This window comes from Cibotium barometz, chromosome 1, assembly GCF_041138505.1.
Source record: "Cibotium barometz isolate CiBa-2024 chromosome 1, ASM4113850v1, whole genome shotgun sequence".
Lineage (NCBI taxonomy): Eukaryota > Viridiplantae > Streptophyta > Polypodiopsida > Cyatheales > Cibotiaceae > Cibotium > Cibotium barometz.
Window position 1 is genome coordinate 16882366 of NC_141046.1, and position 144179 is coordinate 17026544.

The 144179-nt window shown below is 40.3% G+C and overlaps 1 protein-coding gene across 1 annotated transcript; it reads right to left on the minus strand.

Moving 5' to 3' along the window:
* Positions 1-23523: 23523 nt before the first annotated feature.
* LOC147641658 (uncharacterized) lies at positions 23524-25727 on the minus strand. Its single transcript, XM_086797481.1, has 2 exons — positions 24496-25727; positions 23524-24366 (listed from the first exon to the last, which is right to left on the minus strand). The coding sequence occupies exons 1-2, from the start codon at positions 25043-25045 to the stop codon at positions 23690-23692; spliced, it is 1227 nt and encodes a 408-aa protein (XP_086653607.1). The 5' UTR covers positions 25046-25727; the 3' UTR covers positions 23524-23689.
* Between the last annotated feature and the right edge of the window lie 118452 nt (positions 25728-144179).

Consider the following 144179-nt stretch of genomic DNA (forward strand, 5'->3'; position numbering starts at 1 on the left):
GCATAGAGAGAATTTTGCGACACCCATCTCGTGAGTTCGGTAATAGATTTTGAGGGAGGGGAAGAATCTTCTTGAGACGCCTACAACATAGGGTAAGAAATCATATGTCAAGGAGAGTATATAGAACATGAAATATTTTTAATAGAATGAGGCGGTCTTACCGAAGAAGACTTGTGACACTTGCATCACTCCATTCATAAGTTGTTTACAAGTTCAATAGCTCCAAGTTTGTTCGCAGTGTGGAGTACGAACATCCCTCATACAAAGGTGTGCTTGCCTCTCTATGCAAGGTTTTCTCCTCTTGTGATATTGGAGCTTGCTCATTGTTATCTATGACCTCCCGTTCAAAGAATTCATTCACCATATCGTCCATGATGAGATTCTCTTCCTCCTCATGTGGCAATGGTGGAGGCTCCTCATTCATGGTTGGGGAAGATGAGTCTCAGCCATGCTTTCCATATGAAGCCTTGCCACCTTCCGCACTCTACCTGATGTCACCAAATGGTGTGGCATGTTACCTAGAACTCTCCTATGGTTCTTGTCTATGTCATCATCCGCACCACTTGGTCATGCCAGTGCCTCATGTGAAGACAATATGTTTGGATATGCACAATTGTTATACGACGTTATCGTATATACTGGCCCTTGCATTGATCACACACACATCGAATTTTTTCTCTCAAACATGCCTCGGATCCAACTTCTGGCCCTTGATCATCACTGTCAGAGACATCTTTAACTTAGCCAAAATTGATTTAGGGTTCTTACAAAACACACAACAACATCCAATACTGCAAATAGAAATTTACCCAGGTTTTTGCTGCCAAACAGCGATCATAACAGCGTTTTTTCGCTACCTAGCAGCGAAAATACGCTGCCCAGCAGCGAAATTTCGTTAGACCTACAAAACTGTGACTCCTGCCTAAATCGTTGCCTGCCGACGGGTGTCAATACCTACCTAGTTCCCTATTCTGTACATGCAAAGCTACGCTTGCAGCGCGAGTTTTCCTCCCACCTCTACTCATCCATCAAGCCTTTTCAATCAATCAAGTCTCCCTCTCCAAGGTAAGCTCTCTTCTTGCTTTCTTCCCTCTTTCATGCTTTTATGTGTTCTTCCAAGCTTTCATGGAAAGCTTGGAAATAGGGTTTAGGTAAGCTTCTCTCCCTTCCCCTCTCTCCTTTTCTCCCTTCCCCTCTCTTTCCTCTCCGTTTCCCTAACCCTAGCTTATTCCATAGAGCTTTAATAGAGAGCTTTGATAGAGAGCTCTCCATCAAAGCTTTCTATTAAGCATTCTATGCATTATGCATAGGTTTAGGCTTAACATAAACTATCTAATCCATTCATTTATGCATTCTATGCATTATGCATAGGTTTAGGCTTAACATAAACTAGCTAATCCATTCATTTATGCATTAAGAGTAGGGTTTAGGGTACTCACCTCTTTTTTCTCTTGTTCTTCTTGCTTACTAATGTGTTAATGAGGACTAATGTGTTTTATTTATTATGGTTCTTTTTTGTAGGCATATTCAAGTGAGCAAAGTTTTGGGCATAGTCTCTCATACGATAAGCCCTCTTTCTTTATGCTTTGTGCTTCTTGTCTTTGTGTTTTTCCACCCTTGGGTGACGGGGATTAGGGTTAGGTCAATAAGCTAGGGCTATGCATAGCCCTCTTTATGTATAGGGCTATGCATAAGGCTAGGCTATGCATAGCCCTCTTTATGCATAGTTCTCTTTTTGCATAAGGGCTTATGCATAGCCCTCTTTATGTATAGGGCTTATGCATAGGGTTTATGCATATTATGCATAGCCCTATTATGCATAGCCCTCTTTATGCATATGGCTTATGTATAGGCTATGCATAGCCCTCTTATGCCATAGGTCTCTTATGCTAGCCCGCTTATGCAATAGGGCTTATGCATAGCCTTATTATGCATAAGCCCTATTATGCACACCTAATGTTTTGATTTTATATGATAATCTTTTGTAGGTCTATTCAAGAGAGCGAACGACTTCTAAGGGCATAGGCCACACATCCCTTTCATAACGGATTCAGCTAGTAGAGGTAAGCCCTCTTTGTTTATGCTTCTTCTATTTGTGTTTTTGCACCCTTGGGTGCTGAGGATTAGGTTTAGGGTTTAGGTATGCATAGGCCATATGCATATGGCTTATGTGCATAGGTCGTATGCCGTATGCATACGGCTTATGCATAGACCGTATGCATACGGCTTATGCATAGACCGTATGCATAGGCCTTATGCATAGGCCTTATGCATACGGCTTATGTATAGGCCTTATGCATACGTCTTATGTATAGGCCTTATACATACAGCTTATGCATAGGCCTTATGCATAGGGCTTATACATACAGCTTATGCATAGGCCTTATGCATAGGGCTTATACATAGGTTGTATGCCGTATGCATACGGCCTATGCATAGGCCGACATATGCCTTATGCATATGGCATACGGCCTATATGCATAGGCCATATGGCAGCTTATGCATACGGCCTATGCATACGGCATGTGGCCTATGCATAAGCCTATGCATACGGCATACGGCTTATAGGCCGTGTGCATACAACATACGGCTTATGCTGCATACGGCCTATGCATATAGCTTATGCATAGGATGTATGCATAGGCCTTATGTATAGGACATATGCCGTATGCATAGGCCTTATCCATACTCTTTATGCATAGGCCTTATGCATACGGCATACGGTTTATGCATACAACTTATGCATAGCCTTATTATGCATAGGCCCTTATGCCGTATGCATACAACCTATGCATAGGCTGTTGAGATTCAAGCTCGATGTCAGTGTAAGCCAGCTATGCTATGTGCTGGCATGTTAGGTAGGAACATGTGTGAGACATAAATGACCGCGTGTCCAGCTGGTCATAGCGTGTGGACATTAGCTAGGGTTAGATGAGTGTGGACACAACTCAGTGTGTGTTGTGTGGATTATGGATTATGGCATTATGCTTTGTGTGAGTGTGGACATGGCTTCCCTCTACGGTTAGGGTTTGCAATATACATTAGGGTTTGCTCCTGTGTGTGTGTCTCCTCCCCCTCTACCGTTCTTTCAACACGGTATCAGAGCCTTGTGCTGTTTATTAGGGTTTATGAGTGAGTGAGTGAAGAGGGAGAAGAAGCTGTGAAGAGAAGCTGTGAAGCTTGCCATTGGAGCTGTGAAGCTTGGAGCACACCAAATACTATCAGATCTGAGAGCTTGGCCTACCGGGTAAGGTCTTCTAAACATCCTTGAGCGGATTGCAGGTAATACAGGCAAAAACAAAGCAAGTTAGAGCAAATCAAAGCAAAGAAATTTTTTGGTTTTTGAAAGCTTTCCATTAAAGCTTGGAAACACTGATGTATGGTGAAATAGAGGTGATTCTGACAAAAGACACATGTATTTGACAATGAGAGATGTATTGGCAACTTCTATGCAAGCCCTACTGTGATTTTGGAGCATTTTGGAAGCATTTGGATGTATGAAAATCTCTGGTTTTTGAGCTCTCACAAAACAGAGAAAAGGAAGCCCAAAATTGATGCATTTGGAGTGAGTTTTTGGCTAAAATCCAACCATTGATGGATTGCACATATGCCTAGGTGTGTTGGGGACTCAAACCCATCTTCAATTAATACTTTAAACCTTCCCAAACCCTTCTACAGCAGGCGGCGCAGCCAGCAGAGAAACAGAGCAGAAAAGTGTACATCTTGAAGCGAGGAGATCAATTACTAATTGGTTGTTTGGTATATTTCACAATTGCTTTAGCAATTGGTTGCTATACACTTTGGAGAAGAGGGATATGTGATTTGTTTGATGAATTATGCCTAATTGAGCTGGGAACGAGCTGATTAAACAGGATGTCCACTGGTTGCAGAGAAACAGAGCAATTTTAATTGAGCAATTAATCTTTGGTCTTATACAATTGGACAAATTCCTCTTACATGGAGTTGATGGACACTATTGCTAAGCTAATGAATGCCTGGTTGCTCAATTTGGACAAATATTGAAAAAATTAGAGCCAAATTACTACTGTTTTTTTGGTTTTTCTAGTTTTTCCCAAAACAGAGAAAGGGGTTTTCAAAAATTGATATGTACACTGTTGATATTCAACATTGAGGTTGTTTAGGTGTCAATAAAAGTTGTCCATACTTGCTTGCACCACTACATTGTGATTTGGAGCCGTGGAAGCGCATCAAAATAGGGTATCTCAGACTACGTGAGTCGGTTCATCTTGGATGCATACAGGTTGATTTTCTACATCAAATTTGGAGTTTGTTGGCTACCTTGGAGTATCTGGAACATTCATTGGAGTGTGGTTGAGCTGAGGTAGGCTCATTTACAGATTTGAAGTGTGCGGAAGGTGTATGCATTGAGCAAACATGTCGGATAATCTAGTTCAGATTGTTGGTGAAAAGCTGGATAGGAAGAACTTCCAGGCATGGAAGTACAGGATAAAAAGTTTCTTGAAAGGAAAAGGATTTTGGAATCTCATTACAGGTGCTGAGCCAGAGCCTGAGCTACCTCGACAACCTACACAGCAGCAGCAGCTAATTGCTCATAAGCAATGGTCAGAGAGAGCATTCAAAGTGCTGCATTATCTGTCTATATGTATTTCTGATGCTATGCTCATACACATAGAGGATGCTGAGAATCCCAAAGATGCATGGGATACTTTGGTCAAGATGTTTGATACAGATACGAGTGCTCGCAAGTCTCAGTTGCGACAGCAGATACATAATGTGAAAAGGAATAAAAGGAGCATACATGATTATGTGCAAGAAATCAAGAAGTTTGCAGATGCATTGGCCATAATAAATGCCCCCATATGCCTGATGATGATTTGGTGGATATTACCTTGCGTGGTCTTGGCAAGGAATACAAATCTTTTGATACATCTATCTCAGTGAGGAGTACAAGTTTACCAGACTTTGATGAGTTGGTTTCACTCTTGTTGGTTGAGGAAATCAAACTTAGTGATTCATCTACTAGCCATGATGATGGCAGAAATCAGGCTTTCTACTCTCAGAGAGGTTTTAGAGGCAGGGGGAGATTTGCATCACGTGGACGTGGTGGTAATGGTCGTAGATGGCAGGACAGGTCACCACAGCAGAATTTTCAGCCTTCATATGGTGCTCGAGGTGGTCGTGGATATGCACCTCAGAGAGGCAGAGGTAACCCTCGTGGTAGAGGACGTTGGCAAGGCCAACAAAATTCTATGCAAGATGTGGAATGCCATTATTGTGGCAAATTTGGACATATATGGCGAGAGATTGTTTTCGCAAACAGAATGATTTGAGAGGGGGTAGAGCACAACGTGGTGGTCATTATGGTGGAAATTATGCACAACATGGTGGAAACTATGCATCAAGCAGTAATGATGGCACTGCAAATCATTTGTTTGCCATGAAACATGTTGTGGGTTCTATGACGACAAATGCTGAGAATAATGACACATGGTATATGGACTCTGGAGCATCACACCATATGACCTGTCATGGTGAATGGTTTGAGCATATGAAGCCTATGGATGTAAAAGGCTATGTGGAGACAGGTGATGATACCTAGCATGTCATTACACATGTTGGAAGTGTACCATTGGTTATGCACAATGGTCAGACAAAGTCTATGTCAGATGTGTTGTATGTGACTTCTATCACAAAGAGCTTGGCCTCAGTTGGTCAAATGGTGGAATAGGGATACGAGCATGGTTGCTTCGTTGAGGACTTTAAACATGGATGTAGAGTCATTGCAAAGGAAAGAAAGAAGGCAGATTGTTTAAGCTGGATGCTGGAATTCCTGAGCTAAAATCAGCCATGTTCTCCAAAAGTAAAAATGTGGTATAGGACATTGATATGTGGCACAAGAGGATTGGACATGTCAATATACAGAGATTAAAGAACATGCAAACAAGAGGCATTGTCAGTGGATTGCCTAGATTCAAATATGATGGACATATGCATGTTTGTGAAGCCTGTTAGTTTGGAAAGCAAGCAAGGTTGAGGTTTCCTAGAGAAGGAAATATGAGTAGTAGGCCACTTGAGATCGTACATAGTGATGTATGGGGTCCTCCACAAAACCCATCTATCAAAGGTAGTTTATACTATGTGACATTCATAGATGATTTCAGCAGGATGACATGGATATACTTTCTCAGAGAGAAGAGTGAAGTATTGGAAAAGTTCATGGATTTCAAAGCTTTTGCAGAAAAGCAATATGGCTGTTGGATTAAATGTCTGAGGACAGATGGAGGTGGTGAATACACCTCAAAGGCTTTTGAGCATTTCTTGAGGAAGCATGGAATAAGAAGACAATTGACTTGCAGGTATACACCTCAGAAGAATGGTGTGGCTGAGAGAAAGAATAGAGTCATATGTGAAGTGGCTAGGGCAATGCTTAATGAAAAGAGCATGCCAGATTACTATTGGGCAGAAGCATGTGCTACTGCAGTGTATATACTGAACAAAACACCTACAACAGCCATTCATGGAAGCACGCCAGAGATGCGGCTTACAGGTTATAGGCCAGACATTGGACACCTTAAAGTTTTTGGATGCATAGCTTATGTACATGTGCCTGATGAAAGAAGAAGGAAGTTGGATCCTAAGGCAGAGAAATGTGTATTTGTTGGATATGCACAGGATCGAAAGGCATACAAATGTTACAACCCACAAACTAGACAAGTGGTCATCTCACGAGATGTGGTGTTTGATGAGCTTGCTAGTTGGTACAAAGCAAAAGATGAGGGTGTCATTGAGTCACTTGAGGCTGATGTGCATGTGAACTTGCCACCACAAGCAAGTTCTAGTTCTACTTCTACTTCTATGTTTGGGCCAGCACAGCAGAAGCTGAGAGTAGCAGTGTACGTCCATGGTCAGGACGTTTGAGGCATGAGAGTGTGAGCACTGGGAGTAGTGCTATGGATAAAGGAAAGAAGAAAGTCGAAGGAATTGGAATCACAGGTTATGAGTCATCTAGTTCTGAGAGTTTGGATGAAGAGCTTGGCATACCTGTGTTACGCACACCTCTGGTGCTAGGCAGGACAGATATGTGCCACCACATGCTAGAGTTACAGGTGTACAGAGTGACCCGCATGCATTGCGGAGATCCCAGAGAGTCAGATATCCAGTTGACAGATTGACATATCGAGATTTTGTTATGCACTATATGCATATATGACATCTATGGTGAAGCATGTGGAACCTACATGCTATACAGAGGCTATTGGAGAGCATGTATGGGAGAAAGCAATGGATGTTGAGATGGATGCATTAGTCCATAATGACACATGGGACTTGGTTGCATTACCAAAGGACAAGAATGTTATTGGATGTAAATGGGTTTACAAAGTGAAGTGCAAATCTGATGGTTCTATTGAGAGACATAAAGCAAGATTGGTAGCAAAGGGTTATGCACAGACCCAAGGATTGGACTATGATGAGACGTTTAGTCCAGTGGCTAAGATGGGCACAGTGAGAGCAGTCATTGTTATGGCTGCAGCTAATGGCTGGGAAATGCATCAGATGGATGTCAAAAATGCATTTCTGAATGGAGATCTACAAGAGGAAGTGTATATGGCACAGCCAGAAGGGTATGTACACCCTAGATATCCCACTCACATATGCAGATTGAAAAAGGCATTGTATGGTCTGAAGCAAGCACCTCGTGCTTGGAGTGATAAGATGAGCAGATATCTTACCTCACTTGGTTTTTAGATTTCTATAGCAGATTCTTCACTCTATGTGAAGAAGACAGAGCATGGATTATTTTACTCGTCATCTATGTGGATGACTTGATTATCACTCTATGTGAAGAAGACAGAGCATGGATTATTTTACTCGTCATCTATGTGGATGACTTGATTATCACAGGTGATTATGGTGCAGATGTGATGCATGTCAAGAAAGCTTTGAGTGGACAATTTGACATGAAAGACCTTGGTGAGTTGAGATACTTTCTTGGAATAGAAGTGGTCAAAGATCATGCAGGTACATGGTTAGTACAGCGCCAATATGCATTGGATATGTTGGCAAAGTATGGCATGACAGGGTGTAAGCCTATGAGTACACCATTAGAGCAAAATGTGAAGTTGCGGGCTGATTATGGCGAGGAATTGGATGATCCTTCTATGTACAGGAAGATGGTTGGTAGTCTCATATATATGACTATCACACACCCGGATTTGAGTTATGTTGTGGGGCTAGTAAGCCAGTTTATGCAGAGCCCCAGAAAGCCCCATTTCGATGCAGTGAGACGCATCATGAGATATGTGAAGACCACAGCACATTATGGTTTACTTTATGAGTGATAAAAGCTTGGACATACATGGCTACACAGATGCTGATTGGGCAGGTAGCGCATATGACAGGAGGTCTACTAGTGGATATGCTTTTACACTTAGAAGTGCCGTGGTGAGTTGGAGTAGCAAGAAGCAACCTACAGTTGCTTTATCCAGTACAGAGGCTGAATATAGAGGTGCAGCCATTGCTACTTGTGAGGCAGTATGGTTAAAGGGTCTCTTGGCAGATTTATGCGAGCCTATTGATGGCAAAGTTGTCATTCATTGTGACAACATGAGCAGTATACAGTTGGCCAAGAATCCAGTGTTTCATGCGAGGACCAAACACATAGAGGTCCATTATCACTTTGTCAGAGAAAATGTTATATGTACATTATGTGTGCTATGTTATATACACATTATGTGTGCATATACTAGGAGGCTAACCCACATTAGGCTTGTGAGTATGGGAGCATGGGAACAAGCTCTAGTGGAGCATGGGTTAGGACTAACCTTAAGGTTTAAGGTAAGGGTCAGGCATCCAAGGGTCACACATGAGGAATGGAAAGTCAAGAGTCACTTGAGGGCCCTCCTATATAATAGGGACATGGGGCACACTCAAGGGGGCTTGGGGGCTTGGAGGTTTGGGCTCCATGAGGCCAAGGCTATGTTATGCTCTCTTTGTAGAGGTTCATATCTACTCACCTACCATTTCACACTATAGCTATATGCTATTGGATTGTGTTATACCTCTTGATGGTATGGGACATCAAGGTAGAGGTATGATGTATTTCATTCATTATTCATGTGTGCATCCCTTGGGCTCGGGGGTGGTTGGGTGGTTGAGTTTATGCCTGATTTATGCATGTTTTATGCATAACAATTATCTAGAGAGATCTTAGGGTTTTAACAGTGGTATCAGAGCAATCTCTATTTAATTGTTGTTGATTTTTTTAGTAAATTTTAATATTTACTAATAAAATGTTATCTTTTGTTGATTTGTGTTGGTGAAATGCACATGGATCATTGTTATGGTGATTGGAACGTGTGGTACTTCAATTCAATGGACGAATCGACGTTGCGGGGGAATACCGTGAGTTAATGCTATTTTTCCCTATTTTTTATGGTTAAAATTGAGCATTAATGGAATTTTTTTACAAAAATACCATAAAGTTTATGATGGATATTTTTGTAGGAGGGATTCCCTGAATTTCTAAAATTTTTAGAAATTTTTTCCTAATTTTTTAGGAATTTTTTGAGCATTTTTATGATTAAAAATGTATTTTTATACATTTTTGCGGGTTTTTTCCGCGGGAATGCGATCAAATTTCTGTCAATTTGCTACTGAAATTCAGTAGGGGACAGCGTGTTGATGCATAAATTGCTCTCCCGTGTGCGTGGGGTCCTCTCCGCCTCTCAAATCTGATTTTTCTTTCTCTTTTCCGGGTGAAAATTCTCTTAAAAATGAATTTTTTTTACATTAATCATAATTAATGCTAATTATGATTAAGGATTTAATTGAAAAAGCTTTATTAAAGATTAAGCTAATCTCTGATTAACAGAGAGAAGGGTGGAGAAAGAGAATGGAAAGGAGGTGAAGGAGAGGAAAGAGGGGAGAAGATGGTTGTGACTCTTTCCATCTCTCTCTCTCTCAGGCGCAGGCGACGACGGGAGGGGGGGGGGGCTGCGCTGCAGTTGGGCGGAAAAAAACGCCCCCCCCCCTAAGAAAAATCAAATTGGCTATAAGCCAATAAAGCCATTTTTTCCATTTTTTTTAAAAATGAGTTTTTTATTAAAAAAAGCTTTTTGATATTTTTCAAGAAAAAAGCTTGGGAAAAAAGCCTAGAAATTTCTGAAAATTACTGGATTTGAGTAAAAAAACTCTGAAAATTCTCTGGAAATTTCTTATTGAAAATTTTTGGCTTTTCATCTTCCGGAAAACCTTTGGCTTTCCGTTTTCCCGAAACCTTTTGGCTTTCCGAATTCCGGAAAAACTTTTGACCTTTCGTATTCCGGAAACCTTTGACCTTTCACATTCCGAATTTTTTTTTTGTCTTTTCATTTTCCCAAAACTTTTGGCTTTCCGTATTCCGAGAAAACCGTTGGAATTCCGAAATTTTTTGACCGTTCGTATTCTAAATGGGTTCGGGGTTGATTAAAAATTTCAAAAAATTCTTGAAAATTAGTGGAAAATTAGACAAAGGTTATTTTAAATTTTGGAAAAATGTGGGGTTGGTGTTTGGCATGTGGTGTGTCTATTCGGGCACCCGTGGACCATTCAAATTCCTTTAAAATTATATTTTTTGACCCAAAAAATTAAAAAAATTCATTAAAATTGAAAATTTTCATTGGATTTGAGAATTGTCGGGCGGAATTGGAAATTTCGTGAATGATGGGATTCTCAGGGAAAATTAGGAATATTCTAGATATTATATTTGGAAATCCTAAAAATTGGTATTTTTAAAATATCAATGGTATTTTGGCAAATTAAATTGCTAATTTTTTTTGGAAAAATATAGGTTTGGAATGCCATGAGATAGGTTTGGTGGAATTATATTTTGAGGCCCTATAAAATTAGGGAAAATTAGAAAAAAGTCATGATAATTATTTTCTCGAGAATTTAATATTTTCGAGGGTTATTTAATGTTGAAGTACGTTTTCTCGTGCTTACATTAGATCGATGCAGGTTATTCGCATATTATTAATACGATTATACCTCGTATTAATGGATATTTATGTTTGGATTAATTCTAAACGATGTATTCATGATTTTTTACCATTGTTTAGCCATTCTTTTTGGACGTGTTCCTTAATTTCTTTTGATGGCTATAATTTTCGTTCAAAGTGTGTTTCACCTTTGATACTTTTCCATGATAATTTATTTTGGCACTTATTAAAGTGTGGATTGTGCTTAATTTCTTAAGCCTAAGACAAATTATATCATGGGTTAGTTGATCGGTTTGTTTTGGTGGATTTTTTTTTTGGATATTTTCCAAGTTTTATATGGACTCATCAGGTTCTACCTAGATCACTTATGTCTAGGGTTTTCTTATTGAGTGCTACACACATGTGTTTCACTTTCTTACTTTGGAGTTTTATTTGAACAACACAACGTTCATATACTCCAGATTGATGAGTTGGCCACCAATTTTAATGCTTCCTTTGGCATGATTAATGTCCATTAGATGGTATGCATTGATTCTTATGATCAACTATGTTATTTATGGATTGAAGGAGCTTCTATGCTTTTATCCATGGTTTTATAAGGATCTTTTGATCTTTTGAATAATTACATGTGCTTTGAAGGTAGCACTTGCCTTTGTTTTTTGCACATAATTTTGGAGTATATTTCTTATACTCTTGTATACTCGGATACCTAGTTGCTTATATATTTAGGTGAGTTATTTTTCTACCCTAACTTTATTGTGTTTTGGGTAGTTATCATTAGAAAGGCGCCAATAATACAATTTCTTTTCTAATGATGTACTCAGAAGGATTTATTCCTTGATGTAGTCTCAAGTATATAGAGACAGGTTTAGTATGTGAAAGTCTGGATAAGGCCATCTTATTCCTTTTATACAGGATTTTATTCATATTTTCCTAGACGGCATACTAGGGAGTTTCAAATTGTTAAGGTATGTATAGGTGGTATCATGGTGGAATGGGATGCTAGGGATCCCTCACATATATTATCTTATGGGATAATTTGGACTCAAGATTGTTGCTTTGCTTACATCACTTAGCATGTTGACCTCAACATTCATAGACAATCTTATTTTCTAAATTCACTAGAAGTTATAGTGTGGGCATTCTCTAGATAAACTTCTTTTATCTATAGCCTACATGTTATGATGAGGGGGTAATCTCATCGGCATTTTCACTTGTTGAAATCTCTTTCTTTAGAGTTCAAACAAGTTTATCTTGTTGTGTTCGGATAAGGAAATTTGGATTCTTCCTTTGTTGGCATTTCTTTCTCTAGTTCCGTACTTTAGGTGATTTACACAATCAACCTGATAGGTTTACGGATGGACATATATGACTCATCGAGACGTTGATGACTCTCTATGTTGATATGGATAACTCGAGACGTCGATTATTCCATATGATGCAGATATTGGTATGTCGGGGCATCGATGAATCCCTGGTTTCTGCTGTTATAATGCCATGTTTTCTTACTTTATTCCGAATGGTTTACAACGAGGAAGTTACTTTAAATGTGAATTGTTCTGATCATCCGCAGTAGTCTGATGGGCAAACAGAGTGTATGAATCAGATTGTAGAGGATATGCTTCGTGCATGTCTTCCAATGATGGAATTTACCTATAACAGTTCTAAATTTACGGCTATTATTTTAGTCCGTGCATACTTATGTATGGGTATCAACTCAGGGCACCTATTGATGTCAGTCTTAAGGACATCGAGCTTGATGCATCGAGGAATTTCTTGCAAGATATGTAGGAAATTCTGACCGAAGCTCGGGATTCTATCAGGAGTGCTCATGATAGGGCACGGTTTTATGCTGATAGGGGATGCTGATAGGGTACGGTTTTATGCTGATAGGGGATGCTCATCTCGGTCTTTTGAACCAGGAGCGTTGGTTTATTTGAATGTTCCTAAAGATTTTCAGACTTTGTCAATGGGAAAATGCTCGAATTTATCTCCTAGATATTGTGGTCCATTTCGAGTTATATATCGGATTGGCACGGTTGCGTATGAACTAAAACTATCTCCAATTGTTAGAGTTCATCCAGTCTTTCATATCGATAGATTGAAAGGGAAACTGGGAGGTGAGGATGACACAGTCACTCCTCAAGAACTCGTTGAAGTCGATGAATTATCCTATGTTCCACATGAACCTGATAAGGTACTTAAATTCAGGGAAAGGAAACTTTCTAGTTGACTAATCCCTGAGGTTAAAATTAGGTGGAAAAATAGGAAAATTGAGGATTCGACTTGGGAGTTGGTTGAGATTGTTCAGCGCAGTTCTCCTTCTTTTCATTGCAAGAGTGCAATGTTTTGAGAGAGGGGAAGTATGTTATATGTACATTATGTGTGCTATGTTATATACACATTATGTGTGCATATACTAGGAGGCTAACCCACATTAGGCTTGTGAGTATGGGAGCATGGGAACAAGCTCTAGTGGAGCATGGGTTAGGACTAACCTTAAGGTTTAAGGTTAGGGTCAGGCATCCAAGGGTCACACATGAGGAATGGAAAGTCAAGAGTCACTTGAGGGCCCTCCTATATAATAGGGGCATGGGGCACACTCAAGGGGGCTTGGGGGCTTGGAGGTTTGGGCTCCATGAGGCCAAGGCTATGTTATGCTCTCTTTGTAGAGGTTCATATCTACTCACCTACCATTTCACACTATAGCTATATGCTATTTGATTGTGTTATACCTTTTGATGGTATGGGACATCAAGGTAGAGGTATGATGTATTTCATTCATTATTCATGTGTGCATCCCTTGGGCTCGGGGGTGGTTGGGTGGTTGAGTTTATGCCTGATTTATGCATGTTTTATGCATAACAATTATCTAGAGAGATCTTAGGGTTTTAACAGAAAAGGTGCTGGATGGTACAGTTGATCTTCAGTATGTGAAGACTGATGAGCAGGTGGCTGATATCTTTACGAAGCCACTTTACCAGGGAGAAGTTTGAGTACTTCCGAACTATGTTGGGAGTACATGGGATGAGCTTGAGGGGGAGTGTTGAGAGTCTTGATATCATCATATCATCTACATCTTCATCGGCAGTACATCATGAGCTTGAGAGGGGCTGTTGAGATTCAAGCTCGATGTCAGTGTAAGCCAGCTATGCTATGTGCTGGCATGTTAGGTAGGAACATGTGTGAGACATAAATGACCGCGTGTCCAGCTGGTCATAGCATGTGGACATTAGCTAGGGTTAGATGAGTGTGGACACAACTCATAGCGTGTTGTGTGGATTATGGATTATGGCATTATGCTTTGTGTGAGTGTGGACATGGCTTCCCTCTATGGTTAGGGTTTGCAATATACATTAGGGTTTGCTCCTGTGTGTGTGTCTCCTCCCCCTCTACCGTTCTTTCAACATAGGCCTATGCATATGGCATACAGCTTATACATACGGCCTATGCATATGGCTTATGCATAGGCAATAGTTGTTTGCATATGGCCTATATGCATGTATGCATAGGCGGTATGTATACAGCCTATGCATAGAGATACGGGGCATTGTTATATGCCATCTAGAATGTTGCTTATGTCAAGTTAGGAGTGGTTATCCACGAGTAGGTGGTTATAGTGGTGGGGGAACCCTCGATCTTCTCACTATCCTTCTCAAAAGAAGAGGAGTTTCCTTTGGCTTTAATAGTTGAAAATTCCTCAAAAGCTATCATCTGAAAAGGGGCATTGTCCACCCTTCTTGTCTAAGCAGTATTGTAGGAGGTTGTAACAATGTCCTAATATCACAAGTTGTATTTTTTGTCTAAGCTTGTGTTGTTGTTCTCTTAGTTAGCTTGACATATATAAGGTAAGTGGCCTTATTCATTCAACCTCATGTTTATTGCTGTAAGATTCCTCCCCAACCTCTTAGGATGTCCAGTATATTTCCCTATAATCAAATCCCTCTTCAGAAATATAAAAGATCTTGTTTCTACCTGTTCTGGCTTAGAGAGAGAAAATATTCTAGAGAGAGGTTATTCAGATTTTGAATATTTTTGGATGGAAAAATATCTCTTCTTATTAAAATAAGTTCCCCTGAAACAGAAGTTCAAAAAGATTTTCAGAAGGTGCATTAAAAATCAAGTATAATCTGTTCAAGAGGCCTTATCCTAAGAGTCAAGATTTTTGAGAAATTTTAAATTAAGGTTTTGAGGGGCCAATCAGATTCATCCAAATGTGTGGAGAAGATAAATAGAAGAAATAAAGAAAATCCCCCCAAAATGAGTAAATACTCACATAAGATGAAGAGTGGACTAAGGACCAAAGGAATTACTAAAAAAATGGATTTTTGACACCTCACAATGGGAATTCTCCCCTCATGAAAGAGGCGCCTACTTCACATGTGTGGTGGAGTTTAAAATTATAAAAAATTGAGATATTTTATCTCTCCTCTCTCCTAATTCAAGTCTAGTTCCAAAAAGTAAGCTAAACTGACCTAAAAATGGTCAAAAATTGACCAAACTGATCTGGAAAATTCTAGAATCAGTTTGCTTGGTTAGAAGCTCATTTTTTCCTTTAAATAGAAGCCTCCCCCTTTGTTGAAGCTTAATAGTGTTTTATGCACTGTTACTCTACTCCCCTAAGAGCCAAGAACTGTGAATTTCTTAATAATTCACTAGTTTTTGACCATTCCCTCTTCTAAAGAATTGGTGGCCACTCTTGTTGCAAACAAGAGTAGATCCCTCAAACCATCAAGCCAAAGGAAAGCTCCCATAATTTCATGTAAAAAATCTTACTTTTTCTTATTCTTTTAATGGTTTTTTAAATTGTTTGTTATCTTAAAATGATAAACAGATGCTATGCCTTCTTGGAAAGGCTTTCCCCCTCTCTCATTCTTAAAATTAGCCCTTCTTTATCCTAGTTAAGTGATCTAATTGTTGGAATTAAACTTTTCATATTATTTCTCTCTTAAAAGTGAAAATTGATTAGTTTAGAATGCTTTAAACCAATGGGGATAATTCCTAAGTAGATTAAGGTTAGAAAAATTGAAAAATGGTCAGCCATACAAAGGAGGTTATGGCAAAATTTTCTAAAAATTTGTGAAATAAATTTCATCTTTTATTAATCAAAAAGAGTAATCGCCATCGTTTGTGTATTCTAAAAGTGTCATTTTGATTCATGCATAGAAAGATGCATATTGATTATTTTTTTATTATAAAAGAGTGATTTTTAATAGAAGTAAATTCTATGCATAGAAAGATGCATATTGATTTTTTTTAAATTACAAAAGTGTTAATTTCATCAAAATAGATTTTATGCATTTTTTTTAAAATTATAAAAGTGTTACTTTCATCAAAATGGATTTTTATGCATAGATAGATGCGTAAAAGAACATTTTTATTATAAAAGTGTTACTTTCATTACAATGGATTTTTATGCATAAAATGATGCATAAAAGAAATTTTTTATTGTAAAAGTGTTACTTTCACTAATATTGATTTTTATGCATAAAATGAGGCATAAAAGAATTTTTTTATTACAAAAGTGTTGCTTTCACCAATTTTGATTTTATGCATAAATAGGTGCATAAAGAAGTTATTTTTTATTCCAAAAGAGTTATTCTCATCAATTTTGATTTTATGCATAAATAGATGCATAAAGAATTTATTTTTTATTCCAAAAGAGTTATTCTCATCAATTTTGATTTTATGCATAAAATAGGTGCATAAAGAATTTATTTTTATTCCAAAAGAGTTATTCTCATCAATTTTGATTTTATGCATAGAAAGGTGCATAAAGAAATTTATTTTTTTATTTCAAAAGAGTTATTCTCATCAATTTTGATTTTATGCATAGAAAGGTGCATAAAGAAATTTATTTTTATTTCAAAAGAGTTATTCTCATTAAAATTGAATTTATGCATAGAAAGATGCATAAAAGATTTATTTTTATCTCGAAAGTGTCATTCTCCTTAAAATTAAAATTATGCATAAATAGATGTGTAAAGAATCTTTATATAAAAAATAAGGATTCTCTTGCATTCTAAGAATGGATGTGATGAGATGGGATGTGAATCAGATAGATGAGAATGAATAGAGAATAGATGTGATGAAAATTGAAGTAATGAGAATGAGAGGTAGATAGATGTGATGATATGTGATGCGAATCAAATAGATGAGAATGAATGGATGGATAGATGTGGTGAGAATAGATGTGATGAGAACGAGAGGTAAATAGATGTGATGCGAATCAAATAGATGAGAATGAATGGATGGATAGATGTGATGGGAATAGATGTGATGAGAATGAGAGGTAAATAGATGTGATGAGATGGGATGCGAATCAGATAGATGGGAATGAATGGATGGATGGATGTGATGAGAATAGGAGTGACGAGAATGTGATGAGAATAGGAGTGACGAGAATGTGAGGTGAATAGATGTGATGAGAAGTAATGTGAATCTGATAGATGGGAATGAATGGATGGATGGATGTGGATGTATGTGAAGAATAGAAGTGGATGTATGTTAAAGAATGGATGTGGATGTATGTGAAGGATGGATGTGGATGTATGTGAAAGAATGGATGTGTATGTGATAAGTATGGATGTGGATGTATGTGAAAGGATAGATGTGGATGTGTATATGATAAGTATGGATATGGATGTATGTGAAAGGATATATGTGGATGTGTATGTGATAAATATGGATGTGGATGTATGTGAAAGGATAGATGTGGATGTGTATGTGATAAGTATGGATGTGGATGTATGTGGGAGAATATATGTGGATGTAAATGTGATGGTAGATATGAACGAGAATTGAAGCGATGAGATGTGATGTAAATTGGATAGATATGAATGATAAGGGATGTGAATGAATGATATAGGATGTGAATCAATGTGATAGCATATGAATCGAAATGTAAATGAATGATAAGGGATGTGAATGAATGATCAGGGATGTGAATGAATGAATCGGGATATGAATGAATGATAAGGGATGTGAACGGATGTGATGTGAATCGGGATGTGAATGAATGATAAGGGATGTGAATGGATGTGATGTGATGTGAATCGAGATGTGAATGAATGATATAGGATGTGACTGAATAATAAGGGATGTGAATGGATGTGATGTGTGATGTGAATCGGGATGTGAATGAATGATATAGGATGTGAATGAATAATAAGGGATGTGAATGGATGTGATGTGTGATGTGAATCGGGATGTGAATGAATAATATAGGATGTGAATGAATAATATAGGATGTGAATCGGGATGTGAATGAATAATAAGGGATGTGAATGGATGTGATGTGTGATGTGAATCGGGATGTGAATAAACGATAAGGGACATGAATGAATGTGTTAGCATGTGAATCAGGATGTAAATGAATGAGATGTGATGTGAAATGAATGTGATAAGATGCGATGTAAATTGGATAGATGTTAATGTATGTGAAGTGATGAGATATATGGGTAGATGCAAGTGGGTGAGATGATCTGATGAAGAGGAAAAATGAGAAAATAAGTGATGAGATAGAAAAAGATGTGATTAGATGAGAATGGGAATGCTTATGAAATGAGGTGGATTGATGTGATTAGATGAGAATGGGAATGCTTATGGAATGAGGTGGATTGATGTGCATGGATATTTGAATGATGTGGATTGACGTGTGGATTGATGTGGATGGATGTATGGAAGATATGGAAGGATGTGTGGATAATGTGGATTGATGTGGATGATGTGGATTGGTGTGTGTATGATGAGTGAATGATGTGGATTGATGTGGATGATGTGGATGGATGTATGGATGAGGTGGATTGATGTGTGGATAATGTGGATTGATGTGCATGGATATTTGAATGATGTGGATTGACGTGTGGATGGATGTATGGATGATGTGGATTGATGTGTGGATGATGCGATTGGATGTGATTTGATGTAGGAATGATATGATGTGATAGGGATCGATGATGAAAATAAAATTGTGGTAAGATGAAAAAAAGATGGGGTCTAATGTGAAAGGATGCGAAGTAATGAGAAAAGATGGAAATATTGTTGGAACTGTAATTCTTTGTGAAATCTGTTTTTAAATGACTGTTTTATGTCAAGAATGTTGGGGAAGCATTTTGACCGTCTTGTGAATAATGTCGTGGAGACCTATCTGTTAAAGTTGCAAACTGCTGTGACGGAGAGTCATCGGAGGACGTCTCGCGTAGCAAGGTTGGCCGAGGTCTTGACCAGCCTCGGTTTGATTAAACGGTGAGCTTCCGGTATAGTGGATGAGGGACCAAGGAAGCGGCCTATGAGTGAAGTGCTAGGTGACCTGCGAAGGATCCTAGAGGGTGCTGACCATATGGTGCTCGAGCTTTGGGTCGCCGAAGATACCCACGAGTACGTCGGGGAAGATATTAGAACAAGAAGTAAGAGTTGTTTTCTGAATTCGGGCATGGATCTGGTTGATTGACCTTGCTGGTCCTCCAACGGATGAGTCCATGGCTCTTTTACATGGATCTATTGGTTGATCTTGCTGATCTTCAACGGAGATTCCATCTGGATATTTTTATGTGATTATATTGCCAGGTACTATGAGCTAGGAACTATTGAAAAGGCCCTTGAGTAAACAGGTGGTGAGCGTTCTGGTTGCCAATGATGCCATAGGTACACCAATGAAGGAAGGAATTGGAAATTTAGGATTCAATTGGATAATTAGAGGATAATGATAAGTAACACTATGGTTTCATTAAATGATTGTTTTAAAGATTGTTGAATCTGTGAAAAAGGCAAGTTCATATTGGGTGTATAAGTGATGTGACTAGTTTTATTTTTGCATGAATATCCGGTTAGGGGGCCTGGGAACTCTTTTCCCTAGTACCCGGGACAAAACCCAACCAAAATTCCTAATTGGATCCCATCACTACAATGGTTGGGCGCTTGGCTAACCCATGGGACTAGATGGGGTTAGGCTGGACTGATGGATCCCTAAATCGAGACTCAATTTCTGTATAGTACGATAGATGAAGTAAATCCCAGACAAAAATTGTTCTATGGAAAAGAATCAATGGTTGTGCCTCTCAATGAGGAAAAAAGGGTTGGTCTCTATGATCCAAGTACAATCTTTTCCCTGATCTGACTATGGGACTTACAGGTTTGGTCAGATCAGTTCTATTAGTTAAGGCTTTTGACTACGTTAGAGAAAAAGTTATCCTGGAGGAATCGCCCGTGCTTTCCGTGCAAGGGAAGTTTTTCCGGGTTCGGTTTTGGAAGAACTGATAGATTAGTCTCTTGTCCGGATATCCGTGGGCAAGGCCCCAAGTGTGGGACCCTGCCCCGCGCAAGAAGTGCTACTTCCGTTGCTAGCACCCCTGAATTCGTTGTGCGGTGGGGTCAGGGATCTTACAATTGCACCCTTGGGTGCTGGGTTTAGGAAATGGACTTATGCATAGAGATATGGGGCATTGTTATATGCCATCTAGAATACTGCTTATGTCAGGTTAGGAGTGGTTATCCACGAGTAGGTGGTTATAGTAGAGGGAGAGCCCTCGATCTTCTCACTATCCATCTCTTTGCAAAAGAGGAGTTTTCTTTGGCTTTAATAGTGGGGAGCGTGTGGAAAGTCCTCAGAAGCTATCATCCGAAAGGGGCACTATCCACCCTGCTTGTCTAAGCAGTATTCTAGGAGGTCTTAACAATGTTCTAATATCGCATGTTGTATTCTTTGTCTAAGCTTTAAGTATGGCTTGGGTTAGAGCAATTGTGTTTTGTTGCCTATGCATGTATGTAGCAACAATGTCGACCAACCTGAATGAGCGATATGAGCAGCAAGCTTGGTCGCAGTTTACATAGACACAGGTATGGTTTCATCAAACCTTTTCATATACACAAAGTTAATATTTTATGCATTCTATTTGTCTTATATTTTAATCTTATATGTAGGCGGGCCAGTCGATGCCATGGGGGCAGACTACTCCACTTGGCCAATCGATGCCGTGGGGGCAATCTACTCCACTTGCTCAGTCCGGGCAGACCATGCCTTTGATAGGCATGGGGCCGAGTGGTGCAGGCCCATCACGGTATGGGTGTGATGAGCCTACACCACCTTCCTCTACTAGAGCCACCTTCGCACTCACATCCGTCTTCACTACGACGATGATGTTGACGATGTAGCAAGGAAACTGAGGGGGGGTAGTAGACATGCTAGCGGGGGGTTTGGGGGGGCTGCTTTTGCTTTGGTAAAAGCAGCAATAGGTCTCCCGATGCGTCTCCCCAATAGGGGGACTCATCATCTACACATTATGAGCCAGCCCCTCAGAGACCCATTCCACCGTTTGATCCACGCTTCCTACCATACACCGTGGATGTGGATGGTGTCCTCGTGATGGATGCATGAGGTAAGCAAGTCATGAATTGTATGCATGTACTTGCGAACCTGGAGTTCGTGAACTCCTTCAAAAAATGAAAAGCACAAGATGAACTTTCTAAGCAATATGTTATCGATGTGTTTAAGTCAGAGTTCCCCGCGCCACATGCGGGTCTGTGCTTCTCCGAGGAGTGGTTGAAGCGGCACATCAAGCTTTTGCTCTCTAATAGGAGAGCAAATATCAAGAGAGCATCAAAAAATAATTTAGAGAAGCCTAGCATGTGTACGGCCGAGGAGTGGAGACACGCATGCAGTTTCCTGAGAAAGCACCCAAGTGCTTTTCAACAAGCGGCGGGGCGAGTGCTTACCAACTAACGGAAGCGAGGGGCTTCACACCTTGGCTCCGATAGGAAATATTCCTTTCTTGCTCGTTTCGTAAGTATCATTTCTTCTCTGCTTTCATTTGGTTTTGTACTATAATGTTTTCTTGAAATAATTGTATATTTTCTTAAGGGAGGTTGTTGGGCGTGACCCAACAAAGGAGGTATATGACTATGGGTATGGAGCCCCCCCTGTCCGCAATTGTGGGCGTGGATGTGTACGCGAGGTGTACGCTTGGATGAGTCCATTTTGGGGACTCAAGCTGATGAGGTAATGTGTTGCATAAACCATTCTCTTTTCTATGTCTAATTGTATTTCCATGCTTTCCTTACCTTACGCTTGATGGCATGTATGCAGGATGAAGGCGAAGACGAAGAGGAGGATCCAGATTATCAACATGAAGCAAGTGAAGAGGACGAGGAATCGGATATGATGAAGATCGCTAGGAATCCAATGAGGATTCCAATTAGACACCCACCTCTTCAGACCTCTTTTGTAAAAACTCTATGTATATATGGCCAAAGGCCCAACAATTTCTGAAATATAGTAACTTTTTGGGCTCAATTACATTCTCCACAATGTACGTGTTTCTTGTATTTGTGTTTGTGTTTCTTGTATTTGTATTTGTGTATTCTCCACAATTTGAATATGTGACTCTGTTTAATTTTTTTTTTAAAGAGCTGGGATAGATTAGGGAGTCCTGTGCAGACTCCCCAGTCTGCCCTTGCTCTTTTTTTGTTGTGCAGAGCGTTCACTGCTCACCAGTGAAAGTATTAGTTGCTCTTGAGCAGCGAAAATAGCAACGAAATGTCAGCGATATTTCACTGCGTAACAGCAAAATATCGCTTCTTATAGCAGTGTGATTTTTGCTGCTGAGCAGCGAACCGGTTGTGCAGCAAAAATAGTAGTGTTTCTAGAAGCGAAAATGGCCCTACACCTAGCTGCGTTTCTAGTTATAAAAACGCTGCTATTTTCGCCTACTAGACCCTCATTCTATTGTAGTGTATGCATGGAGACACAAAACAACTACATTGCTTGAGAAGTTAGAGCAAAATAATTAATTGGACCCACGTTATTAACCACGTAAGTATAGTAGTTTGCTAGCTTATGATTTGGTAGCATGTAACTTATGGTTTCTCTATATTTGTGCAAGGAATTCAGAAGAGGCTCACAACAATAAGAAGGAAAGGCAAGGAGGCGATGGGAATGATGACGAGTAGATAGGCCATCGTGCAATAAATAGTTTATTTTTTTGTAAGATTTTGGGTTGAGTTTTTTGTAGCATAGCAATGTATATGGTTTTTGTCCGAATGTTAATATCAATCTAATCATATTCGTGTGTACCCATATGTCTTGTAACTATGCTTTCAAACAAGTTTCTTTTAATATCTCTCAAAATCTAAGCACTTGATGCGGTACCAAAATGATAGGATGGGATAGATTGAGATTAGCAAAGTTACCAACCCTAGTGTATCCCATTCCACAAAAAAAAAAAAATCAAGGTCAATATAAGCATCGGTAATAACCAGAGTTGGTATAAGTGTTGGTATGTGCATTGGTATGTTCACATACCGATGTTTATACCAATAGACCCGTACCATGCTACTACCGACGACAATATCGACGACGAGTAGGGAAAAATGCACCTAAAAGAAAAGTCTAAGATGTCGACATGGGCATAAGTATGGGTTAGTGGGAGCCTAGTTTTAGCGAGTTCATCTTTAGTTATTAAATATCTCCATTTTCAAAAAATTAGTTGGAAATCACATGGAAACTAGGCCAATATCTAATTAGCTAAATTAGTTAAATGAACAAAAAGATCGTCCCACACAATTTCTGTACACATTTTGCGGATTCTATTGTGGTCTAAGAATTCAGATGGAGACATTGGTGGGCCGCCTAACAAAGGTGACGCATTTTCTATATAATAGTTCTTTTACGAAGTGTTGACTTAAATCTCATTCGGTAAAGAGCAATATTGCCCTTGGCCCTTAGAATGCAGAAATCAGGCGACGGCGAACTGCACGAGGAAAAGGCGGCGGCAGGGGTTACCGTCGGAGTCGGATTTGCAGTAGCGGGGCGTGTGACGGAGGCGGTTGAAGAAGCTGTGAGGGTTGTCGCCTACAAGGCCGAAGTTGGCGTCGAGGTCCCCCATCTGCGACACCCGCACGGACACAAAACCTAGCGATGGCAGCAGCTCCTCCGGCCAGTCGCTGTGGAAATAGAATTGCGTCTGCAACTCGCTGCTCAGATGCGTCGAGAACTCGTTCATAAAGTCCGCCAGCACCAGCGTACCCGACGGACAGCTACCGGAGATTCGCCTCAACAGCGCCCGCGCCTCCGCATCTCGTAGATAGTACAGGAGGCCCTCTAGCACCCATACTGTGGGCGGACATTGGCCATTGTCCTTCTCCGTTTGGAATCCGGCCGCCTGTAGTTTGTCCCACCACTCCTCCGAGGCCAGGTCTGCCGCCACCCTCACCACTCTGGCGGCGCACAACCGTGCAGGCTGCGGCGACTCCGGCTCCGCCGCCCCCGCCTTCTCCTCGTCCTCCCCACTAGCGTCTGTCGAGGTCGCACAGTTAAGCAGAGCACTTTTGAAATCCACGATCTTGGGCAAATCCACTTCGAAGACGTCGCACCCTTCCAGGCATTTCAGCCGGTACGCACGAGTGTCCATGCCTGCATATACGAGACAAACGTTGCGTACGTGCGAGAAAAAGCGACAATCGTCTTTAAGCTTAGCTATTGCTCTAGAAAATGCAATTCAGACGATTTGATAACTGATTATATCGCAAATGAAATGTTTACCTGCTCCAAGCAACACCACCTGTAGGGAAGCGCTGCACGTGCGAGAGCAGCCGGCCTCCTGCGAGTTCTCCCTCCACTGCCTTAGGGCCGCCTCTATTTTTCCATCGAACCAGAGTGTGCGGACAGCCAGCATGACGCCAGCGATCCCGCACGCCTTGCTGTCTTTGGCGGCCTCCTCCATCTTGCCTTGCAACTTCCTCAGGTGAGACTCTCCGGCGAGAAAGCAGGCGAGGGGGTCATGGATCACGTGATTCCACAGTGCCCGACCTGCAGCAGTCTGGCGGGCCGTGCGCTCACGTGGGTCCTCCTCCCGGTCCAGCATACTGTGCAGCTGCCTCATCTTCTCCGTGTAAGCGCCACACAACGCATCCACCTGTTTGCTCATCACACTTAAAAGTCCGTCGTTCTGATTGGAAGAAGGCGGCTGCACAACGATATAACCTCCTGCACAGCACACTCTCCTCGCGCCGCTGACCCTTCTCCTCTCCCAACTTCGACAATGGTCCTTCCTCAGAATGTAGTCATGATCTCCCCTTAGATACACGCTCATTCCTGAGGAGCAAGCAGGAAGCTCCGTCACACGTTTGGCTTTCGGCCTGTACGACTGGCGCAGGTGGTATTCTTGTGACCCCTCTGTATCCTGCAGCTGAGGTCGAACACGAGATCACTGCAGAGGCTGCCGTGCTGATGAGCTACACACAGGTTTGCTTGCATAGAGCATAGATTGCAAGGGCCTATGCTGCATCATGTAAAACCTCATGCTGGCGCGGTGTATTAAAGCTGTTCATGCAGATGATAACTCATAGCTCATGGCCAAGCACATGAATTGCCCCCTCTCGAGTTAGGAGTTCAATACCCTTGCCTCTTCAAGGAGCTTAAAGAGTTATGTTATTCACCTATGGGATGTAGGGGCTCGGAGTTTTGGAGAATTCATGAAAAGCAGCTGGAAGGGGTAGTAATACAGCAATCGCAATCAAGTTGAAATTTTTGATCAATGCGGTTCACAGGTTTAACAATTAACTCACTATTATATATTAGTCAAGGGTTTTGTGAGGGTGGTCAGTGAGTGGCGTAGAATTGTTAAAAGGAGCACGGCAGTTTAATTATTAAGGAAAGCAGAGGAGAAGCAAAGCCATTGGTGTAGGATAGCTTTGTTGATATCACACGTTGTGGTGAAGGGTGCAGGAGCGGTCACGGCGGCTTTGTGAGGAGAGTGTGTGTGTGTGTGGATGACAAGCTTGAGCAGCAGCTGGTGTGTGTAGAAAGGTGGGGGCGGGCTCCCAAACCATTGTTTGGGATAATACTTGTCGACGCCCCACTGGCCAGCAACCTAAAACTCTCGTGTGTGTTTCGGGGAGGGGGGGCCAGAGAAAGACGAAGCTGTTCCCGAGAGCAACCTCTCACCACAGCCTTCCGCTGCCCCATCAGTGGTGTATCCCCCGCCACGCGATCTCCACGTCACAACACTTTACCTTTGGGCTTTTGAACACTTCTCAACATCCCCCGGCATCATTTAGGAAGGAAATTGAAATTGGAACTTGGTCAACTGTTTTTCCTTTGTAAGATACTTTACACACCAGCCCCAAGTCTTGGTGATTTTCCTTTGTAAGGTACTTTACACACCAGCCCCAAAGACTGTCACCAAATCTTCAGCGAATGAAATGGGTAGGCTGGCCATGGATGAGGGAGACTCTCCATCCATGAGATGTGAGAGATTCTCCCCTTTTTCGGGTCATTAGTGGGAAAGAACAAAAGGAAGGGGGGAGGGGGGGATGGATATCTTTAAACGCCCTTAGTCATGCATCACACTTAAAAAGACAACCTATGACTTTTAGGGCCTTTATAGACTTCTCAAGATGGGGGAGATCCCCTACCCATTTGGTACAACGTATGAGAATTCGCCTTTGCCTGATCGTGGGCATGGTGTATGTAAAGTTTGTTACAAATTTCTCAAATTCTAATAGAAACTATACTAGATTACATGTGCTTGTGTTGACGATTTAATGTTGCACTGGCCATCATCATCAATAAGCAATTGTGCTTGCTCAGAGCTACATGAGGTAGAAGTTGATGGTGGGCAGTGTCTAATTTGATTATGCTTGTAATCTATCACACTAATTTCTAGCAAGGCCAAAATTGTGTCCTGAGATGACACAACTCAACCTTTTCTAATAAAGACTTTGACTTTGAAATGTTTACTTACATCAATGGAAAATTTAGATGTTAAAATACGACTTATACAAACATTCTACATATCTGTACAATAAATCTCTATGCTAGCACTAATGAAATAATGCAAAGAGAGGCTAAACTCGTTTGCACTCTCTTCCTCTATCTTTCTAAATGGCATTCACTTGCATTTGGTTTAGTCATGTTGATTGGGAAAATTTTCGATTCTCCTGCCCATGCCACGATGCGTTGCGGTACCTCTTGGTCCATAACCTAGCTACATTGCTCTTCCTATATCTCATTTATCTTCTTCCTTTCTTGCTCTTCCACAATCATAGTGCTCTCTTCCATAAGCATAGTGGTCTCAATCACAAGGTATGTGTCTCCTTTCTTCTATGTTTGCTCTCTTCCATAAGCATAGTGCTCTTAATCACAAGTATGTGTCTCCTTCCTTCTATGTTTTTTAATCAAAATGTTTGTAATTTCTATGTTCTCCAATCCCTCTCTCTCTACAAGAAATTGATCTAGGCTTTGATACCACTACAAGAAAGGGACCTAGGCTCTGATACCACTGCAAGAAAGGGATCTAAGGGTAATAAGAAAGGGATCTAGGCTGTAATACCACATCAAGAAAGGGATCTAGGCTTTGATACCACTACAAGAAAGGGGTCTAGGGGTTATGAGAAAGAGATATAGGCTTTGATACCACTGCAACAAAGGGATCTAGACTCGGATACCACTGCAAGAAAGGGATCTAGGGATAGAGATAGAGATTGCACTCATGACAGGAGTACCATTGTAGCTCCACTCATCATAGGGAGTAGCACCTAGACATGGGAAGTCTATCATAACATAGCCTTGCACACATTAGCATAGACTACACACATGTGCTACTCATGGGAGTAGCCACCATGAAAGCTTGGGCCATAAGCTCCAAGAAAGATAAAGTGTATAATGATCCAAAGGTATCAAAAAGGTACAAAGTACATAGGCCATGTGCCTTTTATAGTCCCAAGGCCATATTTGCCCTAGTCTCACATGTATAAAGATGTCATATGACCCATGTACCTAGGCCCCCATGCCCCCATGTGCATATGTATACTAAAATTCCTTCATTACAAACCATCCCCTCCTACAATGATTTTATTCTCTAAATCAAAGGGTGGCCATGCACAAACAAACATATACAAGAGGCTATATACAAAAGCCAAAAATCAAGATATCAAATATTACCATTGTTAACACTAATCTATACACTAAGATCTCCTAATCTTCCCGTGTCTAAGTGCTACTCCCTATGATGAGTGGATCTATGGTGGTACTCTTCATAAGTGCAATCTCCATCTCTATCCCTAGATACCTTTCTTGCAACTCCTAGATCCCTTTCTTGTAATGGTATCAGAGCTTTTGGCTTTGATCTTGGTAGTGATTAAAATTTAATCATTTTTGGATTAAGCTTTACACATTTTTTCAAGATTGCTTTTATCTTGATTTATATGGGTTAGTAATGAGATTAATATTAATCACTTTTTACCTTGGGTAGCCTAAGACCCTTTCACAAAAGCATGCAAACAGAGCTACCCACTTGACAATACTATAGAGCCATTAAACATGTTTTCTTTTAGTCTTCCAAATTCCCTCTATATAAATATATAAAAACTAGAACCTTGCGAGCACAAAAAACGTCCATCTGTCCCCTTGCATCCATGCCCTTGCACCCCACCCTCTGTTATGCCCCATGGCTTGCTATGCCTCCTTGTCTCTCCCATGTGTCCAATCCCCTTCTCCTTCTCTACTCCCATATGCCTTGCATGGTGATGCACTTCCCTCTTCTCCCTCTTAAGCTACGTCGAGGGCGACCGCACCGAAGCTTATCAAACCATTGAAAGTTCAAGCATACAAGATCTATTACTGCTAATAATTGGAGGCTCTTCTGACAAGGAGTTCTAGATGACTCTTGGTTTGCCAAGTGGGTGTTGTTGATGGGGCGTGGAGTCGTTTAGGAGCGTTGTACATGGTGGCTCACCCTAGCACAAAGATAAGTCTGACCAAAATAGCTGATCATGGAGAGTATGAGAAGAATCCCTCTTGAGGTGGTGGTGTAGCTAAAGAAGCAGCGACACCATTCTAGCACAGGATGCGGGTGATGTAGCGTAGCACATGAAAAGAGAGATGTGGTGTAGCAAGGCAGAACGCGATTGGCTGTCGTGGTGACAGCACCGCCGCCCATCACAAAGGGAAGAAGAAGGTGTTGTGGCGGGCTAAACAAGTGATTGTTGTGTGGCAAGTAAGGCAAAGGCGACATGTGGTGTTTTGTGGCTCTGTAGCAAGGAAGTAGCGGGTGTGTGGTGAAAAGCTCAACAACGCCAGAGGAGGTGTGATGGAGCCAAGCACAACACAGAGAGAGGCACTTTGGTTGTCACTAGGCCTCACCTCTATATGGCACGGTGCATTAATGTAAGATCCCTATTCCCACCGAGCAACGGATTCGGGGTACTAGCAGCGGAAGTCGCACTTCTTGCACGGGACAGGGGTCCCACACTCGAGCCTCGCCCACGGATATCCGGACAAGAGACTAATCCGTCGGTTTTTCCAAAATCGAACCCGGAAAAACTTTCTTCACCCAGAAAGCACAGGCGATTCCACCAGGATAACTCTTTACTCTAACGTAGTCAAGACCATTACTGATCAAGCTGATCCACCGACTGCACCTATAAAGATACTCGGTCAGATCAAGGAAGATACTTGCACTTGGATCATTGGGATCAACGCTTTTTTCCCCATCCGTTGATTCCTATCCATAGAACAATTACTATCCGGGATTTACTTTATCTATCGTAAAAGAAATTGAGTCTCGATTTACGGATCCATCAGTCCAGCCTAACCCCATCCGATCCCATGGGTTAGCCAACCACCCAACCACTGTAGTGATGGGATCCAATTTGGAATTTGGTTAGGTTTTGTCCCGGGTACCAAGGAAAAGAGTTCCAAGGCCCCCTAGCCGGAAGTTCATGCAAACATAAAACTAGTCACACCACTTACACACCCAATATGAAATTGCCTTTTTCTTAGCATCAACTCTTTAAAACAATCCTTTAATGAAACCATTATGTCACTGATGACAATCCTCAAAGTCTCTAGTTGAATCCTTATTTCCAGTCATTCATTCATCGGTATACTTATGGCATCATTGGCAACCAGAACGCTCACCACCTGTTCACTCAAGGGCCTTTTCCATAGTTCCTAGCTCATAGTAACCGGCAATATATTCATATAATAGAATGGAATCTCCGTGGAAGATCAGCAAGATCAACCCACAGATCCATATAAAAGAGCCATAGACTCATCCGTTGAGGACCAGCAAGGTCAATCAACCACATCCATGCCCGGTTTCAGAAAACAACTCTTACTCCCTGTTCCAATATCTTCCACGACGCACGTGTGGGTATCTTCGGCGACCCAGAGCCCGAGCACCATATGGTCAGCACCCTCTAGGATCCTTCGCAGGTGACCTAGCGCTTCACTCATAGGCCGCTTCCTTGGTCCCTCATCCACCGTACCGGAAGCTCACCATTTAAATCGAACCGAGGCTGGTCAAGACCTCGGTCGACCTTGCTACGCGAGACGTCCTCCATTGACTCTCCGTCAGCAGTTGCAACTTTAACAGTTAGGTCTTCACGACCTTAATCCACAAGACGGTCAAAATGCTTCCCCAGCATTCTTGACATAAAACAGTCATTTACAAACAGTCACAAAATACAGTTTCTAAATCGAACTCTCGTCTTTCCACATTATCCCTCCTTAGTCCACAGTACTTATTCCATATTCCATTCAATGTGTACTCATTCTCATCCATTTCCTCATATCGACGACACATTAATTCACATACACATACACATTCACATCCATACATCCACATCTACATGCATACATCCATTTTCACATCCTCATTTATACATCCACATCCCATAACCACATTCATACATACACATCCATATCCACATCCACATCCACATTCATACATCCACATCCACATTTCCATTCACATCTATACATCCACATCTACATCCACATACATACATACACATCTACCTACATACATCCACATCCACATTCATACATCCACACTTTCATTTCCACATCCACACATCCACATTCATATTCATACATCCACATTCACATACATAGATACACATCCGTATCTTCATCCATACATCCACATTCACATTCATACATACACATCTACATGTATACATCCACTTCACATTCATACAACCATATTACATTCATTCTCGTCCTAACACATCCCATATACATCTTAACACATCCTAACTCATCTTAACACATTCTATCACATCTCATACACCTCTTATCATATCTTATCACATCTCATACACATCTTATCACATCTTTTCACATCTCATACACCTCTTATCACATCTTATCACATTTCATATCTTTTTATAGAATACAAGAGAATTCTTATATTTGATATAAGATTTCTCTACACATTTATTTATGTATAAATTCCATTTAAGGAGACTAACACCTTCGAAATAAAAATCAATCTTTTATGCATCTTCTTATGCATAAATTCAATTTGGTAGGAATTACACTTTTAGAATAAAAGAATTTCTCTTATGCATCTAAGTTATGCATAAAATCCATTTATGATGAAAATCACACTTTTAGTATAAAAGAATATCTTTTAGGCATACCTCTATGCATGAAATCCAAATATAATAAAAGTCACACTTTTAAAATAAAATAATCAACTTTTATGCATACCTTTATGCATGAAATTCAAATATAATAAAAGTCACACTTTTATAATAAAATAATCAACTTTTATGCATACCTTTATGCATGAAATTCAATATGATAAAAGTCACACTTTTATAATAAAATAATCAACTTTTATGCATACCTTTATGCATGAAATCCAAATATGTTAAAAGTCACACTTTTATAATAAAATAATCAACTTTTAATGGAAATTTATGTAATTCTTAACTATCATCAATCAATTAACTTCAATAGCATTCATCAAATTATGTAACTCTTCACTACCATTCATCAATTAACTTCAATAACATTCAAAAACCATTCCAATTAAGCTTCTCAAGCTTGAGAGGGGTTGAGAAGAGAGAAACATTGAGAAATTATAGAAACAGAAATCAACTATTCCTTGAGATCTTTAATCTCAGCAAGAAAAACATTCATGTCATCATCTTCCTGCATAATCTTCAATTCTAGCTCTTTACGCAGGTAAGAGATTTTTGCCTCGTTACGACCTACATACAAACCAGCTAGAATATCCCAAGCATGTTTTGCTGTTTTAGCTGAACGAATATGTGGGGTGATGTTACGTTTGACAGAAAGTGCAATCAGGCATGAGCCTGCACATCTTTACCATCCCAACGAGCTTGTTCAGCAGTGGGTAAAACAGCAACAACAGTAGAGCTGCCAGAACCTGCAACATCCTCAACAGATCCTACATCCACAGAACCTGGACGTACATCCATACCCTGCACAATGTTCCACACTCCTTTTGCAACCAAAACATGCTGCATCATGTATGCCCAAAGTGGGTAGTTGCTGTCTCCATCCAGTTTGTCTTCAGCAGACAACATGCGAAATACATCATTGCTGTTATCAGCCATGGCCACACTGACTGAAACTGATGCAAAAGCTACTTGTAAAATGAAGCAAAGACTGAACAGAAAATAACTCGTGCTATGTAGCACGGGCCACAAACACCATATTGGGGAATATGGGAATTTCCCACAAGTTTGGGACACGTGGTCAAAAGTTTGGATTAACCATAACTTGAACACCACTAATCCAAAATGAGCGCTTTATAGCTCTTTAGATTCCATTTTTCAAGCGCTTTCCAATGATAGGTCATATGATAGGGTTTTGAGAAACTTACAAACATGTTATCCATGTCCCCTTTTTTAAGTATTCAAAAATGGGAATTGGGAAATTCCCAAATTCACTAATATGGTGTTCACAATAGAATACCTATGCCTGTTTTGCAGAAAACTGCACTGTAGTAATTTCTGCAAAAAATGACGAAAACACATGTGCAGAACTTGAAATACAAAAACGGAGCCCGAAACAACCTCAGATGTGATTTCTGAGAACGCAAAGCCCTAAGGACATATTTGTAGAGTTTAGGAACCTGCAAGCGCTCGTGAAAGCTCACTTCAAACGGAGAATGTGAGTCGGAGGGTGCCGGCGGTGTAGCCCTGGGAGCCGATGCCTGCTCTGATATACCAATTGTTGGAATTAGGGTTGCAGGAAAGCACACAAAGCTTGGAGAAGAAGAAGCAAGAATGCAGACAACACAAAGTGTATTAGATTGTGTCAATGTACAAAAGATAAGTTAGCCCTAGAATGATGGGCGTATATACAAGCCGGGGAAAAAAAACTCCTAAAGAGGAAAAAAGTGCCCCGGCGGTCCTAAGTGTATTCACACACATCACTGCCTATGTATATGGCAACAAGCAGGTGTTGTGAGTCACCCAACCATCAGCTGTGGCACCCAACCGGTCTCACCGCTCTTGTATATCCATTGGGTAACAAAGAATCTTCTTTCTTGTAGCAACCTTGTAACTGAATCTTGCCAACGAGTAGTACCTAGGCATATGTAAAAGGGAAAAGGGGAACTACTGTGACACGAAGTTGGGGTTTGGACTTCGGTCACTTCTTAGAATCAAAACACACTTGTATGAAACCTCACAGCCTCCTCACCTCCCTTTCTCTCCCTAGGTTAAGATAAAGATATACACATCAAAGGTGAGATCATAATTCATGGAAGGGAAGATGAAAGGCACCGGAGAAGCAAGAATTTCTGCCAGTCTTGCAGCTCCAAACAAGAGAGCGATTCTTTGTTGGAAGAAAATCTTCCGACTCAGGATTATGTGAACGGAAACATACGGGGAATATTGGTAAGGTTCATCCGTTCGAATTGGGCGATTTGGTCGGAACATATTAAAGCAAATGAATATAGCAATCACTTACAAGAGGATGACACATGGGATTGCCTTTTTGATAAGAGATTAAGAGAAATTAATCATTATTAAGAAGAAAGAATGGCCAAAAGTTAAAAAAACAGAGATACATAGAGAATTGCAATTTTAAATCCATATATACTGTGCAAAATAGGATTACATACGTACGTAGAGCTTGAAGAGAGCTTTGCACCCATATAAAAACTTTTAAAAACGGACAACCGAGCGAAAAGTTATGAGCATTTTACTACAAGACTATAAAACTGCTGAAATTCGCCTAAAAGTTAGCAAATTTGGGAGAAATTCTGATTATCAATGAAGTAAGGGATTAAGAAATTAGTTACATGAGTAGAAATAGCATATAAAGAGCTTCCTAGCCATATGATCAATTTAAGAAACCAACACCCGAGTGATGAGTAATTACCGGTTGAAAATTGGATATTGGACCACAAAAACTGCACTTCCCTCTCTTTGCATGAAACCTCATTTTTCACATAGCCTCTTGCCTTTCATCTCCTTCATGATTCAAGCTAGAGGGTAAGGGTTAACATTGCTCAGCGGACAATCGTAAAGATTTACCTATGGTTCCCAAAGTCTTTCCGCATGCTCATTACCGCTAAAACCATTGGTACCTCCAAAGGAGGGCGGCAATAAGGCAAGGGCTACCTTGAGAAGTCACAAGCCCACCAAGATAATAACTTCTTATCCCACTTATCATGAATCATCAAAGAGGTCCAAAATTGGGTTAAGCATGAGGAGCTAATGCTAAATGAGACATTCACATGTAAAGAGAGTGTTTGAATAGGGGTTTGAAAGATAAGAGAATGGCAATGACACAAAATGCTCAATTGAGGAGGCTCATTCCTTGATTTGAAAGGGAGAGGAGGGCTCCTTTTATAGGTGGAGAATCACCCTCTCTTCCATTGTTACAAATTACAACATAAAAATCTTCAACCCTTCAGTGACATAAGGGTAGATGTCACCATCAATTGTCCTCTTAGGCAAAGTCTTCTATTGATTATTAAATTGAAGACTTTTTGACTTTGAAAGTGTGATGAGATAATAGCCAAGTCCAAGTGGCATGTAGGTGGAGATCCCACTTACACATGGCGAAATTCTCCTCTTCCATGTAGGCATTCTAGAAGAATCTTTCCCAATTATGCACCTACACACACTCCTCCACATGCCTTCCACACTCCCCAACTTGTAGCCTTATGGTGAATACCATGTTAATAATACAATAAAAATCCATGTGAGCATGAAGGCCCACTTTTATTTTCCACATCACTAGCCTATCTACCATACCAAAGTATTTATCAAGCATACTTGTGGCATTTACAATGTGTGCACCCTAAATCAAGTAAAACCATTATATTTGAAGGTAGAATGCTGTTATCAGGGTAGCCACCAAGCCGCCACATCACCACGCCGTTATTCCATTGTGGGCGCCGCAATCTTCTTGGACAAGCTTCCACCTTATTACCATTGAGAAACCATCAAAATATGCACAAAATTGAAAATGAAAGATATCAATTTTTCATGTCACACTACCATAAGTACATGGGAGAGAAGAGAGTGGAGTGTTAACTATGTGGCGATTGCCTTGTACTTTTGGGGGCTAAGCCCTTACTCTGAGGATACAATAATTGTTGGTGTTATTCCCCATTATCTGTACTATGCAAGTCTACTTGATTCCTAGCTGCGTTAGTGCTTTTTGTCTGTATATGTCTTCTAACTGGACCCAGGGTTTAGTGTCATTCCTGTTTGGACGTGACTCCTATCTGGAAACAGAATCAGGAGCCACGTTAGGGATCCTATCAGATGCAAGAACTAACCTCTGCATTGTCGTAACTAACTCCCTTAGCTTAGGCAGATCAGTGGCGTAACGCACTAGAGTTGGCATATCATGTTGGGCATAGTTGCTTTAGTCGTGTCTCCTCCAGAGCTCCCGCGACTAGGTGGTTAGGAACCATGCAAGTGCCAAGTCTTGAACCGGATACTGACAATACCATTATCCCCCCATCCAAAAATGTACTCGTTGCACAAGGTTGGCATTGACAAGATTAGTTGCAAATGCAAGTGTTGTGAGATGCAAGAATTGAAAAAATTATGATGCCCATAGTGAAATATACAAGTGGCATACATGGGTAATGGGCAAAATGCGTGCCCGTGTGTGTGCACCTCTCCAACAAGAAGCCTTCTCCAAAACTCACAAGTGCTTTCTTCAACTCTCTTGCTTTGCTTTCTTTGACATTTACTTGTCATCCCATTTTGTGGGCAGTTAAGATCATTATATTGTACTGGAGCTGGGAAACCTCGGTGGCTTGAGGGGTTTAGCATTGTTGATCACTTGGTGTATCGAGGTAGTGTGGATCAATTGGGTGGTGTGGTCAAAGACAAGGCCACAAAAGGTTCCTACTAATTTGAGGAAGGTCTAGAGGCAATGGGTTGTACCATGGCAAGTCTTATACTGCCATGGTCCGCCCATCCAAAAATGTACCTGGACAGCTATCGACGGTGATGAGACTTAATGTAAGTTCGTGAAAGCAAGTGTGGAACTAAAGATTGCAGTGACATAAATGGTGTAGAGGCCTTCCGAATCAAATGGAAAGCTGAAGAGTCTGCATGTGCATATAGATCATTCCTATAGGGATGACCTTAGTGATCTTGGAGATTCCGAGGTTTGTGATTCTACTTACCTCTCACATGTTGACACTCTATCTATCTCCAATGATGATGAGGTCTACAATGATCCTATTGATCATACTTTCACCTTGGTGGACCACGCACACATAGAGGATCTTGCACTTGAAGATGTAGTGCATAATATTCACATCAATGCAGTGAATCATGCCTTTGATTGTTTGAGTGGTGCTTTAGTGGACGATGGCATTGGTTCACACTTGATCTTGCACAACACCAACTTCAAGCTATGTTCTTTTGGCTCCCATGAGTGTCAACACACGAGCCTATGTTCTTTGGGGTTGGAACATTTTCACATGTAGACACTCAATCTATCTCCAGTGATGATGAGGTCTACAATGATCCTATTGATCATACTTCCACCTTGGTGGATCATGCACACATAGAGGATCTTGCACTTGAGGATATAGTGCATGGTTTGCATCGTGCTTCTATTCACATCAATGCAGTGAATCATGCCTTTGATTGTTTGAGTGGTGCTTATGTTAGTGATGTAGCTAAATTCATCATACGTTACGTTAAGGGTTAACAATTTATTGTAAGACAATCAAGGGAACAAATTTCTCTCATCCCAAAAATATTATATCAATCCTCTAGAAAATGAAAAATTGTTTTGTAGAACTCATTAATCATTTCACACAAAGAACCCAAGCCTACACTACATCATAGTAGCCATTGATTATTTCACAAAGTGGACAAAAGAAAGAGCTACTAGGACGGTTTATGCTTGTACCACTGTAAAATTTCTATATGAGCAAGTTATTTCCAAATTTAGATGCCCTTTGGAGATTGAGTGACCACACTTTGCTAGTAAGGTGATTGATCAACTTATGAAGGATTTAGAATGGTGCACAAGAAGTCTTTATCCTATGAACTACAATTCAAAGACCAAGCAAAGAGCATGAAAGATAATATGTGACATTCTAACAAAAACCGTTCAGCAACCTGGTGCTGTTGGGCTTATCCAACGTCATATAGGGTAGGAGCACAGTACATCCCGTTACAGTTTAACTTATGGGGTTGACACAGTAATGCCCATGAAGCACATTGTTCCTAGCTTAAGGATCATTGTCAACACGTGATTGACGAAGAATGCAATGGCTAAAAGGCTCATTGACCTAGAAATGTTGAAGAAATCAAACTTCTTTCCACGCATAGGTTAATAGTAGAAAATCCCCAAAGAAAAAAAAATAAAATGTCAAGGACAAGGAGCTTAAGGAGGGTAAAATAATACTAATCTTTGAAACCAAAAGTAATAAACCGTCTATTATGGGAAAAGTTATAGCTTTCTTCTCTCCACATTCTTCATTGAGCGGAGTTTTTTTTCCTTTCATGCCTTGTTCCTTTAACTTTTTTCATTTTTCGAAGGCACTTTTTTAAGACTTTTTAAGGGCAAATTTACTATAATGACAAATTTCAAAGAATCTTCTATTATAAGAACTCATAGTAGTTAACTACACATACTCGTTGCAACTTGCATAAGTAACTTGTTTTTTCAACCTTTTGTGATCTAGAATCCTTCTCCTTGGGCTGAATGCTTTGCACATAATCATTTCTTCCGTCAAACTTGGCAATGGTTTTGTTTGTTGTGCGAGGTAACTTCCTAGGAGAAGTGTACATGTGGTATCTGCAGCAACTTGTACAAAGCACGTGACAATTGTGGTTGGGTGAGTGGTGTAACAACCATGGACATAGTGGTCCTTGACCTTTAATTGAGTGCTGTATAGCATTTCTTGCTCTTCTCCTTGACCTTTAATTGAGTGCTGTATAGCATTTCTTGCTCTGATTGAGTGCTGTAGCATGTAGACCTTGACCTCTAACTAGGTGCTGTATAGCATTTCTTGCCCTTCTCCTCCCTTCTAGAAATGAAGTAAACGCTAATTTCTACGTTAAAAACATAAGGAACAGGTGTTTCATGCACTCCTAAGACTCCTTGTTACGACACAAGACGCCAAGGTTGAAGGGTGTTAGCACGCAAAGGTTCCCTCTTCCCGACAACATGATATTCATAGTATTCCACCACAACTCATTAGGAATAAAACTGGATTAAAGGCCAATCTAGAAAGCCAAATCCAGACCTCCAACCGACCTTTTTCAGCTTCAACACGGGAAAAAAACACACTACAGAACAGGTTCGCAGCGTGTGGCAAAACAAGACCTACCCACAGGCGGCATTGTTTAATCGCAGCAATGATACAATGAACGCCAAATTCTGTGAGTGAACTCAACTGGGAAGGAACCCATTACAATTCACAACTCCTTCATAAAAACGATGTGAATCGTGCACAAACTTCTTGCCAGGAGTACAGCCACAACTACGCGTGGACAGGCCGCACAACAGGAACGAATCAGCAGAGCAGCGAACCACAAAATTAGAAAGACGGTTGCGTTATGGGTGCGTGCGTGTGTCCGTGTGTGTGGAGAGATAGAGAGAGAGGGGGGGGGGAAGGGGTGGGGCAGGTCAGAGAGAATGGATTAATGCCTCGCGAGTGTTTTTAGTTCAGCGGCAGTGAAGCCGCCTCACACATCTAATCGACCTCATCCCTCCTGCCCCCGACTCAACACTCCACACACAAAAATACTCCCAACAGAGTCGGAGAAAGTTTCGTTTTTAGGTTGTTTGGATTTTAGGGTTGCATCTAGGGATTTGAAAAGTCCAAAGCCCTCCCAAGTGCCCGGCTTCACACTGTTCCTTGCATATGCTCACATAGCCTACGTTGTACATAGGAGCATGGCTTTGCCATCACAATTTACAAACTCCTTTTTCATGGATGGGGAAGACTCTCGTCCATGAGAATGGGCATTGGAGATCTCCCCCTTGGCTAGGCTTTCACCGAAATGCTTCTTTGGTGTGTTATTGCCACGATTCCCTTCACTTAATGTGAAAATTTTGTTTGATTATGTTTTGTCGACTTAAATGTGTGGCTATCGAACACGTGGCCTCCTCCATACATGCATTTCTTCTTCCCCATCCTCCCCATCTCCTCTCCTTGGTCGCTACACCATCTCCACCCTCTACCCAAAGAAGATGTCTTTTTTTTTGCTTTTGATGGTAGAATATCACATGCTCTTCATGTATATGCATGCTTCACCATCTTCTTCTTGCATGGCCTACCCCAAAAACCCTTTTTGGCTCTCTCTCTCTCTTCCCTATTGATCATGTGTTGTAAATCAATACTCCCATTCCTTTCCCTTGTCGTTATCGGTCTTATAACTTCAAATATATAAATTTTCTTCACTTTTTTTAAGGATAATATCAAATTGATTTTACCATTCTTAAATTTTCATCGGTGTAAAATACAGTAAAGGCCTATTTTAAAGCATTGATGTTGAACACGCTTAATTTCCACTAAAGGCTTGTTTTTTAAGCATTAATGTTGATCACACATAATTTTCACTAACATTTCGAGACTCGTTATTATCAAAATTATTTTTAAATTTGAAAAATAATTTTATGTCCATTTGTTCAAGTCGAGAGCTTACCTTAGCCTTGCCAAAGCATGTGTTGTATTGTTGGGTCTTGCTTTCAAGCTACAAATGCAACTTCCCATTGTGGATGAGCTAGCTTGTCTATCATGTCCTCACTTCGTTATCACTATAATGCTCCTTACCAAAGGGGTGAAGGGAGAGCTTTCAATGCCTAGATGAAGGCAAGAAGCGATGGTCCTTTGCGACGGTTCTCTAAGACAAAAGGTGGAGGAAAAAGAAGCTAATGGAAAAGGGAAACCTACAATTACACATATTCAAACAAGCATCCATCAAGCGTGTAAGAAGCCAATAGTATGCAGGCAGCAAGAAGAGGGAAGAAGGGGACTATTGCAAGTGAATGATTGTGTCTTGCTTATTTTCAAAATTGACTTATATACAAACGAATAGTTTTCACACTAGATCGAACAAACTTAAAGAAGGTATAGCCTCCATTACTAGTCTTCTCAGCAACTGTCAGCAACTATGTATGGGTGAGTACCATGGACATAGTGGTCCTTGACCTTTAATTGAGTGCTGTATAGCATTTCTTGCTCTTCTCATTGACATTGACCTCTAATTGAGTGCTGTAGCATGTAGACCTTGACCTCTAACTAGGTGCTGTGTAGCATTTCTTGCCCTTCTCCTCCCTTCTAGAAATGAAGTAAACGCTAATTTCTACGTAAAGGTAACATAAGGAATAGGTGTATCATGCGCTCCTAAGACTCCTTGTTACGACTCAAGATGCCAAGGTTGAAGGGTGTTGGACAGAATGTTACGGCATACTCTGCAACAAAGGTTCCCTCTTCCCGAGGACACGATATTCATGTATTCCACCGCAACTCATTAGGAATAAAACTGGATTAAAGGCCAATCTAGAAAGCCAAATCCAGACCTCCAACCGACCTTTTTCAGCTTCAACACGGGAAAAAAACACACTACAAAACAGGTTCGTAGCGTGTGGCAAAACAAGATCTACCCACAGGCGGCAATGTTTAATCGCAGCGATGATACAATAAACGCCAAATTCTGTTAGTGCACTCACATTACGATTCGCAACTCCTTCATTAAAACAATGTGAATCGTGCATAAACTTCTTGCCAGAAGTACAGCCACAACTACGCCGCACAACAGGAACGAATCAGCAGAGAAGCGAACCACAAAATTAGAAAGACAGTTGCGTTATGGGTGCGTGCGTGCGTGCGTGCGTGTGAGTGAGAGAGAGAGAGAGGGGAGGGGATGGGGCAGGTCAGAGAGAATGGATTAATGCCTCGCGAGTGTTTTTAGTTCAGCGGCAGTGAAGCCGCCTCACACATCTAATCGACCTCATCACTCCTGCCCCCGACTCAACACTCCACACACAAAAATACTCCCAACAGAGTCGGAGAAAGTTTCGTTTTTAGGTTGTTTGGATTTTAGGGTTGCATCTAGGGTTTTGAAAAGTCCAAAGCCCTCCCAAGTGCCCGGCTTCACACTGTTCCTCCTTAGGGCCAGATTATTTGGTTGCATATGCTCACATAGCCTACGTTGTACATAGGAGCATGGCTTTGCCATCACAATTTACAAACTCCTTTTTCATGGATGGGGAAGACTCTCGTCCATGAGAATGGGCATTGGAGATCTCCCCCTTCGCTAGGCTTTTTCACTTTTTCAACTCAAGTCTCAATGTGTAAAGCACCTTAAATTTCTATGAATAGGGCACCGAAACGCTTCTTTGGTGTGTTATTGCCAAGATTCCCTTCACTTAATGTGAAAATTTTGTTTGGTTATGTTTTGTCGACTTAAATGTGTGGCTATCGAACACGTGGCCTCCTCCATACATGCATTTCTTCTTCCCCATCCTCCCCATCTCCTCTCCTTGGTCGCTACACCATCTCCACCCTCTACCCAAAGAAGATGTCTTTTTTTTTGCTTTTGATGGTAGAATATCACATGCTCTTCATGTATGTGCATGCTTCACCATCTTCTTCTTGCATGGCCTACACCAAAAACCCTTTTTGGCTCTCTCTCTCTCTCTTCCCTATTGATCATGTGTTGTTAATCAATACTCCCATTCCTTTCCCTTGTCGTTATCAGTCTTATAACTTCAAATATATAAATTTTCTTCACTTTTTTTAAGGATAATATCAAATTGATTTTACCATTCTTAAATTTTCATCGGTGTAAAATACAATAAATGCCTATTTTTTAAGCATTGATGTTGAATACACATAATTTCCACTAAAGGCTTGTTTTTCAAGCATTAATGTTGATCACACATAATTTTCACTAACTGTTTCGAGACTCGTTTTTTATCAAAAATATTTTTATATTTGAAAAATATTTTTGTGTCCATTTGTTCAAGTCAAGAGCTTACCTTAGCCTTGCCAAAGCATGTGTTGTATTGTTGGGTCTTGCTTTCAAGCTGCAAATGCACCTTCCCATTGTGGATGAGCTAGCTTGTCTATCATGTCCTCACTTCGTTATCATACTATAATGCTCCTTTCCAAAGGGGTGAAGGGAGAGCTTTCAATGCCTAGATGAACGATGGTCCTTTGTGACGGTTCTCTATCACAAAAGGTGGGGGAAGAAGAAGCTAATGGAAGAGGGAAACCTACAATTACACGTATTTAAACAAGCATCCATCAAGCATGTAAGAAGCCAATAGTATGCAGGCAGCAAGAAGAGGGAAGAAGGAGACTATTGCAAGTGAATGATTATGTCTTGCTTATTTTCATTGACTTATATACAAACGACTAGTTTTCACACTAGATCGAACAAACTTAGAAAAGGTATGGCCTCCGTTACTAGTCTTCAGCAACTATGTATGCGGAGTCCGTAGACTTTCTATTTGGCATTAAGCACATAGTAAGACTGCTTTATATGTTCTAACGTCGTCTTACAAAAGTTAAGTGTCTATTTGTGTGGGTAAGATGGTGAAGCACCTTACGGTAGGTTGAGCAGGCAAAACCATGTTAACCACCAATGGATTGGTTAACATAACCCCCTTCCTAATGGTAAATGTGTCCTCGCATCACACCCAAGTCTGTGTGGTGAAGCTACCGAGAAGTGGATGGTGTGGATGGTTCAGGATATGCCATGGAGTTAGTGGCCGAGCTTAAGTGGTATAGTTTGGGACCAATCCACACCAGCCAGATGCAAGGCAAAGTGATGGGAAGCTTTGGGTAACCCTGATGGTGGCAAGCAGCTTATCGAGGTGGCATGGAAAGTGACAGGTGATATAGAGGTTCATAGTAGGCCTCCATTGGGCATGGAAGTGGTGTGGACCCTACATCATGACGTGGTTGGGTAGAAGTGGGCCTCACCCTATGATTGGTAAAATAAGCACTAGGACCACTATGTAATGATTAGCATGGGTAGCTGGCAATCTACATCTTGGCACAACAGGGTATTATGCCTAGATCTCATAGTATGATGCTTAGATATTGGGCTTCTTTGTGGTGAATACATTGGCTAGGGCAAGGTTTTGTTAGTGTTGATTAGAGTCGAAGTAGAGGATACATGCATGAGGGCTCATTCCAAGGTCGGGGGTTCTCCACACGACGGGTCATACCATGGGCCAAGGCTTGTGCGTACCTGTTGGGGGTCACCCAACGGTCGGTGCCCAGCCAGGGTTTCGCCGCTCCTGTATATCCGTTGGGCAACAAAGAATCTTCTTTCTTGTAAAACAACCTTGTAACTGAATATTGCCAATGCGGGCAAATGTAAAAGGGAAAAGGGAAATGGGAGAGACGAGAGTGGAGTGTCAACTGTGTGGTGATTGCCTTGTACTTTTGGGTGCTAAGCCCTTACTTAGAGGATACAGTGATTGTTGGTGTTATTCTCCATTCTCTGTATTGTGCAAGTCTATTTGATTCCTAGTTGTGATAGTGCTTTCTGTTTGGATACGTCTTCTAACTAGAACCAAGGTTTAGTGTCATTCCTATCCAAGAGCCATGTCAGAGATCCTATGAGATGCAGGAACTAACCTCTGCGCTATCGCTCGCGTCTAACTCCCTTAGCTTAGGTAGATTAGGGGGATGAAATTTTACAGCCTATTCCAACCCCTTTCATCCAGTTCTTCCTCTTCTGTTTGGCGAGGCCTCCTGAGACAAACTTCATGGGCTTATCTGGGGTGTACCTAGGCTCGTAAGCCCTTTTCCTGCTGCTCACCCCTGCATGACCAACTCTCGTCCTTTCATCCGCCCGCCAGAACTACACATCTATGGGCTTTGCGTACGAGTACTTCTTCTTAGCCCTTTCCATCACATCAATACCCATCCCCGCTGCTGCAAAGGCATACGGCTCTGTTTGCTTTGGGATGATGGCTCCGTTTTCGAACATAGTTTGCTCGGGCTCTCTTGATCTCCTTCTTCCCCCTTTACTCCACTTCCACCCACACGGTGGTATTCCTGTCGGTTCTATCAAGTGACTCCATTGGCGAGGGGCATTGGTAGTCCTACCCTGTGCATGGGTTGTTGCCTCCTCACCCAAATCCTTGCGTCATAAGATCCTACCACTTCCTTGCACTGCTCGGCATCCAAATGAGGGGCTTTTTCCTGGCTTGATTCTACTGCTTAAGGAGATCTTCGACCTTGTTTTTCTATTTGTGACACATCTAACTGGGTCATGAATTTAGCAATCTCCTCCCAGTTAGACAATTGTACCACTCCTACCTGCTTGGTAACCTGAATCAGGCTTTTCATATGTGCCAGAATCATTTCCCTCCAGACAGTTATGTTCTTTTGTGGTTTTTCTTCCTTGAGCCTACGCTGCAGTTCTTCTTTTCTTTTTCTCCCTTTTTGCCCACTTTTGGAAATCCTTAATCATTTTATCTTTGTTTTGTATTTCGGTAGTGTGGGCCTTCCTTATGGACTGCAACTAATCTTGTCTTTTCTTTAGATCGGCATGAGATGTCGTCAGTGCAACATTCAGCTCATTGACTGTCATTATTCCTCCTTTTCCTCTTGTGTTCTTGGAAGGGGTTGTGGACTCAATCTCCTTCTTGAGGGCTTTAATTGTCAACCCGTCCTACCTCTGTTGCTCTTTGTATTCTACCACCAACCCGTCTAGCTCTTCAATTTGTGCTCTAAGGGCCGCCTCGTCTCCAACTTTTTCTTCCAGCCTTTTTGTAGCTGCCCAAGCATGCTCTCACAGCTCATCATCGAGGATTATGTCCATTGATGATCCTTTATATAATATTAGCTCCTTCCCCTTCCCCTCAGGCTGCTCCTACATCCTCTTCCCATCACCTTTTAGCTAGGTGAATTTCTTCTTCCATGTCTCTACTTCCTGTCTAAGCTGCTCATTTTGAGCTTGCAACTCCTTTACCTTGCTGTTGTCTGCTCCGTTGGATCCTGCATCCTTGTCTCCTCGGCTGTGGAAACTAGTCTCCAGGGCTCTTGTGGGAACAGCTCCTCTCAGCTTTCTTGCATCCAGATTTCTGGAACCTCCCTCTGGATTTTCACCTTGCCTGTGGAAGGGAACTAACTGCCTGTAGGGTAGGTGTGAGGGGCTGCATTATCGCTATCAATTTTCTAGATATCCACCCCACACCTCCTTTAGGTCTTCCATGGCATTACTTTCCTATTGCATTTCCCTTTTTGTTTCTTCTCCCTCTTTCTAGAGCTTCAGCAGAGCCGACTCTGCATTTCTTCCATCTTTCTTACTTCTCTCCTTTTTCTGTTTAACTCCTCTTACAAAGGCTCCTGCTGGCTCCTCATGGTCTGGATGATTCCATCTTGTTCCCTGACCACAGTGTGTAGTTTGGTGATCTCCTTAAGTCCATCTGCCATGCACTTTTGTAAGTAATTGAGGCATCCGTGCACCCATTCTGTGTCGAAGGACTGCGGAAAGTTTATAGGATGGGGTGCAAGGAGCTCAGCTTTTGCTTCCACTTTGCAGGGGTTGTGCCTGTCCCAGCTGCAAGTGTTCTGTGTCTCCAGCCTCCTATTGTTCTTGTTCAAGGTGAGGGCGTTCCAAAGTTGCTATTTCATGCTGCTCTTCCAAACTTTTTATATGTATAGACTTGCCGATATCAACGAAGTCCTCCTTTAACTTCTTGCTAGTTTTCTCCTCCCCCGTCTTCCCCTTCTTGCCCTTCTTCTTTTCCCTGAACTCAAAGGTTCTCTTCTTTCCGGACATTGCTTGTCCGGAGCTCCCCTCTTGCTTGGACCTTGCCTCTGTCTTCTCCCTTCGCCATGTGTCTTTATTGATGCTTGCCTCCTCCTTTTGGCTCTTCTCCTCCTTCACCGCTCCTAGTTGTGCTTTGAAGAGAGCTGTTAAGTAGGGACTGATTTTTATCTTGGTGTTTGGGTAGGTGACCTTCCTGATCTCGTCTTTTAGGTTATTATAAAGCACCTCCACCCAAGCCACCTTTTCCCCTACCTCCGCTGCCTTTACCAATCCAAAGGCCTTTCTGGACATGCAGTATGGCTTGTGGGTGAGGTTGATCATCTCCACCATGAAGCGCATACGCTTTTGCCTATCCTCATCTGGAGTTCCTATAATTTTGAACTCTTTGGCCTTACCTTCCAATGGACCAAAATCCTTGATTAGGTCTTCTTCATCGACTGGCTTGATCTCTCCTTCTCCCTCAGTCGCCCGGTAGTTTGAAGACCCTTTTCTCCTCTCTGATGGAAGCATGATGGTGCTGGATTTCTGAAGCAGCTCTAGTTACTCTGCAGCCTTGTAGTTTTGTTGCAGCTCCTCCTAGGGTAGCTCAGTGAACTCCTTTAGCCCCATCCTCTCTAGCCATTCGGCATGCCTGTCCACTTCCTTGTATATGGTGGAGGACAGAGGCTCGAACTCTAGCACCATGGTTCTTGTTTTGGGAATGCAGGGGGTGAGCATGAGAAGGGGAGGAAAATAGAGTTTAGTAGGGAGGGAATGAAGCACGCACAGATAATTTTCAAAATGTGATTTGGAAACTAGATTTTCGATGGAGAAGCACTTGGTCGTTGCCTGCACCTTCCCCGAGGGTGACCATAATTGCTTCATATTCTCATGATGGCCCCAGATCCTCCTTGCTACCCAATCATCAATGCAATGCCTGCACCTTCCCCCGAGGGTGACCATAATTGCTTCATATTCTCATGATTGCCCAAGATCCTCCTTGCTACCCAATCATCAATGCAATGCGCACTATTCACAAGGTTATTAATGGCTAGGCCAAGAATAGGTGTTGGTGACACGACGAGTTCCTTTTTGCGTCCATGCACCCCTTTTGTGGTGATAACCATAACTTTCCCCCCTACGCCGTGCATGCTGCCACTTGGCTCCTCGGTATATGTACATACCATTATCATATTTACACATGGGGAGTCTAATTTTGGGTTATTTTCTTTACCATTTTTAATTTCTCTCCGGAATCATGTCCTTCCTACTAGACTCAGATTCTAGATCCTAAATCATATCTGGATCAGGATTCTAATTCCCTTTTAGACACCTTTTTCCATCATCTAGTATCTTTCCATAATAGGGCTTCAACCTATACCCATTTACCAACTTCCTTAGTTTTTCACCATCCAGACTCGCTAGCTCAAAAGTTCCTGTCCCTAGCTTTCTGACAATCCTATATAGGCCCGTCCATCTCATTTTCAATTTTCCTGAATGGGGTCCCATCCTTAATGTGAACAGCAAGAGACAACATCTCCTTCCTCAAAGATATTGAACCTTGTGTTCCTATCCACTTGCAACTTTCTTCTCCTTTGCACAATTTCTACTATCCAGACATTGTGCAGTCTCCTTTCATCTAGGTTCAAGAGTTGTTCGATCATGTGCATCTCTAATTGTTCTAGAGAGAGCCTTTCAGCTACTACTATCCTGAGACTCTGTGCCAGAGAAACTCCATGGGCATCACTGCTCCAGTCCATACACCATATTCAAGGGCGTAAGTCATGTTGCATTGTTATAAGTTGTCCGGAATGCCCATAATGTCGAGTGCAGCTTTGTGTCCTAGTCGTTCCTGTACTCATTTACTGTCTTGATCAGGATTCCCTTGAGGATCTTATTGATGGACTCTGCTTGCCCATTGGCTTGTGGGTAGTAGACTGTCGACTTCTTGTTTATTATCATGTTTTGATCGTCAGTTTCTTGATCACTTCATTGATAAAGTGGGTTTGTTGACTATCTCTATAGGGCATCCAAATCTTGTCATTATGGTTTCATAAAGAAACTTTGCTATGGATGAAGCCTTTTAGTCTCTAAGGGTCTTGGCCTCTACCCATTTTGTGCAATAATCACTGGCCACCAAGATGTATTTGTTTTCTGTCCTTTGAGCAGCTGGTTTAAAAGGGCCAACAAAGTCTAGACCCCACTTCTGGAATGGCCCGAGTGGTAGGACTGGATTATGGGAAATTATGTCTGCATCGCTTGGTTGCCCCAACCTCTAGTATATGTCACACTCTTTTGAGAACTTGTGTGCATCTTTTAATGCAGTTGGCCACCATAGACGTACTTGGAACACCTTCCATCCTGCAACTTCTTTGGAAAAATGCCCACCACTTACAGCTTTTGGTGCGGTTATGCTAACACATCCTGTTGCTTGTGCTCGGGGACACATCTCCTCAAAATTTGGTCGATCCCCATCTTGTAGAGCTGCCCAGCCACTACCATGAATGACTTGCTCCGGAGAGTGAGCTTCTTTCTCTGATCTCTAGATATGTACTCCAGAAAGGACAAGTCAGACTGGAATTGCAGCATTTCATCGTACTAGCTGGGTCTTTCTCCTTTTATGAGGAAAAGCTGCGCATCTGGGAAATCATCTTCCACCCCTTCTGGTTCTTCTCCTATTTCTAGTCTTGACAGGAAGTCCACCACTGCATGCTTGTTCCTGGGGCTGTGCCTTATGTTGAACTCAAATTTCTGCAGCAAGAGCATCCATCTGGACAACTTTCCTGCCAGGTCTGGTTTGTTTATTAGGTATAGGTGAGCTTTGTGATCTACATGAAATTCAAACATCTTACCCAACAATAAGTAGTGCCTGAACTTCTTAATGGAGTAGATCATTCCCAGTGACTCCTTCTTTGTGGTGGAGAAGTTCTTTTCCAGTCTGGACAACCTCCTGCTTGCATAGTAGACTAATCTGTACCATCCCTCCTGTACTTCCTAAATCAAAGCATTGCCAATGGCTACATCAGAGGCGACAAACACATGGAACACTAGGTCATAGTTGGGCTGCTAAAGGATGGGATCTGCTGATAGTATCTTCTTGAGATTATGGAATGCCTCTTGACAGGGTCCGGACAAACATATTTTACATCCTTCAGCGTCAGACTGTACAAGAGCACTGCCACGTTAGCTAGGAACCTCATGAATCTATTGTACCACTTGATTAGCCCTAGGAATCTTGCAAGATCTTTGGCATTTTTGGGTGGTTGTAGCTTCATGATGATGGCGACCTTGGGTGGATTCACCACAACCGACCCCTCTGCAGACACTATATCCACTGGTTACTGCAAATGCACACTTGCTTGGATTTATACTCAGTCTGGCCTTCTTGAACTTTTCCAGGCACATTATGAGGTGTGTTATGTGTTCTTCTTTCTTTCCGAACACACTAAAGTCATCCACAAACACCCTCATGAAGGTGGTCAGATATTCGTATAATATTTCCTGAACCATCCTTTGGAATGTAGCGAGAGTGTTTTTTAGCCTCAATGTCATCACATTAGAGGTAAATGATCCCCATTCAGTTATAAAAGTTATCTTTTCCTTATCTTCTTGGGCCATGTTAAAACCCTAAGATCTCTCTAGATAATTGTTATGCAAAAATATGCATAAATCAGGCATAAACTCATCCACCCGCATGAAATATAATGAAATAAATCATACCTTTACCTTGATGTCCAATACCATCAAGAGGTATAACTCCAATCCAATAGCATGTAGCTATAGTGTGAAATGGTAGGTGAGTAGATATGCTCCTCTACTTAAGAGACCATAGCCTAAGTCTCCAAGCATCCCTTGATTGTGCCCCATGCCCCTATTATATAGGAGGGCCCTCAAGTGACTCTTGTGTGACCCTTGGATGCCTGACCCTAACCTTAACCCTTAAGGTTAGTCCTAACCCATGCTCCACTAGAGCTTGTTCCCATGCTCCCATGCTCAAAAGCCTAATGTGGGTTAGCCTCCTAGTATATGCACACATAATGTGCATATAACATACTTCCCCTCTCTCAAAACATTGCACTCTTGCAATGAAAAGAAGGAGAACTGTGTTGAACAATCTCAACCGACTCCCAAGTCGAATCCTCTATTTCCCTATCTTTCCACCTAATTTTAACCTCAGGGATTAGTCAACTACAAAGTTTCCTTTCCCTAAATTCAAGTACCTTATCAGGTTCATGTGGAACATAGGATAATTCTTCGACTTCAACGAGTTCTTAAGGAGTAACTGTGTTATCCTCACCCCCCAGTTTTCCATTCAATCTATCGATATGAAAGACTGGATAAATTTTGACAATTGGAGGTAGTTTTAGTTCATACGCAACCGTGCCAATCTGATGTATAAATCGAAATGGACCACAATATCTAGGAGATAAATTCGAGCATTTTCTATTGACAAAGTCTGAGAATATTTAGGAACTTTTAAGTAAACCAACGCTCCTGGTTCAAAAGACCAAATTGAGCGTCCTCTATCAGCATAGAATCGTGCTCTATCCTCCTGAGCACTCCTAATAGAATCTCGAGCTTCGATCAGCATTTTCTGCATATCAGGCAAGAAATCCCTCGATGCATCAAGCTCGATGTCCTTAAGACCGACATCAATAGGTGCCCTAGGTTGATACCCATACATAAGCATGAACGGACTAAAACCAATAGCCGTATGTTTAAAACTATTATAGGCAAATTCCATCATTAGAATATATTTTTCCCAATTTCATGCTTTTCCAGAGACATATGCACGAAGCATATCCTCTACAATCTGATTCATACGCTCTGTTTGCCCATCAGAGTGCGGATGATCATAGAAATTCATACTTAGTTTCCTCGTTGTGAACCATTCGGAATAAAGTAGGAAAACATGGCATTATAACAGTAGGAACCAGGGATTTATCGGCACCCCGACGTACCCACATCTGCACATGGAATTATCGGTATCCTGAGTTACCCATATCAACATAGAGAGTCATCAACGTCTCGGTGAGGCACATATGTACATCCATAAACCATCAGGTGGACTGTATAAATCACCTAAAGTACAGAACTAGAGAAAGAAATGCCAACAAAGGAAGAATCCAAATTTTCTTAATCCGAACACAACAAGATAAACTCATTGAACTCTAAAGAAAAAGATTTCAACAAGTGAATATAACGATGAGATTACCCTCATCAAAACATACAGATTGTTAGATAAAAAGAAGTTTATTTAGAGAATGCCCACACAACAACTTTAAATGAATTCTTAAAATGAGATTGTCTTTGAATGTTGAGGTCAACATACTAAGTGATGTTAGGAAAGCAACAATCTTGAGCCCAAATTATCCCATAAGATAATATATGTGAGGGATCGCTAGCGTCCCATACCACCATGATACCACCCATACATACCTTAATAATTTGAAACTCCCTAGTATGCCGTTTAGGAGATATGAATAAAATCCTTTATAAAAGAAATAAGATGGCCTTATCCCAAACTTTCACATACTAAAACCTATCTCTATATTCCTGAGACCACATCAAGGAATAACTCTTTCCGAGTACATCATTAGAAAAGAATTTTGAATTATTGGGGCCTTTCTAATGATAACCACCCAATAAACTCAATAAAGTTAGGGTAGAAAAATAACAATTCACCTAGATACATAAGCAACTAGGTATCCAAGTTGGAATATGTACAAAAGTACAAGGAACATAGTCCAAAATTATGTGCAAAAAACAAAGGCAAATGTTACCTTTAAAGCACATGATATTATTCAAAAGATCAAAAGATCCTTATAAAACCATGAATAAAAGCATAGAAGCTCCTCAAATCCATGAAAACCATAGTTAATCATAAAAATCAATGCATGCTATCTAATGGACATTAATCATGCCAAAAGAAGCATTAAAATTGGTGGCCAACTCATCAATCCGGAGTATATGAACGTGGTGTCGTTCAAGCAAAACTCCAAAGTAAGCAAGTGAAACACGTGTGTAGCACTCATTAAAAAACCCCTAGACACAAGTGATCTAGGCAGAACCTGATGAGTCCATATAAATCTTTAGAAAACATCCAATAAAATCCACCAAAACAAACATATCAACTAACCCATGATAGAATTTGTCCTAGGCTTAGGAAATTAAGCATAAACCACACTTAAACAAGTGCAAAATAAATTATCATGAAAAAGTGTCAAAGGTGAAACACACTTTGAACGCAAATTCTAGCCATCATTGAAGAAAGTAAGAAACATGTCCAAAAAGAATGGCTAAACAATGGTAAAAAATCATGAAAACATCGTTTAGAATTAATCCAAACAGAAATAACTATTAATACAAGGTATAATCATATTAATAATATATGAATAACCCGTATCTATCTAATGTCAGCACGAGAAAATGTAATTCAACATTAAATAACCCTCGAAAATATCAAATTCTCGAGAAAAAGAATTATCATGATTTTATAGGGCCTCAAAATATGATAATTTTGAATTCCACCAAACCTATCTTATGGCATTCCAAACCTATATTTTTTCAAAAAAAAATTAGCAATTTAGATTTGCCAAAATACCATCGATATTTTAAAAATATCAATTTTTAGGATTTCTAAAAATAATTTCTAAAAAATTCCTAGTTTTTCCTGAGAATCCCATCGTTCACGAAATTTCCAATTCCGCTTGACAATTCTCAAATCCAATGAAAATTTACAATTTTAATGGATTTTCTAATTTTTGGGTCAAATAATATATTTTTTAAAAGAATTTGAATGGTCACGGGTCCTCGAATGGACACACCACATGTCAAACACCAACCCCACATTTTCTCGAAATTTAAAATAACCTTTGTCTAATTTTCCACTAATTTTCAGGAATTTTTTAAAATTTTTAATTAACCTAGAACGCCTTTTCGAATACGAACGGTCAAAAAAATTTCGGAATCCCAACGGTTTTCCCGGAATACGGAAAGCCAATAGTTTCGGGAAAATGAAAAGACAAAAAAAAAATCAGAACGTGAAAGGTCAAAAGTTTCCAGAATTCGAAAGGTCAAAAGATTTTCCAGAATTCGGAAAGCCGAAAGGTTTACCGGGAATGCGGAAAGCCAAAAAAAACTCCAAGAGAAAATTTTAGAGAGATAAATGAAAATTTTCAAATCTCTTTGCTCTCTTTTTTTAAAGCTTTTTTGAAGAGCTTTCAAAAGCTTTTTAATTTTAAAAAACACTTTTTTTAATTAAAAAAGTTTAATAAAAACATAATTAAGCTTTGTTAAAAGCTTATAATTTTTTTTTTCAAGGGGGGCGTTTTTTCGCCCGACAGGCTGCTGCGCAGTCCCCCCCCCTTGGCGTGTGCGCAAAAGTGTGGGAGAGAGAGAGGAGGTCTCCCTCTCCACTCTTCTCTCTCCTTCTTCTCCAAATAAACTCCTCTCTCTCCACCCCATCTCTTCTCTCTCGGTTAATCAGAGGTTAAATTTTAATTAATCTCTATAATTAAATTAAATCAAGCTTAATCATAATTAATAATTAATTATGATTAATGTTTAATTAAAAAAACCCCCATTAAGAGAAGTTCACGTACACAGGAGAGAATTTCAGATGCATAGAAGAGAAAAATCAGATTTGAGAGGCAAAGAGGGTCCCACGTACACAGGAGAGAATTTCATGCATCAACATCCTGCCCCCTACTGCATTTCAGTAGAAAATCGGCAGAAATTTGATAGCATACCCACGGAAAAACCTACAAAAATGCATAAAAAATACGTTTTTAACAATAAAAATGCTCAAAAAAATTCTAAAAAATTAGAAAAAAAATCCTAAAAATTCTAGAAATTTAGAGAATCCATTCTACAAAAAATATCCACAATAAAATATGTGGTATTTTTGTAAAAAAATCCATTAATGCTTATTTTAAACCATAAAAAATAGAGAAAAATAGCATTAAACTCATGAAATTTTCCCACAACATCGATTCGTCCATTGAATAGTAGTAACACACATTCTAATTGCCATATCGACGATCCACATGGAAATCATCAACACAAATCAGCAAAATAACATTTTTATTAGTAAATATTAAAATTTACTTCAAAAAAAAGCCAAAAATTGTAATAAAAAAGAAGAATCAACAACAATTAACTAGAGATTGCTCTGATACCACTGTTAAAACCCTAAGATCTCTCTAGATAATTGTTATGCAAAAATATGCATAAATCAGGCATAAACTCATCCACCTGACCACCCCCGAGCCCAAGGGATGCACACATGAAATATAATGAAATAAATCATACCTTTACCTTGATGTCCCATACCATCAAGAGGTATAACTCCAATCCAATAGCATGTAGCTATAGTGTGAAATGGTAGGTGAGTAGATATGCTCCTCTACTTAAGAGACCATAGCCTAAGCCTCCAAGCATCCCTTGAGTGTGCCCCATGCCCCTAATATATAGAAGGGCCCTCAAGTGACTCTTGACTCTCCATTTCTCATGTGTGACCCTTGGATGCCTGACCCTAACCTTAACCCATGCTCCACTAGAGCTTGTTCTCATGCTCCCATGCTCACAAGACTAATGTGGGTTAGCCTCCTAGTATATATGCACACATAATGTGCATATAACAGGCCATTCGCACTAATTGTACCCATTCGCACTTGATTGTACCCACTAAATCCATCCAAAAAAGAATACGTTTCATGCCCTGCTATACTGCATCGAACAATGAATCAATGAAGGGTAATGGGAATAGATCGGATATCGTGGAACCATTCAGTTTGCGATAGTCAATACATACCCTTAGCTTCCCTATCTTTTTCGAAACAATGACTATCAGTGAGATAGCCATTCCGCCCGATCCAGAGGATAGATGAACCCTACCTTCAATAATTTATCAATCTCTTCCTTCACTTGTTTGGCATAGTTTGGGTTCATTGTGTATCTGCTCTACCTGATTGGGATTACATCTTCTTTTAGGTTAATTTTATGCTGGTAGAAACAAGGATCAATCCCCTTCATGTTAGAATAGTTCCAAGCAAATACATCCTTATAGGAATGAAGCAGTTCTCGAGGAGTCTCCCTTTGAACTCCTGATTTAGCTTGGCACTAATCTTGAGTGTCTTGGGCTGCTGGTCATCTCCCAGGTTCACCTCCTTAAGCTCGTCTTCTTGAACTCTTATATTTCTTTTCTTGAGCTCGTCTTCCTCCTACTTTAGAGACACCATAGCCTTTTCCTGTTTTGGTGCATGTAGCTCTTCCACATTATCCTAAGTGTCCTCTTCCTCTTTACAAGTACTTTCCTCACTTATTATCACTTCAAGATGAGCTATTAGGACCTCTGGATCATACCTTTGCACAATCCTTTCTATGTCCACTTCAAACAGGGATAGCAGATCTGGATTCTCCTTCAAGATATGCTCTTCTTAATAATCTTCTACCCCTTTTAGGTAGTTTAGGCCTTTTGCATGCATTGGTCAGCTTGCCGGGTTTAGCTTGTCTTTTCCTGCCACCATTGAGATGCAGACTTTCTTTTTGCCTGATCGTGATCTTGTCCATCTCCCAGTTGTACTTTATTCTTCCACTCTTGAGCCACACAGGCTTCCTAGGAGCATGGGATATGCACCTGCTATCTCGGTCATCTTGAGAACAATGAACACAATAGTGAAGCTACATCTTGCTACCTCTATCTATTCTCCTCCGATTATCCCAACAGGTCAGACCCTTCTATGGTTTTCCATGCATATCTAGGATGGAGAGGCTACATGTTAATAATCCCTAGCTTTTTAGCTAGGCTATCTGATATTATATTAACCCCTGACCTTCTGTCTAGAATGACTCTTGTCAATCACTGTCTCACCTCTGATCCTAATGGTTACTCTGGAATAGACATATCACAGTCCTGGATTGTCTCCACATTTCTACATTCAACTACTGCAGGGTGTTTCAGATCCTGCAATGGCACTTGTACCAAATTCTCATTTGGCACTATAGCTTAAAGTAGCTTTTGCCTATAATTGGGAGCCATATTCAGCATTTGATTTAACATGATGTTCAATTTCATCTTGCTGAGATTCTCCCACAAGTCATATTCCTTACTGCTTTTCTCCTCATCAACTGCTGCTGGTGTGCCTTTACTTCTATACATCCTTCTTTATTTCTCCTTTTCTTCTCTTTCATGTCCCTCACTTCCTCTTGTTAGTATTCCTATCTGGGTTCCCTCCAAATTTCCTTCCTTTTCTTCTTCTATTCGAACGCTTCTACTGCTTTGGGCTATACATGGCCCCAGTTGGTGGTTTGGCATCGGCTTCTTTCTTGCACTAATCTCTTCCTTTTTCTTGTTCAAGTTTTTCATGTTCGGAATTTCCACAAGGTACTCTCCCAGGGGCGGACTTTCCTGCATCGTCCCTCAACATTCCTTGTGCGCTTTACACTAACTTGGTGATCTGTTCTCGTACCTTTTGCTGCCCTGCCCACTATTTTGGTTTCCTTTCTAGTTCCTGCTTGGCATTTCTACCTATCTGCATTTTGATATCTTGTCATAGCCATAACTTCTGATGGATCCTCTTGTTCTTTCCTTGCCTCATTGTCCACTTTTACCATATTAACAGCTACATCATTTCTTGTTGGGTTTGCCTCCCTTTGTGGCCTTCCCTCTTGCACTAATGGTGTTGAAATATGTGGCAATCATTACGTATGTGCCCTAGACCATTGCAGTAGAAGTAGGCTCCCCTTGGATAGAATCTTCCACCTCCCCCAAATCTTCCACCTCCTCTTCCATATGGTCTATTGACTTGAGGTCCTATGGCGCCTTGGTTGACGCGGCGGCAGGGGCTTGCTATTGCTACCTTTCCACCACCCTTGGGTTTTTGTTCCGTGTATTATAGTAACACGTCTTTGCAGAGTGATGATCCCTTACGCAGATGGTGTACACTTGCTGTGTGCCTCTTAACTGGCACTCCTCTTTCGTGTGCCCTTGATTGTTGCATCTCGTGCACCAGACATCTTGTTTGAGTCTGGATCCTATGTGTTCTCCAGCAATCTTGGCTAGGGCGGCCCTTAGTTCTTCCTAAAATTTCTCTGCCTACTGCCTTTCTTTTTTTGGAGCTTTCACTCTTCAACATCCAACTCCTGACTGGATTCTGATTGAGGTATCTTCTTTAGAATTAGATTCTGAGGTTTCTTCCTCTTTCTTCTTTCTCTTATCCTTCTTCTTCTTCTTGGAGTCTTTGTTTGTTTGCTTCATGACGCCTTTAGCTCTGGCGGTACTTGTTTGAAGTTCTGGGCTTCGAGGAGGTCATATAAGGCTACTGCCGTATGGAGCTTTTCCCTTAGCCCTCTCACAAACCACTGGCTCAGCGAGCGTTGGGCTAGTCCAGGCGCATCAGCATTGTTTTGAATTTGGCTGCGTAGTCTTTTGTTGGTCTCTTTTTCTGTACCATCCTCTACATCTTTTCTAGTACATGCGTTATGGTCTCGTCTTTCTTGAACCTTTTCAGCAGGAAAGCCTTCTTTAGCTCTTCAAATGTCTAGAAGTTCTTCAGACCATACTGGGCGTGCCAGCTGGTGGCCTTGCCACCCAAGGTTGTAGCAAAATACTTCATCTTTTGCGCCAGTGGAGCTCTGTTTGCTTGGAACGTGGTTTCAAAGGCAAAGATGTGGGCATCGGGATCCTCCTCACTCTTGCCTTTGAATATCAAGTACTTGAGGAACATCCTACCCACAATTGCTAGTTCTTCCCCTTTATGAGCTTCCTGCCTCCTATTTGGTAGTTCCTGGCGATCTTCTTCCTGATTCCTTAATGGTTTCGGAATCAGTCTTTCCAGCTACAATGGAATCCCGTTTGGTTCCTAGTGATCTTCTTCCTGATTCCTTAGTTATTCTAGAATCGATCTTTCTGGTTTCTGTTGTTGTGTAATCCATTTGCTAATCTTCTTGGATGGCACGGTTAAACGGTGTAGTGGTGCTTTTTGTTCTATAGTCCCAGCCTGTCTAACGATGGTACCGCATTTCCCTATTTGAGCTTCCTTCGTTCTCCATGCCTGCTCTAGTGTGCTCTTATGACTCTTTAGTTAGCATTCGTGACACTACTTAGTGTGTGCTTTCTTTCTGAGCTTCTTTTGTGACCAGCTTATTGACTGTGCACCTGTACTAGCCTCTATCTCTCTTCTCCCCTACCTGACGTACCATTTCCCTAGCAAGATTGCCAAAAGTGTCGGTGTCCGATCGAGATCTGACACGTGTGGTTCTAGACCACCTAGTCGGCTCCGGAGGAGACATGACTAAAGCAAGTGTGCCCCCAACATGATAAGCCAATGCTAGCACGTTACGCCGCTGATCTACCAAAGCTAAGGGAGTTAATCGTGAGAGCACAGAGGTTAGTTCCTAAATTTGATAGGATCCCTGACATAGCTCCTGGTTTTGTTTCCAGATAAGAGACATTCGGACAAGAATGACATAAACCCTGGTTCCAGTTAGAAGACATATCCAGACAAAAAGCACTAACATAACTAGGAATCAAGTAGACTTAAATAGTACAAAGAATGGTTCCAGTTAGAAGACATATCCAGACAGAAAGCACTAACATAACTAGGAATCAAATAGACTTGAACAGTACAAAGAATGGAGAAAAAGGAAAAAGAAGAACTGTAGCGTAGGCTCTAGGAAAAATCAAGGTCAGAGCAGCTCCTAGGCAACAGAATCAATGCCAGGAAAAAGCCCCTCATCCAAATCTCGAGCAGCTCCTAGGCAACAGAATTAATGCCAGGAAAAAGCCCCTCATCCAAATCTCGAGCAGTGCGAGGAAGTGGTGGGATCTTATGACGCAAGGATCCGAGTGAGGAGGCAACAGCCCATGCACAGGGTATGACTGCCAGTGCCCCTTGCCAACAAACAGAGTCACCACAAGTAGAACCGACAAGAAAACCACCATACGGGTGGAAGTGGAGTCGAGGGGGAAGAAGCAGAGCCTAAGAAAATTGTGTTCAAAAATGCAGCCACCATCATCCAGAGCAAACAGAGCTGCATGCCTTTTTAATGGGGATGGCTATTAATGTGATGGTAAGGGCCATGAAAAGAAGTACCGGCATGCAAAGCCCATTGATGTTCAGTTTCAACAGGCGGATGAAAGGACAAGGGTTGGGCATACATGGGTGAGCAATAGGAAAAGGGCTTACGAGCCCAGGTACGCCCCTGATAAGTCCATGAAGTTTGTCTCAGGAGACCTCGCCACACCACAGAAGAAGAAGAACCAAATGAAAGGGACTAGAATAGGTTGTACAATTCAGACCCAGATCTCGGGGATGAAATTTTTGTTTAATTTTCAAAGAAACAAAGTGGTCTGGAAGGCAACAACAAGGAATTGTGTGGGCTTCGCTCTACTGGTGCAAAGTCCACCATGATCGCCAGAGCAGTGTTGGAATTAGGATTGCAGGAAAGCACACAAAGCTTGGAGAAGAAGAAGCAAGAATGCACACAATACAAAGTGTATTAGATTGTGTCAATGTATTAGAATGCACACAATACAAAGTGTATTAGATTGTGTCAATGTACAAAAGATAAGTTAGCCCTAGAATGATGGGCGTATATACAAGGCCGGGGAAAAAAACCTCCTAAAGAGGGAAAAAGTGCCCCGACGGTCCTAAGTGTGTTCACACACATCACTGCCTATGCATATGGCAATAAATCCCCCTGGGAGTGATGGTGTGAACGAGAGCTGGCACTCATGTATAGGGGAGTGCCATGCCCGAAGTAGATCAATCCACAAAGGGGAGCAAGCCCAAAGCTTTACGGAAAGCTTTGAACTTCTCACGAGGAAGCGCCTTTGTGAAAAGATCGGCGAGGTTGTCCTGTGTTGGCACATAGGCCAAGCTGATCTCTCCTGCTGAGAGTATCTCCCTGACATAGTGATAATGCACCTAAATGTGCTTTGTGCGAGCATGAAAAACTGGGTTTCTCGCAATTGCCAATGCGCTTTGACTGTCAGTGTAGATAGAGGTGGCAAACTCCTGTCCAACACCCAAATCAGCCATAAGCCGTCTGAGCCACACACACTCAACCGTAGTTGTGAAAGCTGCCCTCCTGTACTCAGCTTCACAACTAGAAGTGGCCACAGTAGGTTGCTTCTTGCTCAACCAAGATATGCATGAGTTACCGAGCATGAAACAAAAACCACTTGTGGACACTCTTGTGTCATAGCAACCAGCCCAATTTGAGTTCGAAAAAGCATGTAAATCTGGCGGCAACGATCCCCCCTTGGGATAAAACAACCCAAGATGTATGGTGCCACTCAAGTAGCGAAAGATGCATTTAACTGCCTTCCAATGCTAAGACCCTGGGCTATGCACAAACCTGCTCACTTGTGAGACTGCAAACTGAATGTCCGGCCTTGTAATGCATACATAAATGAGGCAACCAATAGCTGTCTGATAGAGTGTGACATCAAAGTGATCTCCAGCATCATGAAGACTCAACTTCAAACCTGTCTCCATTGGAGTAGCAATAGGCTTGCAGTCTTTAAGGCCAAATCTCCGCAACAATGTCTCAATATACTTTGTTTGACACAAAGCAATACCTCCATCACACTGCTTAAACTGTATCCCCAAATAATGATGCAAATGCCCCAAATCTGACATCTCAAAAGAGGCATTCAAATCAGCCTTAAAATCAGCAATATGACTCTCATTTGGTCCTGTGAGCAGCATGTCATCGACATAGAGAGCAATGATTAGATGTACATCATCCACACGTTTAGCATACAAAGTGCTTTCCGTTGGACTATTCTGAAAACCATGTGCAGTCAAATATGCATGTATCTTTTCATACCAAGCTCGTGGAGCCTGCTTTAAACCATATAAAGCCTTTTTCAACCTGCACACTTTGTTTTCCTGCCCTCTTTGAACAAAACCACGAGGCTGCGATACATACACCTCCTCATGCAAATCTCCATTCAAGAACGCAGTCTTTATGTCCAACTGATGTACATTCCAACCATTATGAGCTGCCAATGCACAAATGCTACGAATGGTAGTCATACGACAAGTGGGAGCAAAGGTCTCATCAAAATCAATGCCCTTTTCTTGAGCATAACCCTTTGCAACAAGTCTAACTTTATAGCAATCAACACTGCCATCTGGCTTTCGTTTCAACTTAAAAACCCACTTACATCCAATGGCCTTTTTACCAATAGGCAAATCACACAAAGACCATATACCATGCATCATGTACAGATGGGTCATACTGGCAATACACGCTAAACGCCCATTCTGTATCCTGCACAACATTTGCAGAATCTGCATTTGTAGAAGCATCCGCTATTGTGGCTACATTTGACTCTTTCTTCTTTGCCTCTTTAGCCTTTAGCTTAGGGGAGTTCTTAATGACATGATCATTTGCCTTACAATAGTTACACCTGGTCTTTTTCTTGCCTTTATCAAGAGCCTTCTTAGACTTATTGTTGCTACCTGTGGAAGGAGAAGAAGTTGCAGACCTACTAATAGGAGAAGAAACAGTGGAAGGGACTGTCTTACCACTTCTTCTCTACTGCTGGGCAGCAATAAATGCTTGATCGACTGCACACTGCCTGGTCCTATTTTGCCTGGACTGCGCTTCTTGCAAGAGCTTATTGACTAAAGTATCATACTTGACAGCATCAGGTCTGTCCTCAGCAAGAAGTCTCCACGTGGAAGCAAAAGTCTGATATGTCTCAGGTAAAGCATCAAGAACAGTCTGCACAAGAGAATGATCAAGAATAAAAATGATCAAAATTCACTAATTACCGTACAAATTGCTTGATTCTTTGTTCACGGTAGAGGTCCCCAACCAATCAATTGGTTAAGTATGTTGATGGAGCTACCAATGGGGATTGAAGAAAGAGGGAAGCTCCAAAAACTAGTGAATTATTAATGAATTCACAGTTCTTGGCTTAGGTGGAGTAGAGTAACGATGCATAAACACTATATATTTTTCAACAAGGGGAAGGCTTCTATTTATAGGAAAAATTGAGCTCCTAACCAAACAAATTGATTCTAGAATTTTCTAAATCAGTTTGGTCAATATTTGACCATTTTTAGGTCAGTTAAGCTAACTTTTTAGAACTAGACTTGAATGAGGAGAGAGGAGAGATGAAATATCTCAATTTTTATGAGTTTAAAACTCATTTAAGCATGTGAAATATGCACCTCCTTTAAAGAACTCCCCTTCCTTACATATGTGTCAAAATGGAATCATTATACTCAAAATATCTCATATTTTTAATATTGCTCATAGTTTTTTACTAATAAACCTTGTACATTTTCAACTCTTCATATTATGTGAAATATGCACCTCCTTTAAAGAACTCCCCTTCCTTACATATGTGTCAAAATGGAATCATTATACCCAAAATATCTCATATTTTTAATATTGCTCATAGTTTTTTACTAATAAACTTTGTACATTTTCAACTCTTCATCTTATGTGAGCATTTACTCATTTTTGGATACCCCATATATCTCATATTTGTAATATTGCTCATAGTTTTTTACTAATAAACCTTGTACATTTTCAACTCTTCATCTTATGTGAGCATTTACTCATTTTTGGGTATCTTCTTTTACAAATTGGATTTATCTCCTCCCTACACATGGATTGATGCTATTGGCCCATAGGAACCTTAATTGGACCATAATCTAAAAATTTCTGAAAATCTAGACCCTTAGGCTAAGGTCCTTTATACTCATCTCCAATTAATTCCAATTGCACATTAGAAAGTTCTTTTTGAATTTCTGTTTCAGGGGAACTTATTTTAATAAGATGAGATAATTTTCTATCCAAAAATATAAAAAATCTGAATATTCTCTCTCTAGAATATTTTCTCTCTCTAAGTTAAAACAGTTAGAAACAAGTCTTTTATATTTCTGAAGAGGGATTGATTACAGGGGAAGATGCTGGACATTTTGAGAGGCTGGGGAGGAATCTTACATTCTCTCCCACTTGAAAAATGCGAGATGCCCTCATCTCGCAAACTGGGGGTAATTTCGCAAGATGCACAAGTATGAGACTGAGAGAAGATTTTTAATTAAGATTAACCACCAATTAAAAAAGTCTCAAAGAGAGTAAGGGTCAAGACAAGAACAAGATTTAAACTTTATTCATTCTTGGAACATATACAGTAAAGATAGAAGAACTCTTTACACTTCCATAAGCCCGTCCATCATATGATCACAAAAGCAGCACTCACAAGCTGCGCACGTATAAGGTAACTCATCTATGGGAATAATTCTGTTGGTTATTGCTGCACCTATCTCAGTGGTATGAGGTGATCTAACAAAAGGACCTCTAAGAGGTAAGCCAAAAACGGGGTAAAGGCATATCTTCTGATGAGGAAGAAAACACGCCAGTAAGAAGACCCGCTCAAAAAACCCAAGATGTCTTGATCTCATGACGCAGTAGTATCGGGGACCCAAACCCAAGGCTTCAATAACCATGGCCAAGTTGACATTCTTACGAAAGTGCTGTTGACCCCAGGGTGTTACCCTAGTTATGTCTTGATAGGTTCGCCATTTGGTCTGAGCTACAGAAGTTCCCAAGTGAACGAAAAGTGAGCGCTCATACTGTTCTATAAAATCTTTCTTCACAGACTCGCTTGCATCTTGAAGGTGAGAAATCATCATGGATAAAACTAATTCCTATTGCCAAGCCATGAAGGAGATTAAGAGGAAGGGAGATCGATGAAAGTAAGATTACTGTGAGCGACAGGTAAAAGTTACGACCTATATAAAGGAAAGAGTTAGCGTAACTTAGAAGCCAACGGTATCTTATCACTGAAGTTTTACCGTCTTTCCATGATTTGGGTTTGGCACATATTTCTATGAAATACATTAAGAACTTTGAGATGAGGAGGTAAAAGAAGCTTGTAGGCTAAGTCACCTACTTTCATTGAATTCAGATATAAGGCTCACAATATTTGGGGGATAACTTCTTATACTTCCCAAGAGATAAAGGAATTCTTTTGGGCCGTACTCCAATGAAAACCAAAACCTTGGTATCCAAAACACCGATTTTCACTTCTGAACTCATTGTTCTGAATCCTTAAAACATGCGTGACTCTTAAGAAGTATTCTAGGGAAAGGGTCTTCCTTTTTTAAACAGAATCTTTCTTTTATTTTAGAGAGGGAATAATTATAAGATCAAAAAGGGATATTCTTACTCCTGTATACCTCAAAGGCTGGGGGAGAATTCTTACATTCTACCCCACTTAAAAAGTGCGAGATGTCCTCATCTCGCAAAGTAGAGGACAACTCTTTTTTTTAAGATCCAATTTATTTTGGGGTTCCTTATATTCTGGTCAACCCAACAGAATACGGGGATAATTATCCCTTAAATAGAACTCATCATTAAATAACAATTCATTCAAATCATATCATTCATATCTTTAACACGATAATGGTCCATTAGACCAAAAAAATTCCCTTCTGAACATTCCTCTACGGGAATTTCAGTTAAGCAAGTTCTCAATTTGTCATCCCTTAACTTGATCTACCGAGTCAAGTGTTAACAGTAGCAATATGACAACACAATCCACTAATCTCATAGTGATTTGTTGAATTCATTATCATCATATGAATATCATCACAAGGACTCGTCTCATTCATCCTCATTGTGGTTTCGCTTAGCTTATTACATTTCAACTAAATTTCGAAAATCATCATTTTTCAATCAGAATCCAAATCAATTCATCAATTCTCAAACAGAATTAAAAATCATATCAACCACTGTAAGATCCCTGTTCCCACCGAGCAACGGATTTAGGATACTGGCAGCGGAAGTAGCACTTCTCGTGCGGGACAGGGGTCCCACATACGGGGCCTCACCCACCACGGATATCCGGATAAGAGACTAATCCGTCGGTTGTTCCAAAACCGAACCCGAAAAAACTTCCTTTATCGGAAAGCACGGGTGATTCCACCAGGAAAACTTTTTACTCTAACGTAGTCAAGATCATTTCTGATCAAGCTGATCCAATTGCATCTTCAAGATACTTGATCAGATCAAGGAAGAAACTTGCACTTGGATCATTGGGATCAACGCTTTTTTCCCCATTCAAGAGGCACAGCCGTTGATTCCTATCCATAGAACAATTATTGTCCGGGATTTACTTTATCTATGGTAATAACAAAAGTTGAGTCTCGATTTACGGATCCATCAGTCCAGCCCTTCCGATCCCATGGGTTAGCCAACCGCCCAACCACTGTAGTGATGGGATCCAATTAGGAATTTGGTTAGGTTTTGTCCCGGGTACCAAGGAAAAGAGTTCCAAGGCCCCCTAGTCGGAAGTTCATGCAAACATAAAACTAGTCACACCACTTACACACCCAATATGAAATTGCCTTTTTCTCAACATCAGCTAACTTTAAAACAATCTTTTAATGAAACCATAGTATCACTGATCACAATCTTCCAATTCATCCGGTTGATTCAATTTCCCATCATTCCTTCATCAGAGTATCTATGGCATCATTGGCAACTAGAATGCTCACCACTTGTCCACACAGGGGCCTTTTCAATAGTTCCTAGCCCATAATACTCGGCAAAATAATCACTTATCAAGATGGACTCTCGTTGAAGATCAGCAAGATCAACCAACAGATCCATATAAAGAGCCATGGACTCATCCATTGAAGACCAGCAAGGTCAATCAACCAGATCCATGCCCGGTTTCAGAAAACAACTCTTACTCCTTGTTCCAATATCTTCCTTGACACACGCGTGGGTATCCTGGGTGACCCAGAGCCCAAGCACCGTATGGTCAGCACCCTCTAGGATCCTTCATCGGCAGGTGACCTAGCGCTTCACTCATAGGCCGCTTCCTTGGCCCCTCATCCACCGTACCGGCGGAAGCTCACCATTTTAATCGCACCGAGGCTAGTCAAGTCCTCGGCCGACCTTGCTACGCGAGACGTCCTCCATTGACTCTCCGTCTCAGCAGTTGCAACTTTATCAGTTAGGTCTCCACGACCTTGATCACAAAACGGTCAAATGCTTTCCCAGCATTCTTGACATAAAACAGTCATTTACAAACAGTCACAACATACAATTTCTAAATCGAACTCTCGTCTTTCCACATTATCCCTTCTTAGTCCACATTACTTATTCCACATTCCATTCAATGTGTACTCATTCTCATCCATTTCCTCATATCGACGACACATTAATTCACATACACATACACATTCACATCCATACATCCACATCTACATGCATACATCCATTTTCACATCCTCATTTATACATCCACATCCCATATCCACATTCATACATACACATCCATATCCGCATCCATACATCCACATCCACATCCACATTCACATTCATACATCCACATCCACATTCCCATTCACATCTATACATCCACATCTACATCCACATACATACATACACATCTACATGCATACATCCACATCCACATTCATACATCCACACTTCCATTTCCACATCCACACATCCACATTCATATTCATACATCCACATTCACATACATAGATACACATCCGTATCTTCATCCATACATCCACATTCACATTCATACATACACATCTACATGTATACATCCACTTCACATTCATACAACCATATTACATCCATTCTTGTCCTAAGACATCCCATATACATCTTAACACATCCTAACTCATCTTAACACATTCTATCACATCTCATACACCTCTTATCATATCTTATCACATCTCATACACATCTTATCACATCTTTTCACATCTCATACACCTCTTATCATATTTCATATCTTTTTATAGAATACTAGAGAATTCTTATATTTGATATAAGATTTCTCTACACATTTATTTATGTATAAATTCCATTTAAGGAGACTAACACCTTCGAAATAAAAATCAATCTTTTATGCATCTTCTTATGCATAAATTCAATTTGGTAGGAATTACACTTTTAGAATAAAAGAATTTCTCTTATGCATCTAAGTTATGCATAAAATCCATTTATGATGAAAATCACACTTTTAGTATAAAAGAATATCTTTTAGGCATACCTCTATGCATGAAATCCAAATATAATAAAAGTCACACTTTTAAAATAAAATAATCAACTTTTAGGTATACCTTTATGCATGAAATTCAAATATAATAAAAGTCATACTTTTATAATAAAATAATCAACTTTTATGCATACCTTTATGCATGAAATTCAATATGATAAAAGTCACACTTTTATAATAAAATAATCAACTTTTATACATACCTTTATGCATGAAATCCAAATATGTTAAAAGTCACACTTTTATAATAAAATAATCAACTTTTATGCATACCTTTATGCATGAAATCCAAATATGTTAAAAGTCACACTTTTATAATAAAATAATCAACTTTTATGCATACCTCTATGCATGAAATCCAATTATGATAAAAGTAACACTTTTACAATAAAATAATCAACTCTTATGCATACTTCTATGCATGAAATTCAATTGTGCTAAAAGTAACACTTTTACATTAAAATACTAATCTTTTATGCATACCTCTATGCATGAAATCTAATTATGATAAAAGTAACACTTTTATGTTAAAATAATAATCTATTATGCATACCTCTATGCATGAAAATCAATTATGCAAAATATAAAAATCAATTTCTCTATGAATATCTTCAATTAATCTAGGATGATAATTCCTAGAATATGGTAGGAAGTCCTCTTTTCATGCTTTGAATGAAATTATTTTATGAGTAATTTTTATAAAAATTTTGCCATAACTCCGCTGCTATGACTGATAAATCTCAAATTTTTCTAAGGGATAAAGCTTATCATTAAGAAATAATTAGAATGATCCCTAATTGGATCAATAATTCATAATGGATTGAATCATCAATATTCATGAAATACATAAACTAAAAGCATAGAAAAAAGCCATTAATTTGACCTCAAGTATAGATTAATCTTGGATTAAGGAAAAGCTTTATGAAAAGCTTCATTTGGATTGAGAATGGGTCATGAGTATGACCATTTCTTGAGTGAGAGAGACATTTCATAAAAACCATTTGAATTAAGCATAAATGAAAATTTATGTAATTCTTAACTATCATTAATCAATTAACTTCAATAGCATTCATCAAATTATGTAACTTTTCACTACCATTCATCAATTATATTCAATAACATTCAAAAACCATTCCAATTAAGTTTCTCAAGCTTGAGAGGGGTTGAGAAGAGAGAAACATTGAGAAATTATAGAAAATGATCAAAATTCACTAATTACCTTACAAATAGCTTGATTCTTTGTTCACGGTAGAGGCCCCCAACCAATCAATTGGTTAAGTATGTTGATGGAGCTACCAATGGGGATTGAAGAAAGAGGGAAGCTCCAAAAACTAGTGAATTATTAATGAATTCACAGTTCTTGGCTTAGGTGGAGTAGAGTAACGATGCATAAACACTATATATTTTTCAACAAAGGGGAGGCTTCTATTTATAGGAAAAATTGAGCTCCTAACCAAACAAACTGATTCTAGAATTTTCTAAATCAGTTTGGTCAATATTTGACCATTTTTAGGTCAGTTAAGCTAACTTTTTGGAACTAGACTTGAATGAGGAGAGAGGAGAGATGAAATATCTCAATTTTTATGAGTTTAAAACTCATTCAAGCATGTGAAATATGCACCTCCTTTAAAGAACTCCCCTTCCTTACATATGTGTCAAAATGGAATCATTATACTCAAAATATCTCATATTTTTAATATTGCTCATAGTTTTTTACTAATAAACCTTGTACATTTTCAACTCTTCATATTACGTGAAATATGCACCTCCTTTAAAGAACACCCCTTTCTTACATATGTGTCAAAATGGAATCATTATACCCAAAATATCTCATATTTTTAATATTGCTCATAGTTTTTTACTAATAAACCTTGTACATTTTCAACTCTTCATCTTATGTGAGCATTTACTCATTTTTGGGTATCTTCTTTTACAAATTGGATTTATCTCCTCCCTACACATGGATTGATGCTATTGACCCATAGGAACCTTAATTGGACTATAATCCAAAAATTTCTGAAAATCTAGACCCTTAGGCTAAGGTCCTTTATACTCATCTCCAATTAATTCCAATTGCACATTGGAAAGTTCTTTTTGAATTTCTGTTTCAGGGGAACTTATTTTAATAAGATGAGATAATTTTCTATCAAAAAATATTAAAAATCTGAATATTCTCTCTCTAGAATATTTTCTCTCAGTTAGAAACAAGTCTTTTATATTTTTGAAGACGGATTGATTACAGGGGAAGATGCTGGACATTTTGAGAGGCTGGAGAGGAATCTTACATTCTCTCCCACTTGAAAAATGCGAGATGCCCTCATCTCGCAAACTGGGGGTAATTTCGCAAGATGCACAAGTATGAGACTGAGAGAAGATTTTTAATTAAGATTAACCACCAATTAAAAAAGTCTCAAAGAGAGTAAGGGTCAAGACAAGACCAAGATTTAAACTTTATTCATTCTTGGAACATATACAGTAAAGATAGAAGAGAGTAAGGGTCAAGACAAGACCAAGATTTAAACTTTATTCATTCTTGGAACATATACAGTAAAGAACTCTTTACACTTCCATAAGCCCGTCCATCATATGATCACAAAAGCCCGTCCATCATAAGCCCGTCCATCATATGATCACAAAAGCAGCACTCACAAGCTGCGCACGTATAAGGTATTTCATCTATGGGAATAATTTTGTTGGTTATTGCTGCACCTATCTCAGTGGTATGAGGTGATCTAACAAAAGGACCTCTAAGAGGCAAGCCAAAAACGGGGTAAAGGCATATCTTCTGATGAGGAAGAAAACATGCCAGTAAGAAGACCCGCTCAGAAAAACCAAGATGTCTTGATCTCATGACACAGTAGTATCGGGGACCGAAACCCAAGGCTTCAATAACCATGGCCAAGCGGACATTATTATGAAAGTGCTGTTGACCCCAGGGTGTTACCCTAGTTATGTCTTGATAGGTTCGCCATTTGGTCTGAGCTACAGAAGTTCCCAAGTGAAGGAAAAGTGAGCGCTCATACTGTTCTATAAAATCTTTCTTCACAGACTCACTTGCGTCTTGAAGGTGAGAAATCATCATAGATAAAACTATTTCCTGTTGCCAAGCCATGAAGGAGATTAAGAAGAAGGGAGATCGATGGAAGTAAGATTACTGTGAGCGACAGGTAAAAGTTACGACTTATATAAAGGAAGGAGTTAGCGTAACTTAGAAGCCAACGGTATCTTGTCACTGAAGTTTTACCGTCTTTCCATGATTTGGGTTTGGTACATATTTCTATGAAATACATTAAGAACTTTGAGATGAGGAGGTAAAAGAAGCTTGTAGGCTAAGTCATCTACTTTCATTGAATTCAGATATAAGGCTCACAATATTTGGGGGATAACTTCTTATACTTCCCAAGAGATAAAGGAATTCTTTTGGGCCGTACTCGAATGAAAACCAAAACCTTGGTATCCAAAACACCGATTTTCACTTCTGAACTCATTGTTCTAAATCCTTAAAACATGCGTGACTCTTGAGAAGTATTCTAGGGAAAGGGTCTTCCTTTTTTAAACAAAATCTTTCTTTTATTTTAGAGAGGGGAAAATTATAAGATCAAAAAGGGATATTCTTACTCCTGTATACCTCAAAGGCTGGGGGAGAATTCTTACATTCTACCCCACTTAAAAAGTGCGAGATGTCCTCATCTCGCAAAGTAGAGGACAACTCTTTTTCTTAAGATCCAATTTATTCTGGGGTTCCTTATATTCTGGTCAACCCAACAGAATACGGGGATAATTATCCCTTAAATTGAACTCATCATTAAATAACAATTCATTCAAATCATATCATTCATATCTTTAACACGATAATGGTCCATTAGACCAAAAAAATTTCCTTCTGAACATTCCTCTACGGGAATTTCAGTTAAGCAAGTTCTCAATTTGTCATCCCTTAACTTGATCTACCGAGTCAAGTGTTAACAATAGCAATCTGACAACACAATCCACTAATCTCATAGTGATTTGTTGAATTCATTATCATCATTCCTGTTATGAATATCATCACAGGGACTCGTCTCATTCATCCTCATTGTGGTTTCGCTTAGCTTATTACATTTCAACTAAATTTCGGAAATCATCATTTTTCAATCAGAATCCAAATCAATTCATCAATTCTCAAACAGAATTAAAAATCATATCAACCACATTCGAATTCATCATCTGGATAGCATTAACGTTTATAATTTCAAGTCTTAGATTTACTCGTATATACTGTCAGTAGTAAAGAGCTGCAGTTATACTCTCGGTATATGTGGTAGTCACGGCCCTTGGAATTATAAGGTAAATACCATCATGTCTAGGCCTCAAGCAAGTCAGGGATTCTATATAATTGCGGTATTTCCATCTGAAGACCCAATTACCAAATTATGAATTTCAGTTTGAATATCAAATTGTATGAATTATATCACACAATTACAACCTTTTTGTGCTTCTTGATAAATTGTTGACATATTTGGTTTCTCAGTTGATCTTTATTATCCAAATGCTCTGATACCAACTGTAAGATCCCTATTCCCACCGAGCAACGGATTCGGGGTACTAGCAGGGGAAGTAGCACTTCTCACGCGGGACAGGGGTCCCACACTCGAGCCTCGTCCACGGATATCCGGACAAGAGACTAATCCGTCGGTTTTTCCAAAACCGAACCCGGAAAAACTTCCTTCACCCGGAAAGCACGGGCAATTCCACCAGGATAACTCTTTACTGTAACGTAGTCAAGACCATTACTGATCAAGCTGATCCGTTGACTGCACCTATAAAGATACTCGGTCAGATCAAGGAAGATACTTGCACTTGGATCATTGGGATCAACGCTTTTTTCCCCATTAAGAGGCACAGCCGTTGATTCCTATCCATAGAACAATTACTATCCGAGATTTACCTTATCTATCGTAAACAGAAATTGAGTCTCGATTTACGGATCCATCAGTCCAGCCCCATCCGATCCCATGGGTTAGCCAACCACCCAACCACTGTAGTGATGGGATCCAATTTGGAATTTGGTTAGGTTTTGTCCCGGGTACCAAGGAAAAGAGTTCCAAGGCCCCCTAGCCAGAAGTTCATGCAAACATAAAACTAGTCACACCACTTACACACCCAATATGAAATTGCCTTTTTCTTAGCATCAGCTAACTTTAAAACAATCCTTTAATGAAACCATTATGTCACTAATGACAATCCTCAAAGTCTCTAGTTGAATCCTTATTTCCAGTCATTCATTCATCGATATACTTATGGCATCATTGGCAACCAGAACGCTCACCACCTGTTCACTCAGGGGCCTTTTCCATAGTTCCTAGCTCATAGTAACCGGCAATATATTCATATAATAGAATGGAATCTCCGTGGAAGATCAGCAAGATCAACCCACAGATCCATATAAAAGAGCCATGGACTTATCCGTTGAGGACCAGCAAGGTCAATCAACCAGATCCATGCCTGGTTTCAGAAAACAACTCTTACTCCCTGTTCCAATATCTTCCACGACGCACGTGTGGGTATCTTCGGCGACCCAGAGCCCGAGCACTGTATGGTCAGCACCCTCTAGGATCCTTTGCAGGTGACCTAGCGCTTCACTCATAGGTCGCTTCCTTGGTCCCTCATCCACCGTACCGAAAGCTTACCATTTAAATCGAACCGAGGCTGGTCAAGACCTCGGTCGACCTTGCTACGCGAGACCTCCTCTGTCAGCAGTTGCAACTTTAACAGTTAGGTCTTCACGACCTTAATCCACAAGACGGTCAAAATGCTTCCCCAGCATTCTTGACATAAAACAGTCATTTACAAACAGTCACAAAATACAGTTTCTAAATCGAACTCTCGTCTTTCCACATTATCCCTCCTTAGTCCACATTACTTATTCCACATTCCATTCAATGTGTACTCATTCTCATCCATTTCCTCATATCGACGACACATTAATTCACATACACATACACATTCACATCCATACATCCACATCTACATGCATACATCCATTTTCACATCCTCATTTATACATCCACATCCCATATCCACATTCATACATACACATCCATATCCACATCCATACATCCACATCCACATCCACATTCACATTCATACATCCACATCCACATTCCCATTCACATCTATACATCCACATCTACATCCACATACATACATACACATCTACCTGCATACATCCACATCCACATTCATACATCCACACTTCCATTTCCACATCCACACATCCACATTCATATTCATACATCCACATTCACATACATAGATACACATCCGTATCTTCATCCATACATCCACATTCACATTCATACATACACATCTACATGTATACATCCACTTCACATTCATACAACCATATTACATCCATTCTCGTCCTAACACATCCCATATACATCTTAACACATCCTAACTCATCTTAACACATTCTATCACATCTCATACACCTCTTATCATATCTTATCACATCTCATACACATCTTATCACATCTTTTCACATCTCATACACCTCTTATCACCTCTTATCACATTTCATATCTTTTTATAGAATACAAGAGAATTCTTATATTTGATATAAGATTTCTCTACACATTTATTTATGTATAAATTCCATTTAAGGAGACTAACATCTTCGAAATAAAAATCAATCTTTTATGCATCTTCTTATGCATAAATTCAATTTGATAGGAATTACACTTTTAGAATAAAAGAATTTCTCTTATGCATCTAAGTTATGCATAAAATCCATTTATGATGAAAATCACACTTTTAGTATAAAAGAATATCTTTTAGGCATACCTCTATGCATGAAATCCAAATATAATAAAAGTCACACTTTTAAAATAAAATAATGAACTTTTATGCATACCTTTATGCATGAAATTCAAATATAATAAAAGTCACACTTTTATAATAAAATAATCAACTTTTATGCATACCTTTATGCATGAAATTCAATATGATAAAAGTCACACTTTTATAATAAAATAATCAACTTTTATGCATACCTTTATGCATGAAATTCAATATGATAAAAGTCACACTTTTATAATAAAATAATCAACTTTTATGCATACCTTTATGCATGAAATCCAAATATGTTAAAAGTCACACTTTTATAATAAAATAATCAACTTTTATGCATACCTCTATGCATGAAATCCAAATATGTTAAAAGTCACACTTTTATAATAAAATAATCAACTTTTATGCATACCTCTATGCATGAAATCCAATTATGATAAAAGTAACACTTTTACAATAAAATAATCAACTCTTATGCATACTTCTATGCATGAAATTCAATTGTGCTAAAAGTAACACTTTTACATTAAAATAATAATCTTTTATGCATACCTCTATGCATGAAATCTAATTATGATAAAAGTAACACTTTTATGCTAAAATAATAATCTATTATGCATACCTCTATGCATGAAAATCAATTATGCATAATATAAAAATCAATTTCTCTATGAATATCTTCAATTAATCTAGGATGATAATTCCTAGAATATGGTAGGAAGTCCTCTTTTCATGCTTTGAATGAAATTATTTTATGCGTAATTTTTATAAAAATTTTGCCATAGCTCCGCTGCTATGACTGATAAATCTCAATTTTTTCTAAGGGATAAAGCTTATCATTAAGAAATAATTAGAATGATCCCTAATTAGATCAATAATCCATAATGGATTGAATCATCAATATTCATGAAATACATAAACTAAAAGCATAGAAAAAAGCCATTAATTTGACCTCAAGTATAGATTAATCTTGGATTAAGGAAAAGCTTTATGAAAAGCTTCATTTGGATTGAGAATGGGTCATGAGTATGACCATTTCTTGAGTGAGAGAGAGAAATTTCATAAAAACCATTTGAATTAAGCATAAATGAAAATTTATGTAATTCTTAACTATCATTAATCAATTAACTTCAATAGCATTCATCAAATTATGTAACTCTTCACTACCATTCATCAATTATGTTCAATAACATTCAAAAACCATTCCAATTAAGCTTCTCAAGCTTGAGAGGGGTTGAGAAGAGAGAAACATTGAGAAATTATAGAAAATGATCAAAATTCACTAATTACCTTGCAAATTGCTTGATTCTTTGTTCACGGTAGAGGCCCCCAACCAATCAATTGGTTAAGTATGTTGATGGAGCTACCAATGGGGATTGAAGAAAGAGGGAAGCTCAATTATTAATGAATTCACAGTTCTTGGCTTAGGTGGAGTAGAGTAACGATGCATAAACACTATATATTTTTCAACAAGGGGGAGGCTTCTATTTATAGGAAAAATTGAGCTCCTAACCAAACAAACTGATTCTAGAATTTTCTAAATCAGTTTGGTCAATATTTGACCATTTTTAGGTCAGTTAAGCTAACTTTTTGGAACTAGACTTGAATGAGGAGAGAGGAGAGATGAAATATCTCAATTTTTATGAGTTTAAAACTCTTTCAAGCATGTAAAATATGCACCTCCTTTAAAGAACTCCCCTTCCTTACATATGTGTCAAAATGGAATCATTATACTCAAAATATCTCATATTTTTAATATTGCTCATAGTTTTTTACTAATAAACCTTGTACATTTTCAACTCTTCATATTACGTGAAATATGCACCTCCTTTAAAGAACTCCCCTTCCTTACATATGTGTCAAAATGGAATCACTATACCCAAAATATCTCATATTTTTAATATTGCTCATAGTTTTTTACTAATAAACCTTGTATATTTTCAACTCTTCATCTTATGTGAGCATTTACTCATTTTTGGATACCCAAAATATCTCATATTTTTAATATTGCTCATAGTTTTTTACTAATAAACCTTGTACATTTTCAACTCTTCATCTTATGTGAGCATTTACTCATTTTTGGGTATCTTCTTTTACAAATTGGATTTATCTCCTCCCTACACATGGATTGATGGTATTTGCCTTTAGGAACCTTAATTGGACCATAATCCAAAAATTTCTGAAAATCTAGACCCTTAGGCTAAGGTCCTTTATACTCATCTCCAATTAATTCCAATTGCACATTGGAAAGTTCTTTTTGAATTTCTATTTCAGGGGAACTTATTTTAATAAGATGAGATAATTTTCTATCCAAAAATATAAAAAACTGAATATTCTCTCTCTAGAATATTTTCTCTCTCTAAGTTAAAACAGTTAGAAACAAGTCTTTTATATTTCTGAAGAGGGATTGATTACAGGGGAAGATGCTGGACATTTTGAGAGGCTGGGGAGGAATCTTACAATTAAAGAGGCCTCCAAGTGGGATCTATGGGCTGAGGGGGCCCGATTTTAGGCGTAGGCGATTCGGGCTGTCAGATTGCAAAAAAACTCGGCATGTGAAGTAAACTAGGGATCCTAGTTTACTTCAGAGGCTGAGTTTTTTTTGTGATGTCTGCACTCGGCTTGTGAAGTAAACTAGGGATTCTAGTTTACTTCACAGGTCGAGTTTTTTTTATGATGTCGTGCTTCACCTGCCCTAGTTTACAAAAGAAGTAGGGCCGCTCCACAGTAAACTCGGGATTACCATATTACCTTGTTTACTCCAGTTCTCGAGTTTGGACTTAGAATTTTTTTGCTCAAGTCTCAAAATGCAAAGAACGGTTTTGAACCCATGACGTGCCGCTAGGGAGGCCATAGTCTTACCATTAGGCTATAATTTCTGCTAGCTAGTGTATTTGGCCCATATTAATATGTGCTTTTGTTATGCGGGGCAGTCCTAGTTTACTTTTGGGGATCTGACGGCCCGGATCGCCCCTGCCCAAAATCACCCCCCCTCAGCCGTAGATCCCACTTAGGGTGCCTCTTTAATGCACCATGCCATATAGAGCTGAGGCCATAGTCTTACCATTAGGCTATAATTTCTGCTAGCTAGTGTATTTGGCCCATATTAATATGTGCTTTTGTTATGCGGGGCAGTCCTAGTTTACTTTTGGGGATCTGACGGCCCGGATCACCCCTGCCCAAAATCACCCCCCCTCAGCCGCCGTAGATCCCACTTAGGGTGCCTCTTTAATGCACCATGCCATATAGAATTTTTTTGCCTAAGTCTCAAAATGCAAAGAACGGTTTTGAACCCATGACGTGCCGCTAGGGAGGCCATAGTCTTACCATTAGGCTATAATTTCTGCTAGCTAGTGTATTTGGCCCATATTAATATGTGCTTTTGTTATGCGGGGCAGTCCTAGTTTACTTTTGGGGATCTGACGGCCCGGATCTCCCCTGCCCAAAATCACCCCCCCTTAGCCGCAGATCCCACTTAGGGTGCCTCTTTACTGCACCATGCCATATAGAGCTGAGGCATAGCTGAGGGTCGCTGTGCCTCAACAAGGAGGAGAAATGTGTAGGAAGACCATATTAGGGAGTTCCCACTTCCCATTTTGCAAGATCAAAAAATGGGGGGCATGGTAAACCCTTTTAAGATTTTGTTAATACCCCCTCGTGTGACATATCGTTGGAAAGCTCTTGAAGAGTAGGTTCTAAATCCACATTCTCTAACAACTTTCGAGTTGGTATACTCAAGATATACCAAAATGTAGATAGAGAAGAAAATTCCCAAAATAATGGGATTTTCCCAAACTCTCTAATATGGTCTTCAAGATGTAGGAGCCTTTTTTAGTAATATTTTTAAACCCTAGGCTTTCTAAAGCCTTAGGGAATTTCACACTTGGCCATTTCACACTCCCCACACCTTTTGGAGATTGTATAAGGGCTTTTCATGTGAAGAGTGTGCATCCGAGTAATTTGGCAGATTTGAGTTTTGTAATATTCTTGAGATTTTCATAGGGATTGTTTAGATGGGGGTGATTTATGAGCATGCTTTGGTGATTGTTTAGGCTTGTTCACACATAGTGTGAGATTTCACACACATTGGGCATTTATAGTGAACATTCTTGGTGTTCACGCACTTAGGGTATTTGTGAGAGGTGTTCACATGCTTTGTGTTTGTGGAGGTTATTTACACACGAATAGCAATTAGTGGGGTGATTTTGGTTCGGATTTGGTGTGCTTTTATACATGGTACCCATGCATGAGGATATGGAGGCTTTGTGGGCATCGATTCCCATTAAGGGATTTCGATAGTGTGATGAGAAAATTGAACAAAGCCCATGAGTTTGGTACATTATGGAGTTGTTTTAAGATGTGGGTGACTTTACCACATACATTCACCTAGGCATAACCTATCAAGAGTTTCGGCATAGTTGGATAACAGATAGTCATGATTTTGGTGTTGTTGGTACATATGGCTACATGGCAGATGATGATCATTCGTTGGGTGTATTCCACGAGTCATGGTGTGATATGATTGAATCCTTGGAGGACACTACTTACACATATGCCGCTACATCAGTGTTCACATGGATCTTGATAGTTTCTATGACTCGTCTATAATATCTACTAGCCATCATCCTATTGATTCCCATTCACTTAGATCGATTCATTCATTGTATTATGATGTGGATAATGAAGGTGATGATGATGTATCAATAATAAACACATTCACATGATGATATTGATACATGTGCACATGATGATACACATGCACATGATGATAGTGGTACTTATGCGCTACACATACACAAGGTGATGATATTAACACATATGCACATGATACACATGATGATAATGTGTGTGAGAGTGATGTGTGTGAGTTAGATCATTTGGGCATCTTGAGGGCATGGATGGCATCGAGCATTGTGGGTGATGACACTTTTAGTATGCTTGCCTACCTTCTTAAGGACCATTTAGATGCATTAGATGATTATGAGGATCAAGATTAGCGATACATCCATTATTACACACAAGGTTAGTGACACTTCACATGTGGGTTCACATGATACCTATCAGCATAGGCGTGAGCTTTTTGTGCTAGATGTGTCAGGCTATTCTTCTAGGACTTACACTTAAAGAGCTATTCTTGATTTGACCACTACTCCTAGTTCTCATAGCTTACATGGCATAGTTTATGTGGATATAGTTTAGTATTTGAGTAGTTAGGCATAGTACATGAGAGCAATGATGATTTTGTTGAGGTGAGGCCTTGTAGGAGAGGCAAGATCATGCACATGGATCGTATTCTTATTAGATCATATGATGTTGATCTTGAGAGATTTGTATTTGAGATAGGCATCTTCTTAGATTCAGTGTTGATGGAGATTGATATATCATGGGATATAGGTCATCTAGGGGCACACTTAATAGAGATAGACTATGTATATGGGGATGACCTTAGAGACCTTGAGGATGCCATGGATAGTGACTTGCTGGATGATACCTTTTATCTCTAATGTTTTGGAGGATCACATACATATAGATGATCTTGCACATGAGGATATGGTGCATGGTATGGATCATGCTCATACACATATTGATGTAGTGGATCATGCCTTAGATTATTCCAGAGGTTCCACATGGGGAAAATGGCATTGATTCACATTTTATCTTGCATGATATCGACCTTGAGTTATGTTCATTTGTCTTCCACGATTGTTGACATGATCCTATGTTCTCTAGATTCGGGACATTTTTCTTTGGATGTATTCTATGCCACTTAGGGTGTATGGTATTTGATTATGTGGCATGTCATTTGGATACATACTAAGTAGCATATTTTGGTTTTGTCCTATATGCAGTGACTCGTTTGTGCTAGGGTGGTTTGGTGTCCCGACCATGAGTTATGGCTTCATTTAGTGGATACCTTGGATGCCAGATTCACACTATGGTCGAGTGGATGGGCTTGTGAGCTTTCCCTTTAACCCAGGAGCTATTAATTCATCGCATTTAGGGGTCCACGATACCACAACTATGCTCACATGGAGCAAGAAGACTTGACAGACAAGCTCATGGCCCCAGCCACCATGAAAGAAGAAGAACATCTCTTTCCAAGAAGAAGATCCACACCAAGAAGATCTAGAGGAAGCATTGAAGGAAGACATGGACACGAGAAGAGAAGCTGCCCCAAGAAGACTGAAAGAAGAGACGGACTCGTGAGAAGAGAAGCTGCCATGAGAAGAAGACTGAAGACAAGAGAAGATGTGAGACTCCAAAGAGTGAGGAGCCATGTGAAAATCTGAGAGAGAGAGAGAGAGAGAGAGAGAGAGAGAGAGAGAGAGAGAGAGAGAGAGAGAGAGAGAGAGAGAGAGAGAGAGAGAACCCACAACCCAATGTAACCTGTCCCAACAAAGTAAAACCACCTCTGAGCCACCGATGATGTAGGCCACGTGGTAGATGTATGTGTGAGCACTTTAGTCAAGGTCGCGGGCACTTGTAGTAAGCCTTGGACACATAGAGAGAGAGAGTGTCAAGGACTATGAGTTTAGGGACTTGAGGCACTAGTCGCGGGCTATCAAGTAAGAGAGAAACTTGGTACAGGGTCCAGGTGTGCTAAGTTAACTTGAGGGGAGGTGTGCTAGACACTGGTCGTCTCGCGGACTATCAAGTAAGAGGGAAACTTGGTATAGGGTCCAGGTGTGCTAGGAGTATTCACTTGAGGGGAGGTGTTGAAATATACAAGTGAATAGGGTGTGTGTGGGAACAAGCCCTTGGCAAGAGGCTGTAACAGAATGTGTAAATGTGAGAGAACCTATGAAAAGAAGAGAAGAATCTACTGGGAGAGGGTAGCATGAGAAGATTTAGGAAGTGTGGAGATATTCTGGGAAAAGTGAAGAGGTGGAGAGAATCAAGCAAAAGAGGTGGAGTGAATTAAGGAGAAATCAGTGGGATTAGATGATTTGATGCAAACTCTATAAATTGAGGCATTCGCCTAATGAGAATTTGCTGGTTTTTGATTATCCATGCCTACATTAAGCTATTTGTTAATTACTCAGTAATCATGTCTTAATTATTTGCTAATCACTTTGTTAATGATGTTGATTCTAGTATTTGATCCACCATAGCTTATCACATTGCTGTAATTTCAACACCTAGGGCATTGGTCAAACCGAACACTGTGACATGGTATGCATATGTGCCCCATTCAATGTGGCAAAAGCCGCTTTATACTGATCTTTTGGGCATTAGGGAAAATCAAACCGAACACTGTGACATGGTATGCATATGTGCCCCATTCAATGTGGCAAAAGCCGCTTTATACTGATCTTTTGGGCATTAGGGAAAATCAAAACTCATTTTGAGGCCCTCTAAGAAATTCTTCATTTTCCTAATTATTTTATGTCAAGAATGTGAAAAAAAGAAAAACAAGATCCAAAAGAATTATTATAATATCCCCACGTACTGAAAAGGTGAATCTATTTAGAATATATGACACTTACGTTACACATCATATTAATGAGCACTAACTACTACTGTACACACTATACTGAAGGTATTTTCTATTTAATATCAAACATTAAATTCATCAAATTTTTAAATTTTGGACGATAATAAACAAGTTTTGCCCCATTAGTCCTAAACAACCAAAAAAATGGAAGGAGGTGAACTTTCAAACCAGAAGAGGATTTATCATATTCATATAGGTCTTAAAGATGATTATGCTCGAGTTCAAAAAAGAAGAAAGTGTGCACACATTGGTGCCATGGAGAGAGAGAACATGAGGCCATCAGGATTGCACCATATTGATCTATGGTGTGATGGCTCAATTCATCCCAAATGCCCAATCACAAACTCCACTCCCTCTTTTTTCAATCCAACATCACTTTTAAGATTTATAGGGGATGGTTACAAAGGTCTGCTACATATCAGGTCACTCGTCAGCAGTTTGCTGATGTGTACAAACACTTATATCAACAAGAAGCAATAGACAAATCAAAAAAGATTACTGAGTATTCAAAGTTGAAGGAGCTACTTGCAAGTGAGATTGAAGAATTGCAAAAGATAAAATACATAAAGATCTCTTTATATTCTATGCATAGAGTATAAAAAGTAGAGAGAAGCTCTCCATATACTCTTTGCATGCCCAACCAAAGGAATAGAGAATTATAATCTATTCATGGAGTATAAAGTAGAGAGATCATGCATAAGGCTCTCTTTATACTCTATGCATGCCCAACCAAAGGAATAGCACATTATACTCTATGCATAGAGTATAAAGTAGAAAGATCATGCATAAAGCAGTATTAGGCAAACATGTGTGCATACCTAAATCCTAAACATATAACATTAAAAAAATAAAACCTTAAAACAAGGGCCTTGGGGCTCACCTCAAAAGAGCGAGATAAAGAGAGCATGTCCTAAAGAGTCTTTACATTAACAGAAAACCAAATATATGGAAAATACGATTAAATCAATAGAGAGTGCAATAAAGCGGTCTAAGCTCTGATACCATTATGAGAAAGGGATATAGGGATAGAGATGTAGATTTCAATTATGAAGGGAGAACCACCATACATCCACTCATCATAGGGAGCAGCACCTAGACATGGGAAGTCTGCCATGACATAGACTTGCACTCATTAACATGGAAGCACATACATGTGCGACTCATGGGATGAAAACTTGGGCCATAAGCTCCAAGAAAGCTAAAGTGTATAATGATCAAAAGATATCAAAAGTTTCAAAGTACATAGGCCATGTGCCTTTTATAGTCTCACGGCTACATGTGCCCTGGTCCCACATGCATAAAGATGCCCTAAGCCCTGTGTGCCTAGGCCCATGGCTCATGTGAATGTGCATACTAAAATTCCTTCATTAAAAACCATCCCCTCTTATATAAGGATTTTGTCTTCCAAATTAAAGGGTGGTGGTCATGCACCAACAAACATATATAAGAGGTTGTATACAAAATCCAAAATTCAACCCATAATTAGGTATCAATGCTGAAGGCAAAAAGAATCAAAATGCCAAAATGTGAGTCACATCAAAATTGCATGGCCCTTGGAATTAAATGAAAAAGATGGTGGAATGCCATTAAAGACAAAGCCAAACATACAACCACCTGGATTGAAGGGAAATCCAAGCCATGTAAACTCCAAAACAATAGCAAAAAGTAAACTTGGATCAAATGTGAAGTTCAAGGAATATGAAGCTAGCTAAATATCCTCTCGGGTCAAATGGTGTGAGCAACATGTTTAAACGTTTTGCTGACAGTTCTTTTGGGCTTTTGATGTTTATCTTGTATCATTATGCAATGCAAACCCAAATCTATGCGGGAGGTCTTACCTCTTGCCTTATTCTGGACAAGGGCAGTGTCTGATCCCATTTTTACACTGATGTAATTGCCCAATATATAATTCATATAGCATTCATTCTTATGCACATTCCCAAATGCAACTCCGACTGTGAATAATCTTGAATTTGAGTGTAATTTGCAGGCATTAACCAAGGGTTAAATGCAAAATGATGATTACCATAATTTTATCAGCATAATTTTACCAAAAATTACATTAAATCAAGGGTAACCAATTTGTACGGAATGGTTGGAGTATCAAACCAACTCCGAATTGCAATTTGAAGTTATAGGGATCTGTATCAGATACCTAATGGTTAATTTGAACCCTCAATTGCACCAAAATATAATGATTAGCATTGATTAATCATTGATTAGCAAATTAATCCTCTATTTTATGTGCAAAAAACAGAGTATGCGAGGAGTCCAGATCTGGTGCCTTAGACTTCAAATGAGCTCAAATGCTTTCAAGGCCATCAATAGGCAATGAGTCTAGTAGAGGATTAAGCCAATAAACATAAGATTTGACCAAATATTGAATGCTTAATCTCTGTTTTACCAAAGTCACCCTGCAGATTTGATGAAGAGCTTGGATCTCACTGTAGACTTGATCAAATTCAATTTTGACTTCACTAGCTTGTAGAGCATGCTTGAAAACACTTGGGGCTAAGAGGAATTAGACCCATTTGATTTGTGGAAGTGAAGATCTCAAATTTTCTCCCAAAAATAGGCGCCTGCAAAAAAACGCGATTTCTCCTTCGTCCGGTGGCGGTTTGCTGCGTTGTTTCGACTGGCTAGAGCACAAGGGTAATGGCTATGTTGGGCTAGAAGAAATTGGCCTAATTTTGAGTGTGCAAGGAGCTAGAGCTCCTCCACCAACTGGGGGTACAGAGGTGAGTTGAAAAATAAATAAAAATTTGATTAATTTCTAATTATCTACTAATCCTAATTAATTAGATAATGGGCTCATAAACCTGATGGATTCTAGGCATGGATCTGATACCATGTTGAAATTACAGCAATGTGATGAGCTATGGTAGATCAAATACTAGAATCAACATCATTAACAAAGTGATTAGTAAATAATTAAGATGTGATTAGTGAGTAATTAAGATGTGATTAGTGAGTAATTAACAAATAGTGAGTAATGTAGGCATGGATAATCAAAGTGATTAGTAAATAATTAAGATGTGATTAGTGAGTAATTAATAAATAGCTTAATGTAGGCATGGATAATTAAGATGTGATTAGTGAGTAATTAACAAATAGCTTAATGACATCTTAATTAATAAATAATTAAGATATGATTAGTGAGTAATTAATAGATAGCTTAATGTATGCATGGATAATAAAAAACCAGCAAATTCTCATTAGGCCAATGCCTCAATTTATAGAGTTTACATCAAAGCATCTAATCCCACTGATTTCTCCTTAATTCACTCCACCTCTTTTGCTTGATTCTCTCCACCTCTTCACTTTTCCCAGAATATCTCCACACTTCCTAAATCTTCTCATGCTACCCTTTATTCTCTCCCAGTAGATTCTTCTCACCTTTTCATAGGTTCTCTCACATTTACACATTCTCCTTTACAGCCTCTTGCCAAGGGCTTGTTCCCGCACACACCCTATTCACTTGTATATTTCAACACTAGGAACCTTCCAACACCTGATGTGCACAACCTACAAGGAGTATCTATGGAAATTACTTGAAGTCTTTATGGATGACCTTTATGTCAATTCTACATGGAAAGCACATCTGTGGTGTTCGAGAAAAGTGCTAGAGAGATGCCGACTCTATAGAATCTCTCTTAATCCTTTGAAATACCAATTTTGGGTCCGACATTTTTTTTAAATCTTGGGACATATTATCTTAGAACATGGTATTTCTATAGGTGACAGTAAGGTGTGACTCATTCTTGAGCTACCACCCCCTACCAACTTAAAAGGAGTCCAGCGATTTATGGTGCATGCTGGTTATTACCGACGTTTCATCTTTATGCATGCTGGCATAGCGCATTGCCTTTATGGGCTCCTAGTCATTTTTGAATGGACACAGGAGTGCCAACAAGCGTACGATACCTTCAAAAAAGCATTGGCAACAAGCGCTTTCATTTTGAGATCCCCCAATGGGAAATCATATTTCATGTCCACATAGATGCTTCTACTTTTGCAATTGGTTGTGTACTGGCTCAACTCAAAAGACTCCCTATTAGATTTGCTAGTCACCAATTGAATAAAGCGTAATGAAATTACACCACCACAGAAAGAGAAGGGTTGGCCATGGTTTATATAGTTAAAAAGTTTTATCATTACCTTTTGGTAGCTAAATTCATTTTCTTTGTAGACCATCAAGCTCTTCTCTATCTGTGAATAAACCTTCCACCATGGGCGAGATCACAAGATGGTCCTAATTCTACTAGAGTTTAATTTTATCATCATGGTGCGCAAGGGTTTCCAACATGTACTGGTCGATAATATGTCGCGTATTCCTAAACGAGAACCACCGGTGGGAGTTGATGATGACTTGTCAGATGCCCCCTTGTTCCAACTATGCTTGATTCCTGAATGGGGAGAGAAAGTTGCACATTTCCTAATGGCCTACCCACCGAATTGCCAATTAACAAGGATCAAGCAAGACTGCTTATTAAGAAGGCCAGCAATTTATCTCACAAGGCAACCATACAAACAAGGAAAGGACAGAATAATGAGACGCGGTGTCCACACCACGAGGATGAATACCTAAAAAGAAAAGTTTGATCGGAGTGAAAAGTGACCTTGACCATGCAGGATTGGCACCTAGTCTAGAAGATTGAGTGCTTTTGGACAAGTAGAGGGGCATTAAGCAAGGCTTTTGACCGTTCAAAGCTAGGAAAATCTAAAGCAAGAAAAACTATAAAATGAGGGCCAAGAGTCATTACTCTGAGACACAGGAGCTAGGAGAGGCACCTCATGGAGGGGCACCTAAAAACATAAATCAACATTCTCTCTAGCAGGTGGCTATCTAAATAAAACATATATTTCTTTGTCTTTTATTTTAATAATCTTATCTTTTTGAGTAATGTTATGTAAAATTAAAAAGCACTATGGTAGAGAACTTGTCTTCTTCCCTAGAACAAGTAACCCGAGCTGCATTTGAGCATTTGACAAAGTGATAGAGTGATGGCTATGAATTTATCTCAATTACAAAGAATATTATTTTGTCTAGCCTTATCAGTTGCTATTCATGTGGCATCATCCAAACTAGGACAGATAAAGAAAAGTTTATTGCATAGTGAGACATAAACTACCTTCCATATTATACCTCAGATATGAGCTTAACCATGATTATAGAAAATTTAGACCTTGTAAAGGAGTATAGGATTTGTGTGGCATAAGTCTCTTTCTTGGATAAGTCTTTTGTTAGGCTTAACCATCTTAGTCTATATCTCTCTCGTAGAAAATTTGTAATCGTAGGCTAATATCATTGTTTTGAACCTTTTGGATCCCAAGATTAGAATCTTTCCTTGGTAATGTAATAAAAATCTTGAGGAAATAAAAGAAATATTTTTTGTTATATAATCATTGCCAATATTTTCATTTAAGAAGCGTATTTTCTTTCAGAAGAATCATGAGGTGCAGGGTGAAAGCACAAAATATTATATCCAAAATTGAGGCATTGGATAACGATGCCAAAGAGGCACTTCATAGGTCTCATCTAGGACCATTCTGAGGTGAGGATAACAATCTTGGAGAGGTAGTTTTAAATTGGAGCAATGCCATGGATGAGTACTTTGACATTATAGGGTACAATAATAAAAAAGCAAGATGGCTCTTACCAGGCTAAATAATATTGGTGTTTCTCAGAACAGTTGGAGGAACCACATTAAATCTAACCATCTAAATCAAGACCAACTCAGATGGGAAGAATGAAGGCCTACCTCCATCAAAGGTTTTCTCCCCCCAGATTTTAAGAGGAGGAGATGAACAAATTCCAAGAGTTATCTCAAAGCCAAGCCTACCTCCATCAAAGGTTTTATCCCCCTGGATTTAAAGAGAAGAAGATGAATGAAATCCTAGAGTTATCTCAGCTAGGTAAACCTATTGATGCATATCATTAGCCTCTTACATATGGATGGATGATGAGACCCTTCATCATTTTATCAAAAGATTAGATCCTCCTCTGTGGGGGACACATTAGTAAATAATGTGAAGCCCTCTTCATCATTAGTTGAAGTAGTGAGGATGGTTGAGAATTTTGCGTAAGCTTTTTCTAAATAGATAACCCAATAGAATCTTTTATTATCATCTCCTTTGAAGAGAGCTCCATCTAATTTCAAGCTTCCAAATATAAAGAGAAATCAAGTACAAGATCAGAGCCAAGTCTCAGAAGCCAATGGACCTAAAGGCCATGATTCTTTCCCTAGAATGCTTTTAGATCTACACTTTTAGCTTAGGAAGGAGCATAAGTGTTTCAAATGCCAACAACTAGGATGCTTGATGAATGATTATTTGAATGTGCATGTTAATATTAACTTTTTGACTCCTTCTATTCTAGATCTCATTACCAGATGCCTATAGTTTTACTCTAGACTAATCAATAAAGTAACCATGGACCTCTCTCTCTCTCAGAACTAGAGAAATTAGAGGTGGAAGTTGTTGAGATATTGAGCTCTAGTGAGGCGGTGGACACTGATGACCCGCCTGGGGGATAGGCCCCGCACTTACACCACTGGCATGGTTGGTGAGATCTTGGGTGATATGCGGCCAGTGGGATGACAGGCTGTGTGACAGCCACTCTAGAGACTGGCATAGTTATAGCGCCAGCTCATTTAGTCGGGTTCACACTATAGAGAACCCGTGTATGTATTTGGTTGAGTACCTTTCATATTGTGTGTACTCTTATTCTTGTATATGGTGTGTTGAGTGTTGAGTAGAGAAGAAGAAGATTTTCAGCCTCTCACCTTGTGTGTTCTCTATTAGGGTTTTGTGAGTGTGTGTGTGTGCTTGCAAGAGCTCAAGCTCTCTTCCCCCCTGCATCTTTTCATGGTATCAGAGCCTGGTTCGTACTAAGGGCTGAGCTGCAAGCAAGAGAACCATAGGAAGCGGTACGAGGGTAAGAGCTTCAACTACTCTTCCCTATTGTGTTGGTGACTACACCCTTGTCGGGAGCTCTACGGGAGGCACCGGCAAACGATATCCGATTGAGGAGCTTTCTTCGCGGGAGTGAAGCTATAGGGCAACTATACAGTCCTACGGACTACTCTTTTCGGGCCGAATACGCGTTTCGGGCGCGTCTGGACCGCCATTTTTCAGAAAGCAGGCGATTTCGAGCACTGCGGGTAAGTCATCGATTCTCTGCAGAACTCTGTTTTAAGAACTGCAAGAAGACAGATTGACTGTGCAGACACTGTGGGTGCTGCAAAGAGGTCTACAGTTGCCATTGGGTGTATGTATGCACACTGAAGTCACTGGTTGTGACATTTGAGAGTACTGCAGTACCGCTGTGCAGAAAATACTGCAGGTTGTGCAGAAAAAACCAGAGTGCAGGTTCTGGTGAAATTGTGTGTTTGGCAAGATGTCTAATGATGGCATAACACAGATTGTGGCTGAGAAGCTGGATAAGAATAACTTCCATGCTTGGAGGTTCAGGTTGACAAATTTCCTGATGGGAAAAGGCTATTGGGACTACATAGAAGGTGAGCATGAAGAGGCACCGGAGATACCGGATATAAATCCGACTGCTGCAGATGTGAAAGAGTTTAAAGACTGGAACCAAGGAGCCAGGAAGGTTATGTATTGGCTTTCCATTAGTATACAGGACACCATGATTGGGCACATTCAGGATGCCAAGTCCCCCAAGGAGGCGTGGGACACCTTGGTAAAGCTTTATGAAACAAACACCAAGGCACGTAAGATACAGTTGAAGAATGAACTTCACACTGTGGAGAAAAAGAGCATGTCTGTGAATGACTATGCGCTGAAGATAAAGGGTATTGTGGAATCCCTTGCATCTATTGGTGTGTCAGTAGATGATGATGACAAGGTGGAAGTCTGTCTACGTGGTCTCGGGCCACAATACAAGGCGTTCAAGACGTCTATTCAGACTCGGGAAAACATTCCCAACTTTACAGATTTGGTGTCTATGCTGATTATCGAAGAGAAGAACTTGGGTGAAGACCAACAGTCTTCACAAAGTAAAAACAGTTCAGAGCAACAGGCTTTCTACACGAGTTCAGGAAGAGGACGAGGTAGAGGAGGCCGTGGACGCGGTCAAGGAGGTGGTCGAACAGGTAATCAGAATTATGGCCAACAGCAGCAGCAGCAACAACAGTCCCAGAATCAACAACAACAACAACAACACGCAGGTGGAAGAGGCAGATTCAGAGGCAGGGGGAGTCAAAGAGGCCGTGGAAATTGGCAAAGGCAATATAATGATGCACGTGAATGCTATTATTGTGGTAAGCCTGGACATGTGCAGTCAGAATGTTATAAGAAGCAGGCTGACATGCAAAATGGAAAATTGCAGCAAAACAACTATGCATCCTCAAGCAGAAATAATGAAGATAATGAAAGATTGTTTGTTATGCAGCATGTCGTGAATGCCATGTCTGAAAATGTTGATGCAGCACAAAAGGATAATGTATGGTATGTGGATTCAGGCGCTTCGAACCACATGACGAGTCATGGGGAGTGGTTCAAGGAGATGAAAAACCCGGAAAGACCAGGTTTTGTGGAAACAGGGGATGACACTGCTCATCCAATTGCCCACGTTGGAGATGTGCCATTGTCTATGCAGGATGGCAAAGTAAAGTACCTTGCAGATGTACTTCATGTACCGAACATAACAAAGAATCTGGTTTCAGTTGGCCAGATGATTGAGCAGGGTTTGCAGGTTCGGTTTAACCCTGAAGGGTGTTATGTTGAAGATTTCAAAGACAAGTGCAGGTTGGTTGCAAAAGGCAACAGAGTGGGCAGAATGTTTACGTTGAATGTAGACATGCCTGAAATGAGTGCTGCGATGTTTGCAAATGGTTCAGGAGTTGTTGCAGACACAGACATATGGCATAAAAGAATTGGACATGTAAATGTGCAGAGATTGAAGTCTATGCAAACAAAAGGAATTGTGACAGGACTGCCAAAATTTAAAGTGGAAGGTATGCAGAAAATATGTGAAGCATGCCAATTTGGGAAGCAAACAAAGCATGTGTTTCCACGTAACAGATATGTGAGCAGAAATGCACTAGATGTTGTGCATTCAGATGTATGGGGTCCTACGAAGACCGTATCTATGGGAGGCTGCAGGTACTATGTCACTTTCATTGATGACCACACAAGGAAAGTGTGGGTATATTTCATGAAGGAGAAGAGTGAGGTGTTCACTCACTTTCAGAATTTCAGAGTTTTGGTTGAAAAGCAAACAGGGAAATATGTAAAGTGCCTAAGGTCAGATGGAGGGGGAGAATACTTCTCCAATGAGTTCTCTGAATTTTTGAAGAAGAATGGTATTCGGAGACAATTCACATGCAGATATACTCCGCAGCAAAATGGAGTTGCTGAGCGGAAAAACAGGCACATTGCTGAGATTGCGCGAGCATTGATGGAAGAGAAGAATATGCCGCATTGCTATTGGGCTGAGGCTGTTTCTACAGCAGTATACATCATGAACAGGACTCCAACTGCAGCCATACATGATGTAACTCCAGAGGAGAGGTTTACTGGCAGAAAACCAGATTTGTCTCATCTGAAAGTCTTTGGATGCATTGCATATGTGCATGTGCCAGATGAGCTGAGAACCAAGCTGGATCCGAAAGCTGAAAAATGTGTGTTTATTGGATATTCCCTTGAGCAAAAGGGATACAGGTGTTATAACCCTGCTACACGTGAGTTGAGGGTAAGCAGGGATGTTGTCTTTGATGAGATGAGCAGCTGGTATGCTGCTGAAAAAGAAGCTGTTGGGGCTGATGTGAGTGGAAGTGTGGTTGCACAGAATGTAGGTCAGCAATCACAGTCTTTGAGTGGACCAAGAGTCCTCATCTAGTGGGTCTGTTGATAGACCATGGAGTGGCAGGCTGCATCATAATACCAGCCCTGCAAATGTGATTACTACATCACGTAAAGGAAAAGAGAAAATGGTTGAGCCCCTTGGTATGCCTGACATTTCTGCAGGGCATTCTCATGTTGATGGAGAGTCTAGTGGCTCAGATATGAGCCTTGATGAGGAGCTTGGGATCCCAGCTATGAGAACACCTGGTGTAAAGAAGGCTATGGAAGCCATGAATGAGAAGCTGCAAAGATCTGGGAGAGTGAAGAACCCTGTGCAGAGATTTACTTATGATGGTTATGTGGCACATCACTATGCATATATGGCAAAGGTTGTGCAGGTTGTTGAGCCCACATGCATTGATGAGGCTATTGGAAATGTGTGTTGGGAGAAAGCTATGGATGAGGAGATGGATGCACTATATGGAAATGAAACTTGGGATTTAGTGCCATTGCCTGAAGGCAAGAAAGCCATTGGATGCAAGTGGGTGTACAAAGTTAAACATAACAGTGATGGAAGCATAAACAGGTACAAGGCTAGATTGGTAGCCAAAGGATATGCGCAGACATATGGGATTGATTATGAGGAAACTTTCAGCCCAGTGGCCAAGATGGCAACGGTGAGAGTTGTGATAGCAGTGGCTGCGTCAAAGAAATGGTCTTTACATCAGATGGATGTAAAGAATGCATTCTTGCATGGGGATTTGCAAGAAGAGGTGTATATGTTGCAGCCACCTGGTTATGAGGATGTGGGTCACCCCGAGCATGTTTGCAGGTTGAAGAAAGCCTTGTATGGCTTAAAGCAAGCACCAAGAGCATGGTCTGACAAGATTTCTGACTATCTTGTCACTATTGGCTTTCATGTAGCCAATGCAGATTTCTCATTGTATGTGAGACATGGTGATAGAGGGGTTGTGCTTGTTGTCATCTATGTAGATGACTTGATCATTACGGGGGACCATGATGCAGAGATCTTTGATGTAAAGATCTTGCTTAGACAGAAGTTCGAGATGAAGGATCTGGGGGAGCTCAGATATTTCTTGGGCATTGAGGTGATTAGGTCACCACATGGCATTGGATTACTGCAGAGACAGTATGGCTTGGACATGTTGTCCAAGTATGGTATGACAGGCTGTAAGCCTATTTCTGTGCCATTGGATCAAAATGGCAAGTTGAGTGCAGATTCAGGAGAGATCTTGGAGGATCCTACTATGTACAGGAGCATAGTAGGAAGTTTGATCTACATGACGATCACCAGACCAGATTTGAGCTATGCTGTTGGGTTGGTGAGTCAGTTTATGCAGGTTCCACGGAAACCGCATTTGGATGCTGTGAGACGCATACTGAGGTATGTGAAGTCTACTTTACATTGTGGACTATTCTATGAGACTGGGACAGAGATATGTGTACATGGGTACACAGATGCTGATTGGGCTGGTAGTATCTCAGACAGAAGATCTACCAGTGGATTCATGTTTTCTTTGGGGAGTGCTGCTGTGACTTGGAGCAGCAAGAAGCAGCCTACGGTTGCTCTATCGAGTACAGAGGCCGAGTACAGAGGAGCTGCTATGGCAGCATGTGAGGTAGCTTGGTTGAGAAAGCTACTTGCAGATTTGGGTCTATCAGTGGATAGACAAGTTGTCATTTTCTGTGACAACATTAGTAGTATACAGTTGGCCAGGAACCCAGTCTTTCATGCTCGTACGAAGCACATAGAGGTCCACTACCACTTCGTCAGAGAGAAGGTCTTGGCAGGAGACCTTGACCTTGTTTATGTCAGCACAGAGGATCAGGTAGCTGACATCTTCACCAAAGCATTGGGTACAGAGAAGCTCCGCAGATTCAGGGCTTCGCTTGGTGTACATGAGATGGAGTTGAGCTCGAGGGGGAGTGTTGAGATATCGAGCTCTAGTGAGGCGGTGGACACTGATGACCCGCCTGGGGGATAGGCCCCGCACTTACACCACTGGCATGGTTGGTGAGATCTTGGGTGATATGCGGCCAGTGGGATGACAGGCTGTGTGACAGCCACTCTAGAGACTGGCATAGTTATAGCGCCAGCTCATTTAGTCGGGTTCACACTATAGAGAACCCATGTATGTATTTGGTTGAGTACCTTTCATATTGTGTGTACTCTTATTCTTGTATATGGTGTGTTGAGTGTTGAGTAGAGAAGAAGAAGATTTTCAGCCTCTCACCTTGTGTGTTCTCTATTAGGGTTTTGTGAGTGTGTGTGTGTGCTTGCAAGAGCTCAAGCTCTCTTCCCCCCTGCATCTTTTCAGAAGTTATAACCGAGTTAGCTTCTAACGCCTCTAGAGTAATCATGGAGCTCTCTCTCAAAACTAGAGAATTAGAGAAGGAAGGTCTAGATTACTCTAGAGTAATCAAGGAAGTAATCATGGACCTCTCTCTCAGAACTAGAGAAATTAGTCTAGAGTAATCAAGTTAGTAATCATGGACCTGTCTCTCGGAACTAGATTAGTCTAGAGTAATCAAGGAAGTAATCATGGACCTCAGAACTATTCTCTCTCAAAACTAGAGAAACTAGAGGAGGAAGTTCTAGCCGAGTCAGCTTCTAATGCCACTATATAGCTAGCTAGGAGGAAGAAGAAAGAGATAGAAATCATGCCGTTGTTGAGAGAACTAAGATGAGAACCAACAATTCTTAGTAATCCAAACCCTGACCAAAGCTTTTGGTTGATTTAGGAAGCATATATTAATAATTGACCAAAAATAAGTGGAATTGTGTAGATAGATGTGATTTAGTTTCCTTGGATGAAAAACTGACTGAATGTAAGTTCAAAGTCTTACCTTAGGGGTATACGATGGGATTCTTGTTCATTTGACTCAATGCATGCATAAATTAAACATCAAACAAAAACAAGTGGAATTGAAAGATCCCTGTCCCCTCACCGCAACAAATTCTGGGACGCTATCAGCGGAAGTAGCACTTCTTGTGCGGGGCAGGGTCCCTCACTCAGGGCCTCGCCCACGTATATCCGGACAAGAGACTAATCCATCGGTTCTTCCAAAACTGAACCTGAAAAAACTTCCCTCACGTGGAAAGCACAGGCGATTCCTCCAGGATATTTTTACTCTAACGTAGTCATGAGCCTTAATAACTAACTAAATTGATCTGACCCGTAAGTCCTATAGTCAGATCAAGGAAAAGACTTGCACCTGGATCATAGAGACAAATGCTTTTTTCCTCATTGAGAGGCACAGCCGTTGATTCTTTTCCATGGAACAATTTTTATCCGGGATTTACTTCATCTATCGTACCATAACAAAATTGAGTCACATTTTAGGGATCCATCAGTAATAACCCCATCCAGTCCCATGGGTTAGCCAACCGTCCAACCACTGTAGTGATGGGATCCATTTAAGAATTTGGTTAGGTTTTGTCCCGGATACTAGGGAAAAGAGTTCCCAGGCCCCCTAGCCGGATATTCATGCAAACTTAAAACTAGTCACACCACTTACACACCCAATATGAAATTACCTTTTTCACAGATTCAACTGTCTTTAAAACAATCTTTTAATGAAACTAGTCACACCACTTACACACCCAATATGAAATTGCCTTTTTCACAGATTCAGCTGTCTTTAAAACAATCTTTTAATGAAACTATAGTATCACTGATCATAATCCTCCAAAATATCCGGTTGAATCCTAATTTCCATTTTTTTTCTTCATCGGTGTACCTATGGCATCATTGGCAACCAGAACGCTCACCACTTGTCAACTTAGAGGCCTTTTTGATAGTTCCTAGCTCATAGTACCCAGCAATATATTCACTTATAAAAATCAAAATGGAATCTCCATTGAAGATCAACAAGATGAACCAACAGATCCGTATAAAAGAGCCGTGGACTTATCCGTTGAGGACCAGCAAGGTCAATCAACCAGATCCATGCCCGAATTCAGAAAACAACTCTTACTCCTTATCCGTTGATTGACCAGCAAGGTCAATCAACCAGATCCATGCCCAAATTCAGAAAACAACTCTTACTCCTTGTTCCAATATCTTCCACGATGCACGTATGGGTATCTTCGACGACCCATAGCCCGAGCACCTTATGGTCAACACCCTCTAGGATCCTTCGCAAGTCACCTAGCACTTCACTCATAGGACATAGAAAAAGATTATGTGTCCTTCACTAATGGTTCACCATTCTCAAATGTGAGTTGCCTGATCGGCCAACTAACCAAATTCAGACCTGAAACACAAGTTGAACTTGGATGCAAAGATCCTTCTATAATGACACCCAAGCTACTCTCCCCTAGTTCTCTACAATTTATAGCCTCGTATGGGTGGACCAGCAATACTACTCCATTGCCAAGTTTTATAGATCTGTTGTCATCCCAGAGCATGACACTTTTCTCTTTCCAGCTTTCCCTATCTATAAAGTGATCTTCTTGATCAACAAGAAGTTCCGCAAAATTATCCTCTTTGGTATTAGTAATGTCTTTATCCATAACAAAGTTGACCAATGGCCATTTGATGATGCTTCCAATTGCTTGAGACATTGTTCTTGCATCCACCAGTGTGGCAAATGGAATGAGAAATGTGTCATCAAAGCTTTGTTGAACATGTATTGCTGCACATGTCTCACCAATGAATTGAAAACCACATGTTTGAGATGCATCAATGGAATGAATAACCCCGCATGCCTTCCTTGTAGAACCATCAATGAGAAACACTGAAGCACCTTGTTTTAGATCCTATAATCCCTGAGAAAATCAAGATCTCAATGGAATGAATAACCCCGCGTGCCTTCCTTGCAGAACCATCAATGAGAAACACTAAAGCACCTTGTTTTAGATCCTGTAATCCCTGAGAAAATCAAGATCTCAATAAGAAAGATTGAAGCGATGTTTTTACAGTAGCACACAAAACTATAAATGTAATTCAATCTTAACATGAGTTTAGGCTCCAACCAAAGTTTGAATCCCACCTATCAATGCTAGTTTGCTAGGAGGCTAGGCTCCATCTAAAGCTTGAGCCTTGCCAGCATATGCTAGATTGTTTAGTAGGCGGCTCCATGAGCCTCACCATTATATGTTAGTTTGCTAGGAGGCTCCAGTTAAAGTTATCATCCTCAGTTACATAATATATTAGTTTGCATATGTTAGCTAGAAGGGTAGGCTCCTCCAACAAAAGTTTAAGCCTCAACCGCAGATGCTAGTTCGCTTCTAGGAAGCTGAAAGTAAAGTTTGAACCTCACCCACAGATGCTAGTTTGCTTGGAGGCTCCAACCAAAGTTTGAGCCTCACCTTCATATGCTAGTTTGCTATTAAGAGGTCCCAATTGAAGTGATAATCCTCACCTCATGTATATGCTAGTTTCCCAAGAGGTAGGCTTCATCACCCTCTGCATCTAGCCACACTGTTTCATTGGGATATTGAGTCAAGGCATGGTGTCAATTAGCCATCAATGTCTCATAGCTACAAAAGGCAAAGGTGAGTGGTTAACAGCAGCAAAGGCAAAGAGAAAGCAATAGAGAGAAACAATATGCTAGTGAAGAGAATGTGACATGGAAATGAGAAAATGGACATTGGATTTGAGACTCTATAGATTTTAGTTGAATTTTTTAATCGCATATTTTATAAGTATATTTAGGTGTATGGAGAAAGAGGGAAGAAAAGAAGAAATCTCAAGCTCAAGCTCAAGCTCAAGGCTCAAACTTGAGTTTGAGCCTTGTCTATTACACACAAGCAAGTAGGAATAGAGAGGGAAGCTAGGATAATCCCAAAGAACAAGTGGGGTGTGGGTGAAGAAGGGTATATAAACAAAAGTGAAACTAACTATAATCAAAAGACCTGGGACCTGGGCCTAGGCTTGGGCTTGGGCTTGGGCTTGGGGAAGAAACCAAAACCAAAACCTTCTTTCTGTCACACTAGGACGACGCTCCTCTCCCGCTGAACGTTGAGGCAGCCGCCGCACGGTTGCCTCGACGTTCAGTGGGAGAGGAGTTTCGTCCTAGTGTGACAGAAAGAAGGTTTTGGTTTTGGTTTCTTCCCCAAGCCCAGGCCCAGGTCCCAGGTCTTTTGATTATAGTTAGTTTCACTTTTGTTTGTACACCCTTCTTCACCCACACCCCACTTGTTCTCTGGGATTATCCTAGCTTCCCTCTCTATTTCTTGCCCGACGCTCCTCTCTCTCTCTCTCGCCGCCGCACGGCTGCCTCAGCGTTCAGCGGGCGGCGGCTGCCTCAGTGTTCAGCGTTCAGCGGCGGCTGCCCGACGCTCCTCTCCCAATCGGCGCCACTGCCCCATCCCGCTCTCTCTCTCCTGCCGCCGCATGGCTGTCTCAGCGTTCAAAAGTTGCTCGCTGTCGGTGCTCCTCTCCCAATCGGCGCCACTGCCCTGTCCCGCTCAGCTAATCGGCCCTCGGCGCTCCTCTCCCAATCGGCACCGCTGCCCCATCCCGCTCGGCCAATCGGCCCCCGGTGCTCCTCTCCCACCTCGTCCAACATTGACTGCTGCCTTGTCCCGCTCGGCCAATCGGCACCTGATGCTCCTCTCCCGCCTTGTCTCAGCGACGACTGCCCGGTCTGCTCGGCGCCCACGTCGCTGCCTCGTCCCAATTGGTGCTCCTCTCCCGCTCGGCCATTTGGTGCCCGGTGCGCTACCCCATCCCATGCAGCGCCCGGCGCTCCTCTTCCACCTCGTCAGCGAGACGGCTGCTCCATCCCGCTCGGCCAATCGGCGCCCGAAATTCAAATTTTCCCCCAACTCCCGCCCCGCCTGAAATTCAAATTTTCCCCCAAAATTCAAAGTTCAAATTTCCCCCCTTCCCCCCAACTTTGACCCATCCATGTAAAAAAAAGAATGTCTCTCCGACCGACCTCGCGTTTGAACCAAACCAAAGGACCTGTGAACCCTAAACGCGATTCTGTGTGGTGAGCGAACGCGATTATGTGTGGTGAGTGTACAGTGCTCATAATCACCATCGCGCACGCCATCGTATGCAATAATCATCTCTATTTCCTGTCTCTGAAGTACTCGCTCAGCCCTGCGTCCTCCTACATTTCAAACAGCTTCTTTTCCTCCCGCAAAATCGACACGTCTGCGTTGGTTCCGACCTCTGTTTCCTGCAAAACCATCATGCCCACATGCCATCGGAGACTTCAAGCATCCGTCATGTTTGTGCGACATCGGAGACTTTCGTGCGCCCATCTGCATTTCGTGTGTTCCCTCATCTAATTGAATACTTTACGTAACAAGTAAGTCCTTTAATTGATTGTCTATATCAATATAAACGCTAGTGCACCCCGGCCTTAAGGCTCGAACTTGAGTTTGAGCCTTTGCTCTCCATGCTAGTGCACCCCGGTCTTAAGACTCGAACTTGAGTTTGAGCCTTTGCTCTCCATGCTAGTGCACCCCGACCTTAAGGCTCGAACTTGAGTTTGAGCCTTTGCTCTCCATGCTAGTGCACCCTGGTCTTAAGGCTCAAACTTGAGTTTGAGCCTTTGCTCTCCATGCTAGTGCACCCCAGCCTTAAGGCTCGAACTTCAGATTGAGCCTTCGTTCTCCATGCTAGTGTACCCCGGCCTTAAGGCTCGAACTTTTGTTTGAGCCTTTGCTCTCCATGCTAGTGCACCCCGGTCTTAAGGCTCGAACTTGAGTTTGAGCCTTTGCTCTCCATGCTAGTGCACTACCCCGGCCTTAAGGCTCGAACTTCAGATTGAGCCTTCATTCTCCATGCTACTAGTGTACCCCGGCCTTAAGGCTCGAACTTCAGATTGAGCCTTCGTTCTGCATGCTAATGTACCCCGGCCTTAAGGCTCGAACTTGAGTTTGAGCCTTTGCTCTCCATGCTAGTGCACCCCGGCCTTAAGGCTTGAACTTCAAATTGAGCCTTCGTTCTCCATGCTAGTGTACCCCGGCCTTAAGGCTCGAACTTGACTTTGAGCCTTTGCTCTCCATGCTAGTGCACCCCGGTCTTAAGGCTCGAACTTGACTTTGAGCCTTTGCTCTCCATGCTAGTGCACCTCGGTCTTAAGGCTCGAACTTGAGTTTGAGCCTTTGCTCTCCATGCTAGTGCACCCCGGCCTTAAGGCTCGAACTTCAGATTGAGTCTTCGTTCTCCATGCTAGTGTACCCCGACCTTAAGGCTCGAACTTGAGTTTGAGCCTTTGCTCTCCATGCTAGTGCACCCCGACCTTAAGGCTCGAACTTCAGATCGAGCCTTCGTTCTCCATGCTAGTGTACGGCCTTAAGGCTCGAACTTGAGTTTGAGCCTTTACTCTCGTTCTCCATGCTAGTGTACCCCGGCCTTAAGGCTCAAACTTGAGTTTGAGCCTTTGCTCTCCATGCTAGTACACTCCGGTGTTAAGGCTCGACCTTCAGATTGAGCCTTTGTTCTCCATGCTAGTGTACACCGGCCTTAAGGCTCGAACTTGAGTTGGAGCCTTTGCTCTCGATGCTAGTGTACATCGGCCTTAAGGCTTGAACTTCAAATTGAGCCTTTGTTCTCCATGCTAGTGTACTCCGACCTCAAGGCTCGAACTTGAGTTTGAGCCTTTGCTCTCCATGCTAGTGCACCCCTAGCATCTGAGTGCACAACTTGGATATAGACCCCACCTTAAGATCGAACCTCCCCTACATGGAACTTATGTGTTAAGGCTCATTCTCCATGCTTAACTTTACATGGAACTTGGCCTTAAGGCTCCAACTTGAGTTTGAGCCTTGCCTATCTATGCTAGCGTATCCCTAACATATGAGTGCACAACTTGGATCTAGGCTCCAACTTAAGTTCGAGCCTCTCCTACATAAAACTTGGCCTTAAGGCTCGAACTTGAGCTTGAGCCTTGTCTCTATATGATGGTGTACCCCTGTCATGTGAGTGCACAACTTGGATCTAGGCTCTAGCTTAAGTTCGGGTTTCCCCTATATGGAACTTGGCCTTAAGGCTTCAATATACTAGTGTGTACCCCTAGCATATGAGTGTTTCCCTCAACTCGGTTGATCATGAGATTGAGTTGATGCTTAAAGCTCAACCAACTACAAAAGAGCTTATAATATGGTTATTTTCTAGAAGCAATTAAAATTAAGAAATAGTTGAGGAAACTTTTGGAGCAAGGCTTTGTTTGACCCAATGTATCCCCTTGGGTGTGCTACTTCTTTTCTAAAATAAGAAGGATGGGGCTCTTAGATTATGAATTGATTATATATGGTTAAATAAGCTTACCCCATGAGGAATAAATATCATATTTGTAAATAAGGTGAGCTATTAGAGCAATTGCATAGAGCCCAAATATCTATAAGGTGAGCTATTAGAGCAATTGCATAGAGCCCAAATATTTATAAAGATTGACTTAAAGTTAGGGTATTATCAAATTAGGATTAAGAAGAAGGATATTCCTAAGATGAGTTCACACTAATGCCATTTCAATTAACTTATACCCTTGCTACCTTTAATCGATTCATGCAAAAAGTCTTTAGGGAGCATCTGGATGATTTCTCTTTAGTATTTTTAATGATATTTTAGTCTACTCTAAGAATGTTATTGATCATCAGAATGTGCACAAAGTCCTGGAAACCCTCAGAAAGCACATACTTTTTGCGAAGAAGAGTAATTGTGCTGTTAATTGATTAGCCATAACCAAAGATGGTAAATGAAGTTAGAGGATTTTTATGTTTGACAGGGTGGTATTACATCTTTGGTCCTTGATATATCAAGTTTTCTTCTCCTTTGATGGTGCTTTTCAAGAAAGATATTTCATTTCAATGTTCTCTGATGTATTAGAGTGCCTTTGATAAGCTGAAGATTTCTTTTTAACGAATCTTGTGCTGAAGTTGCTAGAATTTGAGAAGCCCTTCAAAGTTATTATAGATGCTAGAGGATTTGTTGTTGGAGGAATCATAATGCAGGAAGGATGCCCCATAGCGTATGAGTTAAAAAGAATTAAGACCACATGAAAGAAACTATCTTTCTCATGACCTAGAGTTGCTTGCAATAGTGCATACCTTGAAGCTTTGGTGTGACACTATATTCTCAAGAATAATTTTGCCTTGGTTACAAACCATAAGAGATTAAAGTGGATTTTCACTCAGAATGATCTTAATCTGAGATAGCAAAAATAGATGTCTACTTCAAGAGTTTAATTTAAGTATAGTTCAAGAAAAGAGGATGTAAATTGAGAGTACATAAACATGGATTTAATAACCGAATTACCTTCAGTTTAGTACAAGATATAAATCCATCTTGGTAATGGTAGATCACTTGATAAAAGTTTCTCAACTGATTCTAGTGAAAAATAACTTATACTGCTCTTGATGTTGCTAAAGACTGCTTGCTTCAAAACTATGGGTAGTACATCTTTGGATCTTAATACTGTCTATCATGCAAAACTAATGGCCATACAGAGAGGGTGAAGCAGGTTATTGAAGATATTCTTCAAGCATTCTATTGAACAAGAACCCAAAAAGATGGATGAATTGTCTACATTTGGTAGAATGTGCTTATAATGCATCTCATCATCAAAGCATAGGGATGAGTCCGTCGAAGGAACTTTATAGACAAGATTTTATAACGCCAATAAAATGGCCTAATCCTCTGATCAGAGTGGAAATGTCAAAGCAAATATTAGATGAAATGGATCATGAAATGTAAAGGATAAAGAAGGACATCAAAGCTATTTAGGATAGATAGAAGTAGTATGTTGACCTGAAGGAAGCAAACTACCTGAGAGTTTGATAAAGGTGATATGATTTTTCTTTGTGTACAACCCAAGAGAAGTTCACTCTCCTTGGGAAAGTACAAGAATTTATTACCTAGATATTGTGCTCCTCCTATGTAATTACAAGAAGATTTAGAGATCAAGATTGTAAACGTTTTTCTAGTTATAACCTTTATGGAGACATCCATTATTTTATATTTTGAATATTTTATATTTATGGAGACATCCATTATTTTATATTTTGAATATTTTATTTTTAAATGTGCCTTTTTATATCTACCAAGATTAACGTGTTTAATCAAGATGTGTGTGCTGGTATGATGTCTACTAGGATTAATGTGTTTAATCAGTTGTGTGTACACTGATATGATTATGGTCAAGATTAATATGTTTAATCAGCTATGTGCACTGACTAGTATTATTTTTGGTTATAGGCAAAGAATGAGTGGCGGATTATGTGTTAATCGCTGGGTGGAACATGTGTTGGACCACTATGAGATATTTTGGAAGACATGTAAATAATTTTTATGGTTTCATATTTAGGCATCTATATTTTTGTAAGGCTAAGGCTTTACACATACCAAATAGTATTTTATCCTTTTGGTAGGCCCAAGAATTTATATTAATGCTACCATATTTTTGTAGAGCTTGCACACTCATAAACTCAAAAGCACTTGTGCTTTGTTTTTGGAATTATCTATTTAGAAAGCAAGCTTTTTCTAATACATATAAATATGGGACAGTGGTACAAGGACCACACTCTACCTAGGGGAGATTCAACCCAATCTTATCTCAACAGTGACTTCTACCTTATTCTCCATCTCTCTCTTGTTTATTTTATTTAGTTTATTAAGGTTTATGCTTTGATTTGTGTAAAGATTAGCTCTAATTTTTGTGTTGAGAGATTAGAGTTTCTTTCTCCAAGTGTCATAAGGTCCTGACAGTGGTATCAGAGCTTTGGGGACCACTCAAGGAGAAATATTTTTATTATGATCTAATTTTTATGTTGAGAAACTAGAGTTTCCTTCTCCAAGTGTCTTACGGTACTGACAATGGTATCAGAGCTTGGGGAGCACTCAAGGAGAAGGATTTTTGAAGAAAAATTCAAAAATCAAGGTTCATGCAATTTACTTGGTGCAAAGAAGGCCAAAAGTTTAATTTTTGGAATTGATAAAGCTTCAAACAAATCCAGGAGAAATATCAGGGGAAGAAGAACATGAGGGGAAGAAGAAAGGCTTACAAAAAAAGTTGTAGCAAGAGTACAAGTTCTTGGACAAAGAGAGGACATGATCAAATATCCAAAGGTTCTTGGACAAAGAGAGGACATGATCAAGTATCCAAAGGTGTAAGAAAGAAGAGATGAGAGAAGAGACAATGTACTCAAGAACTCATCAATGAACCACTAGCCAACTTCATTAGAAATGAACTACAATGCCTCATATATATAGGAAAGTTCCTCCACCCTTTCCTCCACCCAAAAATGTGTGTAAATAGGAAAAAATGGAAATGAATGCTATAAATCCCAAAAATGCCTAGAGGCTAAAGAGTGTGCCACTAGCGTGACACCATCTGAAGATGACACCTATCCAACACCTCCTCTTCAGGTCCAGATGGGAGGACCAACGCCAACGCGCTGAAGAAGATAATCCAAGGTAGGTCGAGAAAGAGGCTTAGTAAACAAATCAGCAACATTATCTTTGGTAGGACAATACTCAAGTTGAATGCGACCTTCAGAAATCCAATCACGAACAAAATGAAAATGAACATCAATGTGTTTGGATTGTCCTCGAATAGCTGGATTTTTGGCTAAAGCAATAGCACTCTGTGAATCTGAGTAGATGAGTGTCGGAGTAGATGAACATCCAAGGTGATTTAGAATTTGCTGAAGCCAAAGTGCTTCAGAAGTGGCATCAAGATATGACTTGTACTCTGCTTCGGTCGATGAAGAAGTAATTCACTGCTTTTGATATTTCCAAGAAACAAGTCCTTTACCAAGCATAAAACAATAGCCCGACATGGAACGCCTAGTATCAATACACCTCGCCCAATCAGAATCTGAGTAACCAATAAGTGTATCTCCTCTTGCATAAGAAATGCCATACTCAAGAGTTCCATGAAGATATCGAAGAACCCTCAAAGCTGCCTCTCTACCAATGAGATCGACGAGGCTGTGAAGAGAATTGGCTGAGAATACTCATAGCATAGGAGAGATCTGGCCGAGTGTTAACCAAATAAAGTAGAGAACCAATAAGTTGGCGATACTCTATAGAATCAACCTCAGGAGAATCATCATCTTTGGATAATTTTGAATTAGGATCCATGGGACAAGTGAGTGATGCACAATCACGCATGCCATATTTCTCAAGCAACCTTAAAGTATACTTCTTTTGACAAAGAAAGATGCCAGAAGCAAATTGCCACACTTCTAAACCAAGAAAATAGTGGAGTAGTCCAAGATCAGTCATTGGCAAATGATGTTGTGAGTTGAGTTTGAACCCATTTGAGTAGATCCAAATTAGAGCCAGTGAGTGTCAAATCATCCACATAAAGCACAAGAATGCATATATCATCATCCACAATAAGCACATAATACTTGGATCCACCAAGCGATTGTACTTCCATAGGTCCTACAAGATCAGCATGAATAAGCTCAAGTATGCATGTGGCCCTATGAGTAGCCTCCTTTGGAAAAGAAGCCCGATGTTACTTTCCTTGAGAACAAGAAGAACAAATATGATGGCGAGGTTTCTGAAGCTTTGGTAGACCTGTAACCATGTCATGTGAGACAAGATGTTGCAAAGTAGCCAGAGGAACATGGCCAAAGCGGAAATGCCATAGATCACTATCTTCATTAGAAATAAGTGCTTTAGGAGAAGCAAATAATTGATGAAGATGAGACTCATGTGGTGGCAACTGTGCTGTAAAAGAGCTTATATGATAAAGCCCAACATTTTGGTAACCATGTGCCACACAAGAAAGTGACTGTCTATCAATGATTTCAATCACTTCATCATCAAAGTAAACCCCAAGACCTTTAGAAGTAGCCTTAGAGATAGAAAATAAGTTGGCAGACATCTTAGGCACATGCAAAACATCATGTAAGATAGCATCTCCAAAAGAAACATCACCAATACCAATCACAGGGAGAGACGAAGCATCACCAATGTGTACTGATAAAGAGATAGACTTATAGTTTTCCAATAAGGAAGAACTATTCGTCATGTGAGAGGTAGCACCACTATCGGCAATCCACTCATCCGCAGTATGCGTATCAAGATCTTTGATTACTACAAGTGATGTGTCACATGAAGAAGTAGAAGACATAGCAACATATGCAATCTTGGCGTTACCGTCTTCCTTCTTGTCTTTGTTTTTGTCGTGAGAAGATGTTGATGTAGAAGAACCCTTAGATTTGGATTCAAGTTCAGCTTTTACCTTCTTGGATGCCGCCTTCTTAGCAAAACAACAATCCTCCCTATGGCCACTACGACCACAGAAAGTGAACTCCTTGGAAGAATCCTTTGATTTGTCCTTACCGCCTTTGGTTGAAGAATCTTTAGCATTAGAATTAGAGCCTTTGCGTTGATCATTCCCCTTGCCTTTGCCTTTGCCCTTGCCTTGGCTTACAAAAGCCGAGTCCTTTTTGTTTTGCTTTGCGAGTAAGGCACTTATCATGAAGAAGACCCATAGTCTCTTCAAAGGAAGGGAAAGGAACTCGAAGAAAGATGTTATCTTTGAACGATTCAAAAGAAGAAGGTAATTTACCAAGTAGCTTGTGGACCGGATTGCTTACCAATGTACCAAACTCTTCAAGTTGCCGCTTGATTCGATTGAATTCTCCAAGCTTCTCCACTATGTTGTCAGATTCGGAGATAGAAAGCTTATCCAAATCTTCTTCCAACTGAGCCATCTTAACCGTTGAAAGTCTTTCATATTGCATTTGTATAGCGTGCCATAATTGTTGAGCCGTACTCCTTGTAGAGAGAAATTGAGACACAACCGATGTAGACATGCCATGCACAAGTAAAGCTTTGGCCCGTGCATCCATATAGGTTTGATATTGAGAAGGCACCATATGAGGAGAAGTGATTATAGGAAGTGATTATAGACCACACCCCGGCGCTTTCCAAAAGAAATTGCATAAACAAGGACCAAGTGTGGTAGTTGTTTGGGGTAAGCTTTTGAGAATCAGAAAGACTTGGAAGGCTCAAAGATTGAGTGAATGGGTTAAAGGGCTGATATGATTGAGTGGGGAGAGGAGTAGTAGTGGAAGTAGTAGAAGAAGGAATCATAGTAGATGAAGTTGCCATAAAAGGCATAGATGATGTAGGGGGATATACCATAGAGGGCATAGAAGTATGTGGATAGGAAGGCATAAAGGACAAAGAAGAAAGAGTGTATGGATCCGTAGAAGGTAATGGATACAACGAAAAAGAGAAAGTAGAAGCACCTACCAAAGAAGGAATTGCACCAACTTCCGTTGTAGTAGTTGCCGGTCCACAACCGTCATAGGAGATGTAGGATCCATAGTATCTTCAAGTTTGCCTTTGTCTTTTGGAGTAGAGGACTTCCGAGATCCCATAGGGAGTGGAGGGTGGGAAAACACAAGGGAAGAAGTGTCGTACCTCCAAAAAACGCAGCCAATAGATGGGTTGTCCACCAAGGAAGTATCTCCAAAATATACACAAAGATAGTGCAAAAACACAGCCACAAAACGCAGCCGATATATGAACCAATAGACTCCGTAGAAACCACCAAAAGAGGGCTGAGAATGTAGCCTTAGGTAGAAGGAGTATGGAGGAGTTGATTGTCCACAAAAACGCAAACATAAAGTGTGTAGCAAAATGGAATTTTCAACCAGTAGAAAGGTGTAGAAAAGAGGATGAATATGTACCTCAAAACACCATGAAGAGGGCTGAAGTTGATGATGAAAACACAGCCAAGAAATCTCTCCACAAGAAGCCTCCAAAAAAAAGCTACCGCATGTAAGGAAAACTCGTTGGCAATGTTTTTACCGTAAGTAGAGTTGTAGGACTCGGATTGAAGTGCTTTAAAAACACACTTGTAGAGAATGGTAAGGGGCTGGTTTGAAGCCTCTTGCATCATTGAATGAGTGCAAGGATGATGAGTAAGGGCTTCTGCAAAAAACGCAAGTAGAAACTCTGCATGCAAGCAGTCTGCCAAGAATGTAAGATTCCTCCCCAGCCTCTCAAAATGTCCAGCATCTTCTCCCTGTAATCAATTCCCTCTTCAGAAATATAAAAGACTTGTTTCTAAACTGTTTTAACCTAGAGAGAGAAAATATTCTAGAGAGAGAATATTCAGATTTTTAATATTTTTGGATAGAAAATTATCTCATCTTATTAAAATAAGTTTCCCTGAAACAGAAATTCAAAAAGAACTTTCCAATGTGCAATTGGAATTAATTGGAAATGGGTATAAAGGACCTTAGCCTAAGGGTCTAGATTTTCAGAAATTTTTGGATTATGGTCCAATTAAGGTTCCTATGGGCCAATAGCATCAATCCATGTGTAGGGAGGAGATAAATCCAATTTGTAAAAGAAGATACCCAAAAATGAGTAAATGCTCACATAAGATGAAGAGTTGAAAATGTACAAGGTTTATTAGTAAAAAACTATGAGCAATATTAAAAATATGAGATATTTTGGGTATCCAAAAATGAGTAAATGCTCACATAAGATGAAGAGTTGAAAATGTACAAGGTTTATTAGTAAAAAACTATGAGCAATATTAAAAATATGAGATATTTTAGGTATAATGATTCCATTTTGACACATATGTAAGGAAGGGGAGTTCTTTAAAGGAGGTACATATTTCACATAAGATGAAGAGTTGAAAATGTACAAGGTTTATTAGTAAAAAACTATGAGCAATATTAAAAATATGAGATATTTTGAGTATAATGATTCCATTTGACACATATGTAAGGAAGGGGAGTTCTTTAAAGGAGGTGCATATTTCACATGCTTGAATGAGTTTTAAACTCATAAAAATTGAGATATTTCATCTCTCCTCTCTCCTCATTCAAGTCTAATTCCAAAAAGTTAGCTTAACTGACCTAAAAATGGTCAAATATTGACCAAACTGATTTAGAAAATTCTAGAATCAGTTTGTTTGGTTAGGAGCTCAATTTTTCCTATAAATAGAAGCCTCCCCCTTGTTGAAAAATATATAATGTTTATGCATCGTCACTCTACTCCACCTAAGCCAAGAACTATGAATTCATTAATAATTCACTAGTTTTTGGAGCTTCCCTCTTTCTTCAATCCCCATTGGTGGCTCCATCAACATACTTAACCAATTGATTGGTTGGGGGCCTCTACTGTGAACAAAGAATCAAGCAATTTGTAAGGTAATTAGTGAATTTTGATCATTTTCTATAATTTCTCAATGTTTCTCTCTTCTCAACCCCTCTTAAGCTTGAGAAGCTTAATTGGAATGGTTTTTGAATGCTATTGAAGTTAATTAATGAATAGTAGTGAAGAGTTACATAATTTGATGAATGCTATTGAAGTTAATTGATTAATGATAGTTCAGAATTACATAAATTTCTATTTATGCTTAATTCTAATGGTTTTTATGTAATTTCTCTCTCTCACTCAAGAAATGGTCATACTCATGACCCATTCTCAATCCAAATGAAGCTTTTCATAAAGCTTTTCCTTAATTCAAGATTAATCTATGCTTGAGGCCAAATTAATGGCTTTTTTCTATGCTTTTAGTTTATGTATTTCATGAATATTGATGATTCAATCCATTATGGATTAATAATCCAATTAGGGATCATTCTATTTATTTCCTTAATGATAAGCTTTATCCCTTAGAAAATTTGAGATTTATCAGTCATAGCAGCGGAGCTATGGCAAAATTTTTATAAAAATACGCATAAAATAATTTCATTCAAAGCATGAAAAGAGGACTTCCTACCATATTCTAGGAATTATCATCCTAGATTAATTGAAAAATATTCATTGTAATCATAGAGAAATTGATTTTTATATTATACATAATTGATTTTCATGCATAGAGGTATGCATAAAAGATTATTATTTTAACATAAAAGTGTTACTTTTATCATAATTAGACTTCATGCGTAGAGGTATGCATAAAAGATTATTATTTTAATGTAAAAGTGTTACTTTTATCATATTTGAATTTCATGCATAGAGGTATGCTTAAAAGATGATTATTTTATTACAAAAGTGTTACTTTTAGCATAATTGAATTTCATGCATAGAGGTATGCATAAAAGATGATTATTTTATTACAAAAGTGTTACTTTTAGCATAATTGGATTTCATGCATAGAGGTATGCATAGAAGATGATTATTTTATTGTAAAAGTGTTACTTTTATCATAATTGGATTTCATGCATAGAGGTATGCATAAAAGATGATTATTTTATTGTAAAAGTGTTACTTTTATCATAATTGGATTTCATGCATAGAGGTATGCATAAAAGTTGATTATTTTATTATAAAAGTGTTACTTTTATCATATTTGAATTTCATGCATAGAGGTATGCATAAAAGTTGATTATTTTATTATAAAAGTGTTACTTTTATCATATTAGATTTCATCCATAGAGGTAGGCATAAAAGATATTCTTTTTATACTAAAAGTGTGATTTTCATCATAAATGGATTTTATGCATAACTTAGATGCATAAGAGAAATTCTTTTATTCTAAAAGTGTAATTCCTACCAAATTGAATTTATGCATAAGAAGATGCATAAAAGATTGATTTTAAATTTAAAAGTGTCATTCTCATCTAAATTGAATTTATGCATAGGAAAATGCATAAAAGATTGAAATTTAATTCAAAAGTGTCATTTTCATTTAAAATGAATTTATGCATAGGAAGATGCATAAAATATTGATTTTTACTTCGAAAGTATTAATCTCCTTAAATAGAATTTATGCATAAATAAATGTGTAAAGAAATCTTATATCAAATATAAGAATTCTCTTGTATTCTATAAATAGATATGAGATGTAATAGGATGTGATAAGAGGTGTATAAGATGTGATAAGAGGTGATAAGATGCTTATGAAATAAGTTAGGAGGTGATAAGATGAGTTAAGAAGTGATAGGATGTGTATGGGATGAGGTAAGAAATGTATGTGATGGGATAAGATGTATATGGGTTGTGATAGGGTGAGATTATGGATGTGAATGTGGAGGTGGATGTATGCATGTAGATGTGAATGTGGATGTGGATGTATGGATGTGAATGAGGATGTGGATGTAGATGTGGATGTGAATGAGGATGTGGATGTAGATGTGGATGTAGATGCATGGATGTGGATGTGGATGTATGCATGTAGATGTAGATGTATGAATGTGAATGTGAATGTGGATGTGGATGTATGCATGGAGATGTGGATGTATGCATGTAGATGTGGATGTGAATGTGGCCCGGTGGATGTATGCATGTAGATGTAGATGTATGGATGTGAATGTGAATGTGGATGTGGATGTATACATGGAGATGTGGATGTATGCATGTAGATGTAGATGTATGAAGGTGGATGTGAATGTGTGCATGTAGATGTGAATGTACGCATATAGATGTGGATGTATGGATGTGAATGTGCATGTAGATGTGGATGTGAAAATAGATGCATGGATGTAGATGTGGATGTATGGATGTGAATGTGGATGTGGATGTGGATATATGTATGGATGTGAATATATGATATGTGATGTGAAGGAATCTGAAATGATGAGATGGAAAATGATGTGATGGGATGAGTACACATATAAATGGAATGTGGAATAAGTAATGTGGATTGATGAGGGATAATGTGGAAAAATGAGAGTTTATATAGAAACTGTATTTGTAAACTGTTTGTAAATACTGTTTGTAAATGGCTGTTTTATGTCAAGAATGCTGGGGAAGCATTTTGACCATCTTGTGATTAAGGTCGTGGAGACCTAACTGATAAAGTTGCAACTGCTGACGGAGAGTCAATGGTGGACGTCTCGCATAGCAAGGTCGACCGAGGTCTTGACCAGCCTCGGTTCGATTAAAATGGTGAGCTTCCGGTACGGTGGATGAGGGACCAAGGAAGCGGCCTATGAGTGAAGCGCTAGGTCACCTGCAAAGGATCCTAGAGGGTGCTGACCATACGGTGCTCGGGCTCTGGGTCACCTAGGATACCCACGCGTGCGTCGAGGAAGATATTGGAACAAGGAGTAAGAGTTGTTTTGTTAAACCGGGCATGGATCTGGTTGATTGACCTTGCTGGTCTTCAATGGATGAGTCCATGGCTCTTTATATGGATCTGTTGGTTGATCTTGCTGATCTTCAACAAGAGTGCATCTGGATTTTTATAAGTGATTATATTGCTGAGTATTATGGGCTAGGAACTATTGAAAAGGCCCCTGAGTGGACAGGTGGTGAGTGTTCTAGTTGCCAATGATGCCATAGATACTCTGATGAAGGAATGATGGGAAATTAAGAATCAACCGAATAATTTGGAAGATTGTGATCAGTGATACTATGGTTTCATTAAAGGATTGTTTTAAAACTGATTGAATTTGTGAAAAAGGCAATTTCATATTGGGTGTGTAAGTGGTGTGACTAGTTTTATTTTTGCATGAATATCCGGCTAGGGGGCCTGGGAACTCTTTTCCTTGGTACCCGAGACAAAACCTAACCAAATTCCTAATTGGATCCCATCACTACAGTGGTTGGGCGGTTGGCTAACCCATGGGATTAGATGGGGTTAGGCTGGACTGATGGATCCGTAAATCGAGACTCAATTTCTGTTATTACGATAGATAAAGTAAATCCCGGATAGTAATTGTTCTATGGATAGGAATCAACGGCTGTGCCTCTTTGATGGGGAAAAAAGCATTGATCCCAATGATCCAAGTGCAAGTTTCTTCCTTGATCTGACCGAGTATCTTTATAGGTATAATCGGATCAGCTTGATCAGTAATGGTCTTGACTACGTTAGAGAAAAAAGTTATCCTGGTGGAATCGCTCGTGCTTTTTCCGGGTAAGAGAAGTTTTTCTGAGTCCGGTATTTGGAAAAATCGACGGATTAGTCTCTTGTCCGGATATCCGTGGTGGACGAGGCCTCGAATGTGGGACCCCTGTCTCGCGCGAGAAGTACTACTTCCGCTGCTAGTACCCCGAATCTGTTGCTCGGTGGGAACAGGGATCTCACAAAGAATAACTCAAAAACGGTAAGGAATTTGTGAAAACTTTCATCTGCAAAGTTGTAGACCACAATGATTCCAGTAGGTCCCGCGGGCACAATCCTTAAAAACGTTTAGCAGATAATCAAGCATGTAAGGGCTTTTGCAAAAAACGCAAGCAGAAATTCTGCATGCAGGCAGTCTGCGACGAAGAATAACTCAAAAACGGTGAGGAATTTGCGAAAACTTTCTTCTGCAAAGTTGTAGACCACGATGATCCCAAAAATGCCTAGAGGCTAAAGAGTGTGCCACTAGCGTGACACCATCTGGAGATGACACCTATCCAACAAAAGGTTTTTGGACAAAAAAAGGACATGATGAAAGATCCAAAGAATAAAGAGAAAAAAGTTATAAACCTTTGGGCAAAGCTTAGAAGGTTTATGGGAATCTTATTAGCGATCAAGGGCTAGAATTCAATATCAACTATTTTGAAAACCACCAAAAACCTTTCTCAATCTTTCACCAATTGGTAATCCAACAGTATGGTATGGTATGGATTAATTGGTAATCCAACAGTATCATATGGATTGATTGAGCACCGCATGGACACTCTATTCTGAGTTTTGCACAAGCTTTATCATCAAACATTTCCATGACAAAGGGCTTCCACTTCAATGCTTTGTTTTTCAGCCTCGTGCTACACCAAATTTCCTTGTTCAATTTCTTTAATTTTTTTCCTTTGAAATTCTCTTTTTCCCTTTTTGCACTACTCTGGCGTTTTATTTTCTTCTCTTCTGACACAAGCTTTGCTAAGCTCTCACACAAGCTTTGCTAAGCTTAATAAAAACTTTAATTATTGAAAGCTTCGCTTCCCTTTTTTGGCACTGCCAAATCAAAAACTTATTATTTATTTTCTTTAAGCTTTTCTTCCAAGTTACAAAGCTTTTATATTAAAGCTTTTTCTTTGGTAATTAAGATTTAAAAGCTTATACTATTAAAATTTATAGCAAAAGCTTTCAAGAAGCATTCAGTTCAAGTTCAAGCTGTATTTTTTTTTAAAAAGTTGCAAGCTCTTACTCCTCACTCTTTGCTTCAATATATATATATATATATATATATATATATACATATATCTCCAAAAAGCTAAGGCTTCCAAAGTTCAAAGGCTTGAAAAATTCAAAACTTTGGATTACTACAAAATCGGTTCCCTCCAAAAATTGATTTTGGGGACAAAGGCAATCATCTCAAAAGTGGAATTGGGCTACTTTAACAAATCGATTGCGAAGGCTTCAAACATCACTTTACGGGCTTTGTGACACTTAAAGTTGGGAATTCTTGCTCCACAAAATTTGGACTACATACAACTTCAACAAATTTGAAGCAAGGATCGTAAGTATTACTCTTTACATATTCTTTATTTGTTTTTCTTTTTCTTTTAGGACCAATAATATATATATTATAAAAAGAAAAAGGCAGCTTTACATAAACGTTACATGCCCACAGTCAACCCTTAACATCATTTGCATAAGAGTCACCATTCAGCAGGCTACACATAAAATCCCATCTATCATCCTCTAAAAAACAAACTAAGATTCACCCCATGATAAGTGATATCCCAGCAAGATACATGCCTCAATCAGGGCTTCAGATGTGCAATCCCTAGGGGTATGTTTTTCCAAAATCTCACCCTTCATCTCCCTTTTTTGAAACCATATTTTAACAGTTGGTGTGGATCCCACTGGATTCTCAATCAATGCCACAAAGATGTAACTAGATTGTTTGACCTTCTTATACCACCTCTTACATCTAGAACCATACCAGGTTGTCTTGATCTTCACCCTCTGCCTTTGAGACCCTGCACAACAATATCCTAGAAGTTAGGTACCACAACCCAATATGTATGCAACTGACCCCCCATGGAAAATGCTCAGATATAATAGCAGAATTGAGAGACTGAATCATCTGAAATAGCTCAGCTCCACTAATTTTGTAATCAAACATACAAACCAACACATACAAATACATTTATGCATCAATCCACTAACGTCAATCCTTGTATCACAAGCTTTCTAAAACACTATGCAGTTTTTGGAATTCCAAATTTCCCATAAACAGTAGCACCTAATGATATTAAAGATCACATCCACATGTTCATCATTAGCTAACCATTTGCCAAAGAGCTAGTCCCCCCATTGATCATGCACTCCTAAACAATTCTAGACCCATTTCCCAATTTTGACCCAAGCTCCTCTAATAGCCAGGCAATCCCAAAATGTATCTTTCCCATCTTCTAAGGCAATCTTGCATCTAGTGCAACATCCACTTGTGAAGTTCCTTTGAAACAATTTGGAGCTAATGGGCAAAACTCCCATACAAACTCTCCGCAACAAGAACACTTGAGATTTGGTAGGTATTTCCATTTTCCATATTGCCTTCCACTTCCTTCTCCAATAGTTAGGGCTCCAATTCACTCTTCATATTCTGTTACAGTGAGTGACATTATCTTCACTTACCCTCAAGACACTGTACAAAACTCTAGTTATGCCTTTGTCCAGCTTAGAGCCATTAAACCAGGTCCAATCCTTGATCTAATAAGTGGATGTCCCAGCCTTTCTGGACTTCCACCAACACATACCTGACAAGCTGTGCTTCTTTGTTAGACATGGCAAGATCCATGTCCAATTGCTATGGCTCTTTCCATCCCACTGATGCATTATCCCAGCAATCCTTAAATCTTCTCAACCCCTTATTATTCAATCTTTTGGCTATTATGGGGTCTTGTAAGGCTAAGGGGGGATTGAACTTATGAGTCCATCATATCCCTAAGCACAATAAAGAATTCCCTGAAGCCGCTGCCATATCCATCCCATACCATGAGTTCCAACACCTCTTTCCATTTAGAACACAACATCCTGCACAGTGGGGACCCATTATTTTGAGAGGGGCATGAGAAAATACTTTATCCTTCTAGCTTAGACCCTACCACACTCCATCCAGATACACAGCTGAACATTCCACCAATTCCCTTAACATCTTAGCCCAAATTTCCTTTTGGTTAAGACATTTGGGTAGAAACACAGCTAGTCTAGCAATGGTGTGGGAGGGGAGATGGAGAATGCCAAACCCACCATCAGATTTAGGCATACAAATTTTATCCCAGGCAAGCCAGGCAAGATTCTTCTTATTAGATCCTCTATTCCTCCATACGAATTCTCTAATGGGTCTGATTATCTTCGGCCAGTGCCGTTTTCCAAAATATAGCACATGCCATAGAAACATAATATAGGCATTCAATACTGTGTTGTATATAGCCACCCTATCATGAAAAGGGACCCTGATACCTTCCCACTTCTTTAATTTCACAAAAAACTGTCTAATGCCCAATCAATTAGTTGTTTACTTGTCACATCCACCCCAAAAGGAACCCCAAGGTATCCGACAATCTGACCTCTCCTCAGCACCTCACACCCCTATCTCTCCAGATCAAAGTTATTTTCCTTAGAGAAACTGATCAGTTTAGACTTGTGGATATTACATTTGGATCTTGAAGCATTAGCAAACTCTTATATAATATCAAGAGCCATTCTGACATTATCATTATCAGCTTCCAAAAAGAGTAAGGAGTCATCAGCAAAACATTGTATTACCAATTACTCCCCACATCACATAACTTCAAGCCCTTCACACTCCCACCAGAGGAAGCCATATCAAGAGCTCTAATCAAGGGGTGAGAGGCAATAGAAAAGAGAAGAGGAGCAACCAGCCTTGTCTCACTTATCTGTGAACCTTAAATCCTCTAACCACTCTTCCAGCTGGCAGTAAATTAGACTTGCTCCCCTGAGTGAGAAAATATCCAAGTAGACATTTTGGAGCCAAAACCCAATTTGTCCATTACTCTAGCCACAAAGGACCACTACACCCTATCATATGCCTTCTCCAAATGTAGTTGCAGAAGGATACATTTTTGTTTAGTCTTCAAGGCCACATCCCTACCCAACATAGCAGCATAGATGTTATTATAAATAGATCTCCCCTTGATAAAGCCATGCTGCTTCTCAGAAATCATCTCATGTAGAGTAGGGGTTATTCTAATAGAAATGAATTTGCTTAAGATTTTGTATATGACAGTCAATAAAGTGATAGGCCTCCAATGATTGAAATTGTCACAATCATTCTACTTAGGAATCAATTTCACTAGCCCTTCCTTTAAGTCTCTATCCAGCTTGCATGACTTGAAGGCTTCACTGCACATTCTCCACACAAACTCCTTAAGAGAAGGCCAGAAAGAAATGAAAAATTCTATCCCAGCAAGGCGACTTTTCTCTCCCCAACCTCAGGAAGAGCCTCCCAACATTCCTCCATTTCAATGTCCCTTTCAAGACATTTGGTTCTATCAGTGTCCAGACTCCTATTAACATGTTCCCGAATCTTAGATTCAGATTGGGCCCTTCTAGTAGCTAACACATACTCCTTGAGATTGAGACTAGCACCTAAATACTCCACCCATTTCCTAGCTTTTAGACTCATCCCTTTCAGTTCCTACCCATTGTCATCTAGTATCCCTCCTACCACCTCTTTACCTCTCAATTTTTCAGTTAGCGTGAACAGATACCCATCAAGTTTCCTTTTATTTGTAAAGGTTTTCCATTTATACTTGGCTTCTTCCTTCTTGTTGGAACACTTTTCATCCTCACTTTTGACGGCCTGGCACTTGAAATACCAATCAGTCTCTTCAACAGTTAATTTCCCCACCCGCCTCTTCCTCTGAAGAGATTCCAAGAGATCCCCCCATCTCTTTCTTTTCTGTCTACCCTCCTTAGTCCTTAATTTCCCAACTCCCCTAATTATGTCATGCATTTCATTAGCAAACAATCTCTAAGACCCTTTCACATATCCTCTATCTTTAAGTCTCCCTATGGCTTCCTCAGTTTGCTGGACAAACAACCCATCTTTTAAAAGCAGATTATTCACCCTTAATTTCCTAGAGGGGAACTTCTTCAATTCAACCTCATCTCCACCAAGCACATGCCATCCCCACTTAACGGGCATATGTTCAGAAAGACTAGTACTGGAGTCAATAGACATTTTACAAGTATGAGGAATCCAAGTGGCTTGCTGGCTGAAGAATACCCTATAAATTCTAGATGAAGAACCAAAGTATTGCAAGCTAAAATAGGCATTCCCTAGGTTAGAGTTCCAATCCCCCATCTCCCAACCATCTCTCAAACCTAATTTACCTCTTAGCCCTTCCCATTTCACCTTTTCATGGCCCATCAGCACAATACTCCCCCCACATCTATCCCTTTGTTCCTGTCCCATATTAAAGTCTCCCATGAGGATGTAGTGCTCTTGGCAGTTCAAGTTGGCTATCCATTCTCACATTCCACTCCTTTCTTTATGGTTGTGAGCTCCATGTAAGTTAACTATCCAGATCTTCTCTCCTTCCAAATCAATTTCTACTACCAAAATCCTCCCATTAAGGTTTGGCTCTTATGTTATGTGACATTTAGGACTCTTTTGGTCATCATGGTGGTCCAAGAGTGTTTGAGCTCTCATTGGTGCATATACCGTCCCTGGTCTAAGGATCATGGTCATGGTGCAAGAAGATTTATGATGATGATGTGACACTCATGTGTTACTTGTTGTGATATGTGATATAGACTTACAATATATGCATATATAGAAAGAATTGTATGATGCATGTTTTTTTTTGGAGGTCTTTTTTTTAAAGGGATGCATGTGTGAGCTTATTTTATGAGGTGTGTGTGAGGTGTAGAAATTTCAATAATGGGTTTGTGAGTTCATACCGGCTCCATAGGTATAGTGGAGGGCAAAAGGCTAGAGCCATGGGATTGGATGGGGCTAGGTTGCACCTATGGATCTAGTCAAAGTAGAAAAATAATTAAACACTCAAAAGTGGGTAGGGTCACGTGGACCCGAGTTACGGGTAATTTCCAAAAACGAAACAAACTTATGTTGTTAGAGTGAGAAGAACCTGGATGAGTAGTTTTAATTTGATAAAAATCACAAATAGGGATAGAAAAAGGACCTTCATAATTGAGGAGCCGGGACATCTTATTGGGATGAGACCTTCTTATGAGAATTATAAAGGGAAAACACCTAGAGGATTCATTCACCTCAATTGCATAAGGATTGTTCTAATCAAATTGAGAGGAGCCATGTTCTAATCAGGATTGTTTTTGCATAAGGATTGTTAATCAGACTGGGAGGAGCCATGTTACATATTAGAATCTATCTTTTAGTGGGGAAATCATAACTTGACTATATCAACTCCAAATTTGTCAAAGGTGGTAGATCTAGAATCTACCTTTCAAGAGCTTTCTAAATGGTATGTCACATGTAAGGTTTCTACATAAGATTCATAAGGTTCACCATGACCCCCTTTTTCCTAGCAAAGTGATAATGTGGCTCTTCTTAGAGGGCCCTTTTTCAGTCCAAATTTCACCTAATGTTGGAGATGATTTTCTATCTAGTCAACTCTATAATTTTAGCCATGTAATCCCTATAATCACAACCCGATTGCATGTGAATTTTATCAACATGAAGGACTCACTGTTTTTTCATGAGCATGAATTTTGTTGGTGTTAATTTTGTTAACATAAAAAACTCAATGGTTTTCATGGGCATGAAAAAACAATCAATTTATAGATTTGATTATTTTTATATATTTTTTTATGATTTCTCATGTCCTAAACTTGTGGTTTAGTTTTCCTAATCATGGGGATTATAATTTTAAACTCAATGACATATAATTATATCAATTTTTTGAATTTTCATTTCTTGACTCTACCAAGCATGAAAACTAATGGACTAGTGAGAATTAGCAAAAATCAAGAGCTTATTACCTTTGTGTGATTTTTTCCTTGATTAGTCATTCCTAAGATAATGCCTTGATTTTTCATTTCTTGACTCTACCAAGCATGAAAACTAATGGATTAGTGAGAATTAGAAAAATCAAGAGTTTCTTATTACCTCTGTGTGATGTTTTCCTTGATTAGTTGTTCCTAGGCTAATGCCTTGTGCTAACCTACCTATCTACTCTACTACAAGAAAACCAATGCTAATGCCTTGTGCTAACCTACCTATCTACTCTACTACAAGAAAACCAATGCAAACCAAACACAAAATCAAATCTAAGCTCTAGCCTTATCCTAAATGTTTTTTATAAAAATGCAAAATATCTTAAATCTACAATTGTTATATGAAACTATGCATTCTAAACATATCTTGTTAGTTCCTAGCATCATGCTCTAAGAATAAAAATAACTAAATAAATAGATCCACAACAAATATAAAGCAAACTAAGGAAAAAACATAGAGAATTTTCTTTTTCACTTCTTTTTCTTCGCATACGTTTCCAACCATATGCAAGAAGTGAACATATTACTCATCACTCACCACACTAGGCTAGGGAATACTCTAAAGAACAAAACAAGATGTAAAAATATAGAAGCACGATGGTGCTCCCTAATAGCGATGCTAAAAGATTTTTGGCTTATTCAAGTTCCTTTAGAAACACACATACACAAGAGAAAGCAAGAACTCAACATGTCATGGGAAGCTTACTAATGTGCCATAATGTATGCAACCCTCTTTTCTTTTAGATAGCTCTAGGTCATCGGACTCCTCTCGGTCCATTGTCACATTAGATCAATTGTAGTTCACTAGATAGCCACACACTCTCCTCTCTCAAACCTTTATAGTATCTACACAAATATAAGGATAGAGTAGAGAAGAAAAGGCAAGAAGAGAAAGAATGAATTACATATAAGGCTAGAAGTGCTAACACACAGTAAAAATTGTTGGCTGATCATGCACCCAAGGCTCATAAATTGGCCAATGCTTAATCTCATGTGGCTTATAGATTTTATAATGCCTAATCTCATAGTACAAGGGTGAAGAACATTCACAATTGATTCATCCTAGCTTGCTACCACATGCTTTTGAAGTGGGAATCGCCATAAGTATTTTTTCAAACTATATGGGTGCGATGCCCATCCAAGTTATAGATTTGGACACAGTTGCTTCATAGCTTGTTTTCATACCTTGATTTCACATCCTTTGGTATATCTATATCTACTCTTTGATGTAGAATCTTAGTGGCATTGCAGCTATTAATCCCAAAATGGGTTAACAACAGGCAGCATGGAACATCTTATGATGAACTAGCTAAAGTTAAGGAAGATAATTTAGAAAGGCCATGTGAGGATCTTACATTGGGAAGGATTTGAGTCTCAAGAGGAGGAGGACCTTATTAATTTTCTCAGCTGATTTCCAAGATTGCTTTACTTATAAGTATGTTGACATGAACCGTGTACCACCCAAGGTGATCAAACACACAATTTTAATCATGGAAGGAGCAAGGCCTTCAAGACAATGGGCCTACCCAATGAACTTGAAATATTACAAAATGGTCAAAGAAGAGATTAATAGCTCATAGAAGTTGGGCTCATATATGAGTTTAAACACATAAAATGGGTTCACCAATTACAGTAGTGCCCAAGAAAAAGTTAGAGTCTGTGTTAGGACCTCAAATGTTAATGTAGCAACAAATAAGAATCATTGTCCAATTACCAATAGAACATGTGCTCAAACATATTGTAAGTAAAGAGGCTTACAATGTCCTTGATGGATTTTTGGGCTACAACCAAGTGGTGATAAACCCCAAGGACTAGCACAAAATAGATTTTATTACCAAGTGGGGGCATATATCAGGAGTTTTCACCATCTTTTTTGTAGGTATAGACTTGACCATCTTGGTCAATCGGTCAACCACCACTACCCAAACCAAACCATTCTCTTGATTCATTCTAGGTAAACTAATTATAAAATCCATGGAAATACTCCCATTTCCCTTTGGGGATATCCAATCAATACAACAAACCTCCAACCTTGAGGCGCTCATGCTTATTGACATGGCACTTCTTGCATTTTAGCACGAAGTCCTGGACGTCCTTAAATAGAGTAGGACAATTAAATTGTCTTTTGACTAGTGCATAGGTCTTCTCTATTATGGGATGACAAAAACTCGGACTATCATGACTTTCTATAAGAATTTGGTGCTGCAAAACTAATACCTGGTACGCTACTCTACCTTTGTAGAGAAGGTATTCATCATCAATGGAATAGTCTCTATACTTTACTACCCCCAAGTGAGCTAGTGTCAAATGGTTGTGAAAGGTCCACCCCGAGCTCTCCATCTCTGTACATAACCCAAGAGACTCGTCTGGTTCCTTTGGACTAGTGTGACGTGAAAAATTGATATCTTTCATTGTCAATTTTGTGCATATTTTGATGGTTTCGCAATGGTAATAAGGTGGAAGCTTGTCCAAGAAGATTGCGGCGCCCACAATGGAATAACGGCGTGGTGATGCGGCGGCTTGGCGGCTACCCCGATAACAATATTCTATCTTCAAATATAACGGTTTTACTTGATTTAGGGTGCACACATTGTAAATGCCACAAGTATGCTTGATAAATACTTTGGTATGGTAGATAGGCTAGTGATGTGGAAAATAAAAGTGGGCCTTCATGCTCACATGGATTTTAATTGTATTATTAATATGGTATTCACCATAAGGCTACAAGTTGGGGAGTGTGGAAGGCATGTGGAGGAGTGTGTGTAGGTGCATAATTGGGAAAGATTCTTCTAGAATGCCTACATGGAAGAGGAGAATTCCGCCATGTGTAAGTGGGATCTCCACCTACATGCCACTTAGGCTTGGCTATTATCTTATCACACTCTCAAAGTCAAAAAGTCTTCAATTTAATAATCAATAGAAGACTTAGCCTAAGAGGACAATTGATGGTGACATCTACCCTTATGTCACTGAAGGGTTGAAGTTTTTTATGTTGTAATTTGTAACAATGGAAGAGAGGGTGATTCTCCACCTATAAAAGGAGCCCTCCTCTCCCTTTCAAATCAAGGAATGAGCCTCCTCAATTGAGCATTTTGTGTCATTGCCATTCTCTTATCTTTCAAACCCTTATTCAAACACTCTCTTTACATGTGAATGTCTCATTTAGCATTAGCTCCTCATGCTTAACCCAAATTTGGACCTCTTTGATGATTCATGATAAGGGGGATAAGGAGTTATTATCTTGGCGGGCCTGTGACTTCTCAAGGTAGCCCTTGCCTTATTGCCGCCCTCCTTTGGAGGTACCAATGGTTTTAGCGGTAATGAGCATGTGGAAAGACTTTGGGGACCATAGGTAAATCTTCACGATTGTCCGCTGAGCAATGTTAACCCTTACCCTCTAGCTTGAATCATGAAGGAGATGAGAGGCAAGAGGCTATGTGAAAATTGAGGTTTCATGCAAAGAGAGAGAAGTGCAGTTTTTTGTGGTCCAATACCCAAATTTCAACCGGTAATTACTCATCACTCGGGTATTGTTTTCTAAAATTGATCATATGGCTAGGAAGCTCTTTCTATGCTCTTTCCACTCATGTAACTAATTTCTTAATCCCTTACTTCATTGATGATTAGAATTTCTCCCAAAGTTGCTAATTTTTAGGCGAATTTTGGCAGTTTTATAGTCTCGTAGTAAAATGCTCATAACTTTTCGCTCGGTTGTCTGTTTTTGAAAGTTTTTATATGGGCGCGAAGCTCTCTTCAAGCTCTACGCATCTATCTAATCATCTCTTACCCAGCCTATATGGATTTAAAACTGCAATTCTCTGTGTATCTCTGTTTTTTATAGAATTTTGGCAGTTTTATAGTCTTGCAGTAAAATGCTCATAACTTTTCGCTCGGTTGCCCGTTTTTGAAAGTTTTTATATAGGCGCGAAGCTCTCTTCAAGATCTACGCATCTATATAATCCTCTCTTGCACAGCCTTTATGGATTTAAAACTGCAATTCTCTGTGTATCTCTGTTTTTATAGCTTTTTGGCCATTCTTTCTTCTTAATCATGATTAATTCCTCCTAATCCCTTATCAAAAGGCAAACCCCATGTGTCTTATCCTCTTGTAAGTGATTGCCATATTTATTTTCTTTAATATGTTCCGTCCAAATCGCCCAATTCGAACGGATGAACCTTACCAATATTCCCCGTATGTTTCCGTTCACATAATCTTGAGTCGGAAGATTTTCTTCCAACAAAGAATCGCCCTCTTGTTTGGAGCTGCAAGACTGGCAGAAATTCTTGCTTCTCCGGAGCCTTTCATCTTTCCTTCCATGAATTATGATCTCACCTTTGATGTGTATATCTTTATCTTAATCTAGGGAGAGAAAGGGAGGTGAGGAGGCTGTGAGGTTTCATACAAGTGTGTTTTGATTCTGAGAAGTGACCAAAGTCCAAACCCCAACTTTGTGTCACATCTTTTGGTGGAGACGGCGGGCAGGTTTTACTTAGAATTATTCTATTTTAACCTCAAGGTCCCGCAGGATTAAAGGAAAGTTGTTTTGAAACAAGTAAATTTCCCTTGTCACTACTCATCTTTTGGTGCAAGATGTTCAACATTCCGGTGTTCCGTGGATCGGAAGGAGAAGACCCGGGGAGTTATCTCCGAGAGTTTAACCGAGCATGTCGCTTGACGGGTTGGTCTATGAAGGAGAGGGCAGAAATACTTCCAGATTTCTTGGAGGGTATGGCCTTAACTTGGCATGAGGCTTTGCCAGAGGAGTCCAAGAATGATTGGGAAAGGTTGACCAAAGCAATGAAGGAGAGATTTGGGACAGTGGAGTCGCCAAATGCTTTATTATTGCAATTGGATCAAATTTTCCAAAAGGATGGAGAGTCAGTTTCTGCCTTTTCAGTTAGGTATGAAGCCTTATTCATCAAATATCAACAAGCTGCTTTACATGTTGTTGCTTCTTCTTCTTCACCTTCTATGGAAGATTCAAAGAGTTCTTTAGCAATGGAGCACCTTAAGATGAGCAAGTTTATCAGGGCTTTGGATCCCCGCTTGCATGGAAAAGTTCTTAGCAAAGATCCCACTAGTTTTAAAGAGGCCCTTCGTATTGCATTGAAGAAGGAGGCCACTCTTCATATTGAGTCCACATTCCAATCTTCTCCAAGTGTGCCAACCCCACCACGAGTAGAGATAGCCTCAACATCTCAGGTACAAGCTCCATCCTTGGATCATAACATTGCACAACTTATGGCAGAATTTGCTGATTTGAAGTTACACTTAGTCAATGCAAGGCCACCTAGGGTTCCACGAGCTGAGGATAAACCTAGGGATAGAAGTAGTGTCACATGCTATGAATGTCAAGAGAAGGGGCACTATCGTACTGAGTGTCCAAAGTTGAGAAAAAGTGAGGATAAAAGTTTAGCACTTTTAGAGGAAACATGCTCAGAAGAAGAAGAGGAAACATTGATGCCATTAATGGCAAAAAGGGGTCGTAAAACTAGAAGCCAGGAAGAAGAAGAACAAGAAGATAAATCTGAAGAAGAGGAGAAAAATAAGAAGAAGAAGAAGTCATCTAGGAGAAAAATTGGACAATCTGATTTTCCTCTTGGACAAGGATCTCTTAGTTATGACCTCTTGACAGATCTTAGGGAGAAAACGGCACAAATCACATTTGGGCAGCTTTTGGCACTCTCTCCTAAGCTCAGAAAGGAATGGGGTAAGCTGGCTAGCACAAGGGAATCTAAGAAAAAGAAGAGGGATAATGGGACTCCTATGGTTCAGAAGGTGGATATTGATGTAGGAGATGATGTGCCTGTGATTGATGTCATCATTGAGGGGCAAACAATTTCTAATGCATACATTGATGGAGGTGCATCAATCAATGTCATGAGTGAAAAAACAATGAAAGATGCTGATTTAAAGTTGTCTTCTACCAACTCTCCCTATCGCATCAAACTTGCTGATAATACTAGGGTGAAAACCTTAGGAATTGTCAGGAATTTGGAAGTGGATGTATGCGGTATTTCTGTGCCTACAACTTTTCAGGTCATTCCTACAAAGCCTGATGCTAGGGCTTACCCATTGATATTGGGTAGGCCATGGCTTCGCCAAGTGAAGGCAATTCAAAAGTGGGAGACAGGTGATCTTATTCTACAAGGTGAGAATAAGAAGGTCCACTACAACATCAAGAGTCGTCGCAAGAAGGTGGTAAGAGGTGAACCTTCAACTTCTGAAAGTTCAGAGTCAGAGTCATCCGATGAAGAAGAGACCAGTGGTAGCTCCGAGGATTCCATCTCAGAAGGAGAGGTGGAGGGAGTTGCATTTGGTCTTTCCCTAGGAAGGGATCGAGGGGATGCTGAAGACAATGGAGCCTTGGAAGGGGAAGCTTCTTCAACCATGTGCAAGAAAGGAGATGTGGACCTCACTAGTCTTCACCAACAGAATGAACTTCTTCTTGATGAGTCCATAGCAGGTACTGAAAGGGAGGATTACTTAAAAATGTTAGATGGATTTCCTAACCTTTTTGCAAACAGCTACTCACAAGTATGCCAAGTTACCTTAGTAGAGCACAAGATTGATCTCAAGCCCCAAAGTAAGCCAGTGGTGCAGCGACTAAGGCGTTTGGGAGTAGTGCAAGCAGAGGTGCTTAAGAAGGAGGTAACAAATTTGCTTGAAGCTGGATTTATTTTTCCCGTAGAGAATTCAGAATGGATTTTCCCAGTTGTAGTCACTCCAAAAAAGGGTGGAAAATGGCGTGTGTGTGTGGACTTTCGCCCTCTGAATGCATGCACAAAGAGGGATTATTATCCTCTACCCTTTCAGGATGAGATTTTGGATCAAGTTGCAGGTCATGAGTTGTATTCAGTGTGTGATGGATACTCTGGATACTTTCAAATCCGGATTTGTGAAGAAGATCAAAGGAAAACCTCATTTATCACCCCTTGGGGAGTGTACGCCTATAGGGTGATGCCATTTGGCTTGACCAATGCACCAGCAACTTTTCAACGCTTCATGAGTCAGGTATTTGCACCTTACTTGGGGAAGTTTATAAGGGTCTTTCTGGATGATTTTTGCATTTATTCAAGCCGCATGGATCACTTGGAAAAGTTGAGGTTGGCCTTGCAAAGTATTGATGATGCAAAAGGGTGTCTTAATCCTGGAAAATGCCACTTGGCACGAAGGAAGGTGGTTCTCTTGGGACATGTTATCTCAGAAGAAGGCATAGAGATGGATCCTGAGAAGGTGCAGGCAATTGTGGCCCTCCCACCGCCTACCAATGTGAGGGAGGTAAGGAGAATTTTGGGTAAAACAAAGTATTACCAACGCTTTGTTGACATGTTCTCTGAAAAGATGTATCCTATAAATCTGTTAACAAAGAAGAATGTTTCTTTCCAATGGGGGCCCGATCAAATTCAATCTTTTTGTTTGCTCAAGGAATGCATGAGTCAAAGTCCAATTGTGCAGCCTCCTAAGTGGGGGGAGGACTTTTATGTGAACCCAAGTGTCTCGTCACATTCAGTGGGTGCTATTCTCTTGCAAAAGGGAGAGCAAGGGCGTATGCAACCAGTGTATTATGCAAGCCGACAACTCACTGATGCCGAGGAGAGGTATGGTGAAATGGAGAAAGGTGGTTTGTCTCTTGTTTTTGCAGTAAAGAAGTTCAGGTCATACTTGTTACCTCGCCCTTTTTTTTTCCTCACATCTCAACCTTATTTACAATTCTTGGTCCGCAAGCCCAATCCTGCAGGAGGGAAGTTTGCAAAGTGGATTTGTGAGCTTCAAGAATTCTCTTTCACTTTTATTACAGAAAACACCACTAGGGCCTCTCTTGCAGATTTGCTTACCAGGAAGGAAGAGGAAGAAGGAACAGGAGCAAAGGAAGAAGTGTCTGAAGATTTGGAGACACCACCAACTGCTTTCACTATGCATTTTGATGGAGCCTTTAGCCCTTCCAGGCAATGTGGGGCTGGGGGGATAGTTTTATTTGATCCAAAAGGAAAAGAGGTATGGGCCAAGGGTAGGGAATTTCCAAACACTATATCAAATAATGTGGCCGAGTATAATGCATTAATTTGGGGATTAGAAGATTGCATAAAGGATGGAATTGAAGAGGTAGAGGTTAAAGGGGATTCACAATTGGTCATCCGACAAATGAAAGGAGAGTATAAGGCAAGGAGTCCTAATCTCCAAGAATTGTATAAAAGGGCAATGGAGTTGAAAGAAGCTTTTGGGTTTTGTAAATTTGTGCATGTGAATAGGAAGGATAATCAAAAGGCTGATGAATGGGCTACTAAAACCTTGGCTTCTTTCAAAGAAACTACTCTTGCATTAATGGATACAGGTTGGCCTGAGCTCCAAGATGTTCAACACTATTTAGATACAGGATACTTCCCTCCTGGATTGAATCCTCAACAAAAGCAAAGGCTTACTAGGAAAGCTCATCCTTACACAATTCTAGGGGATGTTCTTTACAAGCAAGGTAAGGATAAGATTCTTAGGAGGGTGGTGAGCCTAGAGGAGTCTAAAAGGATTATGGAATTATGTCATGAGTGTTCAGGTCACTTTGCCTCAGCCAGCACAACTCGAAGGATCCTTAACACAGGGTATTATTGGCCTCGACTCAGCAAAGATGTCCATGAGTGGTGCAGAAGCTGTGAAGTATGCCAGGCATATGGGCATAAGCAATTGATTCCCGGACCCTTGAACCCTATCCCAGCATACGGTCCATTTGAAAGGTGGGGATTAGATTTTGTGGGCCCACTTCCTCGTTCCTCACATGGGAAGTATTACATATTGGTAGCCACAGATTATGCAACAAGGTGGGCAGAAGCAAAGGCAATGGTCAATAATAAAGCAGTGGCTGTGGCATCCTTTCTCAGGGAATACATATGTGCCCGATTTGGGTGTCCATTGGAAATCCTTACAGATGGGGGGAGGTCTTTCAGGAATGACTTGATTGAAGCTTTGGTGCAGAAATTAAAAATAAAGCATGCTATGTCAACTCCCTATTATCCCCAATGTAATGGTTTAGTAGAAAAAACTAATGGACTGCTTTGTGGATCTTTGTCTAAGCTAGTGGATACTATGAAGAGAAAGTGGGATGTGCATTTGCCAGAGGTCCTATGGGCCTATAGGACAACTCACAAACTCTCTCTTGGTTTCACACCTTTTCAGTTAGTTTATAGAATGGAGGCTATTTTGCCAATAGAATTGGAAATCACAAGCCTTCGCACACAGGGTATTATTGGCCTCGACTCAGCAAAGATGTCCATGAGTGGTGCAGAAGCTGTGAAGTATGCCAGGCATATGGGCATAAGCAATTGATTCCCGGACCCTTGAACCCTATCCCAGCATACGGTCCATTTGAAAGGTGGGGATTAGATTTTGTGGGCCCACTTCCTCGTTCCTCACATGGGAAGTATTACATATTGGTAGCCACAGATTATGCAACAAGGTGGGCAGAAGCAAAGGCAATGGTCAATAATAAAGCAGTGGCTGTGGCATCCTTTCTCAGGGAATACATATGTGCCCGATTTGGGTGTCCATTGGAAATCCTTACAGATGGGGGGAGGTCTTTCAGGAATGACTTGATTGAAGCTTTGGTGCAGAAATTAAAAATAAAGCATGCTATGTCAACTCCCTATTATCCCCAATGTAATGGTTTAGTAGAAAAAACTAATGGACTGCTTTGTGGATCTTTGTCTAAGCTAGTGGATACTATGAAGAGAAAGTGGGATGTGCATTTGCCAGAGGTCCTATGGGCCTATAGGACAACTCACAAACTCTCTCTTGGTTTCACACCTTTTCAGTTAGTTTATGGAATGGAGGCTATTTTGCCAATAGAATTGGAAATCACAAGCCTTCGCACATCTTTGGCACGCTTGAATAATGAAGAAGAAACACATGCCCAACGCCTAGCACAACTGGAGATCTTGGATGAGAGGCGACTTCAAGCACTTCAAAATCTGGAGGCTGCACAACAACGGCGCAAGGCAAGGCATGACACTCTCATGAGGAAGAAGAAGAAGCCAGAACTCAAGCAAGGAAGCTTAGTCATGAGGTATGATGGCCGTGTGGAGAAACGACTAGATAAGAAGCTTCTTCGACGCTGGGAAGGCCCCTTCAGGATAAAGCAAAAGTTCAAAAATAACACCTATCTTCTAGAGGATGCAAATGGCCAGGAGGTTCCCGGACGTGCCAATGAGTACCGGCTAAAGATATTCTACCCTCGAGCACCATGGCCAGCAGACCCCCCAGACAAGCATGGAGGATCTGCTGGGGGGGGAAAGATGTGACGTGAAAAATTGATATCTTTTTCATTGTCAATTTTGTGCATATTTTGATGGTTTCGCAATGGTAATAAGGTGGAAGCTTGTCCAAGAAGATTGCGGCGCCCACAATGGAATAACGGCGTGGTGATGCGGCGGCTTGGCGGCTACCCCGATAACAATATTCTATCTTCAAATATAATGGTTTTACTTGATTTAGGGTGCACACATTGTAAATGCCACAAGTATGCTTGATAAATACTTTGGTATGGTAGATAGGCTAGTGATGTGGAAAATAAAAGTGGGCCTTCATGCTCACATGGATTTTAATTGTATTATTAATATGGTATTCACCATAAGGCTACAAGTTGGGAAGTGTGGAAGGCATGTGGAGGAGTGTGTGTAGGTGCATAATTGGGAAAGATTCTTCTAGAATGCCTACATGGAAGAGGAGAATTCCGCCATGTGTAAGTGGGATCTCCACCTACATGCCACTTAGGCTTGGCTATTATCTTATCACACTCTCAAAGTCAAAAAGTCTTCAATTTAATAATCAATAGAAGACTTAGCCTAAGAGGACAATTGATGGTGACATCTACCCTTATGTCACTGAAGGGTTGAAGTTTTTTATGTTGTAATTTGTAACAATGGAAGAGAGGGTGATTCTCCACCTATAAAAGGAGCCCTCCTCTCCCTTTCAAATCAAGGAATGAGCCTCCTCAATTGAGCATTTTGTGTCATTGCCATTCTCTTATCTTTCAAACCCTTATTCAAACACTCTCTTTACATGTGAATGTCTCATTTAGCATTAGCTCCTCATGCTTAACCCAAATTTGGACCTCTTTGATGATTCATGATAAGGGGGATAAGGAGTTATTATCTTGGCGGGCCTGTGACTTCTCAAGGTAGCCCTTGCCTTATTGCCGCCCTCCTTTGGAGGTACCAATGGTTTTAGCGGTAATGAGCATGTGGAAAGACTTTGGGGACCATAGGTAAATCTTCACGATTGTCCGCTGAGCAATGTTAACCCTTACCCTCTAGCTTGAATCATGAAGGAGATGAGAGGCAAGAGGCTATGTGAAAATTGAGGTTTCATGCAAAGAGAGAGAAGTGCAGTTTTTTGTGGTCCAATACCCAAATTTCAACCGGTAATTACTCATCACTCGGGTATTGTTTTCTAAAATTGATCATATGGCTAGGAAGCTCTTTCTATGCTCTTTCCACTCATGTAACTAATTTCTTAATCCCTTACTTCATTGATGATTAGAATTTCTCCCAAAGTTGCTAATTTTTAGGCGAATTTTGGCAGTTTTATAGTCTCGTAGTAAAATGCTCATAACTTTTCGCTCGGTTGTCTGTTTTTGAAAGTTTTTATATGGGCGCGAAGCTCTCTTCAAGCTCTACGCATCTATCTAATCATCTCTTGCCCAGCCTATATGGATTTAAAACTGCAATTCTCTGTGTATCTCTGTTTTTTATAGAATTTTGGCAGTTTTATAGTCTTGCAGTAAAATGCTCATAACTTTTCGCTCGGTTGTCCGTTTTTGAAAGTTTTTATATAGGCGCGAAGCTCTCTTCAAGATCTACGCATCTATATAATCCTCTCTTGCACAGCCTTTATGGATTTAAAACTGTAATTCTCTGTGTATCTCTGTTTTTATAGCTTTTTGGCCATTCTTTCTTCTTAATCATGATTAATTCCTCCTAATCCCTTATCAAAAGGCAAACCCCATGTGTCTTATCCTCTTGTAAGTGATTGCCATATTTATTTTCTTTAATATGTTCCGTCCAAATCGCCCAATTCGAACGGATGAACCTTACCAATATTCCCCGTATGTTTCCGTTCACATAATCTTGAGTCGGAAGATTTTCTTCCAACAAAGAATCGCCCTCTTGTTTGGAGCTGCAAGACTGGCAGAAATTCTTGCTTCTCCGGAGCCTTTCATCTTTCCTTCCATGAATTATGATCTCACCTTTGATGTGTATATCTTTATCTTAATCTAGGGAGAGAAAGGGAGGTGAGGAGGCTGTGAGGTTTCATACAAGTGTGTTTTGATTCTGAGAAGTGACCAAAGTCCAAACCCCAACTTTGTGTCACACTAGCACTCGCTCCTCTTCTCCTAGAAACCTTGACTAATCTCTCCGGACCAATACTCCTTTCTAATGAGGGAGGTGGCTGTGTTGTATATAAGTGTGGCCACGTATACAGCACGCCATACCTCTAAAAAAGATGAATCATTCTCACATGAACCATGTAGTGACTCCTGTTTATGGGCTACCACACCTCCCAAGAGAGAACTCTACCCATTCACAATTGGAAGTAGCAATAGACAACAACTATTATTGGGTACTTACCAATGCTTTGAGCTCACGTCCCTTGAGGCTCTCTAAGATCTCTTTGGGAAGCTCCACTCCTCCAATCTCCACTCCTCCAAGCTCCACTCCTCCAATCTCCACCTCCACGTTGTCACCACAAAGTTGCTTATACTACAATGCAAGGCAATCTTCCTCTCACTCTCCAATGCACATGCATAGAAGAGGAACATGCACTGGAGTATACTCTCTCTCTTTCTCTCTCATACACACACACAAGACAAAGCAAGAGATCTCATAGCACAAAGGGGGATTGTGTCCTTTCATTATGAGAAATTGCCTTTTATACAGCTAGCCCTTATTCACACTTGGACGCCCAAAACTTACTAAGTAAGGCCTTGGGTGGCGAGTATCTCAAAATGCATAACTTTTATAGTGCCTTTACATAACACGTATTAATGTCCTCAATTGGAGGAACATCTTTGTTAATCCAATATGGGATTAACATCCCCCCCACTTAATGTAGGTTCTATCCTTCGAACCTTTTACCTAGTCGAAACACCTAGTTGTCAAACTCGTGTCTATAGAAGTTTCAATGGGATTGAAGCTTTTTAAGGGTTCTTCGGAATGCTGAGTGGGATGTCCAGAACCCGATGTCTACCATGTCTTTGAACGTGACATGCATATAACCTGGAAGATACCTGAGGCGATGATAATAAAGCATCATGCCTCTTTTAGTTGGGCCTATGTTCATGTCGAAGCAAAGTTGCTCTACCTCAAATCCATGATACCTTAATTTGGGTTGATTGATAAGAACTATGATCAACTTCATGAATCTTATGGGGCGACTACTATATTTGGATCTAGAATTTTGCGCCATGCTCGTATCCATGTCTCTTCTAATTCTAGAAATTGGGGCTCAGAGAGGGTATAGTACATAGGGTTGCCTTTGTGACTCCATGTTAGAGTATACATTTGGCAAGATTCTTTTGGTAGGCTCAAATGGTGTGATTTGCTTTAGAACATGAGTTTTGGCTTCAAAAGGGGATTGATTTCTTGGATGAAGCCCTTGTACTATGTAGCTATCAAAGAATCAAGGAAATTTATATTAGTAAAAGCTTGTATGTTATCTTGAGGAGGGTGAAGATCACGTACCTCATCAAGCAGGCTTGTTGGAGATAGAGTTGGTGCCACGTCTCCTGGGGGGTGAGAGGGTTAGTGGGAAAATCAATGGGGATAAAAGAGAAGTGAGAGAAAGTACAATCGATCTCAGTTTTGTTTGTTGGAGCAACACTAGGAAAGGGATTTAGTAATTTACTGGCGATGGAGGTAAACACTGTATGAGTAAAAGAAGTGGAGGATCCTAGTGTTTCTTCTTGACCCTTTCTTGAACTTGGGGGCGGTTGGGTGGGCTTGTTAGTTTTCATAAATTCTTGGAGGTCCAGTATATCGGTTGTGGTTATATTAAAATATTCGATATGCTCCTTATCAAAATTATAAACCACGTTAGTGAGCATAGCCTCCAAATGCTTATGGATATTTCAATAGAGTTTTATAATACCAAATGAATGACATAATGTGAATTCAGAGATATTTAGATGATGGGTATTATAAACTTCAATCTAATTGTGGCTAATTACCCATTAGTAGCTATGTGCAACAACTTCATAGTTGGCCAGTGTTAATGGAATGTCATCTGGTATAGAAACATGTGGAGTTTATCGACACTATCATCCAGGATGTTTGATTGTTGCAGCACCCAACACCAACTACAAAGCTTGAGCACCATTCAATGTAAGGGAAAGAAGAAAATATCAGCTTGGTTAGTAAGGACTATATCCCCTCGAAGGATTCCCATTACCAAGGTTAGGTCTACACTGTGTGGGATGTAAGGGAAAGAAGAAAATATCAGCTTGGTTAGTAAGGATCGAAGGATTCCCATTACCAAGGTTGGGTCTGCATCCCTTTTCATGTTTTGATGAATTCGTGTGAGGTCTCCTAAACTAAGGTCTTTGGTGAGGTTAATTTTGTATTAAAGTAGAGAGAGGATTAGTGTAGATAAAAACAATGTTAGAGTCTGAGGAGGGGCTCAAGGAATTACTGGCAAATGAACCTATCTCCAAAGCGCGTTCGATGAGTTTTTGTAATTCATCAGGTTGATTAGTCCTTTGAGATAATTTATGGAGGGCGAGCTATCATTTAAGTTCCTAAATCCTTGAATCTTTGATTGTAAGGAGTCTGGAGAGGGCTGCCTCATGCACATCTCGAGCAGTGGCCAGCTCTTCATATCTTCGTGCAGATTCTTCTTGTTCCATCCTGGAAGGGGTGGCTTGAGCATTAGCCTCTTCAACCTGCCTTAGTTGCTCCTCTGCCAAGCTTTACTATTGGTTAGTTGTTGGTGTACATGTTCAAGTACCTGTTGGTGTGGGTCACCAGCATTTGATCTATTTCGCTATCTTTGCATTGATCACCTCATTAAGGGCTTTCACCTTTTTAGCATGTGCCTTGTTTATCTGTTCATGCTCTATTTGGAGGCTTACCACCTTGTGTTCTAAGACAACAATTGTTTCTTTAAGCTCATCGATTTGTCCTATGAACCCTTCTTCCTTGGCTTGAAAGGTACCATATGCATCTCTTAGTTGTTGTGTGTGCTATAGCTCCTTTTCTCTATTAGTCTTCACTTCTTATTGAAGTTGTTCTTTTTATTGTTCTAATTTGGCCTTGAGCTCCTCATTCTCCATGGTGGTGTGGACTATCATCTTGCTAATCAACCTATTATTTCCCTCCAAGGTTTGGAGTCTTTCCTCCTGGTCTTTGGCTACCTTTAAACTCTTTAGGATTACCTCTCTATGTGTGACATTGGCTGGCTATGTGTTCCTCAAGGGCCTGCACCTGGTTAGTGGTATCCCGAACCTATTTCTAGAGCTTGGCATTTCTATCATGCAGCATAAGAACAGTGAGCAAGTGACATCACTATACCCACTATTCTTGGGACCATATCTCTCTTCACTCATGGAGGTTGAGCCTTCTGTTTCATGAATTTGGTTTTAGAGTAGCATGTCAAGTCCTTCCATGGTGTCTTTGAGGAAATGATCGACCTGGAGATTGTGTAAGAAGGACCCTTCCTTTATAGTGTCTTTAGTGTCCATTCTCCTTCGCTTGCTAGGGCTTGGAGTTTTGTCAACTCTCTATTGCTTCTCCACTTCTTGATTATCGTGTGAGAAGCCTCTGGGTGTGCTAACATTGCTTCTTCATTCTTTTAACCCTCATCTATTTGTGGCAATTGTTGTTCACCTTGAGCTTGTGTGGCACCAATCTTCATTGAAGTGGGCAAATATGAGATGACAGGATCGCAGAGTGAAGAGAGGTTTTTGAAGACCAATTTGTCAAGCTTATATTCTCCCTTTCCCTTGCTTCCTGTTGCTCCATAACTTGCTGAAAGGACACGATGTCTTGGGCAACCTCTTCTTCCAGATGATGTGTCTGATTCCACCTATTTTGGAGACTACCTTGCATCTTTATTTCTTGGACTTATTACCACCCTTTAGCTCATGTACAAGCTCCATTGTCTCCTTTAGGACAGCTTGTCTGTGCTGCAATTCCTCTAGATTTGGGCAAGTGGCTCCTTTACTCCTTCGGCTTGAATTATCTTTGCTTCCTGAGTACCTTTGTGAATGGGGATGTTTCCTGCATGGCTGAGAACTTTTGTGAGCAGGTAAGGATTTTACACCTTGATTGGTGAGATTTTAGATAATTCTCCATCTCCTTGTGTATGTACCATGCCTAATCTTTGTGTGTTTCCTCATGTACCCTTGTGACTTAATGGAGGGGTATCCTGTTGTATCTGCCTACTGGTTTGACTTGCATCAGCATTGACATTGCTCTGCAAGCTCTCTCATTTGCTTCCTCACGTATATTTTTGTAATCTACCCCATACAAGTTGTAAGAAACCTTCTTCAGCATGTCTGCCATGGCCATATGACCAAGTGAATGTACATGTGATTGAATGGGGGGGAGGGAATTGTAGAGCCTCACAGATCATCTCCTCTGTGATGAGAACTTGCTCTGTCGTTTCATCCGGTTTAGTGATGGTACCCCTCTTGGTATTTCTGTCATATGACTTGAGGAAATTTGCACATAATGATTGGTTTATGGTGCAAGGGAGCACCTTTGCCATCCTGCCAAGTCCCACCTTCTCTAGCTTGTATTTCACATCAGTGTCCTCCAAGATCTTTAAGCATTCAAGGCTGTGATATTGGCGATGCTTGTCATGTGACTACCCTTTGTAGAGACTTTTACAATGAGTTATGCAAGTTCAATATCTAGATCATCCTTGTCAAGCAAGGTGAGTTGTTGAGATATCGAGCTCATCTAGTGAGGCGGTGGACACTAATGACCTGCCTGGGGGATAGGCCCCACACTTACACCACTGGCATGGTTGGTGAGATCATGGGAGATATGCGGCCAGTGGGATGACAGGCTGTGTGACAGCCATTCTAGAGACTGGCATAGTTATAGCGCCAGCTCATTTAGTCGGGTTCACACTATAGAGAACCCGTGTATGTATTGGTTGAGTACTTTTCATATTATGTGTACTCTCTTGTATATGGTGTGTTGAGTGTTGAGTAGAGAAGAAGAAGATTTTCAGCCTCTCACCTTGTGTGTTCTCTATTAGGGTTTTGTGAGTGTGTGTGTGTGTGCTTGCAAGAGCTCAAGCTCTCTTCCCCCCTGCATCTTTTCATGGTATCAGAGCCTGATTCGTGCTAAGGGCTGAGCTGCAAGCAAGAGAACCACAGGAAGCGGTACGAGGGTAAGAGCTTCAACTACTCTTCCCTATTGTGTTGGTGACTACACCCTTGTCGGGAGCTCTACGGGAGGCACCGGCAAACGGTCTTTGATTGAGGAGCTTTCTTCGCGGGAGTAAAGCTATAGGGCAACTATACAGTCCTATCGGACTACGATTTTCGGGCCGAAAACGCGTTTGGGTGTGTCTGGACCTCCATTTTTCAGAAAGCAGGCAATTTCGAGCACTGCGGGTAAGTCATCAATTCTCTGCAAAACTCTGTTTTAAGAACTGCAGGAAGACAGATTGACTGTGCAGACACTGTGGGTGCTGCAAAGAGGTCTACAGTTGCCATTGGGTGTATGTATGCACATTGAGGTCACTGGTTGTGACATTTGAGTGGACTGCGGTACCGCTGTGCAAAAAATACAGCATTTGTGCAGAAAAAACCAGAGTGCAGTTTCTGGTAAAATTGTGTGTTTGGCAAGATGTCTAATGATGGCATAACACAGATTGTGGCTGAGAAGCTGGATAAGAATAACTTCCATGCTTGGAGGTTCAGGTTGAAGAATTTCCTGATGGGAAAAGGCTATTGGGACTACATAGAAGGTGAGCATGAAGAGGCACCGGAGATACCGGATATAAATCCGACTGCTGCAGATGTGAAAGAGTTTAAAGACTGGAACCAAGGAGCCAGGAAGGTTATGTATTGGCTTTCCATTAGTATACAAGACACCATGATTGGGCACATTCAGGATGCCAAGTCCCCCAAGGAGGCGTGGGACACCTTGGTAAAGCTTTATGAAACGAATACCAAGGCACGTAAGATACAGTTGAAGAATGAACTTCATACTGTGGAGAAAAAGAGCATGTCTGTGAATGACTATGCGTTGAAGATAAAGGGTATTGTGGAATCCCTTGCATCTATTGGTGTGTTAGTAGATGATGATGACAAGGTGGAAGTCTGTCTACGTGGTCTCGGGCCACAATACAAGGCGTTTAAGACGTCTATTCAGACTCAGGAAAACATTCCCAACTTTACAGATTTGTTGGTGTCTATGCTGATTATCGAAGAGAAGAACTTGGGTGAAGACCAACAGTCTTCACAAAGCAAAAACAGTTCAGAGCAACAGGCCTTCTACACGAGTTCAGGAAGAGGATGACGAGGTAGAGGAGGCCGTGGACGCGGTCAAGGAGGTGGCTGAACAGGTAATCAGAATTATGGCCAGCAGCAGCAACAACAACAGTCCCAGAATCAACAACAACAACAACAACACGCAGGTGGAAGAGGCAAATTCAGAGGCAGGGGGAGTCAAAGAGGCCGTGGAAATTGGCAAAGGCAATATAATGATGCACGTGAATGCTATTATTGTAGTAAGCCTGGACATGTGCAGTCAGAATGTTATAAGAAGCAGGTTGACATGCAAAATGGGAAAGTGCAGCAAAACAACTATGCATCCTCAAGCAGAAATAATGAGGATAATGAAAGGTTGTTTGTTATGTAGCATGTTGTGAATGCCATGTCTGAAAATGTTGATGCAGCACAAAAAGATAATGTATGGTATGTGGATTCAGGCACTTCGAACCACATGACGAGTCATGGGGAGTGGTTCAAGGAGATGAAAAACCCGGAAAGACCAGGTTTTGTGGAAACAGGGGATGACACTGCTCATCCAATTGCCCACGTTGGAGATGTGCCATTGTCTATGCAGGATGGCAAAGTGAAGTACCTTGCAGATGTACTTCATGTACCGTCGAACATAACAAAGAATCTAGTTTTAGTTGGCCAGATGATTGAGCAGGGTTTGCAGGTTCGGTTTAACCCTGATGAGTGTTATGTTGAAGATTTCAAAGACAAGTGCAGGTTGGTTGCAAAAGGCAGCATATTTACGTTGAATATAGACATGCCTGAAATGAGTGCTGCGATGTTTGCAAATGGTTCAAGAATTGTTGCAGACATAGACATATGGCATAAAAGAATTGGACATGTGAATGTGCAGAGATTGAAGTCTATGCAGACAAAAGGAATTGTGACAGGGCTGCCAAAATTTAAAGTGGAAGGTATGCATAAAATCTGTGAAGCATGCCAATTTGGGAAGCAAACAAAGCATGTGTTTCCACGTAACAGATATGTGAGCAGAAATGCACTAGATGTTGTGCATTCAGATGTATGGGGTCCTACGAAAACCATATCTATGGGAGGCTGCAGGAATTATGTGACTTTCATTGATGACCACACAAGGAAAGTGTGGGTATATTTCATGAAGGAGAAGAGTGAGGTGTTCACTCACTTTCAGAATTTTAGAGTTTTGGTTGAAAAGCAAACAGGGAAATATGTAAAGTGCCTAAGGTCAGATGGAGGGGGAGAGTACTTCTCCAATGAGTTCTCTGAATTTTTGAAGAAGAATGGTATTCGGAGACAGTTTACATGTAGATACACTCCGCAGCAAAATGGAGTTGCTGAGCGAAAAAACAGGCACATTGCTGAGATTGCGCGAGCATTGATGGAAGAGAAGAATATGCCGCATTGCTATTGGGCTGAGGCTATTTCTACAGCAGTATACATCATGAACAGGACTCCAACTGCAGCCATACATGATGTAACTCTAGAGGAGAGGTTTACTGGCAGAAAACCAGATTTGTCTCATCTGAAAGTCTTTGGATGCATTGCATATGTGCATGTGCCAGATGAGCTGAGAACTAAGCTGGACCCGAAAGCTGAAAAATGTGTGTTTATTGGATACTCCCTTGAGCAAAAGGGATACAGGTGTTATAACCCTGCTACACGAGAGTTAAGGGTAAGCAGGGATGTTGTCTTTGATGAGATGAGCAGCTGGTATGTTGCTGAAAAAGAAGCTGTTGGGGCTGATGTGAGTGGAAGTGTGGTTGCACAGAATGCAGGTCAGCAATCACAGTCTTTGAGTGGACCAGGAGAGTTCACTCAAAGAATGCAGGTCAGCAATCACAGTCTTTGAGTGGACCAGGAGAGTCCTCATCTAGTGGGTCTGTTGATAGACCATGGAGTGGCAGGCTGCGTCATAATACCAGTCCTACAAATGTGATTAGTAGTACATCACGTAAAGGAAAAGAGAAAGTGGTTGAGCCCCTTGGTATGCCTGACATTTCTGCAGGGCATTCTCATGTTGATGGAGAGTCTAGTGGCTCAGATATGAGCCTTGATGAGGAGCTTGGGATCCCAGCTATGAGAACACCTGGTGTAAAGAAGGCTATGGAAGCCATGAATGAAAAGCTGCGAAGATCCGAGAGAGTGAAAAATCTTGTGCAGAGATTTACCTATGATGGTTATGTGGCACATCACTATGCATATATGGCAAAGGTTGTGCAGGTTGTAGAGCCCACATGCCTTGATGAGGCTATTGCAAATGTGTGTTGGGAGAAAGCTATGGATGAGGAGATGGATGCACTATATGGAAATGAAACTTGGGATTTAGTGCAATTGCCTAAAGGCAAGAAAGCCATTGGATGCAAGTGGGTGTACAAGTTAAACATAACAGTGATGGAAGCATAAACAGGTACAAGGCTAGATTGGTAGCCAAAGGATATGCGCAGACATATGGGATTGATTATGAGGAAACTTTCAGCCCAGTTGCCAAGATGGCAACGGTGAGAGTTGTGATAGCAGTGGCTGCGTCAAAGCAATGGTCTTTACATCAGAGATGGATGTAAAGAATGCATTCTTGCATGGGGATTTGCAAGAAGAGGTGTATATGTTGCAGCCACCTAGTTATGGGGATGAGAGTCACCCCGAGCATGTTTGCAGGTTGAAGAAAGCCTTCTATGGCTTAAAGCAAGCACCAAGAGCATGGTCTGACAAGATTTCTGAATATCTTGTCACTATTGGCTTTCATGTAGCCAATGCAGATTTCTCATTGTATGTGAGACATGGTGATAGAGGAGTTGTGCTTGTTGTCATCTATGTAGATGACTTGATCATTACGGGGGACCATGATGCAGAGATCTTTGATGTAAAGATCTTGCTAAGACAGAAGTTTGAGATGAAGGATCTGGGGAGCTCAGATATTTCTTGGGCATTGAGGTGATTAGGTCACCACATGGTATTGGATTACTGCAGAGACAGTATGGCTTGGACATGTTGTCCAAGTATGGTATGACAGGCTGTAAGCCTATTTCTGTGCCATTGGATCAGAATGGCAAATTGAGTGCAGATTCAAGAGAGATCTTGGAGGATCCTACTATGTACAGACGCATAGTAGGAAGTTTGATCTACATGATGATCACCAGACCAAATTTGAGCTATGCTGTTGGGTTGGTGAGTCAGTTTATGCAGGTTCCACGGAAACCGCATTTGGATGCAGTGAGACGCATACTGAGGTATGTGAGGTCTACTTTGCACTGTGGACTATTCTATGAGACTGGGACAGAGATATGTGTACATAGGTACACAGATGCTGATTGGGTTGGTAGTATCTCAGATAGAAGATCTACCAGTGGATTCATGTTTTCTTTGGGGAGTGCTGCTGTGACTTGGAGCAGCAAGAAGCAGCCTATGGTTGCTCTATCGAGTACAGAGGCCGAGTACAGAGGAGCTGCTATGGCAGCATGTGAGGTAGCTTGGTTGAGAAAGCTACTTGCAGATTTGGGTCTATCAGTGGATAGACAAGTTGTCATTTTCTGTGACAACATTAGCAGTATACAGTTGGCCAGGAACCCAGTCTTTCATGCTCGTACGAAGCACATAGAGGTCCACTACTACTTCGTCAGAGAGAAGGTCTTGGCAGGAGACCTTGACCTTGCTTATGTCAGCACAGAGGATCAGGTAGCTGACATCTTCACCAAAGCATTGGGTACAGAGAAGCTCCGCAGATTTAGGGCTTCGCTTGGTGTACATGAGATGGAGTTGAGCTCGAGGGGGAGTGTTGAGATATCGAGCTCATCTAGTGAGGCAGTGGACACTGATGACCCGCCTGGGGGATAGGCCCCACACTTACACCACTGGCATGGTTGGTGAGATCATGGGAGATATGCGGCCAGTGGGATGACAGGCTGTGTGACAACCATTCTAGAGACTGGCATAGTTATAGCGCCAGCTCATTTAGTCGGGTTCACACTGTAGAGAACCTGTGTATGTATTGGTTGAGTACTTTTCATATTATGTATACTCTTATTCTTGTATATGGTGTGTTGAGTGTTGAGTAGAGAAGAAGAAGATTTTCAGCCTCTCACCTTGTGTGTTCTCTATTAGGGTTTTGTGAGTGTGTGTGTGTGCTTGCAAGAGCTCAAGCTCTCTTCCCCCCTGCATCTTTTCATGAGTGAAGCCATGTTTATGTGTAGTGTTCTCCCTTGGAGTCTTTATTTTTCTTTGGCTTCCCTCGCCTTGGATTCCTCTTGAGCTTGTTTGATCTTTTCCTTGACTAGATCTTTCTTTTGTTTTAGGAGATGCTCTTGTGTGAGCATTTCTTGGGTCAAGGGGGTCCATAATATTTCTTGAGTTTACTTCCATTGATATATCCCTCCATTTCCACCCCATCGATAGTTTCAAATTCGGACTAACCCTTGAGGGGTGATTTCAGACACTCTAAAAGGCCCTAACCCTCTGTATTTCAGTTTCTTTTTCTTGGTGCTTCCCACACCATACATGAGGATGAGGTCCTCATTTTTAGTTCTTTGAGTTTTAGGTTATGGTCAAACTAGTATTTTCTCCATAGTTTTTTGACCACAAGCCCATGCGATGTAATCAGTCGGGTTTCATTAAGTTTCTCCAAGTCAACCAGCCTCTCGGCTAACACATTTTCAATGAGCCTTTCCTGTATAACAATTCACAAGCTTAGAACTAAAAATTCCATAGGCATTACCACATCAATGCCATAAGCTAGATGAAAGGGAGTGTATCCCATCACTACCTTATATGATGTACGATAGGCCCATACTGTTGCAGTTAGCTTGTGCTCCCAATCCGTGCAACTTGCTGCTAGAGTTTTAGTCAAGATAGCACATAAAATATTGTTTGTGCTCTCTGCTAAGCCATATTCCTGTGGGTAATAAGGTGATGATTTGAAATGGACTACAAGGAATCCTCTAAGTAATTATTCAATCACCTCATAATGAAATGTGAACCCTGGTCTCCTTGACTAATTCCAGTGGGGGCCAAATCTTGAAATTATCTGTTCATATATAAGAACTTGGTCTCGTAGTTTGAGCATCATCTCTTTTAGAGGCTCTTGCCTCTACTCACTTAGTGAAAAAATCCGCGGCCACAATCACATAACGATCTTGTGAGACGGATGCATTGCTGGACTAATAGGTCCAACAAAATTAATACTCCATTTCTCAAAGGGTTGTCTCACAATCACAGGGGTGAGTGAAATCTTATCCTTTTTTTGCAAAATAGAAAAAAAATGGCACAGAGGTGAGTGGCATCTTGTCTTTTTTTTTTTTGCAGAATAGCAAACCGCTGACATTCCTCGCATCTTTTCACAAATTCTATGGCGTCTCCAAATAATGTAGGCCACCATAGTCTTGCTTGAAGCATTTTGCGAGCTGTAACTTCTCCCTTAGGCTATTCCTAAGGATATCATGATAAACTTATCTTCTCGCACACATCTTTAGGGTATCATCCTTGCCTAGCTTATATAGTTGTCCTCCTGCAATCAATTGATATGGTGCGGCTAGCTTAATAAGCCAACAAATCTTATCTTTTTTCAAAGGTCGATCTTGTGGAAAACCATGAGCCAGATACTTTTGAAATGGTTCGGCACTGAGAGCAGGCTTGGCTTATCGTCCTTATCATCTTCTGTCGTCCTAGCCATTGTTTTCTTTGCCTCTCGCTCAGCTTCAACCAAAACATTATTTTATTTTCTTCATCCTACCTTAGAGAGTTTTAGCATATCCGACTCTTGAGGCATGGATTTCTCCTCTTGTTTTCCTGCTAAGGTTATCTTACTCAATTCCTCACCCCAATTGACTCCTCTTCGGAAGCAGAGTAATAAAGTTGATCATCATCAGTTAGTCTTTTCCTCACTTTACATCTTGAGTTCAAGTGTTTGAGCCGAGAAACATAATCTCCCATGGACTCATTGTCTTTTTTCTTGATGTTGTGGAGCTGTGCCACAAGACTCCACCTATCACCACTTAGAGCAAAGCTCGATATGAACACATTCTTAAGCGGAGTGAAATCGACTTAATCCTTAGGCTTTAGGGTGCGGAGTGAAATCGACTTTATCATTAGGCTTTAGGGTTCAATACCATTGGTGGGATTTCCCTTCTAGGGTCAGAGAAAAAGCATGTATCATGGTTACATTGCTCACTGGCCCACATGTTTTGCAGGGTGACTCAAAGACCTCTATGTGTTGGATAGGGTCCCCATCTCTTGAAAACTTTTGTGTGTGGCTTCATCTAAGATGGTATGGATTCAAGGGTAGTGCCTAGTTCCCTAACCATGCCTCTGCCCATTTCTATAGTCATATTTAATAGATCCGCCCTTGTGACCACATTTAGATCTGTGTTAGGATCCACAATCAGCCTTCGACGAGCTACCCCCTCTACCTAGGCTTCGTCCTCTTCCCATAGTAGCTCTTCTATTCAATTTGGGTCTATGGCTGGGTCCTGGTAATTCCTCATTACCTGGCTCATTATTAGCAGCCTCAGCCCGCATTTGTTGGATTAAAAGTTCTCTGCTCTACAAGAAGGTGGGATCATTGATCATTTCTTGTATATCCTCTCTTGTGTAGAGTCGATACTCTCCTCCTGCATATGCCCTAGGTAGATTGTCCATGTAGTAGTACGACATCGCGTGAACCGTATACATGTGGTAGTATGTCCACACATGTAAGTTAGTACATCAAACATGGCAGTACATCGAGATGTGTAAGTCAGCATTGAGACACATGGCAATACGATATCACGTAA

What these genes read in the sequence shown, in the direction of transcription:
- LOC147641658 (XM_086797481.1), bottom strand. Translation starts at nt 25,045, where the DNA reads ATGAGCGTGTATCTAAGGGGAGATCATGACTACATTCTGAGGAAGGAC. An exon ending in GGTGGTGTTGCTTGGAGCAG is followed by an intron (nt 24,367 to 24,495) that starts GTAAACATTTCA and finishes TCGTATATGCAG; the next exon opens with GCATGGACACTCGTGCGTAC.